This window comes from Phascolarctos cinereus, unplaced genomic scaffold (genome assembly GCF_003287225.1).
Source record: "Phascolarctos cinereus isolate Bilbo 61053 unplaced genomic scaffold, phaCin_HiC Scaffold_4;HRSCAF=312, whole genome shotgun sequence".
In the NCBI taxonomy this organism is placed as follows: Eukaryota; Metazoa; Chordata; class Mammalia; order Diprotodontia; family Phascolarctidae; genus Phascolarctos; species Phascolarctos cinereus.
Window position 1 is genome coordinate 203,742,686 of NW_027555847.1, and position 121,896 is coordinate 203,864,581.

Below are 121,896 nucleotides of genomic sequence, written 5' to 3' on the forward strand. Positions count from 1 at the left end.
ACTAGTAAGTGTCAAGTGTCTGAGGTCAGATTTGAACTCCTGTCCTCCTGACTCCAAATCCAGAGCTCTATCTACTGTGCCACCTAGCTGCCCCCATTTATTCAATTCTTTCTTAACTTCTGTAGAAATCTTTTAAAATTTGTTTTCATATAGTTCTATTGTGGGACTCACTAAGTCAATGACTATATGTTTATAAAGTTTATCATTAGTGTAACTAGTTCTTTTTTCCTATTAGTTTTGCCTTTATTTTGTTTGGTGATAAATAAAAATATAGATGATTTTTTGTGGGTTTATCTTCTATCCTTATTCCTTGTTAAAATAATTGGTTTCTGTGACCCAATTTTTGCATTAAATTCCAGGTTTTTGAGATATACAGTGAAGTTTTAATCTTTTTGTTGCCATTGCTTATCCTGGTGGTGCCATGGATGGTGCTGGGCCAGGAGTCAGGAAGATCTCAGTTCAAAGCCGGCCTTAGACACTCACTAGTTGTGTGACCCTGGGGCAAGTCACTTAACCTCTATTTGTCTCAGTTTCTTCTTCTGTAAAATAAAGATAACAATAGCATCAACAGAGTTATTGTGAAGATCAAATGAGATAATAATTATAAAGTGCTTAGTACAATGTGTGGCATATAGTAATTACTATATAAATATTAGCTATTATTACCTTATTGCCATTTCAAAGATTATGAAAAACAGAAATTTCAATAACAGCTTTGCAACCTACCTTGAATCAGAACACCTCTAACATTTCTTTTTTGCATATAATGTTACCTCTTGGTTTCAATGGTCCAGACCTGTGATTCTACCAGTACAGAGAAGTTCCAGTGGGAAAACTCCCTCCTCTGATGCAAATCAACAAATTATGTGTAACTTTCTCGGTTAAGTGCCTGAGGTCACAGAGAAGTCAGAGATCATTCTTGAAAAGACTTTATAGAAAAGACAAAATAGGTATATTTTGCACAATTAGTAATCACAGATGTCATGTCATTTAACTCTTTCAGATCAGAGATCTAGTCTTTTCCATTATTTTGTAAACCTTCTCTAAAATCTTCAAAATGAATCCTGGAAGGACATTAAAATTGTCATTCCACTCCCAGCATAGGTTTCTTTTGAATTTTTCTAGTGAGGTCTTCCTCATGTTACATAGCAATGTGAGGCTCTCATCTTGTATATGGGTATTATGGGGATAAAAATTATTCAACCCACAATAAGAGAGACTGAAGCAGAGCTCTGAGCCAACGGCACTTCGTCAAAAGACCCTTTATTAAATGGTCCCTTCTAAGAAAGTAGACCTCAGATCTTCCTCATGATCTAAGATGCTCCCTCCTTCCAGAGCCCTATTTTTATAGGGTTAGATATCCAAACATTCAAGAACAGATATACAAATACAGAATAATTCTATTGGTTGACATATGATACACAGGCTAAAGTAAGCAAACAATATATCAGTAGAGTCACAGGTTGGGAAAAGCAAGGAATATCTCCACTGACTAGGTGGTCATAAGACAGTTATAAGATGGTCACCTACTAGTGTTAGACAAGAGAGAATGGTCCACAGGCACAAAAACAAAACTGGGACACATTCCACGTAGTTGAGTCACCTCTCCCACATTGGGCTTCGTCACCATGACAAGGAAAAATAAGCATGGAGAGCCTTTAGTTAGCTTCCTATGATTAAACAAGTGATCTTTCAACCTGCAACTCGTAGCTCTGGGACCTAATATACAGAACTTATAATCACTAACCCTGTGGAATCATATCAAATTGATTAATATTGATTGGAATAGAGTAGGGGTCCTCAATGAATCAACTTTCTCAGTATTGAGGTTGTCTAGAAATGGTGTTCCAAACTATCTTTGCTGATGATGATAGAACCCTATAGAAAGTTTAGAAGATCTGTTCTAATTCATAGGTATTGATTATCCTCCTAGTGTAATCTATAAATGTTTTTAAAGATTATCTGACTTAGCTGGATAGCTAAGCTCTCTGCAGGATGAATCTCGCTTTAATTACCTTTTTGCTCTTTTATGAAACTGCTTTGCTCCAATCTTCAGTTCTCCTCTTCCTGAACAGTTTCCAGATGATTGCTATTGCTGTTCAGTCATGTCTGACTCTTTGAGACCCTATTTGGGGTTTTCTTGGCAAATATACTAGAGTGGTTGGCCATTGCCTTCTCCAGCTCATTTTACAGATGAGGAAACTGAGGTATACAGGTTTAAATGACTTGCCTAGGGTCACACAGCTAGCAAGTGTCTGAGGCCAGTTTGAACTCACAAAGATGAGTCTTTCAGACTTCAGGCCTGGCACTCTATGCACTCCACCTTTGACTCTTTCAGCCTTTTCCTTATAGTCAACATTTTGATTCAATTAAACTTTTCTAAGAAATGGTGATAATCAGAGTTAATGTTTTTTAGTTTTGCCTACTTCCCTTTTTTTTTTTGAAGCCGAGTATTTCTTTAAACATATTGGGTTAGAGCTGTAGTACTCATGTCGTTTCTTCTCATTTTTATCTTTTCTTTTCATTGATTTTTATGAGCTCTAACAAGTCAATGATCTGACTTTACACAGATAGTTAATTCTGATATGAATGACATAATGGTAACCTGGTATTTTTTAACTGTTAGGATGTAGAGACCTTTATTTTTAGTAATATTTATTGTTCACATCAGTGTTTTCTGAAGCTTTTTTTAGAAAAATGTATATACCAGATGTGGTGTGAACTAACACATTTACACAAGAAACATATCAGTTACTTTTTCTTTTCAAGGAGATTGAGAGAGAAAAAAAATGGCAATGGAGTGCTAGCAGCTCACTCACTCATTCCTAGACCATGCTGCTTGTCTTTGAAGAGATTCTGATACCGATGTCCTTGGATAGAAACCCAGCAGATTCTATTCCAGAATAGCAACTAGCATCAAACAAAAGATTTTGTGACAGAGTAGTCTGTAGCATTTTTGGTGTTATATGTAGATGCGTTTTGTTCTGATGCAACAGATGTTTCCCAACACACACCTAAATAACCACTAACCCAAAGAACAGTGCTCCTGAATTATGACTCAAAACTTCCTAATACTGTGATTATGAGTAATAGTATACCATCATGACTAATAGTATCACTTTTATATTTTGGTAGTTTACTAGTTGTTAACTGAAAGGAAGAATGTGAGCTTTAACTTTGATGAAATGGTACTAACATTGTCTCTTGTATTTTACCTAAATTTTGTTGCTTCTTAATGTTGATTTCATTTACGATGTTTTTTTTTAATGTCTATTATTTTGGTTGTCATGAGGGTAATCAAGACGGTTTCCCTTACCTGCTGGACTGGCAGCTGTGGAATGGTAGGGTGAGTAGTAAACAGTGCAATCCTCCTGATTTTTTGGATAGGATCTGAAGGAGAGGGCATTCCATGGAGCATGTATGGAACCAAGCTGTTTTGGGGGTGTTCCCCATTGGCCTCCAGTGACCAATGTCCTAGGCCCATTTAACCAATAAACATCTTTTAGAGATATTTACTTTAAAGACATAGAAAGAACAGAAATATAAAAATCTCCCCCTTAGCACTTTGAAGGCACACTCTCCACTATATTACCTCAGTCTCTGGGAAGAAAGGGTTAAGACTTAGCACAGTTTCTACATAGCATTGGGCCCACCAAGTTCACATACAAATGTAGTATCTTTTTTTTTTTTATGAATCCTTGTCTCAATTACTACTGGGCTGGGTATTAAAGGATCAAATAATACCTAAAATATTATTTTATATAATTATATAAGTGCTTAGCACAGTGTCTGGCACATAGTAGGCTCTTAATAAGTGCTTCCCCCATCCACCAAGTTTGCTCCTTGGGACATTGATGTTGGGCTGATTACAAGACTTGGCAGACTCAATGCCTAGAAATCAGATGGCTCACTCTCCCGATCTTTCAAAACTGACAAGGTCATAGCCTCCAGATTAATCTCTTTGTTTGTTTGTTTGTTTTAGGCAATTGGGGTTAAGTGACTTGCCCAGGATCACACAGCTAGTAAGTGTTTGGTCTGAGGTCGAATTTGAACTCAGGTCCTCCTGACTTCAGGGCCCATGCTCTATCCACTGCGCCACCTAGCTGCCCTTAGATTAATCTCTTTCACTGAAAACGCAAGGACAAACACCAAGGCAACTAAACAAGACCTGTATTCATAGGTTGTATGTTGGCCTTGGTGGTGAAATCTTTCCCCATAAAATATAGTATAGTCTCTCTTCTCTCACCAGAATGCATAGGAAGGTGTCAAAACCAAGAATAAGAGGACTAGGTTGAATAGTGCCTTTTGAATGGATCTCTAGTTCAGGCTAAACAGCCAATCAAAGAGGCTCCTCTTTGTCATGTGGTAAGCAAATTAGAACCATTTTTTAAATGTTTATACAAGTTCCAAAGTCTCTCTAATGCATTTCAATTACATGTAATTACAACTCTTCCAGAAACAGACTGCCTAGCTACTTCCAAGCTTGGGGAATGCATCAGTAGCACTCTGCACATGCTCTTAGGGAATCAGGTTATTGTTCAGTCTCTCCCAGTTAACAGAAAGAAGAAAAAAAATCTAAAAAAGTCTCACATGTGCCATCTAGATTTGGGGAAGGTAGATTTCAAAGGGTTCAGAGAAGAGATAGGTAAGATCCCAAGGACCAAAATACAACAGAAGAAATAAATCCAGGAAAGCTAGGAAGCTATCAGAAAACAAAAGATGATACTCCAATGAGGAAAAAAATTAGGAGTTTCTGAAGAGATTAATACAGATATACAGGGAACTCAATAGCCAACTTAGATTTTCAAAGGAAGCTGGAGTCTTTGGGTTTGTCAAAAAGTAGATTACTAATTGACTACTGTATCTTGGGCACCTAACCTATTCCATTGATCCACCATTCTATTTCTTAGTTAGTACCAAGTAGTTTTGATGATTTTAGATCTAGGCCACCTTCCCTTACATTTCTTTTCATTAATTCCCTTGATATTCTGGATCTTCTGTTCTTCCAGATGAATTTTGTTATTATTTTTTCTAGATCTAGAAAATAATTTTTGGCAGTTTGATTGGTATGGCACTAAGTAAATAAATTAATTTAAGTAGAATTGTTATTTTTATTATATTAGCTCAGCCTACCCATGAGCAGCTAATGTTTTTCCAGTTATTTAGATCTTACTTGTTTTTGTGTGAAAAGTGTTTTGTAATTGTATTCACATAGTTCATGGGTTTGTCTTGGCAGGTAGACTCCCAAATATTTTATATTGTCTATCGGTACTTTAAATGAAATTTCTCTTTCTATCTCTTACTGTTGTGCTTTGTTAGTAATATATAAAAATGCTAATGATTTATGTGGACTTGTTTTATATTCTGCAACTTTGCTAAAGTTGCTAATTATTTCAAGTAGTTTTTGAGTTGGTTTACTAGGATTCTCTAAGTATCCCATCATATCATGTGCAAAGAGTTATAGCTTTGTTTCTTCCTTGCCTATTCTAATTCCTTCCATTTCTTTTTCTTCTCTTATTGCTAAAGCTAACATTTCTAGTACGATATTGAATAGCAGTGGTGATAATGGACATCCTTGTTTTATACCTGATCTTACTGGAAATGTTTCTAGCTTATCTCTATTACATATAATGCTTGCTGATGGTTTTAGATAGATGCTACTTATCATTTTAAGGAAAACTCCATTTATTCCTATGCTCTCTAGTGTTTTCAATCAGAATGGGTGCTGTATTTTGCCAAAAGCTTTTTCTGCATCTATTGAGTTAATCATATGATTTCTGTTAATTTTGTTATTGATGTGGTCAATTATGCTGATAGTTTTCCTAATATTGAATCAGCCCTGCATTACTGGTATAAATCCCACCTGGTCATAATATATTATCCTGGTGATAAGTTGCTGTAATCTCTTTGTTAATATTTTATGTAAAATTTTTGCATCTATATTCATTATAATTTCCTCTCTCTTTTTTTTGGCTTTTCCTGGCTTAGGTATCAGCACTATATTTGTATCATAAAAAGAATTTAGTAGGACTTCTTCTTCACCTATTTTTCCAAATAGTTTATATAGAATTTGAATTAATTATTCTTTAAATGTTTGATAGAATTTACTTGTAAATCCATCTAGCCCTGGAGATTTTTTCTTTAGGGAGTTCACTGATGACTTGTTCAATTTCTTTTTCTGGTATGGGGTTCTTCAAGTATTTTATTTCCTCTTCTGTCAATCTGGGCAATTTATATTTTTGTAAATATTCATCTATTTCACTAAGATTGACAGATTTATTGGCATACAGTTGGGCAAAATAGCTTCTAATATTGTTATTCACCCTTCTCATTTTTGATACTGGTAATTTGGTTTTCTTCTTTTTTAGTCAAATTAACCAAAGGTTTCTCTATTTTTTTTTCATAAAGCCAGCTCGGTTTTATTTATTAGTTCAATAGTTTTCTTAATTTCCATTTTATTAATCTCACCTTCGATTTATTGGCATTAATTTCTGATGAACAGCTAGGTGACACAGTGCGTAGCGTGCCAGGCCCCAAGTCAGAAAGATTCATCTTTGTGAGTTCAAATCTGGTCTCAGACACTTACTAGCTATGTGACCCTGGGCAAGTCATGTAACCCTGTTTGCCTCAGTTTCCTTATCTGTAAAATGAGCTAGAGATGGAAATGGTACACCATTCAAATATCTTTGCCAAGAAAACCCCAAATGGGATCGTGAAGAGTTGGACCTGACTGAAAAATGATTGAACAGAACATTAATTTCTATCTGCACATCTTAGATAGCATATCTTTATCAAAGTAATTTTCTACAAAGACTTGTCCCAGTCTAATTCTAATTGCATTGATTTTGTTTGTATAAAAACTTCAAAATTTTATGTAATCAAAATTGTTCATTTCATCTAAAGCTATTTTCTTTATCCATTGTTTGATCAAGAATTCTTCCCCTATCCATAGTTGTGGTAGCTAAGGTATCTCCTTATTCTGCTCCTCCATTAGCTTCTTATGATATAACATTTAATGTTCAGATCATATCTCAATTTAGAGCTTAATATAGTATTTGGTATGAAATTTTTTGTTAAAATTTTATTTCTGCCAGACTGATTTTGCGTTTTCCCAGCAATTTTTGTTGAATAAGAAGTGTTCAATTCAGTAGCTGGAGCTTGAGTGTTTATTATATACTAAGCCACTAGATTTGATTGCTTCCGTGTCATGTTTAACTAATCTTTTCCAGTGATCAACTCTTCTATTTTTTAACCACTACCAAATAACTTTGATACTGCTTTGTCAGATAGCTTGAGAGGTATTTCTGCTGAACTCACTTTTTTCCATTATTTCCCTTAAAAATTCCTTGATCTTTTTTTTTCTTGAGCTTTTGTTCCTTTAGATGAATTTTGTTGCTATACTTTTCTACCTCTTTAAAGTTAGGCTATTTTTTTTAAAGGCAATCATGGTTAAGTGACTTGCCCAGGGTCACACAGCTAGTGTCAAGTGTTTGGTCTGAGGCCGGATTTGAACTCAGGTTCTCCTGACTTCAGGGCCGGTGCTCTATCCACTGCACCATCTAGCTGCCCCTTAAAGTTTGGCTTCTTAATCTTTCAGTAACTATTTCAATATAATTGGCTTCTTTTATAATTCTATGTATTTTATTTTATGCATTTAAACATTCATCCTGAGATGGGTTCTCTAAGCTTCCCCAGAGTTCAATGGGTCTATGACACTCAAAAAGATTAAGAAACCTTTTGTAAAGTAGCCCTTTTGTAAAGTAATAGGCAGGCAAAAAGTTTTTAAGTACTTACTATGTGCAGGGCACTTAGCTAATTTCCATGGATACCAATACAAGCAAAAAGAAAGACAATTTTTGCCCTCAATGAACTTACATGTTAGTGGTGGAAACAACACACAAAAGGAACCTGAAAGGGGAAAGGGGAGAAAAGTACTAACAGGGGTTGAAGTCCAAAAAGTTAGAAGCACAGCAGGGAGGGGAATAAAGGTTAGCAGGCCTCCTCCCTCACTCTTCCAAATGGAGAAACCAGGAAGAACATACAAAGGGGGGAAGGAGCTTAGCATGATGGAAGGATTTTCCACGTGAAAAGACCTCAGGTAGTGAGAGAAGTTCCAGAGTGAGACACTAGCTCTATTGGAGTCTTTTGGTAGTCTGATTGGCGTGATGTTGAATAAGTGTTATTTTACGTAATATTTTCATTTTTAATATATTGGCATGGCCTCTGATCATGAGTATTTACTATATCTCCTTTTTTTTATTTAAGTCTATTTTTATTTCTGCAAGAGTATTTTAAGTGATGTTGCAAAATTATAAAGAAAATGCATGACCAGAGAGAACAAATAGGAGATGGCACTCCTAGCCTACCTCTCTGCAGATATGGTTGATCCACAAGTGTATGTTGCACATATTTTCAGACTTTTTCAATGTATAGGTCAGTCATGCTGATTTTTCATCTTCTTTATATTTACTTATATGGTATTGTTGTCCAAAACCCCCCTTTTCTTTGTATTCATATAGTTCCTGTGTCTGCTTTGGAAGGTGGATTCCCAAATATCTCATGCATTCTATAGTCATTTTGAATGGAGTATCTCATTGTATTATTTCTTACTGGGTTTTGTTAGTAATAAATTAAAGAGGGTAACTTATCTGGGTTTATTTTATATCCTGCTACTTTGATGAAGTTATTAATTTTTAACATTAATTTTAGTTTAATAGCTAGGATTCTCTAAGTAAATTATCTTGAGTGACCATTTTATTTCCTCTTTGACTATCTGCATTCTCTTTGGTTTAATTTACTTGCCTTATTCCTATAGCTCTCATTTCTAAAACTATATCAAATAATAGTAGTGACTGGACATCCTTATTTTTCCCTTGACCCTGGACAAGTCATTTAACCTCTGTCTATCTCAGTTTCCTCAGCAGTAAAATGGAGATAATAATAGCACTGATCTCCCAGGATTGTTGGATCAAATAAGATCATATTTGTAAAATGCTTTGCAAACCTCAAAGCTCCCTGTAAAAGCTATTACTATTACCATTAGCAATCTTATTAGAAATGCCTGTAATGTATCTATATTATAGATAATGTTAAGGTTTTATTTAGATAGATATTATTTATCATATTAAAGAACAGTTAATTTAATCCTTTGTTCTTAAATGTTTTTATGTAAAGTGGTCTTGTATCATGTCAAAAGCCTTTTCTGCATCTGTCAGTATAATCATGGGATTTTTTACCATTTTTGTAACTAATATAGTTTATTATATTTATAGTTTTCCTGATACTGAACTCATACTGCATTCCTGGTACAAATCAAACCTGGTGATATTTCCTTTTTTTTAGACAATTGGGGTTAAGTGACTTGCCCAGGGTCACACAGCTAGTAAGTGTCAAGTATTTGGTCTGAGGCGGAATTTGAACTCAGGTCCTTCTGACTTCAGGGCCAGTGCTCTATTTGCTGCGCCACCTAGCTGCCCCTAAACCTGGTGATATTATATAATTTTTAAAAATCTTCTTGTAGACTCTATATTCTTATTCTATCCAATATTTGTATATTGATATTCATTAGGATATACTAATCTATGGTTTTCTTTCTCTACTTTATTTCTCCCCAGAATAGGTATCAGGTACATGTTACTTACATAGAAGGTAGGATCCCTTCTATGATAGATTAGTGTTCCCACTCCCAGGTAGATTAGGCTAGTCCTTTTTTCACAAAAACTGTTTCCTAGACTTGTTTGGCCAAGGGTAAGACTAAGGGTATTTAGCTATTGATATATCTTTCTCATGTCCCCAGGTCACATGAACATGTCTTCTTGTTCATTTGAGTGCATACAAATGCTCATCCACATGGAGTTCAGTCCTGGTGGATGTCCCAAGGGGGCTGGGTCACCACACCTTACCTTGCTGACCAGACAGGGTTCTATCAATTGGAGCCAAGTTCTGTATCCTTGTTGAGTATCCAATCTAAGATATGGCTAAGTAAACCTCCTTTTATTAACTGTTGAATGACCTGTAGGTGTCTCATTCTAGCTCAATATCAGACTCAAACAACCAAGGAATCATACTGAATCAGGTTCAACCCACTGTACCTTTTTTTTCCTGCTTTTGCAAATATGTAATATGTAATACTGGAATCAGGTATTTTTTGAATGTTTGATAGAATTCATTTGTAAGTCCATCGAGTCTTAGAGACTTTTTCTTTAGGAATTTCTGAGTTGTTCAATTTCTTTTTCTGACAGTAGGGTACTTAAATTCTCTATTTCTTGTTCAGTTAAATTTTGATTTATCAGCTTTGGTGGTATATAATTGGATAAGATGGTTTCTAATAATTTCTCTTATTCCCTTCTTGTTGTGAATTCTCCTTTTTCATTTTTGACATTTTCAATTTCATTTTCCCCTTTTTAAAAATTTTTTGCTAGGCAGTTGGGGTTAAGTGACTTGCCTAGGGTCACACAGTTAGTATGTGTTGTGCATTGTGTGCCTGAGACCAGATTTGAACTCAGTTACTCCTGACTTCAAGGCCTGAGCTCTATCCACTGTGCCACCTAGCTGCCCCTATTTTTCCCTTTTTAAAAAAAGAAATTAGGTTAGCAAGCAGTTTATCTGTTTCATATCCTGCCCCTCCCTCCCCCATTCAGCACATCAGCTTCTTTTGGCTGCCACATCACACTGCTACTATTGAGCTTGCAGTCCAATTACCACCCTGCCCTGAAACTTTTTCAGATCAACTGTTGTCTTTCTAAGCCTCCCCTACCTTATACTTGTGATATTGACTTTTTGTGCCCAAGTGCAAGACTTTATATTTATCTTTATTGAAGTCCATCTTGATAGATTTAGCCCAAATGCTTGGACCTATGAAATTCATGTTGGATCCTGACTACCATAGATTCTATTAGATATCCTTTCTATCTTTGTGTCATCTGCAAATTTGCTAAACATACTTTATCCAAGTTCTTGATAAAAATGTTAAACAGCACGGGGCCAAGCACAGAACCCTGAGGTATTCCATTAACGACCTCTACTTTATATTAATCCTTTAATAACTACTTTTTGAGTCAAGCCATCTAATCTGTTCTGAAATCATCTGACCGCATAACTATCTAATATATATATAATATATATATATCTTCATTCTGTCCCCAAGAATAATATGAAAAACTTTACTTGCTCTTCAAACTTTAATGTAAATGTAAAATATCATTATCAATATATCCAAATAAATTAAGAGCTGTTGGTTTCTATTCATCTTTGAAATTGACTTATAAGATTATATATGGTCCCCATAAATCCACATTAGTATAAATGTGTGTATCCTATAATCTATGCAGTTTTCTATATGAATTCCCTGTAATCAGTAGTTATAGCTCCTCTCCTTTCTTAGAGGAAAAAAAAAGCCAATAGTACTTCTGCCTAGAAGGGCAACCTTGTTTATAGTCTAGAGCAGCTGTTGTGGTCCATGGACCCCTGAGGATCCCTGAGACCCTTTCAGGGGATCCTCAAGGTCAAAACTATTTTTACAATAATATTAAAACATTATTTGCCTATTAAAATATTCCTTCCATTTCCAACTACATAGCTGTGTAAGGCTGGATTTTCTTCATACACATCAAAACAATATATTCCAACAGACTGAATGCTGAAGCAGAAAGGAGAACTGAGCTGACCTCTATTAAGGCAGACATTAGATTTGCAAAAAATATGTAAAACACTGCCACCCTTTTGACTAATTTTTTGTTCTGAAAAATATGGTTATTTTTATAAACATTGGTTATATTTATATAATGGATTTATTATTGATATTTTAAAATGAATCTATCAATACATTATCAATTTCAATTGATTAATTTTAATTTCAAAATGATAAATGTAACCCACATAAACAAAAGTTTTTTGAGATCCTCAATAATTTTTAAGAGTATAAAGGGGTTCAGACCAAATAGTTTGAGAACTATTGATGTAGAGGTCAGATAAACCCTCTTCATATTTTCCTGAATATATGAGTGCAAATATCACATCTTTTGCTCATTATACAAATCAGTATATGGTATGGTAATATCATAGGAAGGTATTCTGTGGGAGAACTTAAAAAGTGGCAACTGAACTTCCCTCTTTTTGTTAAAGATGTCTAGCAACTAAACAAAAGGTGGGGAGGCTTACCCTTTAGTTGTTGGTAGTTCTGGGGGAGGGTCCTGACCTCAGCTGAGCTGGTCCTAACTCCAGGAAACTACACTGATACAAGTTCCATTCATTATGGGAAGTGTGCCATTGTAACCATGGCAACTCAGACACTACCCCAGCCACTGTCGTATCAATTACTCCCAGAATGATTTGTCCACCACTGCCATCTGCTTGTTGCGTGAGAGAAACGGTTTTCTAGTACATTAGCCTTCCCTCCAAAGTTCTTCTTATTTTAATAACCACACATTCTCATGGTGACTTACCTCAGGAGGGCCATTCCCCAGTTTCTCACCAAATTCTAGGCAATCTATTTCTAGCATGTCCAAGAAATATGGCTCATTATGGCTGGGATGGGGGGGGGTAGGAGGGTGGAGGGTTATGTGGTTCTTCATATCGTATTAAGCCAGGTGGTTTGGCTTCTCACACCTAAACAAAGCCAGTGACTTTCGTAGTACTCCTGCCATTGGAACATCTGGGCTCCTTCCTATCATTCACTCCAAAGGGTTTCCTCAGGGACTATTTAGCTCAACTTTTACCTGTTTTTCTTCCCATTTGCTGGTTTATTGGGCAAACCTGTAACCCTTCTTTAATGCTCCTCCTCTATCAACAGGCTGTATAAGTGAGATGGACAAGTTCTGTTAAGTCCTATGCTTTCACTGTATTTGCCATGAGATGATCATTCAACCTCCTCCTAACAATTCCAAATAGTTCTCACTCTTCCCGGTCTAGGATAGAGCAAAGTTTCCAGAATAATTTATTTGTTCAATTAATAGCCTATTCTGTTTTAATTCCAACATTAAGGTCATAGCATTACTCTTTCCATATGCATATCCAGATTTCTAAAAAAAAATTTCATGAACTGTGGCTAGCTCATTAATAATGAACTTTCCTCTATTAGTTGTATTGCCCAATCAAGCAGGTATCCCTTTCTGCCAATGACAAATACCACTTGCATTTGACTGGTAGCAAAGATTCAGAGCTACATCTTAAAGGACAACTGACTATGGCCTAAGAAAGCCAATATGTCTTGCTGCTGTTTCTGGAAAATGGAGCAGAGCACTGTAGTAGGCTTTGGCAGAAGAACTATTCCTATGGGAGAAGTAGTCACAGTCATCTATAAGGACTGCATGTCCCTTTATGGGCAATTCCTGTCTGAGGTTCTTGCAAGGGCTCATCACTTTTCCCCACCTTTATTACCTCTTTCAGGGCAAATGGGAGTTGGGTAAATAACTACTTTCGTGCTGGTGTAACTGATATGATCAACAGAAATGTCCATGGTAGGGTATATCTTTCCTAGTAATGTATGGAGCTCAATTGTGAAGAATCACATACATGGCTTTGACTTAGAATCCATATGTTATATTGGTACTACTCAGGTTCCCCTCGCTATATGTTCTGTATTTTGGTTTCTGAACAGGACAGGAAAGCACCATGGATATGATATCTGCACACTTCTTGGAGCCTTACCTGCTATCTTGTTTCTCCATTCTCTCATATACTGTACTTTGATTTGCATGTAGGTTGGGCTATGCTGCGTGGGGTGTACTAGCTCCCCAACAAAGGAATTGCAAAGCTGACTTAAAGACCCATTGAGTTTGGGTAGAATACCTGTTGTCATTTCTTATGTCCAGAAACATTTGAGCTCCTGCAGCCCATGCATGGGTAAAAAAAATAATAATAATATATGCATGGTAATAATACCAATAAAAAAGCTTCAAGAGAAATATGCCTTTCCCAACCAGTACTCTCCTTCTTCTCTAAAAAAAAAAAATAGCACGTTAATAATGACGTCACTAGAAAAAAAATGATCCTGATTCTTTACTATAAGAGGTGACTGTGATATGTCCAGGGTACGTAGCTGGTGAAGAACATTTTATAAAAGGATAGAGCAGAATGTGTATAGTCATACATTCTGCTTAAAAGCAGGATGGGCCATCTCTTATCCATCCAATTTATAAAAATAATTAGAAGTGATGAAACTCAATTCTAGCAGAGTTGTGAAGAAACAACTAAATTCATTTATAGTTGGTGGAATTTTTAGCTTGTGGAAATGTTTTGGACATTAATTTGGTTGTATACAATAAAAGTTACAAAAATTCCTTTTTTACAAAGTTTGCAAGTTACAACAGTTCCTTATGATCTAATAATTCTATTATTGGGACTCTACCCTGAAAGTGTTATCAAAAACAATGAAAAATATTTTCTTGGCAGTGTTATTTGTAAGTGGAAAAAACTGGAAGCAAGCTAAATTTCCCCAAATAGTGGAATACATTATATGATGGAATACCATAATGTAATTAAGACTGACAAGCATGAAAGAGTGTAAAGAAATCTAGAAAAGACTTAAAAAAATATCCCAATTCGTGGCCACTATGTGAATACAATGTTTCACTACTGTATTGCCTTATGCTTAGATGTGTGGAATATACAAAGATAAATAGACTTCAGGTGGTCAGACACGTTCACAAGTACATTTAATACAAATTAGAACATAATTATAACTGACATAAAGTTTCAGAGTTGGCAAGGTGCTTTACATCATCTCATGTCATCCTCATAACAACCCTATGAGGTAAGTAGTACAATTATTATTATGCATATTATTATTATCCAATTTATCCAAATATTATTATCTATTATCCAAGAAATTGAGGCTGTGAGAAGTTAAGCCTTACCCATTATCACACAGCTAGTAAATACTTAAGTTGAAAATTGAACCCAGGTCTCCTGATTCCAAGTCAAGCCTTTTATCTATTACATTAAATTCAGCTTTCTTAGCATTACTTCTGGGTTCTAAACTTACTTCCGATCTTTACTAGCTGATTGATCAGGGGCAAGAAATCACTGTGGTGGGTGTGGTGATAATGGTTAGGTGAGGATAGAGATTGGACCTAAGATTTCTTTGGTTCCTTCTAGTGAGGAACTTTTTCTACCAATGCAGGTTGGCACCTTCTCTACAATTTATAGTTTAAAAGGCTAATTTATTTGCTCAGGATCACATAGCCACTTTGTGATAGAGCTAGAATTTAACCTGAGATCTTGCTTCTGAAACCAGTTCTTTAACCATTTCACCATGCTGTGTCTGGCTGAATGAAATGAAAAATAATAGCTCACATTTATATACATCTTTCAAGTTTGCAAAGTGTTTCATATACATCATCTCAATTGAACCTTACAACAACCCTGTGAGGCAGGTTTTATTATTATTACTACTACTACTACTATTATTATAATTTCAATAAGCAGGTACCTAAGTAGGAAGAGAAGGGAGACAGGGATTCCTGGTGTAAAGGGCAGTATAGGCAAAGGTGTGGGGCAGGAAGAATTTGTTTTGGGGAATCACAATGTTTCAATTTAACTAGGGAAAAGTAGCATTGTATAAGGTTAAACCACACTCCGGAGGGCCTTGAATGCCAGATTAAGGAGTTCTGAGTTTATTTAGTGGTTCAAATAAAAGTGGGAGTCACTGAAGATTTTAGGGTGGCGATCGATGTGATCAGACCTCTACAGTGTTAACATTAAGAGTCTCACTGATAGAAGGAACCTCAGGTGCCATTTAGTCCAATCCTTAGATGACCAAGTGTTCGCTCTACAACATTCTAGACAAGAGGTCATCCAGCCCTCCTCGAAGCAGAAGCTGTCACCTCCCTAGGCAGCCCATTGCACTTTTGAATAGCCCTAGTAGTCAAGAACTTTTCCCTTAAATCAACCCTAAATCTGCCTCTGAGCAATTCCCACTTCCTAGTTTTGAACTCTAGAACTAAACACAAGAAGTCTAATTCCTGTTCCTCCAAGGTATTTTGTAGGCTGAGGAGACTGGGAAGATATTGGGGGTCGGTAAGTTAGGGAGACCCTTTAGGAAGCATTTCTTATCTACAACTCAAGCTTCTAAAGCCAGTCTCCCATTTCAAGATGCATCTTTAACTCTGATATATTCTCCATCTTACATTTTAATTCAAGCATATACAGTAAGACGAGGGCAAGCCAGAGGCTAAAAATAGCCTCAGATGTTCTCATATTCTGCACACAATCTTTCTCCTTTCTATTATTTTAAGCCTCGCACATTGGTCTGAACTGCAAGAATACATGGCTAACCATCTGATCTCAGCTTAGTTTAAGCTTCTCGTCCTCAATTGCTTTCTTGCTCTTCTTAGGTGACTGATTGATGCCTGTTGAATTTTACAACTGAAACTGCATTTCTTTTGGAGACAGCTACATGGATATGGTGGCACTTCAGTCCTGGGAACCTCAAAAATGGGGTATTTTCTTTGGGCTTGAGAGGCCTGGGGTAAGTAATCATCAAACCTATCGGGGTGAGCTAGCTGTTTATCCGTTCTGTTGGACGGCCCCTCCCATCCTGGTGGTGCCAGTCTATAGATTTTAGAACGGATAACTGAAATGAAGGATTGTCAGGAGCTCCAGGTTGTTCCAAGCTGATACTGCACATTCTTAAGCTCCAGAAATACAAAGAGAAAACCTTAGATGTAGGAGTGGGGTGTGTGTATGTGTGTGTGCGCGGGGAGGTAATTTTTCAAGGTACAGCAACTGTCTGGCCAGGGGCACCTCCTTCCAGGATCAGGAGGGAAGGGGAGGGGGGTTTGCTGTTCCCTCCTGGTGGTACTGACAACAGCCTTACTACCCTTTCCCTTTTAGGTAGGTAGTTGGGAGAAATAAAGAGTTTAATATTTTTGCTGGAGTGGGAGTCGGGAGGAGGGGGAAGGAAGGAAGCAAAGAAAGGAGAGAGGCAGCAGCAGAGGCAACAGAGCGCTAGCTCTCTCATTCCTCTCGGAATCTAAGAAACAGGAAAGGAGGTGGGGCGCGGCTGGGGAGGGGGGATCGGGGTGGGGCGAGCTAGGTTGCACAAGGATGCGCGCACGCGCGCGCCGGCTGGGCCTGGGAGGGGTTGTGAGGAGAGGCGCGCGCACGCGCTGGGGCGTCTGGAAACTGGGCGGAGGAGGAGTGAACCTGAAAGGCTCGCGTTCGCCCTCGGGGGTGGAGAGTCTGTTCTCGAGGGCTGGGACGCGCGCGGGCGCGCTAGCCAGCCGCGTGACGGGCGGAGGAGTAGCCGGTCCCGAGGCGGCGGCGGGGGCGCGCTCCCTTCTCTGCTCCTCCTTCTCTCGCTCTCTCTTTCCCCGGCTGGTTGGGGGGCTGGGTGCTCCGGAGAGAGAGAGAGAGACGCCGCTCCCCTCCAGCCCGGAGCGGCCCGATCGAGCATCCGGCCTCCTCTTCCTCTCGAGGCTCCCCGCCTTCTCCCCCGCCCACGGCGTCCACGCCCTCGAGTCCCAGGGCCGCCGCTCATTGTGCTGCGCCAGGCCTGCCGGCCCGAGGACTTCCCCGCGCCCTCTCTGCCTCCCGTCCCGAGCTCTCCCGTCCTTCCTGGGCCATGGATGGGTAAGTGCAGGCGGGCCCTTCGCCCCCGAGCGGCGCCGGCCCGGGGAGCGTGGCTGAGCTTGCCGGCGGCCGCCTTGAGCCCTCCGCCATCCCTCCGCCGGCCCCGGAGCTTGGCTGGAACGAAGCTGGCGAGGGGGCCCCTCACCTTCCCGCGACTGGGCGCGGCGCAGAGTGTGCGGGGGGAGGGGGTGCGCGGGGCGGGGGTGGAAATGCCCCTGCTTCCCCTTAGGTCTCGTTCGGTTTCCTCTCCGCGCTCTCTTGTCTCCCTCCCCCCCCCTTACCCTTCTGGTGGAGCGGGGCGCTGAGGCTGGGAGGGGGCGCCGCTGAGCCGGGGCGGGGGCGGGGGGAGCAAAGGAGAGAAGGAAGAAGGGAAGGGGGTGTGTGTGCGCGGGTGAGGTGGATCTGCTGCCGCCGCTGTTGGAGGCCGGGGAGGGTGGGGTGATCGCTGAGGGACTCTTGGGGAAGAGAGCAAATCCCTGCGGAGCTTTTCCTTTGGGACTGAAGAGGTTTTAACTGTGTAGGACTTCTTAGACACACTTTCCTCGCTTCTCGCCCCCTTCCTTCCCCTCTCGTTTTCTCTTCTCTCCTCTCCCCCCTTCCATCTTTTCTCCCTCTTTCTTTCCTTCTCCTTCCTCCTTTTCTCCCTCTCCCCCTTTTCCTCCTCCCTCTCTCCTCGCTCTTTCCTTCAGTCCCTTAGCCCCCTTTTTCTGTTCCCTTTTCTCGCTCTAGCTTTTCCTCTCCGTTTCTCCCTTTCTTCCCTTTTCCCTCTTTTCTCTCTCCCCTTCTCCTTTCCTCCCCTTTTCTGTTTTGCTCCATCTTCTTTTTTCTCCTCTCCTTTTCCTCCCTCTCCCCTTTTTCTAGCTCTTCCTTTTCTCGTTCTTCCTTTTCTCATCTTTTTTGTCTCCCTCTTCCCTTTCCCCATCATTCCTTTTCTCCTTCTCTCTTTTCTCACTCTCCCCTTTTCCTCCCTTTTCTCTTCTCCCCCTTTCCTCTTTCTTTTTTAACCCTCTTCTCTTTTCTCCTTTTTTCTCTTTTCCTGCTCTCTCTCTCTCTCTCTCTCTCTCTCTCTCTCTCTCTCTCTCTCTCTCTCTCTCTCCCTCTCTCCTTTTCTCCCCTTCCCCTTTTTCTCCTTCCCTCTTCTCTTTTCCCTTTCCCATTCTCCCTCTTTCCTCTCCTCTCCCCCTCCCCTCTCCCCTGCTCCCACCCCCTTCTCCCTCCTCGCTACCCTCCCATTCCACGCCCCCTCCAGTCGCCTCCCCTCCTCATCCTCCCTTCCTCGCCCGCTCCAGGTTGGGCACGGAACTTCTGTGATTAGAGTAGGTTGAAGGGGTTGAAGGATAGTCCACATCCTCCTTTTCACCCCCACATCCTCTCCTCTGCCGACTAACCGGAGTCACGTCTTGCTGTGTGTTGAGACATCTGGAAAGCCAGAGATCCGGAGTTGGAGTTGGTGTTCCTTACCCGCAGCCCTCAGATCACTTCCGCTTAGAAAATGGTGTGTATGTGTACGACGTTTGGAGAACCCAGGAGGAGGAGCTGAGCTGTGGCTGCTCCTGTTGCTGCTTCGGGTGGTGTCTTGGGGGTTGGGTGCGACTTTGACTTTTCTCGGAGAGTTTCTGTTTCTTGGGTAGATGAAGGAAGCTCTGCAGGTTCGGCACTCTCTCTTCCCCCAAACTAAAGCAAATTTCGGGGTAGGAGGGAAAATGTGTGTAAATTCTTTATGGAGGGAAGGTGGCGTGGGTGGTTGAGTACTGAGAGTAAAGTTAGAATAGATTAAAAAAGAGACCCTTTTTAACTGGGAAACTAAAGAGATCCCTTTGGCCTTGAAAAAATGCTTAAGTCAGAGACGACTTTGGCCTCGAAATGTGCTTAAGTCAGAGACTTGGACTCTGAATATTTATGGAGAATGTTCTTGGGGGAAAAGGCGAAGTTAAGAGGGAAGTGATTTTATTTCTGGTTTGGGATCTTGGACCATTGGTGAAAGGGTTCGTAGGCTGCAGCACATTGTATAATTTTTTTTTTTAATGTAAAGGGAAGTGCAAGGGTAATAACTGATGCTACTCTTACAGCAGCTATAAATCCATTTCACGCTGGTGTTGGTTTGTTCGGCATTCCCACAGGTGGTCGATTTCTGGAAAGCCTTAAGACTTGTAAAGAAAAGAAATCTTATCTGATGGTTTTACTTTAAAGAGAAAATAGAAAAACACTGCTAATTAAATCTTGTGTCTGCAGTTATGTTACTATATAGTTGTGATGGTAATAGGAAAAACGTTGGCTCTTCCTATAATGCATACTCATTTGATGTTTCCCGTAGGTTTACCGTTTCTGATTAGCTCAGTTGAATGCCAGTGAATATGGCTACAGGATAAAACACAAGTGACAATTTGAAAACTAAAAAAATGTTTTTAGAATGCTATCACTAGCTTTGTGACTGAAATAACATTTTTATTTCTAAGTTTAGCAAATGTCTACAAATCATATACTGAAGTGATTTAGCGTTTTTGAAGGCTTTTGTGTGCCTTACATGAGGTGCTTTAACTGGAAAGTTATTTTCATTAGAAAAAAAATAATCTGTTTAATTAGATAAATAGGTAGTTGATGCAAATTAACCGGTTTCTGTAATTTGTTGTGCAGTCAATGCTAAAAGGGGAGGGCAACCCCCCTAATTTTTTTTAAAGATATAATGAACTAATGTCTTGTCATAGTTATGGAAGGGTAACCACTCTTTGTGTTAGAAAATGCATTGGTACAAGCAGCTTGTGTCTTGGATGTTTTTAATTGTGAATTTTAGTTAAATTATTATTCAGACAACTTGAGTGGAAATATTATGAAATACATTTTGCTCTTTAATAAAACTGCTGACCTCTTAATTATATAGTATTGGGACTGGTCCAGCGGGGGGTGAAACTTAAATACTATTTTTTTTAAAGCTTGAAATGAGTTTTTAAGACAGTTCATTTAAGCATGGGGCTGTTAATAAGTACATAGATACTAAAAAAGACCTCATTGTGAAATTAAGGTAAATAATATAGTTTAATCTGTATTACTTTCTGGACAAGAATTATACAAAAATTTGTCATCTTATGCTTAATATAAGTTACAGGAAAGGTACTTTATTAAAAAAAATTTTCGGTCAGCTGAATTAATTTTAAGCGCCAACATCATGTATATTTATTTTTTAAAACAATTGCTTTTATATTATAGGGCCTTGCAATCCCAGGTGATGATCAGTATGTGGAATTTTCAGTTTGTACAATTACAATTTTCTCTTAAGAGTATCCGGAGATAAGTTTTAATTGATGGTAGTTGTCTGCTTATGCTGCAATAGATAGATTTTTTGGGTACGTCACAGAACATTAATTATAAAGGTTCTGCCCCACCTTTAAAAGGTGTGGTTCTAGACCTTTCAAGATTTTGTCCTCAGGGGCCTAATTAAACTTTTAGGGTTTCTCACAGCCTGCAAAAAAAGCTCTGTGAACCCTTTGCTTTAAAGTAGTGGACCATAGGTTCAAGTTTTGAATTACCTTTTTAAGAAAAGTCACTATACATTAGCATTTATTGTGCCCAAAGTCCCTGCTGAATTAACTGAAATTTAGGATTAAATTTTTTCCCCCTTCTTGGAGCTGTTTCGCATCTAGGACGTATTAGTTTGAAAATACTGTTTGAAATCATTTGAGTAATTTGATATTTTATTGGTTTTAATAGTGACACAGTATCTTGTTACTGTTCTGATGAGGCTTAAAAGAAATCTTAATTCTGTGAAATTTAAGTCCTTGAGTTCTTTTTAAACTTTTAAAAATAATTTATGCCTGTTTGACTTGGAAGATAAAAAATTTGGGCAATTTTTATTTTGAAGACCAAGTTGAAGAATATAGGCAAATGGATAAACATGCTGGTTAATGTTTCTATATGGGCACAGTTGTTTTTCTGTTGAAATGATTAATTTCAAGGAGTTTGATTTATGTGTTTCTTATCTATCTCTTTAGAGCTTTGCTTTGTTCATACTGTGTGTTACTAGTCTGTCAGTCAAATTTCCTTTGCAAAAACATTCCACAACTCATCACATTTTCACTTTTATTTACATTATAACAATGTTTTTCTTTCCTCCTTTAACCTTATTTACCTCTGCCTTTGTAATACTTGCTCTCTAACTTTGTTTTCCATTTTCTCTTCATTTTTTTTCCATACAGTGTTGTTACAGATCTTATAACAGTCGGTTTAAAGGTAGGAATCTTTTTCTCATCTTTCGTATTCACTTTTGTATCCTCTTAATTTGTGGCATTTTCCCCTTCAGCAAAATTGTATCACTATTCACATATCGTCTCTTGTGCTATTTCTGTGCCAGCAATGTTCTTTTGTTTTTGATTTAGCCATTAACAATTTATTTTGGCATGTATTTACAGCCAATTTTTGTTTATTCATATTAATCATGGGTGAGGCTTACATCATATCTTTAATACGTAGACACATAAAAGTGAAAATAAAAGATAACGTAAAGTCTCACTTGAGCCAAATGAAGATTCTAAGAAATGTAGCAGAGTAATGGATTTTTCCTCCATCTTCCCTTTCATGGACGGTAAAACTAGTGGCAAGAAACAAAGGAAATTTGTCCAATAGGTAATTCATAGTTTTCAAAAATAATTTGTGTACTTTACAAATTTTTTTCTGACCAGCTTCTGAACAATATGTAAAAGAATAAGCTTTTCATAAAAGCCAACTGTTTTCTTAGTTTCATATAGTTGACTAAAACAGTGCTTATTAATGTCAGGTTTTAAAAATATGGTCTCTAGGTTAGAATAATAAATCTCATTTATATAGTGCTTTAAGGTTTACAAATATTTTTCCTCCCAACAACTCCAATGAGGTGGAATGCAAGTGTAATCAGGGTTAACTGAGACTTTAACATAGACTTTGACTGTGGTCATACAGTCAGAAAATGTTAAAACAAGGTTTTGTTCTTTCTATTATGTTTCTTGAAGGTCTTGAAATTTCATTAATATTCCAGTAGAATACTTTAATATGAATTTTAAAGAAAATCCATGTTTACCAAAGTGGAAAAGTACAAAATTTATTTTTGATGCACTACTTTTAAAAATATTGTAGACTGACAAATATTAGGGTAGTATTGCTTTTTGTGGTCGTACTTTTTTCTCCTTTGGTAAATATTTACATAAACATTTAAATTTGAAAATGGTAAATAAACATTCAGTGGGTGAGAAGAGAATTGAAGTTTTCATATTAATCAGTGTGATATGTGTAATGAATATACTAATGATTAAAGGCCTCCCAGGCTGTCTTTAGGCAGTAGTGGCCACAGCTGTACTTTTCTCTGCCACTGAGGACATTTGTCTCCACCAGGGTTGGGGCACCTAAGTGGCCTTTTAGGTACTTGGGTGCAGCCTTTTGACTGAGTCCAAGTTTTAAAGAACAATTCCTTTTATTTAGGGGATTTGTTTTGTGAAGTTTGGATTCAAAGGGTTGCACTTGAGGACCTAGAGGGCCACATGTGGCCTTGAGGCTGCAGGTTCCCCACCCCTGGTCTTGACTCCCTCTTAATGGGACATATTCCCTATGCTGTTGAAACTCTGAGATTTAAGTATATAACCTGTGCTTTACTTCAGCTAGGAGAGCATTCCTCACTCTGAAATTGATTAATTAAACTGCTTGGTTACTGGCACTCTTGTTCTCTAGGCCTGTTTTGTGTGGCTCCAAGCACTCTCAGGTTAGAGACTGGCTCAATAAAAATTCTGGTAACACCAGGTATACACTGCAGGTTTTATTCTACCCTCTGGATCATTATTCAGAACATTTTATTGGTATAGGTAGAACTATGGAATTCAGGGAAGTAAACAAAATAGTTGGCATTTTATACCCAATGTTGCTTTGTTCTTATTTGTAAATTTCTGTTAAGTCTAGAACTATGTCTTTAAAAGTCATGTATTTATGTTAAGAAAACTACTTAGGCATTGACTGTTAGTCTTTACAGATAAATATCCTTAGACATTTGGTATTCATCATGTCTGTTGCATCCTAAGGAAACTAAAAATAAATAAAATGTTTAGATATTAGGCAGTGAAAGGTTTAGATATTAGGCACAAGAACCATATTTTGGTGCTTAGAATTTTAATTATGTAACAGACTTGAAAATACACAAAAAGGAGAAATACGGCAAACATTGAAGTGCTTGCTCTGAGCAGAGTGGTAGGCTAGTTACTGAGGACGGGAAGACAAGGTCTAAGCACTCCTTGGCCTCTCAGAGCTTGCTTTCTAATAGGGAATATCACAGGTAAACAAACAGGAGGTACTTTGAGGAATGAGTACTAACATTTAGGAGATCTGTCTGGTAAGCTGAAGTGAGAAGCTAAGAATTCCAAGAGGTGGAAGTGAAGAGGGAAGTGAATGAGAGGGGAGATGTAATATGGGTTAGGAGTAAGTAAGGAGGCCACTTTGTCTAAAAACAGAGCCGGGAGTAATGTGAAATAAATCTGGAAATGCAACCTGGAGCTAGATTTTGAAAAGCTATTTAACTGCCAGGCTGTTTATATGTTATCTTAGAGACAATGGATAACCACTCAGTATTTTTTGAACAGAGGCAATAATCTGTTCCTGCTTGTGCTTTAGGAGGATTATTTTGGCTACAGTGGGCAGGGGAGAGAATGGAAACAAGGAGTCCACTCTGGAGGCTATTAGAATATTTCCGGAGAGGGGTGATAAGGGCTTGGCATATTGGTTGATGGCTGTGTCAGTGGAAAGAAGGGAACTGATGGAAGAAAAGTTGTGAAGTTATCTTCTGCTAGAGTTTTCTATTGATTGAATATAGGGTTTGAGGCAGAGGGAGAGTCAGGGATGACTCCTGTTTTGAGCCTGGACTATTAGAAGAATCTTGGTACCCCTGAACAGAAATTGGGGAATTTAGAGGAAACATGGTTATCAGCCGGAATGAGGAATTCTGTTTTGGGCATATTATTTGAAATGCCTTTGAGATATCCAAGTGGAGATGTCCAGAAGTCAGTTGGTAATGTAGAAATGGAGCTCAGGAGAGAGACTAAGGCTAGATGGGATGAGATTATTCTTAGGTTGTCCTCATGTAATTTATACGTTGTTGGGAGGGGAAAAGAGTAACCTGCACACAGAAAAAAGCTAGTAGCTTTGAGTTCCTTGTAGGAGGGGACTATTTCAGTTGAGATTAGAAGGCAGGCAGGAGAAAGGAGTATCCTGTATGGGGAATAGTAAGCAGGCCATTTTGGCTGGAATGTAGAGTGAATAGAAAAGAATAATATGTAATTAGATTAAAAAGGTAGTCTGGAGCCAGAGGAGTTTTGTAGTTAATCCTCAAGAAACTGCTGAATCTTCTTGAGTGTGAGGAATAACATAGCCAGACCTGAACTTTAGGATTATCACATTGGCAGCTGTCTGGAGAATAGATTACAGAGGGGGGAGAGATTGGATGCAGAGAAAACAATTAGCTTATTGCAGTAATTCAGGTGAGAAGTAATGAGGGTCTTTGTGAATAGCTAGAAGCGGATAGATGCAAGATATAGTGTAGGGGTAGAATTGACAAGACTTGCCAATTAATTAGATGTGTGTGAGTATGAGAAAGAGGAGAGTGTAACTGAAGTTGCAAACCCCAGGGGATGGGAAGGATGGCAGTGTCCTTAACTGAAAGAGATCAGTTCAACAAACACTTATTAACCAGACACAAAGATGAATAAATTTTCTTGTCCTTGGAACCACAGAACTTTAGAATTGAAAAAGGACCTGCCCAAAAGCCATTTAAAAACTACTGCACAATGTAAAAGATGTATGAATGTAACTATGATATAAATTAAGGTATTAGCGCTTGGGAGAGGTATACAGCTTTGAATATATACCAGTAAGACATCCATTGGTATACTAAGAGAGTGTGTGAAGAAAGAACAAGGCCTCAGACAAAATCTTGATGGATGCAGTCATAGAATTATTCAGAGAATTAGAGTTAAAAGGATCTTAGAGACTATCTAGTCCATTCTGTCCCTAATTTTAGAGAGAATTTTAGAGAGAAGAAAACTGAGGCCCAGAGAGGATAAATGATTAATCTAAGGTCCCATGTGTAAATAGAGTCAGGATTCAAATCCAGGCCATTTGACTCCAAATATAGCACCCTTTCCACAGCATCCTGCTGATTTCTAGGAATTAAAGGAATATGACAACATCAGTAGCTCTGACATATAATATTACAAAAGTGCATGAGGGACAAAAAACGATGGGACTTTTAATGGAAGAAGTCATTTGGGGCTCAGCTAGGGTGATTACTAATTGGTTACTAATTAGGGAAGTCTTTGTGGAGGAGGTGGTTTCGATTTGGATAGGTAGGACTTCAGGCAAAGAGGAAAAGGGAAAGTTATTTCTGGTGAGGGAAACGTGCAAAGTTAAGGAAAAGAAGCACAGTACATCAATCAGTCTGCATTTATTAGGCACTTGCTATGTATCAGGCATGGAGTTAAGTGTTCTAGGATATAAAGAAAAAGCAAATACAGTCCCTGCTGTACTGTCCCTACTATCATGAAATTCATGTTTTAATGGAGAGACAACATGTATATAAATGGAGACATAATATACATGCAGATTAATCTTATTGGAAGATAACGTTAGAGGGGGAGAACACTAGTGGTTGGAGGCACTGGGAAAGGCATTCTTCAGAAGGTGGCGTTAGAGTTACATCTTTAAGAAAATAAGGACTTTTAAGAGGTAGAGGTGAGGATTAGATGATTCCCCTAGAGGGAATAATCAGTGTAAAGGCAGAGAGGTATGTGAGACCTACAGCAATTAGGCCAACATTGATAGAATAGAGTTTGTGGAGGGTAGTAACATTGGAAAGATAGGAAAAGGCCACGTTGTGAACAATTTTAAATGCTAAAGGAGTTTATATTTCATTCTGCAGGTAAATAAGAAACTGGGAAGAAATGGTCCTACTTTTAGGGAAGTCATTTGGGTGGCTGTGCAGAGAGCATGGATTGGAGTAGTAAGAGATACAAAACATCCATAATAGTCATGTTGTAAAAGAAAATATAGATTTAAAAAACTAGTAAAAACAAAAGTATGCTTCCATCTGTTTTCAGATTCCTTTAGTTCTTTCTCTGGGGATGGATAGCATTTTTCATCTTTAGTCCTTCAGAGTTGTCTTGGATCATTGTATTGCTGAGAACAGCTAAGTCATTCACAGCTGATCATCTTACAATATTGCTGTTGACTTTGTACACAGTACATTTCACTTTGCAATAGCCCATGCATGTCTTTCCAGGTTTTTCTGAGATTATCTTGCTCATCACTTCTTATAGTACAGTAGTATTCCATCATAATCACATACCAGAACTCGTTCAGCCATTCCCCATTTGATGGGCATGGCCTCAGTTTCTAATTTTTTGCCCCCAGGAAAGAGCTACTATAAATATTTTTGTACATGTAAGTCATTTTCCTTTTTATCTCTTTTGGGATACAGACCTAGTAGTGATATTGCTAGGTCAAAGGGTATGCATGGTTTTATAGCCCTTTGGGCATAGTTCTAAATTGCTCTGAAGAATGGTTGAATCAGTTCACAACTCCACCACACAGTGCATTAATGTCTCTTTTTTCCCCCCCGCATCCCCTACAACATTGGTCATTTCCCTTTTTCTGTCCTATTAGCCAATCTAACAGGTGTAAGGTAGTACCTCAGAATTGTTTTAATTTGCATGTCTCCTGTGAATAGTGAATTAGAATATTCTTTCATATGGCTATAGATAGCTTTTGATTGCTTCATCTGAAAGCTTCATATCTTTTGATTATTTATCAATTGGGAAATGGCTCTTATTTTTATAAATTTGACTCAGTTCTCTATGTGTTTGAGAAATGAGGCTTTTATAAGAGAAATTTGCTTCAAAAATTTTTTTAGTTTCTATTGCTAACTGTATTTTTCATGGAAAGGTTCGAAGTGGCAAAGTTGTGAAAGCCCTTGAATGCCAAACAGGATTTTATATTTGCTCCTAGGTGATAAGTTTCTTGAATAGGAGGGGGTGACATGTACAGATTTGTGCTTTTGTTTGATAGCTGAATGGAGGATAATTTCACAGTCCAGTAGAGGATAGACTGGAATGGAGGTAGACTTGAGCTAGGAAGACCAAACTCCAGGCTGTCCCAGTAGTCCATGTATGAGGTAATGAGCGCCTGAGCTTGAGTGATGGCAAGTCTGAGAAGGGGATATATGCTGGAGATATTATGAAGGTAAAATCTGCCAAAGTTGGTAACAAATTGGATATGGACAGGGTTAGAGTGAGAAATGAAGACTTACACCTTGGTTTAAGCCTGAGAGGATGGTGGTGCCCTTAAATAGTAGGAAAGTTTGGAAGGGGAATGGGTTCCAGAGGAAAGATAGTGAGTTCAGTTTTGGCCATTCTGAGTTCAATTCAGTAAATATTTTGTTAAACTCCTACTTTCTGCCAGGCACTGGGGATACAATTAAGAAAAAGGACAGTTCCTGCCCTCAAGGAGCTTACTATTAATATAAATGGAACTCGAAAGGAAGGAGTGGGATGGGGTAGGGTGGGGAGGGGACACCCAAGGTATGATGTTCCATAGAGTTGAAACCAAGCAGAACGATTGATGGAAAACAGAAAGTTGCCCTCAAAGTTCTGAGCCCTCTTTAAAGGAAAGTTTTGGGAGGAGTTTATTGTTTTATCCTCTAGCCCTCCAATTAGATGGGAGAGGCAAGTGAAGATAGTTGAAAAGGTGTTGAGTATCAAAAACTGGAGTCATTCTGAGTGGTGATGAGATTTCATGTGGTCAGGTTCTTATCCTAGGGGAGCCATGATGTTCCTTGGAGAGGAAAACCAAGGAGAGCTGATGAGCAGAATTTTAGTTGTTTATGGGACATCCAATTTGAGATGTCTAAAGATAGCTGGAGATGTGAGTGTAGAGGTCAGGGCTGGATAAGAAGCAGGCATTTAATGTGTTATTTAAATACCATTTAATGTGGTGGTTTGTTTTTGTTTGTTTTGTTTTTAGCTTTTTACATTTTCCAAAAGAAACTGAGACCCAGAGGTTAAGTGACTTGCTCAAAGTCAGACGGGTACTAAGTGGCAGAGCCAAGCCAGAATTTGAACTCAGGGTTTTCTGACTCCCAATTTAGTTTGATCTGAAGTGTATTGAATAGGGAAGCAACATGGTCAGACTTCTTAGGAAAATAATTTTGTCAATTGTGTAAAGGATGGGCTCAGAAAGAGGAGAAATTTGAGATTGGGAGACCAGTTAGGGTTAAGTTATTGTAGTAATACAGGTCTAGGATCTTGAGAAACTTTTACTAAGGTGGTGGTTGTGTGAGTAGGGAAAAAAGGAAGGAAGCCAGAGATATGGAGGTAGAAAGGGCAAAATTTAGCAAGTGGTTAGATATGTGGAGATTGGAAGAGTGGATTCCTAGATAACGAACCTAGCTGACTGGAAGGATGTATTTTCCAGAGTAATAGGGGCATTTTTAAATGAGCCCCTAATAAAAGGAAGAATACTTCATATGGAAATACTGCCACTGCAAAGAAGAGGTTTGTTATTACATTAGAAAAGAAATCTAAAGTAATTAAATGGCATGAACATGGTCATAGTAATTCTAAAATGTAATGATGTGTCAGAATGCCTGAAATTAAATGACAGTAATGACATTTCATCATATTAGTCTAGGATTCTCTTTCAGTAATGTGAATTTTGCTTTCTGGGGGCAGCTAGGTGGCGCAGTGGATAGAGCACTGGCCCTGAAGTCAGGAGGACCTGAGTTCAAATCCAGTTTCAGACCAAACACTTGACACTTACTAGCTGTGTGACCCTAGGCAAGTCACTTAACCCCCAATTGCCTAAAAAAAAATTGGAAAAAAATTTTTGCTTTCTAATTTATTTGTAATAACCTTGTGAATCAAGTTTGAAGAGGGGTGCCTTTTTTTGTTGTTGGGAAATGTAATGTGATTTGTCAATTGACTCAATCTGTGTTCCTTCAAAACAAGAAGGAGGCAGGGCTGTAAGTTGCCCAACCGAGTCATACGGAGGGGGGAATAGGGCAGAATTGTCCCAAATGCCTTTTTGAAGTTGTTGCTGTGTGAACTCTTGTTAGCAGTTGGGTTCTAACTGCCCTGAGGAGCCCATAGTCTAGTTCTTACTGAAGGAGGTTGGAAGTTTCATAGTGGAGCAATTACTTTTTCGATTTTAATTTTGAAGGAAAAATGTAGGACAAAGAAGTTCTAGAGAAATCTCTCAGGATGCTTTGGATAATCTTAAAGAAATAGACGATTTCCCATGGTTTTCCAGAAATCATCAGCTAGGAAGATAGGGAGCTTGTTTGTCCCCTGAGGCAGCCCATACATGCTTTACTCTTGTAATAAATAGATAAAACTTATTTTAAACCAGTTATAGCATTTTCCATTGGGCTACAATCAATTTACCATGTTTTCTGTGTTATAACTTCATGTAGTGTAAGTTTGAATAACGTGACTGCTTCATGGCTGTACTTACGGACCACTGGTTTTAGGAGTTGACCGTGTAACTGCATATCATAGCTGGGAAAGTAGGTATTCTTTATTCACTTTTTGGGGGGTGGGGTGGATGGATTTTTCTGCAAAATAATGGATCTCATTTGGGAAATACTGTTTTTTAGGGCAGTGCTTCTCCAACTTTTCGGTCTCAGACACGTCTGACAATATTACAAATTATTGCGGACCCTGAAGAGCTTTTGTTTATGCAGGTTATAGCTATTGATATTTATTGTATTGTAGAAATTTAAAAACTGATAAATTTTGAAACATTTGTTAATTCATTTAAAATGATAGTAATAAACTTATTAAATGTTAAAGTAATTACCATTTTAGTGAAAAACAGCTATATTTTCTAAAGCAAAAAATGAGAAGAGTACAAAGTTGTTTTTTTTTCCTCTTCCCAAATCTTTTTCATGTCTAGCTATAGAAGATAGCTGGGTTTTTATTCCTGCCTTTACATGCTATCTGTTGCACTATATTCTTAGTTGAAGTATATGAAGAAAATCTGGCCTCCCACAAATAGTAGTTGGAAAATAGTCAAATAATATCTTAATATTATTTTAAAAATAATTTTGACCACTCAGATCCCCCCAAAAGGTGGACCACACACCTTGAAAACTACTGTTATAGAGCTTGATACAATCTACCTAATGTCAACTCTTAATGAGAACATCTGGAGGAATCTTTTTGGTATTTGAACTCTGTGCATGTCTTTGAGTATAAGTCTTACTACTTTGTTCATTGGCCCTCTTATAATCTTATATGATTTTGACATGTGTTGAGGGATACTTGTTGGAGGAGAGCCATCTAGGGTAGCATTTTGCATTACCAAGTCAAATGCTTTTTTATAGTTGTAAAACAGTTGTATTCTTTGTACTTTTTAATTGGTTGTATAATTGAAGATGTAATTTGGTATAGAATATCTTTTGTGAAAATCTACTAACTCTAACTCCCTTCTCATACCTTTATTAACGATGTCCTTGATGCATATGTAGATCATGTTCATAAAGACTTTTTAGAGATGAGAGAAGTTGTTATTCTCTTGCTGTTTTTGAGTAATAAAATCTGTGATTTTTCCCCCTCAAATTTTTGATATACATTCCCATCTTTCAGATATGTTGAGACAGAATATCGTAATATCCTAAAAATTGTTTTGACTCCATCATGGATTTCCTTTGTGGATACTTCATTGGTTTGTTTTCTCTTTTCAACTTTTTCTTTAGTGCTATTTTCACCTTTTCTTACATCAAATTGAGAACAGTGATGTTAGAATCTAAATGTGGCAACTACATTTTTATTGATGCAGTCAAAATTTGCTTTAGAAATCTTGGCTCCCCTCCCCTTCACCCACTTTTGTTCTTCTAGTTTAATTCTTAAATACACTTGCCATGGTCTGACATAATTGGAGTTCTTGCCAGGTTTTCCATAAACTCATTTTTATTTCCCTTCTTAATATTTTATCAAGTTTCTGTTACTCTTTAGTTTTGAGCCTTTGACCTCATTTTTCTTAACATTGAACCATGTTTTCCAACATCCTGCCCATCTTTGTATTGAAGTCATAGTGTATCATCATATATGTTAATTTAATTTGGAGGTTCTTTATAAAATTTCTATACTTCCTTATTCTTTTCCACAAATGTTGGTGCATATGCAATAGTTATTTTCATGATGGTCTTGTTGCAAATGCTTAAACCCAAAGCAAGCATTGTAATACCAGAAGAGTAGAGTCCCACTAAATGTTTCTTGTTACTTTTGGATACACAGGTGTTCTCCAAGGAGAACTTGAGTCAACCTTCTATTTAGCTGTAACTTTTTTTGTCCTTAATAAGAATGTTAAGCTTGACAGCCTTCAATAGCATGTGTACTTGTTAGACATTGGAAAAACTCACAAAATCAGAGTACTAAGAGTTAAATATCTATAGTTTTACATCTGTGTTAGCATCCTCTGCCTCTTTTTCTGCACCATCACTGCAGAGACAAAAGAAAAGAAAGGCTGCTAAGGACTGATGACCATTTTGTAGTTCTTTGCTGTAGCCAAGTTATTCATCAGCAAATGCTCAGCCTACTTACTGGTCATGAACTTATCTCTTCTTTGCTTGACTGGCCTTTTGAAAGAAGGCCTAATTTTGTGTCAGGAATATACCTTTTTTCCAGCATGGTAGAATTTACCAGAATTTGGGTTCCACTAGGATAGCCTTTGAGGAATCATGGAAAATATGCTTTTCTTTATGCAACTTAATAACTTTTTTGGTCATCATATCTCACAGTTGACTCTTGAGCTTGTAGTCCTCTTAAAGCTGAATCTAGGGAATTACTGAGTAACATAGTGTGTGTTTTTTTAATTAATTTATTTTGATTTGTCAACAATCACGTCCATAAGCTTTTGAATTTTAAATTTTTCTCCCCTCTTATCCTCTCCCCCCCAAGACAGCGCACAATCTGATATAGGCTATACGTATACATATAGTTTTGTTTTTAATAAATCAAAATAACAGGTAGAGACAATGTAATTTCCTTTCTTAATGTGTGTGTGACTAGGAACACCAGCTGTTACTGTATCTGATGTATTAATCTTACTGTATTAAGACTTTTTGGGGGCTGGCTTTCTTTGGATTTCCTATCTTAGAATTTTAACTTTCCCTCTTAATGGGCTGATGCGGGGATGTTATTAAAAAAAAAGACGAATAAAGTTCTCTCATGAAGACTTGCTCATAAAAGTATGCAGTTGCATGCCAATTTTTTTTAAAATCTTACAAGAATAAATGAAAATTTTGATTTTAAAATGGCTTAGGTTCCTTCTAAGTTTGTCTGTTATCTCAGCTTTCCATGAATGGTTTGATGTTTCCTTGCAGTTCTTTTGGCATCAAGTTTGAGCTGATGTATAATGGTTTTCATTTGAGTGACTTGACTGTCCAGGGAAGATGATTATTCTTGGGGTGTGATTTTAGCACTTCTGCTAATAGCAGATTCATGTTATATCAGATTTAGTGAGTTGCAGAGTGATACCCTGGATATAATAGTTTCCTTCTAAGATAAGTTTTTCGGGAGGAGGACTGGAGTTTCTGTTTAGAGTTTATACTGTTCCAGGCTGGCCTGAATATTTGTTTTTTTCTTCCCCATGATGAATAAGCATTTGCTTTGCTAGGTGGAAATAGGCCTTTCAAGGTCAAAGTAGAGCAGAGTGAAAGCCTGTGAGTATCTGTCTTATTTGTTGGACATCACCTAAATTAGATAAATCATAATTAAAAGATTCTTGATGATTTATTTTCATGCTCTTTAGATTGATTTTTGCTTGTGACTTAATGGGTCAGGTCACATGTTTTTAAACTGGTTCTCCTAACTAAGTACTGGAAAGTCCATTTCCTAAATTAAATGTAATATTTTAACACATTTCATTACTTTTACAGCCCAGTGGACATATTGAATCATCCAGTAAGTTCTTAGAGTCCATCTTTCTGGGCTAACTGTACATCTTCCTAAGAGGCTTTACCTAAAGCCTCTGACACAAATGAACCTGTCTCAGATCTTCATTTGGTATTTTAAACCATTTGGCAATTCGGTCTTATATTTCATTTTGTCATTAGTTCACTGTTTAATGTGTGGATATCTTTTTTTTCTATAACTATATTGTAATCTTTTCTATAACCATATTTTAAACTCTTAGAGGGAAGAAGTTTTTTTAAACTTCAGGGCATTGTTATGCGTAAAAAGGGTATTAAAGACATACTTGTATGAATAAAAGAATTTTCACCAGCATCAGTTATTCAAGTCTTCTACCATGTATTTTGTAGGATTGCCTTTTTGGAAGTGTAATTATGTTCATCAGCTGTTAAGTTGAACCATAAATTGGTTCCATCTTCTAGTCACCCAGGCTTACAACATCAGTGTCATCTTCAACTCCTTACTCAGCATATTTTATATTGTTTATAAACTCTCCAAAACTGAATTAGTTGGATTATTATTATTTTTTTTTTGCACTGCTCATATGAACCTTGATTATTCTGGAAGGCATACTTTATGTGGTAATCCTTGAGCTATTGGGACATAAATGGTTTCTTGTTTGCTTGCTGAGAATCTAAAGGAAATTTATACTTCTTCATATAATAAGTCAGATATAATGAAAACTAAAGAATTTGGAAATCTATTTAGTGAATAGAAGAAAATTTGTTACTTCTCTAAGTTAAAAGAAAACTGATCATTCATGGATATATAATCTATAACGAAGCAGAATGGTCAAATGGGAAAAAACATCCCAGTATATGGTCTTTGTGCCCTTTTTTTATACTTGACTTGTCACTGAATTTCATGTATCTGGTGTAATTTTGTTATACTTAGAAACAAAATATAGTGAGACCAATGAAAGCACATTCTGCACATAGAAAGTACTTAATATGTACTGGATTTGGGGAAAATTTTTATTTGAGCATGAATGGGCAAACAGTAATTTGTATTAATTTGGTTTGCAGTGTCTGAAGGTTACATTTATGCCAAATGGACAGCTCATTTTTCTGAATGTTCTGTATTACCTCCTCACTGCACTCCCTGCCCCCAAAGCCAGAAGTTTGTGTATTGTATTGTATTGTATTGTATTGTATTGTATTGTATTGTATTGTATGCATGGGATTATTTGAAGGGTGAGCTTAACTTCTAGTAGTAGTTCTGTCTTTCTGTCTGTCTGTCTATCTATCTATCTCTGAAAATGCAAATGAAATCTTTGGGAAAAGATCTTCAGAAATGAATACCTTAAGTACCATATACACTTCAACTGTCCCTATTGTCTTATGAGGCTCCACTCAGAAGCTGACTCCCGCCAATAAGCTATTGTAACCTGACAAGGAGAAAGACTGAATCTGGGATATAGTGATGCCAGGAGTGATAGAACGTAATTCTTGGGCCATTTAAGAAAAATCAGTAAAGTATTTTTGGAGAGGGAAAGGGAAAAAAATAAAATGAAAACTGGAGTTCTCTGGAACCTTCTCACACAATGGAAGGACAGTATGAGGTAGGTCTGTTTAGGATTGTATTAAAATGACTTTGTTTTCTTTTAAGTATTGTACCAAAATGCTTATCTCCCTCTCCTTCAGACCTGATTCCCTACCCCTTTATTCCTATCCTTATAGTAATCATTCATTACTTTTAATTAAAATAATTTCAAATCATAATTTGATGTAGCTTATTTTATGCAGTTGGTACTTTGATATCTGGTTTGATCAAATATTGTGGGAAAACACAAATATTCCATAGAAAAAAATCTCACATAAATTCTCCATTTAGGTAGTGTTGTGAAGAATTTTCTCTTGTTCTTTTAATATTTTTGGATTATTGATACCACTGCTCAGATTGTCTGTGATATCATCATAAAAGCTACCCTGTCACAGCACTTGTGCATATGTGTTGCTTCCCCTATAGTAAGCTGTAACTCTCACTTTGTATGTATGTTCTTTGCACCTAGTACAGGTGCTTAAATTTTTTTTCATTCATTTTATTCCATGCTAATATTTTTGTTCTCCCATATTAATACTTCCTTAGTAATTTAATCCTAGTAATTTTTTAGTATAGCAAAACACTTCTAATTTTGACTAATGGGGGAGAGGAAGACTAAAATATGCAAGTTTTTTACTCTCAAATTCATGTTTGAACTAATTGCTAAATGTTGACAAATAAGAGTTCTTTCATAATTAGCTCCAAAGATTAATGCAATTAATTAAATTTTAAATTAAAAATGCAATTAATTAAAGCAATTGCAAATGACATACTTAATTATTAAATATGATACAGTTCAATTTTTTGAAAAAAAAATTTGATCCCTTAAGTAGGATAAACTGAAGGAAATCTTCAGTAATTTTGCAATATAATTTGACTTGCCTTCTTTTCATAGGTTGCACTACAGAGATAAACCTTAGACCTGAATAGAAGTACTCCTAATTACGAATTTCAAATTAATGTAGTTGGAGTTAATTTTTAAAAAGTGTATTCCTGGGCCTTCATAATAAAATAGGAAAACAAAAACTTCTTGAGAATAATATAGGCTTATGAGTCACCTTTAGATCTTTTTTTAGGAAACTAATTTTGTAAAAATATGACCAAATTCTTTGTTTCATGGGCTGAAACAAAAAGCCATCTTTTTAATAACGTTCTACTAGTGCCCCTATATAAGAGTGAGACAGAATACAACAGTGTCCAAAGAATTATAAGCAAATATCACACACTGGACAATGGAAAGGTACACGATGGGTGTGAGCATGTCGCAGCATTTAACCAGTGGAGAACTTTGAAGAATAAGATTAAGATGTCATCAAGAAAATGTATGGGAGGAGAAGATGGACTGGTCACATGGTTAAGGAAAAGGGAAGACAGGTAGACAGTTACAGTGTTCTGCTGGCATCCTTGTGATGTCAAGAAAAAGGGGAAAAACATCTCCAACGCATTAGGTAAACCTATTTCTTACATGGCTAAACATTGTATAGTTCAGGAAAGCATGGATGGGTTTTGATCTGCATCACTGTAGATAACAAAATGATGGGATCACAGATGCATTTGAAGTATGAGAGGATTAGACTATTTTGATTACTTAAGAAACTCAATTTTCACTTTATACCTGTAAGTTTACTATGACCGTATCACTCTTGATAAATTTGACTTGTCAAATAACTGAGTCAAATGGACTCCATGTTGGTTGCTGTCCTTCTGTTTGGATGACAGCTTCTCTGAAGAAGAGGGAGTGATTCTGGTGAATTAATCTTAATTATTTTCAAGTAGTGATCCCTAAGCTGGCGAACAAATCTTGTGACTTTAGGATCCTGTCAAACTAGAATTTCTCCAGTTGGTCTATTAAACTGTGAAAGGATACCTTTTTCACAGGTCTTTCCCAAGATAAACAAGGAGAACATATTGTATATTTTAGGAAAACTTTAGCGTCTTTCATAACAACTTAAATTTGAAAGTTTTAGATGAGCTCACTGCCTCACACACAATAAAGGCTTAATTGCTCATTTTCTGAGAATGATTTTGCACTGGATAGAGAATAACAATGTATAGGAAGAAGTTGCTGTATTTGGCCAGTGTGGAGAGGAAGCAAGTTGACAAAATCTAGAATCATAAAATTTCAGTTCTAAAGTACTTTCAGAGATGTTAGATGTATGCTTTTGAATGAGAAATATATTTTTTGAATCAGGATATAAATTGAGATTTTGCTGTATTAAGCTTCAGATGAATGACATGTAAACGTACAGTGGAACAAAGTTCATAGTTGAGAAATATGTTTGAATGTAACCTTTCAATTCAACAAACACTTCTTTTTAAACAGTCTGTTCAGAGCATTGCTAAGTAGTGGTCACAAAATGAAAATACTTCCCGACCTCAAGGTACTGATATTTTTACTTGGGGGGAATACAGTATGTATATAGATTTATGTGTCATACTTGGTAAATTGAGTTGGGAAAGAGCATTAGCAACTGAGGGGATTAAGGAAGGCTTTATATAAGGGGAACTTGAAATACACTTGGAAGAAGCTAGATAATAAAGAAGTATTAATCAAACTCCTATTTTTGTTTTCATTATTTCTCTTGGTTGGATGAGGTGGGGGGGATTGTTTTTGTTTTCTTTTGAAGGGGTGGTGCTTTTCATGGAGAAAAATACAGCATTACTTTAGTTAGATTTTTTTAATAAAAATATTTAATCTATTCATAATATATGGTGTAGGGTTATGGATCATCATACCTGTTACTATTTTTTTCCTTTTTTATCTAATTTAATGACTTTTCCTTATTCAGTAGGTTTTTTTATTTTTAGTTTTTTATCAAATACTAATATTGATATGTTCTTTCCCTCTTTCTAAAATCTAGCAGCAGGTAGTTTTAAACATTTGCCACTTTATAATACATTTTAGCATCTATTAGACAACTCTTCCTTCAAAAATTCAACTTCAGTACTTAATCCTTTTTAATATTCTTCTTGTTTTGTTTTTCCATATGAATTTTGTTACAGTTTTATCTAAATTATATGTAGTAGCTCATTGGTGTTAAGTATGTTAAGAGTATAAATTGGAGAAGTAGTTGACATTTTTTCTATGTTTGCTTAATTAGGTGCAGGGAATATAGTTAATTTTTTTTCTTTCAGTTTTTCCTTAAGTTCTGTCAGTCATTTGGAAATTGGAGGATGGCTGAAGAAATTATGGTTTATGAATGTAGTGGAATACTGTGCTATAAGAAGTGACCTAGGTTTACTATCTTGGTGTCAACTTCAGCTCCTTACCTGGTATATCCTCTTACCCCATACATATCCAGTCAGTAGCCAGATCTTGTATTTTCTATCTCTGCATCTCTTGCTTTTGTCCCCATCTCTATATTTGTATAGCTGCTACCACTCACAGGTTTCCAAAGTGGGCAATACCTCCCCCTGGAGGGCCCTGGACTGATCTAAGAGGGTGGGTAGTAGCCTCAAGTGCATTTGGGGTGGGGCATTGAATAAAAATAAAGGGGCAGTAGAAGCACAAGGAAAGAGGAGGAGAAAATTTTGAAAAACTGTTTGTACATGTTTCATCTGTTATATGACAGAGCTAAAGTCATAGCAATTACATTATTTTCCAAATAAAAACACAAAATGCAAATTATGACTGATCAGTGGTCAAGTCTGCTGACAGGTCTTAACAAGCAAGTGTTGAAAGGAGGGTGTATCTTGTGTTGTCAGGAAGTCCAGCGTGCATCAGCAGGGAATATATGCGTGTAATTACTTATTTACAATGTGATACTATGTGATTACATGATGCAATATTGCATCATAAAAATTTCAATGCAGGAAAAAACCAACAAATTTACAATAAATTATTAAATTTAAGATGCGTCATTTAAAAAATTATATATTTTTTTGAAATGCAAATTAAAAAACCATTAAAGGATTAAAGAAAGTAGATTTTCAGGGGGGTGCTGAGTAATTTAAAAAAAATTTTTTTGAAAAGTGGATGGTAGGCCAAATAAGCTTGGGAACCTCTTATCTCTCACCAGAACTGTTGCAGTAGCCTCCTAATTGGCATCCAAGACTCATATTTTTCTCTTCTTCAGTCCATTCTCTTCATAGCTAGCTGCCAAAGTGATTTTCCTAAAGTGCAGGTCTGACCATCTCTTCCCTTTACTCAATAAACTCTGGGGGGTGGCTCCCTGTTGGCTCAGGATCAAATATTATTTCTTTTTTATCCCATTCTTTCTTAATATTGCTTTTTAAGTTTTACAATGTACATAATTATAATTAGGTGGTTTATAAATGAGAAAATATAAATGAAATCTGGTACATTTTCAAAAATCTTGCTGATAGGTATGACCAATCTAAAAAGTTTGGAGTACATTGTGATAGGTCACTAAAATAGTGACACAGTACTTCTCATAATGCTGTCATTACTGTTCAATAAGTTTACTTTCCATGTGTTCATCCATATTGTTGATAAAAGGTTTTGAATAGGACAAACCCATAGACAGAACCCTGTAGCAATCATAGGATCATATATATATAAAAGTATTTATTAAGCATCTACTATGTGCCAGACACTGGGCTAACAATTATTATCTCTTTTGATCCTCACAACAACCTTGGGAAGTAGGTGCTATTATTATCCCCATTTTACATTTGAGGAAACTGAGGCAGGTAGAAATTAAATGACTTGCCCAGGAGCACAAAGTGACTGTGGCTGGATTTCAACTTAGGTTTTCCTGAGTCCAAAACCAGTGACTGTTGTGCCACCTAGCTGCCCATCATAGTCCATTTAACACAGATCTATTAATTAACACTGGTATATGGCTATTCAACCACCTGCCACTTAATCAAACAGCAGTCGTTTTCATATTTTTCCTCTTATCCACAAGAATATCCTGGAAAATATTTTAAAGCTTATGTTGATATCAAGATATTACTAATGTTATTTTCTAGATATGCTTATTAGCTTATCAGTAAAGGAAAATAGTTGCTTGTGTAGAAATGGAAGATGGGTAGATAGAATAATTATTCTTTAAAGTTGTGTTTCTAATGTACTTTGATAGTTCATTTGCGTGAAATTATTCTAGTTTCTGTGAACGTTGTTTCTGTGTTTTCATTCAGTAGGGAAGCTATGGGGTAGGGTGTGTGTGGATGTGTGTGCACTTGTGTGTGCACGTGCATAATACAGTTTAATGTACTGGTTTTCCTTATTTAAAAGCAAACTTTCCCTATTGATTTAATGATTTAAATCAAGTAGTAATGTTTGAAATAATATTCCTTTTTCAATTAAATTACTTCTTAAACTCCTTAATCAAATGGTGCATATTTTTGTCTTAGATTTATAAATATATTGATTATTTGAAGAAGTACTTCTGAAGAAGAGGTGATTTTGCTAGATTTGCTATACAGTTTTTAGCTGCAGTAATCTTCACTTAAAATGTCTGTTGTGTCATTCATGTATCAGGAGCTCTTAGCATATCCAAAGATACTAATTTATATTATTCATGTATGTGATAAGTATTTTAAAATAAAACAAGTCCATCTCTATTTTAGTGACAACATGAATTGAAAGCTGTTTTTAACTTCTTTTCCTATTTCTTAAATGACTAAGTTTTTTAAGCTCATATGTTACCTTTGTCATAATAGTCCTTTTGTGCTAGGCAGAGTAGATTCTCAAATTAAACATTAAAATTCTTTTATTGGCTCCCTAATTATGATATTGTTTTTTCCTTCTGTATTTCATTATTGATTGGGAGGGAGCTTTAATAATTGATGTATCAAACAATGAAGCTGTCAGCTAGATAGCCACTAAGTTAACAGGTCCATGGAACAGCTGCTGGCTGTGTAAACTTTGGACCAGGTTGCTTAGGAGATTTCGGATCAATTTGTTGAATCAGTATTCTGTTTTCTTTGATATCTGCCTTCAGTGTATTTGGTTTATTTGGTTATGTAAGGTTAATTCACACTATGGTGTAGTATAAAGAGCACTGGAAAGAGTCCAAAAGATCAGTATTTTAGTCCTAGCTCTGCCACTTAGTGACTGTGTGAGTTTGGGCAAGACATTTCACCTCTCCTGGCCTTTTCCTTATCTATAAAATGAGGGTGTAGGAATCATTCATTTCTTAAACTAATATTCTTTGGTTCCATTTGTGCACTTATATTATTATGATTTCCTTCTCTTCTCTCCCCTGTCAAACACTGAAGCTTTCTTTTAATTAAAAAAAAATCTTTATCTTTAAACTTTCACAGCTAATAACTGTGGTAGAATATGTAAATGTATTTCCAGCTTAAACAGTCTCTTCTTTGAAATAGTCTTTTGACTTGAGATCTATGGAAGGAGCATATAAGTAGGTGAGAATGTTTCTATTATAAACATACAATTTATAAATCATAAAAGTTGTTTTGTTCTACGCAATAATCCTGTGAGTTGCATCCTATGAGATGCATTATCTTTATAATGCATCTGAAGGAACTGAGACTTGGAGAAGTTAATTGATCTCATAGTCACAAAAAGCTTCTAAACCTAAGGGATAGGATTCAAATCTCCTGACTCTTAGTACTGTACTATTTTCTTTAAACAAAACTTTTCAGCTTAATATTTTTTCATCTTCAAACAAGTCAAACAGATTTGTGATCTTAGAGATTTTGCTGTTCCCTCAAATGATCCACCTATTCCTACCCATTCTTTGTGTTTTTTAACAAATTTATCTCAGGCAGAAAGAGGGATCATCATAGAAGTACCAGGACGCACCTGGTACATCTGTACATCTGTTAACTCTCTCTTACCCTGTATCAGCCTATCGTCTGGTCATTTCCTAGATAATATCCTTTATTAGTGTTCTTTGAAATTTCTTATGTTATTTTGTAGCTTGTTCACATCTACCATATGCGTCTCTCCGTGATGGTTGGTTATCCTGTTGTGCTGCATATTTCAGCCATATAATACTGGTAGAATATAACAAAAACTTTTAAACAGTTTGCCCTTATTTTAAACTGCTTGAGAATAGAAACCATTTCATAGATCATATTTTTGTACTCAGCATCTTGCTAAAGTTAAGATTTTTTAATTAAAACATAACAAGATACAATGAACTCACCCCCAAAAGATCTTAGGCTGGACCTATGAACTGTAACTGTTTAGATAAAATTCAACAGAGATAAATATAAAATTAGACTTGGGTTCAGAAAAATCAGTTTCACAAGTATAGCTTGGGGAGCATATAAGTTAAAACAGTTCATCTACTAAAGAATTCACAGTTTTAGTCAACTGCAAACTAATTATTTATGGGCCAGTATTATAATGTGGCAACTTATGATACTGGTCTGCATAAAGAGAGGCATAGTTTTCAGGAATTAAGGAGGTTATTATTTTTTTTTTGGGTACTCCACATTGATGAGAACATGTCTAGAGTGTTGTATTAATTCTTAATTCACCAGTTTTAGAAGGACATTGATGAACTGGAGAGTATCTAGAGAAGGGCAGCCAGGATGATAAATGTTGTTGAGTTCAAATTACATGAGAATGGTTGAAAGAAGACTCTGGAGGGGGTTTAGAACTTTGGATGTTGATGGGCAGTGTATCTTATACCTATTTCAAATATTGAAAGGCTTGCTTGTGGAAGAAGGATTCGATCTGTTTTAGCCTACTAGCCAAAGCAAGGAGCAATGGCTAGAAGTTAGAAAAATCAAATTTAGTCTTGAGGTCAGGGAAAACTTCTTAACAATTAGAGCTCTCCAAAAGTGGAATGGGCTGCCAAAGGAGAGACAGGTTTTGCAAATATGTGCATGTATGTATATTATATTTTAAACTTTACATTTATTTTTAATATTTAAAAAAAAATTTGATTTCCAAATTCTCTCCATTCCTACTCATTAAGAAGGCAAGTGGTATATCAGTATATGTGCATATCTTTAAAATTTTCCGAAGAAAAGTTTACTAGTACACCTTAGTTACCAAAATAATTGTTAGGAATTTAGCCCTTTTTTTTTTTCCATTTTAAATATTTCATGTCTAGATATGATGCAAAGCAAATTACCTTTTTTGGTGTAGTTTTAATTGCTGGGTAGGACCTGTTTTATCTTCTTTAATAAACACTGATCCATATCCCTTTCTAACATATGACACTAAATGTCTGGCTATCATACTTCAAAGCTAGATTTTCCATTTAGCTCTTGAGTTTTTAAACTCAGAAGTAAGATTTTTAAAATAGCCAGTCGTACACCTGATTCTATAAAGGTATGTTTAGTAACTACATATTTTTGTATTAAACTACTGCAGTTGAAGAAATTGATGATTTCTGGGAAGTTTTTACAGTGTTTTATTTTAAGTGGAAACAGCATTAGCTTTCAAAAATGTTACAAAAGAGCTTAAAAAGATGTAATTCTAGATATCACATTTAAAGAAGTATTAATATTTTAAAATTTCCTGCAGTTGCTAAATTTTTCGGTTAAGAAAAGAGTAATCAGGGATTTTTTGGAGGAGAGGAGGGATTCAGGGGAATAAAAATTTATTTCGTTTGTGTAAGAACATGAGTTTACTGTCCAATGGTATCACAAAGACTTAAAAATAACCTTCTAATATATCCTCTCTAGTAAAGATGTCTATTCGTATGAACTTATTGGGTTTAATCATTTGATTTGATCATTTAATGTTGATTTTGCTGCTTCATGTGTGAATGGGGATATGAAGAATTAACTAATACATTTGGGTGAAATCTGTGCTATGGAACTTAAAGTGATTTTTTTTTTAGTACTTTCATTAAGAATTCACATGGAACCAGAATAAGAAGGGATGTGGTTTGGGTTTTTGTTTGTTTTTTGGTATGCCTAGTGCCTAGTACAGTGCCTTAGTAGACATTTAATAAATGGTAGCTGATTGGTGTCCAGTCGGTGTGCAAGTATTTATGAATGTTTCTTACACTTTTTTGCTCTCCTTTTGGCAATGACAGAGACACAATTTAAGGACATGAAGAATAAATTAAATTTCTTGATCACTTTTTCCTAGAGTACACCTAGAGGTAGCTGGCCTTGGAAGGGTATGTGGGGGGGGAACTAGACGTTTAACTTCTCAGACTGTCAGCCAACTTAATAAGAACTAAAAGAAGTTGCTGATTTGATCTGCGTATATGTTAATGGCAGAGGAGGTTCCCTGTGTCAGAGCTGAGCCACAAAAAGAAAATGTTTATAATAGAAAATTTTAAGGTTAGCAAAAAGTGTTGATTTTAGAGTCATAAAACCTGAATTTGAGTTCTGGCTCTACTGTTAATGGCTAGGTGACCTCTACAAATCATTCATTGATCCTCTTTGAACCTTAGGTTCCTCAGAGGATTGGACTGAATAACTTAAAGGATCTTCTGGTTTGAGATCTATGATCCTATGAAAGTATGATGTCATGAAAAAAGAGCTTTGTCGATTATAAAGTTTTATTTAAATATGAGCTATTACTATTACTACACTCTCTGAAATTTACACCTTGTTATTCTTTGGGTTAAAACATTGTTTCCTAAAGACTCCAGGTAAAAAAGGTAATTAGTTACTTGGGAAAGAGGTAACCCAATAGCTTCTGTTTCTGTTTAATCATAGATTATTTTACCAATGAATTGGAATGGGACTCTATGTAGATGTTAATAAGGTGCAGATAGGGGAGGGCCAGCCCAAGGAGTATACTGCTGTGGGTGAAAGAAGTCAGACCACTTTGGTAGAGGGGGCACCAAAAGGAAGATACCATGTAAGAAAATGGAATTCTGAGAGCAAAATTTGTCTACATCAAAGCTTGGTTTAAGACAGCTGTTTATCTAATGGCATGGTCTTCAGAGCGAGAAGGAAGCTTTGAGATTGTCTATTTTAGGCCTCTTTTTATTAGGGAAGAAGCTGGGTCTCAAGACCCATCTTTCTTTCTACCTTTTATGACTAAAATTATTGATTTTAACCTGTGTTGTTGTTTTTTAAGAAAAAAATTTATTCTGAACTCAAAACACCAAAACAACAAAAAAATTAAGTGTACATAGCATAACACAGAAAGTGGATTGCATATGAATCTCTTTTATTCTGCTTGCCTATACTTGCTTTTGAATTTCTTTCTGTTCTCTTCTGCGCTTTTCACAGACCCTCTTTTTCTTTTGCATTACTATTGCTCAATCTCCTTCCTCCCCAATTTTAATAAATATTAATAAAGTCGAGCAAAATTAATCCACGTAGTAGCCATGTCCAAAAATGTGTATCTGTGAATCTTTTGTCCATGGCAGATGACATGCTTCATTAGAGATCCAGTGGAGATATAATTGGTCATTGCATTGATCAGAGTTTTAAAGTTTTAAAATGTTGTTGTCCTTGTATAAATTGTTCTTAATGACTCTACTCACTTCATTCTGGTTCTGGTCAGTTGTACTACTTGGGATTTTCCGGTCTTTTGTTATTTTTATAGTTCAATAATATTTCATTATACTCCTATACCACATTTTGTTGAACCATTTCCCAATTGTCTTAGAGGCACCTTTATATTTTCTTTGCTTTTTTTAAAAGCATGTTTTGTTTTCTTTGTTTTTAGGGAGTCAAATGATTATTGAATTAATCTCTTCTTGATGTGTTTTCCGGCTCAGTTTCAGATTTCAAATATCTTATGTTTTCTTCCCTTTTTTCAGTATTTTACTTTTGTTCTAGTATTTTTTTCTATCTCATGGAGTTATTTTCTTATTTGTCTATTCTAGTTTTCAGGGATTTTATTTCTTGGGAAACGTTTACCAGTTTCTTTAGGCTACTTATTCTTCCAGTTCTTTCCTCCAGAACTTTTATTTTTTCTCTTCTAAGTATTCATGTCCTCGTGGAAAATCTCTTTCCTTCAACTTTCTACTACTCGCTTTCTGGGTACCTTTAAATTTGAAGTACTTTCTTTTTGTTTTGTTGAGTAGTTTCTTTGATTTATTCATTTCCAGATTTAGTTTCTGAATTAAGGCTTTATGCTAGGACCAGGCTGCATACCTTGCTGTGATTTTGAGGGGGTGAGGGCTTGGCTCTCCATGACCTCACCCTGGGTGTCTTAGGTTCTTACACTGACTTCCACTTCCTAGGGTTAGTTCCCCTGGAATTTTTTTTTAAAAATATATTAAGGGAAGTGATGACAATGACTGGTCAATAGTTTCCATTTCTTAGGAATCACAAACTGTAACTGTCACTGGGTTGTAACACTGAAATGTCCCCAGTGGCATTCTGTGTTTCTTTTTTCCCCCCACTTAGTAGTATTTTAGTTTTTCCAATTACATGTAAAGATAGTTTTCAACATTCACTTTTTTCTTCCTCCCCAAGCAATTTGATGTAAACTATATATAATGCAATCATATTAAACATACTTCCATATCAGTCATATTATGAAAAAAAGAATCAAAATAAAAGGGAAAAACCACAAGAAAGAAAAAAAAGAGAGAGAAAATAGTATGCTTTAATATGCATTCAGACTCCATAGTTTTTTCTCTGGATCCCCCTGAATTTTGAAGTTCACGATGCTGGATCTTCAGTGTTCTCTCTGGTGACCCTAATCTGGAGTGTCCTAATTTGTCTGTTGCTTGCCTGAAGATTGTTTTCTGGTTGCTGTGTCCTCGGACTCACAGACTGTCTCAAGAGAACAGTTTTTGTTACATCTGGACACTGAGTCTTATATGCTACGTATGTCCTGTTTCTGAGAGCCTGTGCTGTCCTGCATTATTGGCTTTGATGACACCTCCCTTTTGTGTTTCCTAAGGGTTTCCAGCTAGCATTATTGTACAATTCTGGGATAGAAGAAGTCCCTTACATTCATCCTTTCTGCGTCTTATGACTCTTCTTACTCTTTGATCTGGTGACGCTGGCCTTTTTCCTCAAACAAGACACTGTCTCTTCTGGATGTATATGTATATTTTGACTGTTCTTCATGCCTGGAATGTTCTTCCTCCTCATCTCTGCCTCCTGTTTTCTTTCAAGTCCCAGATAAAATCCTACTTACAGGAAGCCTCTCTCAATCTCTCTTAATTCTAGTGCTTTTCTTCGGTTGATTATCTCCCAGTTGTCCTTTATATAGCTTACTCACCCATAGTTATTTGAATATTGTCTTCCCCATTAGATTGTGAGCTCCTTCTTTTGCCTTTGTTTGTATCCTCAAATGTGTAGTGTGGTGCCTGGCACATAATATAGGTGATTAATAAATGATTACTTGTTATAGATTCTCATTGGATTTCTTGATCACCATGTGTGGGACAGCGACCCCAACCCAAATAAACTCAGAGACCTCATGGTGGAAAGTAAAGGTTACCTTTATTACAATCTCGCGAGATGGCTGTCTGCTCCTTCGATACACGTAGAGAGAGAGAGAAGTGGAGTAACAGGGGCCGCCTTATGAAAGCAAGCCTCCACCCACCACGCAAACAAGTTTCCACCCATCACTATCCCTTACCCTCTTACCCCCTTACCTGGGGGTGGGCTTACATTCTAAGCTCGAAAATCAAAGACAAAGAAAGAGGCTGGAAGCTCAGGTTGGGGGTGGGGCAGGGCTTATTCTTTCTGTTAAGTGCTTAAAAAACAGGGTTTAAGTGGGGGAGTATTTTGAAAGTAATAATCAAGAATTATTTGACACTTTGAGGAGCCTTCACTTCTGAGAGTTCATTTCTCACACTACCTTCTGAACTCATTACCTTAATTACACTGAGAAGTCTTCACTGGGACATCCCATTCAATGGTTTGGTCTGATGTGTACCTTTGGGCTTTTTTTTCCCCTTAAACTGGAGTGGGTTTGTGGGAACCCAGGGGGTCTGAGCTGCATTCAGGTAACCATCTTATGAGGAAGTTGATGATGCTTTTTTTAAATCAGTCTATCAAGAAGCATTATTAAGCTCTTAATATGACACAAGAACTGTGCTAAGCCCTAGGTATATGAAGATAAGAGTCTTTGCTGTCATGGTGAGGAGACAATGTGTATGTGAATAAGGACCTGAAAGACACTTGGAGAGTTATTGGAAGGTAACTGAAGAGGGAAAGGCCCACTCACTTGAAGGGGGAGGTAAGGAGATGGGTAAAATGAACAAGGACAAGGAAAGGCCTCCTACAGAAAGTGAGCTGATACTTGAAAGATGTCCAGGATTTCAAGAGGTGAGAGAGTGAGCAGGAGAGAACATTCCAGACAGTACAGAGGCGTAGAGAAGGGAGATGGCGTATCATGTGAAGAAACAGAAACAAGATTGGGAATTCATGGAAGGAGGAATAGTGTGTAAAAAGGCAGGAAAGGTTGGAAGGACTAGGTGATGAAGAGTTTTAAATGCCAAACACAGCAGGAAATGTAGGGTTGACATGATTACACTCAAGCTTTAAGACAAGCACTTTAGCTTGTGTGGAAGTTTGGAATGAGAAACTTGAGACGAGGAGACCAATTAGAAGGCTATTGCAGTAGTCTTGGCAAGAGATAAATAAATGCCTGAATTAGGGTGATGGCTATGTGAGTGGAGAGATAGGGTTTTATATTACAGAGTCTGTGGAAATAAAAATGACAAAATTTGGCAACTGATTGGATGTGTGGGGTGAGTGAGAGTGACTGAGTCAAGGATGACATGGAGGTGATGCCTTTGACAGTAGTAGGGAGGTTTGGAAGAGGGGTCAGTTTGGGGAGGTAAAGATAATGTTTTGTTTTGGATGTAAGTTTAAGATGTTCTTAGAGTATCCAATTTGATTGTTCAGTAGATATTTAGTGATGTGAGATGAGAGCTCAAGAGAGAGCAGGGCTGGGAGTAATCTGCATAGATCAGTGAACCCATGGGAGCTGATGAGACCATCTATTCAGAAATTAGAGAAGATAGAAGGCCCAAAACAGTCTTGGGTGACAGGCACAATTAGTATGTTACTTTGATCAAATCAAGCAGTGGATACTAAGGTAAGGTCGGACAGGTGAAAAAACCAAGATAGAGCAGTCACAAAAACCAATAGTGGTTGGAGGAGGAGGAGGTAGTCAAAAGTGTCAAGTGTTGCTTGAAGGGTGAGGATCGAGTAAAGGCCATTTGATGTGGTCATTAAAAGGTCAGTTGAATGAGGAAGTGGAGGTAGCAAACATTGCTAGATGGTGTTTTTTCTCCCATAAATGTTTAGCTGAGGAGGGGAAGAAAGATAAAGGATGATAGAAGAAATAGTAGGCTTCATTGAAGGTTTTTCATCCTTTAAAGATGAGCAGCACTTGGATGTGTGTGGTAATAGAGGAACATGTCATTTGGGAGAGATTGAAGATTAGTGGGAAGGATAATGGGGAAATCATCTGGAGAAGATAGGAAGTGATAGGATTCAGGGTACTTGTAGGGTTGTTATTTGAGAAGGAAAAGAACCACTTATTTGTCATTTAAAGCACCTGTTATGCAGTATATCCAATTGTCATTATGATAAATTGCAGAGAATAGGAAGAAAATGAAACAACCTGCTGCCAAGGTGTGTGCATTTTATTGAGGAGTGAGGGTGGGAGTGGAGGAGAGACAACATGTGTTCATATAAGTATATGCAAAATAAATACGAAGTTATTTTGGACAGGAGACTTTAGTAGCCAAGGCAATAAGGAGAGACTTTTTGGAGGGGACATTTGAGCAGAGCTAGTGGAGTGGATTTCAGAAATATGACAGCTTGTGCAAAGGATACCAAGGAGGAACATCAGGTAGGCCCATTGGCTGAAATATGTGCAGTGTGCAAAGGGGATAATATAATTTGGCCATAAAGGGAGGTTGGAGCAAGAGCGTGAAGGGCATTAAAATACCAAAGATAGAATCCAAAGTTTGTGGCAGAGGAGTGAAACCCGTTCTTTAGGATCAAATACAGTAGGTATTTGAAGTCCTTTACGATCTACTCCACTGTACCTTTCCAGCTTCATTGTACCTTACTACCAGTGGGCTACCTATCCTGGCCTTCTTGTTATTCCACACACAGGACACTCAGCCTCTACTGATGACTTCGTCAGCATTCTCTACTGCCTTTGCACAGACTTTCCCCTTACTTGAAATGCACTCCTTCCTCACTTCCACTACCTGAATCATTTCAGATCAAGTGCCATTTTTTTCTCGAGAACTTTTCTTACCTCTTTTCCTCCTAAAATCTGATTCCTTACTCTCTTCCTCTAGATACCTTTTATTGATTTTTTTTTTGTGTACTAACATGTGTATGTGTCTTCCCCCATAGAATGTGAGGTCCTTAAGTATCAGGAATTGTTTCATTTTTGTCCTTGTATTCCTAGCACCTACACAGTGCATGGCACTGGCACAGAATGTTTAATAGATATTTGTTAATTAATTGAAAGAGAAACTTACTAAAAGTTTATTATGCCACATTTTACAAACAAATTTAGGGATTTTTTTTGGATATACCAGGAAGTTAGTATCATATACCGTTATCATTATAGTTACCAGCTTAATTATAGGCACTGGTTTTTAATGTTGTATATTGTTTTAAAATGCTGTGGTTTTAGCTTGGTTAATGAGTCCTGGAAAATCAATCAATAAAATTTTATTAAGTACCTACTATATTCCAGGCACTGTGCTAAGGACTGGGGTTACAAAAAGAGTCAGAAGACAATCCCTTCCCTTAAGGAACTTATGTTCTAATGGGGCATACCAATGTTATGTACAAACAAACTGAGTAAAGTATAAATGGGAATGAATCAGTAGAAGGAAGACACTGGAATTGAGGTTATCTTGAGAGATTTGGGGAAGGCTTCCAGTAAGAATTGGAATTTTGGTTGGGACTTAAAGGAAGCCAAAGAAGTCAGTAGGTGAAGTTGAGGAGGGAGACTGTTCCAAGAATTGGGGCTAGCCAGAGAAAGCAATTAGGAATGGATATAAACTAAAGAATTTGGTTTGGTGGAATATCATATAAGGGTTTACTATAAGACTTATACTGTAAGTCAATTATGAATTGATTTTCTTCTTTCTTAAGAAATTAAAATTAAAAACTCCTGGCAGGAAAAGAAAACATAAAAAGTCATTTGACTGGCATTCTAGAATGGCTACTGCATTATATTACAGTTCATTTAAAGTACTTTTTTTTTCAGGGGAGTGTAAAAAAATATTTCCCACAAGTTTTTTGGTTTTTTTTTTTTAACTTACATATTCTCCCCATTTGTAATATGGTAACCAGAATCAGCATTTTTGAAAAGTTTCTGGTACAAATAGTTACTCTGAGGATAAATAAGGACATGGATTAGTTGGTAAAGGAACAAACATCTGCCATAACCGTTTCTTATTATTTTTCTTTTTCACCTTAACTAAGAATGTAGTGGGGGGGATTTCTTCTGGGGTATGGCAACTGCTATCTCTTTATCTTGTTATAGATGCATAGTTTTTGCTAATGGAGGAATAGAAAATTTTGGGTGTTTTGCTTATTTTAATTTAGACATGATTTAAATTTTTAAAAGGAAAGGATAAATAAACTGAGTAGCAAAAGAGATTTAATGGAAAGATGTGTAGAACCAGGAAAGACCTGCATTTAAATCCTGACTCCTTGTACTATAAATTGTGACATTGGGCAGGTCAACCCCTCTGAGCCTCTTTTCTTCTATGATTTGCCCATAGTCACACAAAATGGATATGATGCTTCCAGTATCTATTTCCCAAGGAAATTGTGAAGAAGTTTTTAAGCATAAAATCCATGAGTTCTATACAAAGGTTGAAGTTGTTCTCATTTAAAATGAAGCCACATATTCGGGTTTACTGGTATAGTTTAAGACACAGTTAGTTGCAGTTCCGTTTTCTTACTTTAATGTTGTATAGGGATGTAGGGTATGTTGTAGATCAAGCTCATCAAGTTCAGCCCAGATAAGTCTTCATGTCATTTCCCCTGGTCCTTAGGTGGTCTATAGCTGTCATGGCTCTTTTAAATCTTATGTTGGCCCTTACGTTTAGGAAGAGCCTTTCATTTTTCTATTCTGTGCTGTTCTCCAATTTCCTTCCTTGGCTTTAGGCCTGTGTACACCTTACTCATTTTTCTTCCCCAAGTCTCTGGGACTCCAGGGCACTTGAAGTCCTCTTATTTTTTTTTTTTTTTTGCTTCTCTTCTTTCCCCTATCCCTCCCCAAGTTCTCTCTGACCTTTTTGGTTTTCCTGAAGCATATAGAATCAAATTTCTAGAGCAGGGAGGAACCTTAAAGACCACCTAGTCTAAACACTTTATTTAAGAGGTGGAGAGACTGAAACCCTAAGAAGATTAAATGACTTTTGCCCAGAGTCACACAAGAGTCACACAAGTGAGATGTACTAGTCGACTGTACTAGTTGGTTTTATCTTACCCATTCCTTATCACAAAAGTCCTTATCACAGAAGTTTTATCACATTAAATTTACTTTATTATATATAATAAAAATAAGAAACCTATTTTTTAAATCAAGGGAATATAAAGGATATCTAGCAAGTACTTCGATGTGATTATGGTATAAATGTAAAAAGCTATAAAAGAGAACTTTTCTTGCTTGGCTTTTGAAAGACATGCTTTAAAAGGGAGGAGGACCATTACCTGGCTGTGGCTTAATACCTCTGGAACCTTGTGTAAGTCATTTTATTAGTTAGGCTTCAGGTTTATTGTCTTTAAAGTTATATAATTGGAGTAGGTGATCTTCCAAGGTCCCTTCCAGCCCTAAATCCTATTATTTGCCATAGCTTCATTTGAGTTATATTTTTAATGTTCTAAGGAAGTAAGACTATTTGACCTAATGCGTTATTTCTGTCACGATTTATTTTATAACATATATTAGTAAGGAGCATTTGGCATTTGTTTCTCATGTAATTTTCACATGAGGAAATTGTGAAAATCATTAGTCTCAAATTTTTTTTTTTATTTTTTGGAGTTTTACTTGCATTTTGGTACCTAGTAGCCATTATTTTATCCAACATATTTCTAATACGGCACTTAAGATGAGTTTGAATAAAGCCATGATTTAAATGTCATAGTGGAGCTTGCTGTTTTAACATATCTGTTTTGAAATATTTTGTAACATCATCCTATGATTTCTCAATTTTGTAGTTTAAGGATTTAGATTTTGGAAGGTCTTTAGAGGTCACCTAGTTTAGTTCTCTCATTTATAGAGTTATCAGGCAGGGGGTCTAAGTCATTTGTCCAAAGTCACATAGATAGTAAATAAAACTGGGGTTTTATTTTTGAGGTCCTTTGACTCCAAATTCAGTTTGTAGATCAAATTTTATAAAAGCAACGTATTTTGGTGTACCAACTTGCTTTCAACAGTGTTGTATTTAGACTTCTGTAAAAACATTTAGAAATAATGTTATGATCTTAGAGTAATGCTTAAATTAGGAATAAAATAGTTTTGTAAACTATAATTTAAAAAACTTTTGAGAAATGAAAATTGTTTATATGTTAGAGGCTTAATTTTCTTTCTTTTCCGTTGTTAGAATAGGGTCTTGCTTATGTTATGGACAGAAAATTCTTGGCAGTTCAGAGTAGAATAGGGCTTATAATTTGTCACTTTTTATGTAATCAGAATAACCGTTGTTTATTGTAAACCCTGATGCCGACAGCATGTGCTGCCTAGTTAAATAGTCTCATTGTAGAAAGCCTGTTTTAACTTCTTTTTTTCCCTTCCCATTTTTAGCGGGGATCTGATGAGCTTCTTTCTTCTGGTATCACTAACGGGCCTTTTACCATGAGCAATTCGACTCCAGCTACAGGTATAGTGAAAATTTGATTTTTCATTTATAAAGGTTTGGCTTTACGTGACAATATATATGGCAAATAGTCCATTTTGTCATTTTGTTCCTGTTATAAATATAGATGATATGCATTATGGGCCAAAGTAATATAGAATAGTCTGTTGTACATACAATTTTAAATTCTGAATTCTTTTTGGTCTAAAATCTAAGTCCTAAAAATAAGGCTCAGCCTTGACATATTGAGTCTTTTTTTAATCCTTAAATGTTTGTTGGAAACCTGAGGACTTGAAATTTAGGGCAGATTTCATTAAAGCCAGATATTCAGTAAGTTAGCACACTTTATTACTGTTATCAAAAATTCTTTGAAAAGGTGTCAATTTCTAAGGTTTCATTCTCAGCCATATAGTATGATTGCTTTTTTCTTTTGAAATATTTTATCTTTAAAATATGGTAGTTTTAGATTAGGGCAGAGGTAGGCAAATTGGGCAAATTCTGTTTTTTGTGAACTTTGAGCTAAGGATGGCTTTTACATTTTAAAATAAAGCCAGATTTGGCTTTCTGGCTGTAATTTGCTGACCCCAGGATTAGAGGAATTAAAATCTTTACAAAGCGTTCTCTATGAAATATCCTAGATTTTAGGGCAGAAAGCAACCTTAGAATTTTTCTAATCAAGCCCTTTCATTCTATAGCTGAGGAATTGATTCTCAGAAATACTGGTATACTCAGGGCCACACAGCTAATTTGCCTTTTGTTCTTAGTTTAATCAAAAATATAATGTTAGGATGAGCTTTTTGAACTATTCATTTTAATATTGAAGGGAACAATTAGGGGTTGGAATAACAACAGGGAAAAGTAAGTCTTATTACATATTTTATTTTTTCAGTAACATGAATGTCATTTTTCCCATCTATTGAAATTAACCCTTTATTAAGCATGTTACCAAAAAAAACCCACTATGCTAATCACAGGCATTCAAAATCAGTTTTCAAGCATTTATTAAATGCATTCACCATCAGTGCTAAATGCTATGGATGCAGAGATAAAAGTGAAATAATTCCCATCCTGTATCTACATGAAACATGAGTACTAGGGACCGGAAGGCACTAGTGATTGGGGGTTAGGGGATGGGATCCCATTAGAGGTCTCCTGTAGAGAGTGGTGTTTGAAGGAAGCCAGGACTTCTAAGAGGTAGAGCAGTGGTTGGAAAGCATTATAGAAGCAAAGGAGGGAGGAGATGGCATGCTCTGTGTTAAAAGGAAAAAGTCTAAGATATACAGTCTGTGGAGGGGAATAATATGTCAAGACGCTGGAAAACAAAAAAGGCCAGGTTGTGAAGAGTCAATAAACATTTAAGCTTCTGCTATGTGCTAGGTGCTGTGATAAACACTAGGGATCCAAAGAAAGGCATGAAACAGCCCCAGTCCTCATGGAGGTCACAGTCTAATGGTGGAGGAAAGGGGCAAGGACAGCACATAAAAAGAACCTGAAAAGCTGGGGGCAAGAGGTTTGGAGGAGGGAGATGTTGTTGTTTGGGTAGCATGAGGCTAATAAAGTTCTTCATCTAGGATGGGAAATCATCTAAGGAGGTGTTAGTTAGGATTGAAGAAGTTTTGGAGAAAATAAGTTTCTGATAATTGTGATGACTAGGAGGGCAGCTGGGTGGGAAATGATGAGGTCAATCCATGAGTGTCTTTCTTGAATGTTCAAGGATATGGGAGGAGTTCTCCACTGTCCACCCATCACTCTTTCCAGTCAGAGGGAGGCAGGCGCGCCCCATGGGCAAGGGGTGGTGAGGAGGTGTGAATTTCAGTGTTTGTTTCATCTTGCAGAATAAGTTTCTCATCATCACATCTGGAAGTGTAGTGAGGTGGTAAATGATGATAGAAGAATTCTAAATTCTAAGTTGGAGTTTATATTTGATCTGAAAATATAGCCATTGGAGTTTAATGAGGAGGAAGAGGAGGAGGATGGTGTTGACCAGTAGGGTTGACTTGATCTGACTCACATGTAAGGAAAATCTCCTTTCACAGCAGTGTGGGAGATGGCTTGGAGTAGAGAGGCTTGGGGCAAAGGGACCAATTAGAAGTGCAGTAGTATAGTCAAGAAGTGATGAGGACTTATTACTATAAATGGATTGGTTGCTGTGTGAATGAAGAGATGGGGATGTATAGAGACATAGAGGTAAAAATGACAAGATTAACAGCTGGATATGTGGGGTAAATGAGTCTGAGGAGTCAAGGATGAGACGAGTTTGTGTGAAGCTGGGTGATTTGAAGTATTATTGAACCTATGGGGAACTGAGGTAAGAGAGAGTAGAGAGGAGGGAAAAGGCATGGAATACTTAATGGGTGTGATGTGGCTCACTTGGTAAATATTTTTGTGAATATATTAAATATAGGTTGGGTCGGGAAGGGAAGGTTTTATGGGGAAAATGTTACTATGGTTTTGCAGGATAAACAAGCTTTATTTAGTCAGGGAAGGAGAGAGATATTTTAGGTGGATAGAACAGAGCAAAAGCATGGAGGCAGGGGATTGAGTAACCTTTGGTTAGATTGGAGGGTTCTGGAAGATGGTTATTTGGTGGTAACATTCAGAAGATATTTTGGGCCAAATCATGGAGTAATTTGTATGCTTAGAAGAGTCTAAATTTTACCATGTGACATTAGCTTGTTGCAAGTAACGATTTAGGAATTAGTCAGTAGATTAATTTTGTTGTTGTTATTATTATCATCATTCCCTGCTCCTATCCTTAACCTCTGGCAAAGAAAGTGTACTCTAGTACCTTTTTAACCTTAGAAAATTTTTTTTAGTCAGCCAAAATATGCCTTCTCACTACCACTCTTCTATTAACCCCAGTTGAGAACACAGGAAAACAAAATGCATTACAAACATTTCAAAACAAATTTCTACATTGGCCATGTCCAAAAAAACACCTGTCTTGTTCTGAATTCTGTGTTCTTCACCTCTCTATCAGGAGATTGTTTCATCATTAGTCCTGGAATCCTGATTGGACATTATATACTGATAAGAGTTCAGTGGCATTCTATTACATTCATACACTATAACTTGTTTATCCATTTCCCAATTGATGAGCATATCCTTAGATTCCCATTCTTTGCCACCTCAAAAAAAAGCTATAAATATTTTTATACATCTTTAGAGTTTGTTTTACTTAGGGCTAATCCTTCCCTTAATCTACCCTCCATGTAATTCCTCTTCCCCCTTTCCCCTCTTGTTTCCTTGTTGAATGAGATGTATTTCTGTACTCAACTCTATGTGTGTTATTTTTTTTCTTTTGACCAGTTCACATGAGAGTGAAGTTCGAGTATCACCTGTTCCTTCTCTCCTTTCACCGTTCCTCCTTCTTTGTATTGATGTCTTTTTGTGTGCACCCTCCTTATTCCCCTCTCTTTCCATTCTTTTCTTAAGATTGCTAAGATATAACAGAACCACTCTCAGGCTTTGACTAATTGGATTTGCTCTATGAACCCCAATGACATGGTTCTGAAGGGATACATACATCATCTCCCTATTTATTTCAATTTAAGCAGTTTATTTTTGTTTAGTTCTTTGTCATTGGCCTTTCGTTTATCTTTTTATGTTTCTTTCTTCATGTGTTTGATCTTCAGAGTTTTTAGTCTTTTAGTCTTTTCATTAGGAATGTTTGGAAGGCCTTTATTTCATCAAAGGTCCATTTCCCTCCCTCTGTAGTGTATTATACTCAGTTTTGCTGGGCACCTTATTCTTGGCTGTATATCCATATCCTTTGTCTTCTAGAATTTCATATCTAAGTTGTCCTTTCCTTTATAGTGCTGGCTGCTAAATCATGTATGATCCTGACTGTGGCTCCTCAGTATTTGAATTCTTTCAGGTTGTTTACAGAATTTTTTTCTTTGTTCTTGGAAGCTCTGGGTTTTGGCTGTGACGTTCCTTAGACTTATCATTTTGGTGTTTCTTTCAGGAAGTGACTGGTGGATGTTTTCTGTTTCCATTTTACCTTTTGATTCCAAGACATCTGGGCAGTTTTACGATTTCTTGAAATATGATGTCTAGGCTCTTTTTTTTTTGTCATGGTGCTCAGGATAGTCCAGTGATTTTTAGTTTATTTCTCCTTGATCTGTTTTCTAGTTCGTTGTTTTTGCTATGAGGTACATTACATTTTTTTCTATGTTTTCAGCCATTTGACTGTTGTAATATTTCTTGTTGCCTTATGAAGGCATTGTCTTCTATTTGGTCCATTCTAATTTTCAGGGAGTTTGTTGCTTGGACAAGGTTTTAAACTTATTGTGCCAAGCTGTTAATTCACTTTCCCATTCTTTCTTTCATAGCTCTCATTTCCTTTCCAATTTTTTCTTCCAGTGCTCTTATTCCATTTACAACATCATTTTAAACTTTTTTTTTTAAACTCTTAGGGCAGCTAGGTGGCACAGTGGATAGAGCACTGGCCCTGGAGTCAGGAGGACCTAAGTTCAAATATGGCCTCAGACACTTGATACTTACTAGCTGTGTGACCCTGGGCAAGTCACTTAACAGCGATTGCCTCACCAAAAAGCAGAAACAAAAACAAAACAAAACAGAAAACTCTTGCTTCATCTCCTCCAGGAATTCTAGTTGGAGTTTGTGGCCAACCTGTGTTTTTCTCTCAGACAGTACTTGTAGATATTTTATAGTCATTCTCTTCTGTGTTTGTGTCTTGAACATTCTTGCCATCATAATAGCTCATTATGATGAGGTTCTTTTTTTGTTTTCCAGTTATTCCAGCCTACTTCCTGACTTCAGACTTGATGTTAGGGCTGGACTCTGCCCCAGGAGGAAAGATCTGGGCTAGTCCTATTGCAGCATTCTTGTGATATTTAGTGTTGTGTTATTTTAGGATCTCATGAATTAACTGGGAACCTATAGGCTTTCAGTGCTGCAAAGGGGTCTGATCCAGGCAAAGACTGATTACTGCTCTCCTGGTCTGAGATCTACAAGTTCTTGACTTGGGTTTGGGTCTGAGCAATAGTAGACTGGCCTTCGACTCAGCCACTGTTGCCCTGCTGGAAAAGCTGTAAAGCTGTGTTGATTCAGAGTGGCACAATTGTAGGTTTCTCTTTGGTCTGGATTTCCTGCCTTGGTTATTCCACTGCAGGCTGCACTAGATGCTGAAAGTGAGACCCTGCTCCGAGCTTGGGGCCTGAGCCACACTGCTGCTGCTCACTTTTGAACTTTCTCCTTTCTCAGTTTACCACCCAGGGCCTCCCTGCCTGGGAACACCACCCTTGTGCACAGGTTCTCTTCTCACTGTGTCTTGTACCTGTGACACACAACTGAGTAGGTGGTAACAAAGTTGTGAGTTTGCTTTTATTAGCATGAGCCTGGTGGTACTCTGTATGGGACCTATTTTCCCTCAGTGCCCATGCTCAGCCCTGTCTCTGCTTTCTACAGACTTCCCTATCTATCTCCCTATGCTGAGTTGGGCTGAATAAACAACTCAGCTGTGATTTTTTTTTTTTCATTTTCCTGTCAATATTTCATTTGGTGAATTTTCTAGATCATTCTAGAAGAGTTTGTGGAGGTAGCTTACTACATTGCTTCCTATCACTGCCATTTGGCTCTGCCTCCTCACAGTCATAAATTCTTTATTCTTTGTGTTGAAAGTCAGCTAGTCCCAACTATTCCTAAATCTTTTCTGCATTGAATCCCTGACAGTCATCTATTCTATACTTGAGTTCTTCACCATGATCTTTCTAATAAATAAATGACAACTGGTCTAAAAAGATTTTTCATGAAAGAAAAGCCTTTTTAGAAGTAGAAAGAGTAGTTTCCTGATTTCTATGTCTCCTACTTCTAGTGTTTAGTGATTACTGTATAACTCTTTTATTTATTGTTTACTGTTTGTCCGTCAATGTCAATAGTGCTTAACTTTTATTTTAGATACACTTTTTGCCATTTTGATATGTGAAAATGGAGTTAGGTACTTGAGGTGCTTCGGTTTACTCAGGTGGTTTATTGAGCTTCAAGAGTAGAAATAAAATCTTATGTAAAAATACTAAACACTGTTTTGGGCTGGGCCTAAGAGCCACTCCCCTGATAGTTTAGGTTTGATAGATGCAATTCTTATAGGTTGTTCAACAGTTAACAAAAAGAGATTTCCTTCATTACAGCAGGATATTCCAACAAGAAGAGGCATTGAAGATGCCAGTTAATTCAGCAGAGGGAAGCTCCCTTGCCTAAGTTGCCCATCCTGATCTACTAGCTTAGCATCAGAGTTCCCCTGGAATTCCTCTTAGATGCTTTGTTCTCTGGTTTTGAGGAAGTGATATCAGCAATCGGAGCTTCTGGTCCCATGGGCCAACCACCTTTCCAGGAAGGTCTCAAAAACTTTAATGGAAAGACTGTCCTTACTTACATAGGGGAAGGGGTGAGGATATTGTTCCAACTTGTACATACATACATATATTATCCTCCATTTAAATATTAACCATGCACAAAGATAGTACCAATTATACTTCACTTAAATTTTTGTTTTTCAGTTATCAAATATTCATTTGTTCCTTCTCCCTCCTCCTCCTCTGGTGGGAATAAAAAAGGAAAAAACAAAAAACTTTGTAACATATATGCTTAGTGAAGTGCGCCCCCCCCCAAAAAAAATTCCTATTGGCCGTGTCTCAAAGTTTATCTCATTCCTTCTGTTTAGTCCCTTATGTCTCTTAGGTTATAGGAGATTGTTTTGTCATCATTTTTCTGAAATTGTGTTTAATCATTGAATTGATAAGAGTTCTTAAATCTTTCAAAGTTGTTTCCTTTACAATGTTGTTATTATAGTATAAATTGTTCTCCTGGTTCTACTCACTTCACCCTGCATCCATCCATACAAGTCTCCTAGGTTTCTCTGAAGCTGTCTTTCATAATTTTTTACAGCGCAGTAGTATTATGTTAATAGACTATAATTTATTTAACCTTTCCCCAAGTGATGGACATCACCCTCTTAATTTCTAATACTTTGCCACCAAGAAAAGGAGTTGTTATAAATATTTTTTGTACATATAGAACCCTTTCCTCTTTCTTTGATCTTTTTCAAGTATAGGCCTAGTAGTGGTATCTCTGGGTCAAAGGGTCACAGGTTAGTAACTTTTGGGGCTTAGTTCCAAATTTGTTTCCAGAATGGCTGTACCAATTCAGTTTCCCTAACAGTGCATAAATGTGCCTGTTTCCCCATATTTCCTTTTGTATTTATCATTTTCCTTTTTTGGGGGTGGGTGGGTAATTTTCCAGTCTGATGGATATGAGACTTTAATGTGAATTTGTGTAAATATTAGTGGAACATTTTTTGATTGGCTATAGATAGCTTGAATATCTTTTTATATGCTTCATTGTTTAAAAAATTGTTTAAGAATATGTTAATAGAACAGTGAATTAGTTTATTTTCTAACTAATCTAAAACTTTAAAATATTAGTTCAGTTTCTTACTATTGAACTGGGGAAATTTTCTAATTTTTATTTTTAGTAGAGGTGAGTTTTTTCCTTTCCAAAATATTTGCCAGAAGAATATTGAACTGAATTTGTACTGAGTTAAGGACACACACAGGAAATTTGTTATTTAAATAGAACAGTTATTGAATCAGATTTTTGTCATCTTTTTCTTTTCCCTAAAAAGACATGTTAAAAAATTATTTAGAGTTCTGGTTAATCAAGGTTTTACTAATTTGGTCTCCTCTTTATAGTTCCATTGTCAGTTTTAATTGTTTAGTTAACAGCTTTATTTGAGTCATTAGTTTCAGTAAATTGTCTTGAATTTTATAATCATAGTAAAAACTCAATAATTTGGACTAATTTACAGACACTGTAATATAAATTAGAGAAGTCTGACCTAGAGAATAATATAAAAAGGTGTATTCTGATGCTTTCAAATACAAGCATGCACTGGAATTAAGCTTATAGAATATTAATAAATAGAAGTTCTTAGGAAATTTTTATAGTTAAGAACTCTTGTAATTAGCATATCAACATTATGTGAGAAGTGTTACGTGGTTGTTGTGGAGAGGGGAGAAGAGGTTCGAATTGGGTACTATGGGGAATCAGATTAGGGAATTTATGAGGGTATTGTTGTATTCCAGCAAGGGCTCAGATTAGATTGTGTGCATTCGTTTCCCATAGAGGACAGGCAAGGGTACAAATCCAAGGTAAAAAGTAGGGAGGGAAAGGGGGGAAATAATCAAAACTATTTGCACTGAGGAACATAGGTATAATGAGCCTCAAGGAGGAGGACTCCATGAGAGTCAGAGAATGTCAAAGCTTTAAGAGATCATTCAGTTTAAGGACCTCATTTGACACAATGGGGAGCTGAACCTTAGTGAGATGCAGGGACTGAGTATTGAAGAATGTCAGGATTGGAAGGAGCCTTGGAGATGTGGTGATACTGAGAAGCAGGGAGATTGAAGTACTGAGGATCTTTGACTGTCAAGGATGTAAGCAGAGTTAGAGGTAGTCTAGTCACACATGCTTATATACAAGAAGTGGAAATGGAAAAGACAAAAGAAGTTGGACTGAGGAGGATTGTAGAATGTAAGGGCTGCTAGGAGCCTCAAGGTCCATCTGGTCCATAACGCCACATGTGACAACCAAAACTCAAGAGAGGAATGTATGAAAATTTATGTTTTGACTGCATTCTGCCTCTTCCTTTTACCCTTTGCCTTTTGAAACCTCTAGTTCTTTCCAAGGCTCAGATCCATTGCTTTCAAAATGCCTTTCCTTGCTTTCTCTAGTTGTTAGTGCCTTTTCCCCATCAATGCTTATTAGAAAAAAAAATTCTATAGCATCTATCTGTGAATGTGTCCTCCTAGCACAAGGTAAGCTTCTTGGAGGCAGGGAATGTCTCAATTTTGAATCTCTGTCTCTAGAACCTAGCTTTTAAGGTCTGACACTAAATAAACCAATGCTTGTTGATGGTTTGATTGGAAGTAGAATTGACAGGACTTGGAAATTTAGTGGAAGTGAGAGGGTGAGGGAGGGTGAACAATTCAAAGACATCAAATCTGCACTGTAGGAAAAATGATGATGTTTTCAATAAAAATAGTAAAGTTTGTAAGAGAGTTAGAAGGTCTTAGATTAAGAGTTTTATTTTAGAGGTGTGAGTGTTACATTCTGGTCTTCAGTAAGCAGAGACAGTTGGAGGTGCAGGACTGGCACTCTGGGGAGACAGAGCTAGATCTATAGATTTAGGAGCATCTGAGTAAAGGTGCTAATTGAATCAGTGGGAGTGATTCACATGCACTGAGGAAGAATGACATGTGGAAGAAAAGAGAGAAAAGGTGACTGGTGAGACTGCAGTTGACCAGCCGTGCCCTAGCCATCCCACTATGCTATCTTCTTGTTTTGTACATAGTAAACACTTAATAAATGCTTTTTTGTTTTTTCATGTCATCAAGTGCATACTTCATTTCCACTTTATCCACTGGGAATACTAATCAAATAAATGCTATCTTTGCTCCAGGAATGGGCATGACCATCATCTGCTGTATGACTCCATTCTCCACCCCTGTGACTTTACCCTTTCCTGGCCATTATGTAAAACGGTGTATGCTGTCTCCCCCTTTGGGGTAGGGAGTATCTTTTCTGTATTTGTATTCCCAGTGTTTAATGGAGTGCTTGGCATTGCATCCCTTGGGGACATAATTACCCAAGCTCCTTCTAGCTGTAACCAACTTTTTCCTCTTTTTGGACCATAAGGCTGTGAGGCAACAAAGAACACCATTTATAGGTATTGAAAAACAGACAAGGCAATAATAACGTGGTGTGCATCTTTCACATGTAACTTTTTTCTTTTTAAGATCTCTAATTTTTGTATTACTGTATTATATTAGACTTTACAGGAAGTACAGTGGTTATGTTTCTTTTGGTTCACAGTGATTGCAAATATCATTCCAGAGTCACATGACTGAATAAACCATTGAATCCAAGAGGGGCCCTCATTTGTTCTGATTCATGCCATATAATTCTTGGAACTTCTGGTGGCCAGATATCCCAGACTTCCTGCATCCTTCACTTTCTTCTCCTACTGAAATATAGGAAGACTATAAACTTTGGAGGAATGTTTATTGCTGCTTGAAAATAGGTGAAAACTTTGTTCCTATGAAATTAACTTTTAAAAGTTGTATTTTGTGTGTATATAAATGTATATGTGTATATATAAAATATTTTCTCTTTTTTTTTTGTTTGTTTTGTTTTTTGTTTTGTTTGTTTCTTTTTGGAGAGGCAGCATGGCGTAGAGAGCTGGCCTTGGAGCCAGGAAGACCTGGGTTCAAGTCCTGCCTCTGACATATTCTGTGTGACCCTGGGTAAGTCACTTAACCTCTCAGTGCCCTAGGCAACTCTGTAAGACTGTTAAGTTGCAGAGAGGGTGCCGACCTGCACTGGTAGAGTTTCCTCATTCATGGAGTTCACTATACCAGTGAAATCACAGGTCTAGTGCTTAATCCCCTTTATTTTTCTATTACATGGTATCTATTAAATGAGTAAATTTTGATTTAGAAATTTTTTTCATTTTATAAAAAGAGGGGATTAGACTAAATGATCTTTAAGGGCCCTTCCTGCTCTAATGTTTTAGGAGTTTTGATTGTTGAGTATAGGATATTCAACAAAATCGTGTCAGTTTGAGGATATCAGAGTTGAAACATTTTGTTTCGTTCAAAGTCTACTGTAATGATTTCCTTCCCCATTCTCCTGCTGTTATAATGTGAACTACCATAGTTAAAGTTAAATGAACTGCAATTAATTGTTGTTGCAAAACATCATTATTTTGATCTAAGCCAAGGTTTCTTAACCTAGAGTGGTCTGTAAATCAGGATTTTTAAAAGTATTTTGTTAAGGACTGCTAGGTGATGCAGTGGATAGAACATTGGGCCTGGAATCAGAAAGACATGAGGTCAAATTGGTCCTCAGACACTTACTAGCTGTGTGACCTTGGGCAAATCACTTAACTCTGATTGCCTGAAAAAAAAAATTTATTTTTTGGTTAGGCAGTGGGGTTAAGTGACTTGCCCAGAGTCACACAGCTAGTAAGTGTTATGTGTCTGAGGCCGGATTTGAACTCAGGTCTTTCTGAATCCAGGGCCGGTGCTTTATCCACTGCGCTACCTAGCTGCCCTGTTCTTCCAACTTCTTTAAGATTTGTTGCTCCTTACATTGTAATAGTATTCCATTAAATATATTTACTATATTTGCTTCAGCAATTTTCCAAACTAATACACTTTAAATAAGATTGCCATTTAGAGGAGAAAATATTTCCATACTTTGTTATTTGCTGTGGTTCATTTTAACTGTAAAGAACAGTAAAGAACTTTTACTAGGAAGCATCACTTGGATCTTGTAAATTCATTCATTATGGTGTACTTTGCTTTGTAATGGTATTTTATAGGAGGGGGATTTGACATATAAGAAGCAAGACTGATTTTTCTATTCTTTCGAAGTAGTGTCTCTCTGACTTTTTTTTTAAGAAGGAGAAAAGGCAAACAGAAGGATAATCCTTCACAATAGTAAAGTTATTATGTTTTCATCTCTTTAAACTTTAAAACAAATCTGTACCAGACAGCATTTTTTTTCCTGAAAAACTTATTTCAAACTTAGTTCAGTTTAGTAAATTTGCTTTGAGCAATTAAACTGTGTTAGTAGTACACTAAAGAGCTTGAAGCAGTCTCAAGGGGAAAAAGACAGACAGATGGAGCAGTTAAATAGAAGTTAAGGCACTATGTAATTATGTATCAAGATGAGTGATGTATACAGTTAGTGATAATGGGAGTTAAGGAGAGATCATTGTGGGCTTGAGGAAGGAAGGCTTCAAGCAGGTGATGGGATTTCAATGAGAGGGAAGATCTGGACAGGAACTGAGGAACATAATGCCTAGCAGGTGGCACATTATCTGTCAAAAGACTCAGATGGAAAAGTGAATGGTGTATTTGGGTAATCGTTACGATATTGGATTGACTAGAATGAAGTATTGTCTTTGGAGAACCCTAGGGAGATAAAAATTGGCTAAGATAAGGGAAATGTTGGGAAAATATGGTTGGTTAAGATGAGACTATATTGTGGAGAGTTATGGACCTGATCAGGCTCAGAATTTTGTACTTAGTTGCCATTGTATGGTTTTGGTGACATTGTAACAGCAGTAGTGTCAAGGTTGGACTAAAAAAGGCAGAGATTAGAAGCACTTCCCTGGAGCTGTTGCAGTTCTATGGAACTGTTAGAATTGACTGCAGAGTTCCTGGAATAGAGGGAAAAGATAGATTTAGAGAAACATTTCAAAGGAAGAATTTGTGGTGATTATGGAGTTTGTAGGAAGAAGAATAACGGATGATTCTGTGGTTTCCATCCTGGGTGTCGGGGATAATCTGGTACCGTTTATGGTAATAGGCAAGTTGAGATGGGGAGGAGGAGTAGAGTGTGGCAGTGAGTTATAGTTTGAATGTTTTTGCAGTGGGCTTGGGTATGGGGAAGCCAAGTGAGAAGGCTAGTAGCAGTTTTTGCTGGAGCAGAACAGGTATGTCTGCATTGTAGCCATGCAGTTGTTTGTCTCTGTTCAAGACCTACACATACTCAAGGTTTGGGGAGAAAATCCTGTCTCTCTGATCGGGGTACGTCTCATTGCTTCTGAATACCAGGGTCTGCTTCAAAATGGCTCCTCTTTTGAGGATGAAGTTGTTTTGGGAGACAGATCCCCTTGTAACTCTTGAAATGGTTGGTCTAATTCTAGAAGGTAAAGTCTTGGTTCTCTGACCTGGATTAAAAAAGTAAGGTCAGATTCAAAGTGGGTAACAGAAGAAGAATGGCTTTCGAGCTGATACTTTGTCAACATAGTGCCCTATATTTGGCAAGAAGATGGGCCCTCATGCTAACACCTAAAATCCCTGGTTTTCTCAATAAAGCCTCTATAAGTAATTATATTTTTAAAAAAAAACAACTCTATACCATTTTTTAAAATTGTCATAAGCATTAAAAATAATCTAATCAGATTTCCTACTCCAGGCAAGAATCCTATTTTATAGTATTTGAAACTTGAATATTTCTAGGACTAGGGTACTTGCTATTTCAAATAGTATTCCATTTGGTTAGACAGCTTTTCATTAGAAATTTCTTCCTATAATGAAAACCTCATTGGAGTAATTTTGCCTTTTTGTTCTATATCGGTCTTTTGTAGCTAATTGAAAATAACTGCCTTCTTGGAGGTTTTAGTCCTTTAGATATTTGTTATAGAAGAATTTAAATCTGGAAAGGAGAAGAGAGGTCTAGTCAAACCTCAGTATAGTTTCATAATATAGACTTGGTCCCATTGAAAATAATTTCTATATGTGAATATTCATTTAGAGAAATTCAACAAACTTTTATTGAGACTAACATAAGGCACTTTACATTTGCCTAGAAATAGAAATATTATCAATCACTTAATATTCTTCATTTGTCCTTCCCATTCTTGGAACTCTCTTCCTCTTTATTTTTACCTTCCAGCTTCTCTGGTTTCCTTCAGTCTCCTTTAAAAGTCCCATCTCCTGCAAGAAGCCTTTCCCGTTACTCCTTAAACTTGGTGCTTTCACTTTGAGACTATCTCCAGTTTAACCTCTGTGTGTGTTTGTATATGTGGTACCCAGTTGTTTGCATGTTGTGTCCCTCATTATATTGTATTTCTTTTTAAAATGTCTTTTACTTTGTGTCCTCAGTGTTCAGCACAGTGCCTGGTGTGTAGTTGATGGTTAAGAAATGCTCGTTGCCTCTTGAGAAATGCTTGTTGACTTAACTGAGGTATTCATTAAATGTTTGTTCTATGCCAGGCACCATGCTGGATACTGGAGATCCAGAGAACAAAAGGTAACTATTTGCCTTCAAGTAGTTTATGTTCTATTGAAGGACACAAGTATATAATGAGATGGAGTAGAAAGAAAACTCTACCTGGATTCAAATCCTAACCCTGCTGTTTAATACCTGTGTAACTGTGGGCAAGTCACTTCACCTACCTTGACCTTAGTTTTCTCAAGTCCCTCAGACCCTTTTGAGGTCTGCAGTGTTAAAAATATTTTCATCATAATATTATGATGCATGTTAAAATTATCCTCTTTTCTGACCACATATCTATGTGAGGCTAGATTTTCTTAACATGCTTCAGCTAAAATAACATTGTAATGTTGAATTCAGAGGCAGGTATGAAAATGCATCAGACGTTAAAGGGATTTGCAAAACTATGTAAAATAATGCTGTTCTATAAAATTTTTTTTTGTTTTGGAATAAGAATGCAATGTGTTGCCATGTAATGAAGTTATCATTTTTAAAAAATATATTGATAGATATTTTAAAATTATCTAATATGGTAAATATTGGTCAGAGCCCACATAAACAAAAGCTCTTTGGGGTTATCAATTTTTAAGAGTGTTTGGGACTCCTGAGATCAAAATGTTTAGGAACTGCTGGGCTAGAGAGCTCCAGTGCTCATGAGTGCTACTGTGATCTTAAATATAAAATGTAAGCTATTAAAGCTTAAAACTTGAGTAAGACTTATGAAACACTCTGCATCAGTTCATGTAAATCGTGTGTTTATCTTAATCCACTAAGGATAGTGTTTAGGATAGGATTGGCAAAAGATAGTGAAATCTGTCTTGTAATATGACTATTGAACATCCAGCCTGAAAAAAGATAGTTTGAAATGCAAACATGGAGCCCAGGAGAGACACCAGAGGTGGTATGTAGATCAGGCAGTAGTCTGTGCAGAGATCGTAATTGAGCCCATAGGACTTAATGTGTTCACCAGGAGAGCGTGGAGAGAAGATCTAGCCCAGAATTTGGGGTACACCCATAGGTGGGGTATGCTATATGAATGATGATCCAGCAAAAGAAACTCTGAAGAACAGGCAGGTTGAGAGAACCAGGACAAAACAATATCACCCAAAAAAAAAAGAAGAAGGAAAGGAGTATCCAAAAGAGGGGTGGTCAACACTATCTTGCTTCAGATGAGGACTGAGAAAAAAGGCCATTCGATTTGGTGATGGGGAGAGATCACTGGGACCTCTGGCAAATAGGTTGATGTGAAAGGTTCCAGACAAGACCACCTCCTTCAGAACCTACTCCAGAATAATGAAGAATACAAAATGTAGCAAAGAATCAACAGACTGTCTCAGGAGATAAAACTGCCCAATGCCTGTGGACTTCCAGTGGGGAGGGGAAGGATTTGCCATAAGACATGCTAGAGCCAATGTTATATTGGCATGGATGTGCAATTAGGAATGAGGCTGACTTCCTGGTTAGTGACTGTGGTGAGGACACATTGCCTGGCCCCAGGTGTTTTCCTTGCCTATAAGGTAGGGGAGGCAAGAACAACAAAATTGAGATGCAAAAAACCTTTGTTGATGCAAAAAATTGAGCTGACTTTAAAATTAAACTAATAGACAAACCATTACCTAATAATTAGATTTTTAAAAAGAGAGGAAAAAACCAAATTTGTAAAATGATAAATGAGCATTCATAACAAAGAAGAAATAAAGGAAATACTGCAAAATGCCAACAAAACCATTAACTTAAGTAGAAAATTTAAAGGATCTTAACCTAGAAGCAAAAATTAAATTCACAAAGAAAGTCTTGTTTTTTTAATTGGGGTTGGGGTAGCTTTAAAAATGAATTATATAAAACATTTCAGGAGCAGCTTATTCTAATATTACTTAAGCTGCTTACGTGTGTGTATATACATTCACATATATGTGTGTATACATTCACACACACACATATGTGCACACAACATATATATATATGTATATATATATATATATATATATGTATATGTATGTATGTATAAACATAAACAGAGAGAGAGAGAACATCTTACCAAACTCATTCTGACGCAAAAATGAGTATTTTTGGTCACAGAAGGAAGAGATAAGGCAAAGAAAGAAAACTGCAGAATAATCACTGAATAAAATATTTGCAAAGGCTGTCATAATATATTCAAAACTTATTTACTATGACAAAATTTGTTTTATGCTAGAAATGGTTCTACGTTTAAAAAATTGAATAAAATAGACATTGATAACAAAAACACTGAAAATGAGTTACATGGATAGATGTAGGAAAAACTATTGATAACAATATTATACCCATGTATGTTGGACATTAAAAAGCAGAATATGGTTGGCATTATCTATCTCAAACCTTGTGCTGCTGTTATTTGCAATGGAAAAACATTTGGTGTCTTTCCAATAACAGCAAGGATAAAGCAACATTTTTTTAACCACTTTTATTTGATAAAGTTACATGGCCGTCTTTGTGCCTTGTCATCTGCTCTCCTCTGCCATATACTGATGTTCTCATGTGTGTGACCTGGCCTCTTATTGGTGAGCATTCAGCCTGGCCTCAGTTCAGTTCAGCCAGGTCTACTTGGCCTCAGTTGCCCCACCCCCACTTTTCTCCTCTACCTTTGAGAATAGTAATCAGATTGCCACTAGCATTCTTGGGAAGGCTATGTTAGTTGCTGTGTGATTCCCATCACCGTTCTACTGATTTCCCTGCCTGCTGGTCCCCCCCCAGTCTATATTGTCTTCCTTTATTAGAATATAAGCTCTTATAGTTTGTGAAATATCTTACTTGTTTCTGTTGATATTCCTAATACTTAGCAGTGTTTGCTACAGTGTTTAATAATGTTTTTCATTCATTTGTTAATTTGCATGTGGGTTTACACACACACACACACACACACACACACACACACACTCACTCTCTCTCTCTCTCTCTCTCTCTCTCTCTTTCTGTCTTTTTGTTAGTAACTAAACTTCCAGGAGATAGAAAAAGAAATTGCATTCAAAATAACCACAGAATACAATACATTATCTACCGAAACAAACTGTGATGGCCCAATTCAGACTTATGTGTATAATCATAAAATGTTTTCCAGAGTCAGAGAGTTGAAGAGAATTTGATTGTTCATTAATCAGCTTTGGTAATGCAAAAACAAACAAACAAACAAAAAACAACCCAACAGTCTAAATTAATTAACTTCCATAGATATGGTATTGCTATATTAAACCACCAAGATTAGGTTACTTTAAGAGCTAGAAAAAATAAAATTTATTTAAACAATATCAAATACCTGAAGAGAAATGATGAAACAGGTATGAATTAAGAGAGCCTAACATTGGCAGATATGAAACTATAAAGCATTAATCATCAAAATTATTTAGTACTCCTTAAAAAAATAGAACACATCTGCTTATTTATTTTTAACCTTTTTTTGTTTAAACATTTTGAGTTCCAAATTCTTTCCCTCTAATCCCTCCCTCCCCTACCCATTGAGAAGGCAAGTAATATATCAATTATACATATGAAGTCATGCAAAAAAATTGCAGAACATATTTGTTAAAGATGATTTAGGAGCAAGTGAAAATAACATCATGTTCTGTATCCCCAAGGATTTCAACTACTCAAGTAAGCGCTCCCTGTTCTACAAAAATGCTAGGAAATATTGAAAGTTTAGCAGAAATCTGGTTAAGACCTTAAGATCTTATACCTTAAGGCCTAATTATTAAAGATAATATCAAAAATAATAAAGAAAAAGAGAAGGATATACTCTTTCAAAATAATGAAGTCTTAAACAAGAAATAGAAATAAACATAAAAAATAGAAAGGACAATTTATATTACATAAAAAATTTAATATTATTTTTTTCCGATTATATGTAAAGACAATTTTCAGCATTCATTTTTTGAAAGATTTTGAGTTACAAAGTTTTCTCCCCCTCTCCTCTTCCCAAGACAGCAAGCAGCCTCATAGGTTTTGCATGTACACATATTACATAGAATTGAAAAACTTTGGCACGAGCAAAGTCAGCACAGTTTGAAGGGGATCAGTAGTTGGCTGGGAGAAAAAGCTTGGCAGCATGCCATTGACAAGGTTCTATTGGTCTATTAGTCAATATGCAGATAGACAGCACAATACGCGGAATAGAAGATTGACATAAATAGTGAAGAACAAGTTCTCTAGCCAATTGGCTAAGTGGTCAAATGATTAAAAGGCATTTTTGAAAAAATGCAAGCCATCAACAGTGAAAGGACACTCCAAGTCAATGGTGTCAGACTCGAATAGAAACAGATCTCTGCATATTGGCTTAGAAAACCACAAATTAACATTTATGTTGTGTTGTATTTTTATTTATTTTGTTAAACATTTATCATTTACATTTTAAACTGGTTCCCTGCAAACCCCTCTGCTCTAAATAAAATGAGAATTGAAAATTTAAGATTGTTTTTAGTTAAAAGTATGGGTCCTGTCTCCCTCCTTTGTTTGTAGGACTGAGGTTGGTTACTTTTACTGAAATCTTTTTTTCTTCTCATTTTAGTCTTTGAGAGGGAGAAGGAGAACATTGAGAAATGAAGATGATATTAAAAACAAGATATAAATAAAATTAAAAGCAAAATCACTATGAGTTTTTATTTTATTCCAGAGGTTCCCAAACTTATTTAGCCTACCATCTGCATTTAAAAAAAAAATTACTTAGTGCCCTCCTGGAAATCTATTTCCTTTGATGGTTGTTTTTTTTTAAAATTTACATTGTTTCAAAAAAAATATTTTTAAAAAGGCATCTTAAGTTTAATTATTTATTATAAATTTGTGAGTTTTTTCCTGCATTGGAATTTTGATGATGCAATATTGTGTCATGTAACCATATACTGTATGCCATCATGTAACCATATACTATACGGTATATAGCATATTGTAAACAAGTCATTACATACACATATTCCTGCCCATGCATGCTGGACTTCCCAACAACGCACTACATAGTTCCCTGGCAACACTTGCTTAAGACCTTTGAGTTTACTTGACTACTGATCAGTTATAACTTGCGTTTTGTGTGTTTATTTGGAAAATAATATAATCACTCCTACTTTTAACACAACAGGTAAAACATGTCTGAATAGGTTTTAAAATTTTCTGCTTTCTTTATGCTTTCCTTATGTCCCCTTTTTATTCAGTGCCCACCAATTGTACCCGAGGCTACCACCGCCCCTCTGGATCGTTCCAGTGCCCCCAACGGGGCAGTGTCTCCCACTTTGGGAACCTCTGCTTTAGACCTATCAGAGTAGCAAAGATGATAACATGAAAAATGTCAGATGTTGGAGGAGAGGCAAATTGATGCATGGTTGGAACTGTGTTTGGATTTAACTGTTCTGGAAAGCAATTTGGAGTTGTCAGGAAGCCTGAGTCTCCACAAGTTTATAATCAAATAGGAAGGAAATTATGTCTACAAAATATGATACAAGGGAGAATATATGAGTACAAAAAAGTGGGGCAAAGTGATGTGAGAAATGTGAGAAAGAAAAGAATGCTTTGGGGATAGGAGGTTGGGAGTGGTAAAGGTAGTTTTCATGGAGGTAATACATAGGGCCATGAATGAAGAGTTATGAGAATGGCAGTCTATTCAAGACATGGAAAATGGTACATGCAAAGTCATAGAGATAGGTGGTAGGATAAGAATGGAGGACAGAAAGTAGTCCAATTGAATTGAAATGGAGCGTGAAAAATGAGAATTAGAATGAGATAAGTCTGCAAAAGTATTGTCTTTTAAAATGCAGGACTGAGTACTTGGTATTTTATTGTAGAAAAAATAGCAAGCCACACATTTTCTGACTAGGAGAGTGACATGAAGTAAAGAGAGACAGAAGGGAGAGATATTGTTTTCTAGAGTGTTAATATTCTAGGTAAGTAATAATGAAAGTATTAAACTAGTAAAAGTATTAAAAGTAGTGGTCTAGTAAAAGAAAAAGCAGGTGATAGATGAGATAACAGAGATAGAGTTAAGAAGGACTTTGGCAACTGCTTTTTTGTATTCACTAACATTCCTGTAATGTACTTTCTGCTTAAAATCGTTATCTTCCTTCCTTGGATTTGTGATTGATCTCATCATTGAATAACATTCTCATCACCTTTTCATTCTCTATGATTCTTGTCCCATTGTCCATGGGAGTAAAATCTTTTTTATATGTGTATTGGCTACCAGGGTGCATGTGGACCATCCTTTAGTTAACGTTTGCCCTCTCTACAAAACTGGGCCTTCTCTTGTGGTCTTGCTTTTCTCTGACAGTGTCTTTTACATTATTCTTCCTTCACAGTTCTTCGTTGTTAATCTATTTACACCCATGATGTACCCTATTCCCCTTTTAGTGGCTCAAATCTTAATTCTTTGGAGACTGTGCTATTCTGTGACTCACAGTCACACAACATCACCAAAAGAATATTGGTGATAAAAAAGATAGACTTTCTTTCCAGGGGAAGCTTAAGGTCATTAAAACACTGCACAATAATAGTTGACACTTTGGTAGTGTTTGCCAAAACTTTTATATATATTTTCTTCCTAAACTTAGTATTCTGCTGCTTACTTCTTATGTGAGCTGGGTAAGTAACTTAGCCTTTCTGGCTCTCAGTTTCCTTACTTTTAAAATGAAGGACGTATATAATTTTGTTAAATAGTTATATTAACTTCACCTTGTAACATGATAAAACTGAGTCTTATTGAGGTTGAGTGACTTGCATAAGGTTACATAGAGGTATTAAGTGTTTTAAGTTAAGGTTTAAAGTTTTTCCCAGTACACCCATTCTGCTTCTCAAGGCTCTATTCCCATGCCAGATGTGAACTGCAGGACTAGTAGATTTGGGGAAAACTGTGATGATCTGTTTTCGATTTATGAAATTTTAGGTGTTGGTGGGACTTCCACATAGGAAATATCATTTAGGAAGTTAGATTTTAATAATGTGAAAGTTCAATCAATATAAATCACTTGACATAATGAAAAAAGCTAACAAAACCTAAAGATCACTTTATTGAACAAACACTTGTGGAAAGATGGCTGCCATAGCAACACTTTTAGAATATAAACTAATAAAATCATATGGCAAAAGATGATAGGAGGTTTCATAGTATCTTATAAAAAAAATAAGAAGCAGTGAAGGGAAAGTAAGTTTATTTTTTAATTAAATTTTATTATTTTTCAAACTTTGAAAAATAATATTTTTCTGATAATCTTCATCTTCTCTCCCTAGTACCCCAATTTCTCTTTCTTGAGAAATCAAGAAAAACAGAATCCCTATTATAAATGTGTGTAATCAAGGAAAACAAATTCCCACATTGGCCATGTCTCCCCTAAAATGCTTCAGTCTGCATTCTGAATCCATCACCTTTCTATTAGAAGATGAGTAGCCTGATTCATCACAAGTACTCTAGAGTTGTGATTGGTCATTGTGTCCACCAGAGTTGCTAAGTTGCTTGTCTTTACGGTGTTGTTGTTATTGTATAAATTGTTCTTATTTCTGCTTGCGTCCCTATGCATCAGTTCATCGAAGTGCTTGGTAGGTTTCTTCATGGCTGTCCCTTTCTTTATTTGTTTCAGCACAGTGGTATTCTAGCACCTAACTTTTTAGTAATACATACCATAACTTTTTAGTCATTTCCCATCTGATGAGCACCTCCTACCTCCTCAGTTTCCAATGCTTTGCCTACCACAAAAAGAACTGCCATAAATAATTTTCTTTAGCGTATAGAACTAGTAATGGTATTGCTGGGTCAAGGGGTATATATGCATACTTTAATAATTTGGAGAACTTTTTAAATTTTCATTTGCTTTTTACTGATGACTAGTGATAGCATTTTTTTTCATATGCCTGAGAGCTTTGATTTCTTCCTCCAAAAACTACCTATTGACCTCTTTGATCATATGTCAGTTAGGGGAATAGTTCCTATTATAAATTTGAAACTGTTTCATATATATCATAGAAATGAGGTGTTTATTAGAGAAAGTCATAAATTAAAAATCCCATCAAAATAGCATAGAAATTCTGAAAATCAAAGAAGGGAAACAACATTCAAAACATTAAATTGATATAAATAGGAGTTGGATTTTTGAAAATGATAAAATAAATAAAACATTAGCTAATCTGATTTTTAAAAAAGAGGAGAAAACCAAATTATCAAAAAAGGAAATGGAAAATTCACAACAAATGAAGAAAAGGAAATTATTATTTCCCATCTCTAGAATTAGACATTAGATTCTAACATAACTGAGATAAAAATGGATGCATATATATATTTATCATAAAATCGTTATTAGAATCATATTGGGAATAATTTACACGTGTATTGAGGGAATTGGTTATGAAAGTATGAGAAGAGGACAGCCAGATTTTGCAAATTATGTTCTGCAGCATATCATAACTTTATAGCACAAAATTGGCAAAAAGGTGTAGGAAATAAAAGATGTCATTGTGCTTGTTGTTGACTAAAAAGCATTTAATTGAGTAGCATGAAACAGAACTTTAAAGGCTCTTGGTGGCTGCCATGTGTTAAAATCCTCCTGAAATGATAGCTAGAACATTTTTTTTTACATTTTCTGATTATTGATATCAAATGAGATCATGGGATGTGTTTGTTTTTTGCATTGTATCATAGGGAGGGAGGGAAGAAGGGAGTGTGTGTGTATACACACACATATATACCACACATATGTATGTATATATCTACTGTGTGCCAGGCACTGTGTTAAGAGCTTTTTACGAATATTATCTCATAACAACCCTATAAAGTATGGATGCTGTTTTACACCATTTTACAGTTGAGGAATCTCAGACGCAAAGGGAGGTTAAGTGATATGCTCAGGGTTACACAGCTAATAAGCCTCTGAGGGCAGATTTAAACTTACATCTTCCCAATTCTAGACCTAGCCCTTTATCCACTGTGTCACCAGCTGTGTTTTGTTGAGCACAGATCCAAAGGAAAGAGGGATTGCATAGACATAATGGGATGATCTCCTAAGTTTGCATTTTGTAATACTGTTTTGGCAATTGTGCCAAGCCCTGTAGTGTTTTGCAGCCTTCTAAATGAGATCTAGATGGTGGCATAGAGGACCAGTCCTGGAGTCTGGGAGACAAGTCTCCCTGAGTTCAAATCCGGCCTCAGACATTTACTAGCTGTGTGACCCTAACCAAGTCACTTCACCCCATTTGCCTCAGTTTCTTCCTCTGTAAAATGAGCCAAAGAAAGAAATGGCAAACTGCTCCAGTACCTTTGCCAAGAAAACCACAAGATGGGGATTATGAAGAGTTGGACTGAAAATGACTGAACAGCAGCAACGACAAATGAGATCCATAACATCAGAAGAATTTAGACTCTCTTTTTGGAAGTCAACAGAACCCTGTCTGGAGCCCTCTTTTCTCTGATCACTCTCTTGATCTTATCCCTATCTCCCATCAGTTCAAATATCTTTATGCCAGTTACTTTGCTGTAGAACAGCACTAGTTTCTAGTGAGCTCCAGTCCCATATGACCAATTGCTCATTGGACATTTCCAATTGGATGTTTCACATGCACTATATGCAAAGCAGAACTTATTATCTTGGCCTGAGCCCATCACCCATTCCTCACTTTTCTGATCGCCCAAGTTTGAAAAGTGAGTTATTCTGACTTCTCACTCTCTGGTATTACCCACTTAACTAACAAGCATTTAAGTGGCTCTTTTGTGATAGGCTTCATACTAACCACCGGGGAGAAAAAAGACAGAAGGAAAATAGTTTCTGCCCTTGAGAAGTTTACATTCTAATGAGAAAGCACTATGTACATAGTTTTCTATGTACTAGATACACAGAGGAGTAGATACAATGTTACCTTAGAAGGGAAGTGAGGGCCTAGTTGAATGTAGATTGAATAAATTTGTAGTTGTGACAAAACAGTCTGGTTTTATCATTTCCAGCTTTATTCAGCTGCAAGTTAGTAGGGTCAACCAAGGTACATCATGTGAATAACTAAGGGTTTAGATTTGGCAAGAATGTAATTAGTGATAGAACAAGGGAGTAAGATATTTGAAAGTAGAGGAGAACATGTGGGTCTTTCATAAACTGATTCTTTAAGAGATCTGGAGTGGTAAGCATGGAAAGCGAAGTCAGAAGGGATGAGGGCCTGGAATTAAGGATTTGATGGATTAGAGGTAACAGTGAAGACAATAAATTTAGAACTAGTAAAGCAGAGAAAGGAATGATAGGATGATAAAAGATAATGTTTAGATAAAGAAATTTTGGAGTGCTGGAACATGAAAATTAGAACACTTGAGAATGAAGGCAAGATCATGGGTATGACCACTCCTTGTTTAGCTAAAGTGGAGTAGAGAAATCAGTTACAGGTTTTGAGCAAATTGAGGAACTGGGAATTTAGGATATTTGAGGAAACATTTCTTATTGCATGTTGAATTCCGTAAGCGTGAGGGCAAGAATTTGGTGAGGGAGACAAACCAGACACTGAACTATTGAGAAATGAGGAGGGATATCCTGTGGCCTAGTAGATAACAGCTTCTAGGATCTGCATTGGTATTAGAAAGTCTTGGAGTTGCCTTGGAGAATAAGGATTATTCCAACTCTGATGCATTTCTAGTGTCATCTCACATTACTCTCATTCAATAAGTCATACTCCAATCAAAGTAACTTACTCTCTGTCATCTTTTGTCTTCACATACCAGGAACTCGCTTCCAATTTTATTTTGCCTACTATCTTCCTATTTGTCCCTCAAAACCTAATTCTAATGCCACCTTCATGAAGCCTTTCCTAAAACCTCCAGTTAATAACATCCTTTTCCTCCTTGGACCTACACAACACTTGATTGACCATTTCTCTAATGTGCTTGTCATTTAATGTATATAGATTATAGTTATTGATGTTTATGTCTTATCCCATTACTACTCTAAGTTCCGTGCATATAGCTGAACTTCATATTTTGCCCAGTTTTGTGTCAGTGATTTTTCAAGGGGTAGGGATTGTTTTGTCTTTGTATCGTCAGTGCTCAGCCTCTTGCCTGGCATTTAGAGGGTGCTTAATCGATGCTTGTTGATTGGTTCTGTGAAAGGAAGTAATGTATACTAGCCTAGAATGGTAGTCTCGAGACAGATTGTGAAAGACTTTAAATGTCAAGCAATAAGCAAGAAGCATTGGTCAAACCTGTGCTTTTGGAAAATCAGTTTAGTTGAAGGTTGACAGGAGAGAGGAGAAATTTGAGGCAGGGAGACCATTTAAGGGACTAAGGTAATAGTGCAGGCAAGATTATTATACTCCATTCTCCAGTTCACTGATTAAAATAGTGTTTGGAATAGAAATGGAAGTATCACTTGATTTTTTAAAATATTATTGCCAGTTTTTGGTAACTCATTTAGGAACACGATCATCTATTTGCTCTAGATCAGCATGCCTTAAAGCAATGAAAGTTTTGAAATTAGCTGTGAAATAGCTTTTGGATCTGGGAAATTATCTTACTTTAGATGTACTGTATGCCTTTGAGACTCTTATGCTGCTTGTCCTCAGTATATCGAAATGGTGGTAAAACTGTAGTTATAGTTATTTGCTTTGTAAACTCCCTATTATACAGTATCAGTGAAATCATTGCAAAACATTTTACATTTTAAGGATTTTTTTGAAAGCCTCAAAGAGCTCTGAGAAATCCCTTTCTTGTTCCTATCTGTTTTCTCAGTTTTTGTTTTCCTGTATCATAAGATCTCTAGTGTATATAATAAAAGTTGAGAATATCAGTGTGAGCTGTTAGTGGTCAGGGAATTTCTTCTGGAGGAGGATGAGACAAGCTCTGTTTATTGAGTTTGAAACATCAGCGAAGAATTGAAATAGGGAGTGAAGATGATAATGTGTATTCAGCTAGTGTGGAAATTTTCTTGGAGTGGATAGTTTGTATGAGAAAGTAGTGGGAGAATTATGTTGGGCTAGATTATGAGGTACCTTGAATTCATTTAGTCCATCTACTCAGCAAACATTAAGTTTCCACTGTGTTCAGAGAAGAATAGATAAAAAATTTACTTAACATACTGTCCATGTGGAGTTTACAGACTAGTAATGAGATAAGACAACAAACATCAATAGCTATAATGTATAACATTACATGGTAAGTACATTAGAGAGTTGGAAAATAAAATGCTATGTAAGGTCCAGGCTAGAAAAGGTTGTTACCAGTTAGATTTCTCAGGAAAGGTTTCATGAAGAAGGTAGCATTTGGAGTTGGGTTTTAAGGGATGGGTAGGAATTTAGGGATTAAAGAAAGGATAGGGAAAGCATTCCAAGTACGATCAGCAAAGGCCATAGAGCATGCTCTATGTTTGGAAGACCAAGAGTAGGTTATTTTGACTGGGGCATGATCTGTTAAAAAAAAAAAAGTGAGACATATCAGAAAAGGCTGGAAATATCCTGCAATCTTCAGAATGTAGTTTCTTGAGTGTCAGGTAGTTGAATTTGAGCTTTATTTGATTGACATTAGGGAAATGCTGGAGGTTTGGTGTTTTTTTTTTTGTTTGTTTTCTTTCTGGTGGTGGTATTTTAAGCTCTAGAGCAAAATGTGATCAGATCTGAAATTACTTTGACTTTAAGATGAAGAATAGATTGGCTGGGAGGAAGAAGAAATGGGAAGACCTCAAGGGATGCTATTGTAATACTACAGGTGGCTATAGTAAAGTAGTATTAATATTCATAGAGAGGAGAAGACAGATAATGAGAAGTCACAGAGGTACAGTTAACTAGAAATTGGATGCGAGAGGTGATAGTGAAGGAAGAGTCAGAGATAAAGCCAATGTTTTAAACATGGGAGACTTGTGTAAACAATAGTACTACTGATGGGGGAAAAAATATGAAATAAAGACTGGCATTTAAAGATAGTATGCTAGTTTTTGGTTGTAGTGGAAGATCAGATAAAAATGTGTTAGAAATGCAGATCTGGAACTGAAAAGATGTCAAGACTTGAGAAAGAGCTTCACGAATCACCTTGGTAGTTGTTGAAGCTGTGGAGGTAAGTAAAATTAAGCAAAAGAGTGAAGATAGTTCAAGAAATATTTATAGTGTGTGTGTGTGTATATATATATGAAATACTAGGTGCAGTGTAGTGTGCTGGATACTGAGAATACATTGACAGAAATGAACAATCCATGTTCTCAGGGTGCTTCTAAGTTCTTTTAATGGAGGGTATTTCATGAATACATATTAAAGGATCTCGAAGACAATAAAAGGAGAGCCAGAGAAAAATAGATTGTTGGGAAAGGTAAAGACAGTGTGTCTCCAGAGTGAAGCCCAGTGTCCTGTAGGAGGAATTGTGTCAAAAACTAGAGAGAGGGAGGATGATTGAAAAGCTGTTAGGTTTGGCAATTAGGAAATAAGGAACATTTGAAAGAACCTTTTCAGTCCAGTAGTGATGTTGGAAGCATTGTATGTAGATATATTTATACAATACACTTACATAATTCTATTCAAGAAACTTAATAATTAAAGGAAGAAGAGTAGCTAAATGAAATAAAAGGATGAAGGAAAATTTTATTTGCTTTTTAAGAGAACTTGAGGACCTGAGTAAGCTTATATATAAATGATCATCATCATCATCATCATTATTATTATTATTATTATTATTATTATTATTATTATTAAGCCAAAGTAGAAAGATAGTTTGAAGGTGAATGAATTGAGAGGTAGTGGCTGTGGAGTAATGTACTGGAAGCTGGAGAAGTAGTGAGGTTAAGGACCTATCTATATAGGCTAAATGAAAAAGTGTTGCTTTTTTCATGACCAGAGGAAAAGAGGAGAGAATGGATTATATTGCTCAGAAATTTTGAGAAATTATATAAGAGGAGTTGAGGGAATTTATTCATAGGAATGACCTTGGTCTTTTTAATGTGAAATAGGAGGGGAGATCATCTGCTTATGAGTAGAGGTAGGGAATTAGTATAAGGTTGAGTTGAAAGCAGATTTGGAATAGATACTACAGACATGAAATAGTGAGTCATTGTTATTATAATTTATATAATAATATTTAATATATAAATGTATATTATATATAAATTATATATAAATATGTAATAATATTTATGTTTAGTATTGTCAAGCAGGAGTCAGGCTCAGCTAATGTGCTATATAATGTGAATGTGAATGATGAAGTGAGAATGGTGCAGGTAACCCAGGAATGAAAACTCACAGTTTACGAATGGCAAGAGGTCAGGGGACAAGGAATTCCAGGGTGGCATTTTGAATGAAGAGTTGAAAAAATTTGGCTGAAAGAGTGGAGGGAGAGATTATTATGATGGCAGACCAAGTGGTCTGAGGGTGAGGTTAATTAATGTGAAGGAGAAAGGGTCAAGAAACCGATTGAAGGTTGTGCTCAGTTAAAAAAAAAATAGGTTTTATTGTCAGTGAGAAAATGAGAACATATAATTTCATTGGAATTAGGGCCTGGAAGTTTTCTTAGAAAGCATCTATACCAATCTCCTTCTCTTACCCCTAAACCCCCACCCCCACTCCAGCTTCCCATTTTACATATGGGAAGCAAAAGGACTTATAGAGGGGGTAAAATGATTTGTCTGAAATTGCACAGCTAATAATAAGTAGCTTACCATCTGGTGTTCCTTTCCATACAGATCAGCAAGAGAGATGATGGGATGATTTAGAAATATCAGTGGGAACAAGGAATTTGCCTGCTTCTCCTTTTGGCTCTGTGAATCAGTGTTGTCATCAGATGTACTCACAAAGAGAGGATTGCAAGGGATGAGGTATATTCATTGGAGAGAAGGCTTCAATTAAAGTAGTAAAGTAGAAGAGATGTTGAAAAGTTTGAGCATGTCTAGAAAATTTTAAACGTAAGGTTGAGAAGTTTGTAATTTTTTCCTCTTTGTGTTGGAAAACTAGATTTTGAGCGATGGGATGATAAGAAAGTGGTTTTAGGAAGATTAATGCAGAGGCAATGTGGGAGATGGATTACAATAGGGAGAAATTGGAGTTGAAGGACAATCATTAAAAGGCTCTCAGTAAATCCATGAATTTAGGGCTTTGATTCATTTGGGACTGTAGGAAGGGAACTAATCAATGTAGCAGGCATTTTGAATGAAGAGTTGAAAGAATTTGACAGAAAGGGTTGAGTGAGAGGGGATGCTTTCACTGTTAGGAGCCTATATGAAAGGGTAAGTGGTGAAACTGTTGTTTGAATGGAAGAAATTAGAAAAGGAAACTGCTTTTGGAAAGAAGACAATTCAACTTGGAGAGGCAGGTTGACTTCTGTGCTATATATATGTATATGTGTTCATTCTCCCATAAAACCTAGTATTATCATAATATATGGTGTAAAGGCCACAAAGAATTGCTTTTTAAATTTAGTCTATGCAGAAATCACATTTTTAAATAATTTAATTTAAATAATGTGTCAATTGTATGTGTGTGATTCTGAACACCAAAATTTGAATATTTATTCCTAGGACTATCCATTCTGAACTACTATAAATTTTAAGTTTTGGGCTGCTATAGATAATTAATTTCAGCATTAAATAAAAACAAATGATATATCCAAATATAACCACATCCCAAAAATGAAATCTCTTAAATGGTTTTATTTGTGGGTACTTTAATATTTGACAAATTAGTCAAAGTTTACTGTGGGTAGAAACTGAGAAAAATCCTTTTGATCTTAGACAACTGTGGAAAAATAATTGTTGCTGATATTTCCCATGATTGTGGTGATGAAATAATTGCGTACTTTTTTATTGTAATAGGAAAGAGAGGAAAAAGGCAAAATTGAATGTTCATAATGAAAAGTTGTAGGATTAATATTCATATTTTGCAAGGTCCTCTAATTTTAATTTAGACTTCACGTAGCTGTACATTCAGTACTAGTAAAAACACAACATACCTGTGTTTTACTCAAAAGGTAGTTTTTAACAGTTTCTTGAATTTCAGGTGCATGGTTTTACTGCATACAATTATCAGTACTCAATATGGCTAATGTTGTGTGATAATGAAAATATAAATTAAGAATATTTTTTTAAAAAATTATTTCTTTTAGCTAATGGGAATGACAGCAAGAAATTTAAAGGAGATCGATCTCCCTGCTCTCCTTCTCGTGTTCTCCATCTTCGTAAAATTCCAAATGATGTTACTGAAACAGAGGTCATATCATTAGGTCTACCATTTGGCAAAGTAACCAATCTCTTGATGTTGAAAGGAAAAAGCCAGGTATGTAATAGTTTAATGCTCAAAAAATTTCTCCATGTTGACACTTTTATAGGAAAGGAAATTATTTTGGTGGTTCTTGCCATTACTATTTAAAGACATTCATGTGTGCTTTCCTATGTAAGATACAAAACCACAATAGTACCTGAAAAATATGTTATAAATATCTAGTATTTCTTTAAATTCCGTGATAGAGAAGTGAAGCTAAGTAATTAGTATCTGATTTGGTAAATAAAGGAACTGATGTGAATACAAACAAATAATTTATATTAATGATACTGTGTGTAGCCAGCCATTAAGTGGGAAGAATGTTGAGGGAGGAGATGGAGAGAAGGAGAAATCCCTAAAGCACTTTGTATGTTCTGATCTTATCCCTGGAGTTATACTGAGATAGATAAGTTAGAGCCTCCACAATAGTTGTCCCTTTTCAGCACCTGATACTTTTACTGCTTGACATTAGTGTTTATTCACTAAAAAGATTAAGAATTTTAACTTGACTGAAGTGGCTTCATATGGGAAGGTATTCTGCTATGATTTGTTATGTCATTTACATAGCTAGTTATTTTGGGGATTTCCAACTATTATTTGGGGGAGGAGGGAAAGTATAGGATTGAAAGGTGCCAGATAGTGAGGGGGTGCTGATGGGGAAATTCTGTTGGCAGCTTACGGAGAACAGGTGATGGATTTTCAGGGTATGCCAGTTCCCACTAGCATTTCTACCTCAATTACTTCTGGTCATTATTGACTTCCTGGCAAGAATTCCAGGACACAAGGAGGGTCATACCAGTAGCCCTGTAGTCTTCCAAAGGCCTTTTGTTAAATGAAAGGCCAGTAATTTATATATTTAAATCACCATTTTTGCAAGAGCTTTACAGTGAAGGTATTTAACTTCTCCCACCCTCTGAAACCAAATAAATAGTAGGACTAGGAAGTAATATTACTTTTATCAATTGGGCAACAAGCAGATTCCAGTCATGTGCAATTCCATTCACTGGTTCCTAAATTAAATATACGGTGTGAAAGATATCTCAAATATTGGTTTCTAGTTAGTAAATTGCTAGGCAATATAACTTTCACTATACATTTAAAAATAATGAATTCTGGAAAGGTTTTGGAAATGAAAATTATTATGTTTTCTATCAAATTATTGTGAACATTAGGTTTTAAAGAATAGTTCCCGAATCATAAACCTAATTTGTTAAAGATCTCCTGTGTCCTGGTGACCTTAATAAGGAGAATGAAGTAACAATGATTTTATAATATATTGCAAATTTTAAAATTTGTTTTGTGTTGATTGCAGGCATTCTTAGAAATGGCTTCTGAGGAAGCTGCTGTTACTATGGTGAACTACTACACTCCAGTTACTCCTCACCTCCGAAGTCAACCTGTTTATATTCAGTATTCTAATCACAGAGAACTTAAGACTGACAATCTACCTAATCAAGCTGTGAGTGTTAAACACTTTCACTTTTAAAATATTAATTAGGGCATATGGCATTAATCTAATTAAAATATATTTGGATATTAATTGACTTTGAAAAGTAGTAAACTTGAATGTGACTTTCTGCTAGATCCAGTGTTCAGATATAAGGAAATAATGTTTTTAGAAACATAATTGAATGATCGTATATGACACAAGACTATAGAATTTTAGAGCTGGAAGGAAGCTAAGTCTCATTTTGTCTTTGCCCACTGTCTACCTTATATCCCCCCTGTCTTTTTTCCCCTCCTCAAATAAGGAACTCAGAGAGATTGAGATTGGCTTATATTTTTGCTGCTTATTAATTAAACTTAAAACTATCGTGTACCTTGTAGAATTTATTATTAAATTATTCAACCCTTAAAATGTATATGTAGGCTAGAGGTCACAAAATAGACTCTCACATCCTTTTTATATTTTTGTTTTGTTGTTAATCATATTTGGTACAGCATCTTAAAAATTTTCTTCCAAGGATTTATTTAATTAAAAGAAAGTTGAGTTAGTTGTACTTATCTCAGAATATTTGAGTTAAGTTCCTAGAAGTGAAGTGGAATGTGCAGTCTTCCTAGTCACTGATACCTCCATCTGAGGAGAGAAGGAGGCTTTTTAGTTAGCTCTGTGCCAGATGCTCTATCTAAGGTAGTTTTTCATATGATAGATGGCTTAGGGAAAAGAGTTTTGGACTTGAGAGTCTGAAAAAGCTGCATCCCAGTACTGATTCAGGCACTTATTAGCTGTATAACCGTAGACAAATCATTTCACCTTTGGACCTTAGTTTCCTCATCTTTAAATAAAGGGATTGGACTTGATGATCTCCAAGGTCCTTTCCAGCTCTAAATCTATGATCCTGTGATGGGAGTTTCTGGATATATTCTGTCTTATACCCTGTATACAGCACTACCAGGTGAGCTTTCTCTTGTAACAAACAAAAAAGTTAAAACTGGGGATATAGTGACTATATTTTACAACATATATAGCATAGCATATCTATAGCCTCACTCACCTCTTCAAATAAGAAGTGTATTGTTTTATCTCTTCTCAGGGCCAGGATTGGTCATTACACTTATATAGCATTTGTCTTCATTTTGGCATTCTTTTCTATTGTTATTGTAGTAACTTTTTATATCATTTTATTGGTTATTCACTTTGTGTAAATTCATTTGACCTCCTCACATTTTTGAATTTCTCATTTTTACAATATACTACATCATAATATTCTATTTTGTTCAGAGATGACAGTTTGTTCAGCTTGTTCCCAAATGATGGATGCTCACATTATTTCTAGTTCTTTGATACTATATATAAGAACTGCTATGAATATTTGATATATATGGGACTGTTCATTCTATCTTTGATCTCCATGAGGTGTATATGCCCAGCTCCATAAATACTTAATGACTTTTCTTTCATAATTGCAAATTGTTGTCTAGTTTGACTATATAGATTCGTTGCTCCATCAACAGTGTGTTAGTGTTCCTGACTTTCTATAGATGCTCCAGCATTGACATGTTCAGTGTTTTGGCGTTGTTGATCTTTTTGGTATGTAGGCTATTAAACTTAAATTTGTTTAGTGTTTTTTAGCAATACAGTTGTTGATAGTTTCCAATTCTTCTTTTTGAAACTCTTTAAAAGCTTGAGTGTGTTGGACCTGGAGTTAGGAAAGTCTCATTGTGAATCATGCTTCATGTAATAATAGACAACTTTATCATCTTTGAAGTAAGAGTGGTAACTTCACTTGCCTCTCAGGCTTGTTGTGAGGATAAAACAAGACATCTCTTAATATAAATGTTAGCTGCTCCCCCCAGAGATTAGAATGACTTTCATTTATTCATTCAGGAAGGCTATAAACCCTAGGTATGCTGTGAGGCTAAAAATAGCTGTAACTTCAAAGCATTACAGATACTTTGTCATAATATAAACATAGAACGTTTGGAGACTGGTTATATGGTATATATTTTACGTGACACAATACTGTGTCATTGGAAACTGTTTCTTAGATTAGCAGCTAAGTTTTATGATACAGGCAGATTTCTTTGGCTTTCCTAGTAGCTTATCAGATGTCAGGAGAAATCCTTAAATGAAGTGATAAGGACTTTTCAAGATGTTCAGGAAGAACCTTTTCCCATTTCATTTTTACATCTGTAGAAGAATTTAATCCCTTTTGTGTTTCTGATATAATACAGAATATAATTATACATATAAAATATAATAGATTATACCAATGAAGCCAGAATTGAATCTCCTATATGATGAACTAGAAGCTCCATTAAGTAATGACAGTACATTTCTAATTGCTATTACCTAATTTTTTTCTCGAAAGATTTCATTAGTTAACTACCTTTTTAGGAAAAATGTTCTTTGAATTTTTGGATTGCTGGAAATTTCTTTATAGTGCTACAACAATTAGTCATAAAGGGAGGAATGTTCATTTGCCATGAAGACATTTGAAAGAATTTAGCTACGAAAGTTTGAGAAAAATAGAGTGCTTCATGTAATGTGGCAGAATGTTTATTTTTTTGATATGACAGGGTGTTGTGGATTATTTTAAACATCTTCTGTTTGTTTGTGATTTGATTTTTTCAATAAGCATTTGTTAAGCATAAGTCCTAGCCATTTTAAATCTGTTTTTGAGAGGCAGTGTGGTATAATGATTAGAATGCTGAACTTGAAAGTGAAGAGATAAGGATTTGATTTCTACCTCAGATATTGGCATTGTGACCATGGGCAAGTCCCTTGACCTCTATTTCCTCCTATGTAAAATGAGGTTAATGCTACTTTCTTATTTCATCATGAGGAATGCATTTTGAAAACCTTAAAAGTGCTACGGGGAGGTGAATTGCTATTGTCATAGTACCACCTCTAATCTTTCCATTTTGAAGGTGCCATTTTTATCTTTGAGGTCTTACAGGAGCATTGAGTGCCTAAAAAATTGTGTAGATTTCTTCTGTATGTAGTTGCTCAAGTCCAGCTGTTTGTTTAATTGATTCCTGACTGCAACTTAAGTGCCTTTTCTAATTTTTTTGTATTGTACATAGAATGCTGAGGTTGAATTGAAGCTAAATGTGTTGATTGAATTATCACTAATGAAAGGAATAGATTATTAGATTTTGAGCTGTGCAAGGGCAAGGACTATCTTTTGCTTTGCATTTAGTTGATGCATAATAAATGCTTATTGATTAATTGATTGTCTGAATTTTTTTTTTAATTTGGTATTTCTAACTCAGCCATTTGTTCTCCTCTCAAGAAAAGTCTGAGAGCAGCTAGGTGATGCAGTAGATAGAGCACTGGCCCTAAAGTCAGGAGGACCTGAGTTCAAATATGGCCTCAGAGCAGACACTTGACACTTACTAGCTATGTGCCCCTGGGCAAGTCACTTTACCCCAGTTGCCTAAAAAAGGGTCTTCCCCACCCCCCTTTTTTTTTTTTTTTTGCTTCAGTGATACTAGTGGTGACTTTCCATGTCATTGGCTAGGCCCCAGGTATACTCAGAAAGTTACCAAGGATTTATTTTAAAGAAATTTCATCATTTCTAGCTTTCTTTTACAAGTGATGTGTACTGAAATGATAATGAAAGATAATGAAATGGCTTAATTGGTGTCTGGTTAATTGAAGTTTTACTTTACCTCTAATTTATAATGGAATCTTTAGTTTTAAGACTATTTTGGTCTTCTAATATTTCAGATTACTTATGTGAGCTAAGTAAGAGAAAGTATTGTCTTTTTCTAGATTCCCATTTTACCTTTAGAAAAATGAGTCAATATATATTAATCAGAACTCAGATGGGCCTAACTTGCAAAAGAAAAAAAGTGTACATTACAATTTCTGCTTTACTTCTGTGTTTGCATATTTGATGGCTGGATTTTATAACAATTCTCATTTTGGATTGTTTGATAGCGAGCTCAAGCTGCATTGCAAGCAGTGAATGCTGTCCAGTCTGGAAGTCTGGCCCTTACTGCAGCCCCAGGCAATGAAGGTGGAGTTCTTCCTGGGCAAAGCCCTGTTCTCCGAATAATTGTGGAAAACCTCTTTTACCCTGTCACTCTTGAAGTACTCTATCAGGTAAGGAGAAATAAGAAAGAAAACAATATTCAAATCTGACTAATTGCTACTTGTATCAGTTATTTCACTATATATATATTTAAAAAATGTTATTGATTGTTTTTCTCTTTTTAAAAAAGATCATTATTTCTTCACAGTGACACCTCAACAGAACCTCCCATTAGCAAAAAGTTGAACTGAACAAAACAAACACATACATTGGACACAGTTGAGGTCAATGAAGTATTTATTCTTAAGGTATCTGAAAAAAGACACAATACCAAAAATATAGTATTTATGTTTTTTATTCCTATGAAAAAGAACAAATGAAAATACCAATATTTTAATCCATTTCTTTACTTTCTCTTTATGTACTTTTTTTTTTGTTGAGAATAATTGACATTCATTGATGGCATTCTTGATTAAGGGTATTAAAAAAGAACAGTCAGGCTTTCATAAGCGGTTTTCCACATGATTGATGTCTTTGCCATCACAAAATTGACTAGAAAAATCGAAGGATATAAATTCTCAATGTATTCATTGTCGACTATAAAAATGCATTTGATTGAACTTGAGGAAAATGCCAACGCTGACATCCAACAAGGTATCTGCCATACATATGTCAGAATTATATAAAATTCCTTGAACGCTATAACAACCCTGATAACTGTTCAGTGTTCTCAAAATAGGGAGATGTATACTTGCCAGAGGAAATTTCCACTGCTATTATGGAGATGCATCACAGAGTCCAACTTGAGGAAGGACTCTCTATAAAGAGTGAGGTCCTCAGACGCTTTTGTTTGGAGGTGATATTATGCTGATTGTGTCAAGCTTTGGAATATGCAGGACCAATCAAAAATCATCAATATAGAAGAAAACTAAGTGAAAAAAGAATGTCTATTTTTCCATGATAAGCTATTAAAAGGATAACCTGTCAAGCTCCTCCATCATCGTAGTATATTTTAGATAGTCCCAATGAATAGTGAGTCAGGCCAAGAATATTAAAGGATGACAAAAGCAGGTTGAGAAGTTGGGAAATTGCAAAATTTCTTATAATGACCCCAAACTTATTGGAAAAACAAAGACTTGTGTTTTCAAAACTAGTATTCCTCTAGTGGTGATCTGTGGCTTAAATTCATGGAACTAGATAGTCTCAGAAGAACTGAAAATGAGGATCCCCCAGGGGGCAATGGAGGAACACTTGGTAGTCATGAGCAGGCTTTAATGCATTACAGACAAGTAATTATGCTAGATAAGTGGTATGAAGGGTATCATCAAGAAAATGTCCAATTGAAAAAGAAGATGGACTGGTCACATGTTGAGAGTGTGGGATAATTGATGGATCCCATGTGATCCATTCTAAATTCATGATGTCAAGGGAAACTACCAATAGATAAGACTCACACAGGATGTACAGGGAAGGGTAGGTTGTAATTTTTATCCCTGGAGCTTGGTATCCATGTCGGTGGGGTCATAGATCCATTGGAATTTGAATGTCAGAATATTGGAATTTGTCAGGTAATACTGGTTATTAATTATTTACCCATTTTCCAAGTAATTGCAAAGTTTAGACAATTTTGAAGGAAATTTTAAAATTGGTTAGCTGTGTTAAATACATACACTGGTGATCTGTTTTGTTAAGTAGCATCATCAACATTTTTTGAATAACCCATCTGATGAATGGCAATGTATTAGGGACTCTGTTTCTCATTTGTAATAACTATACATTTTATCAGATGTTGCTTACATTGTAAAAATTTATTTCCAATTATTAATAAAAACACTGTTAATTTAGTAAATAATGCATAATCATAAAGCTTTTTCAAAGACTGCTTGTCCATACTACCATTTTCAGGGAAATGTGGTTTCAAAAGCAGGTTTCACTGTGGTTTTTTTGTATGTGTCAATGTGAATTTATTTTTATGCTTGGTATTTTTCATGAAGTTGTTTAGTTATAATCGAGATATATGTGTGTACACATATATACACACACATATTATACACACACACAATTTATATATGTATATGTATGTGTGCATATATAAATGAATTTGGGTTATAAGTTAGGTCCAAACTCGAATTTTATTTTGTTTTGTGGAGCATTGCAAAAATATAATCCGCAAACACTCCTACCCTTTGCTACAACTGAGTCAGCAATATATCTATGCTATCCTAATAATATCGTGCATTTGGCTTTCTTAGGTGTAGCATTATGCTTAAAAGAGACCAAATCATTTATCTTTCCATATAAGATTAAATGGCATCTGAAAGTAATTATGTTAACATTTAATTTTAAAAAATCAATCATACTAATAATATAGAATTCTGTGGGTTTTTTTCCTTATAAAGCTTTTGTAAGCAGGTTGTTACCATGGTGCTTATTATTGTAAGAAATATTTTAATCTGATAAACCCTTTATGAGTAAATGCCAGTAAACTTTTTTTCTTAGCAACTTTTGCCAAGTTTTACCTAAAATAAAATAGATTACTTTCGTCAAGTGTTTGATCTTTGATGTGTAATTAATCCACTTTTTATCTAAAATAACAATAATTATAAGATATACTTAGGTTTTGTGAGTGCATAGATTTATGTGCTGATAAGCAGTGAAATAAATTTGTTGGTGCAATTAAAGTAAAATATTTCCTGAATTTAAAAGGAAAAATTCTTACAATACATATGTTTGGATGATTTGAGACCAAATTTATTTTGTATAAATGAATAAGCTACAATGTGCCATAAAAATAATGCCTGAAGCTTCCATCCAAATTAATAATTAATGAGAATTGAGAAACCATCTCTTCCCCAGCTGTTATGATTTCCTCAAACCCTACCATTAAGATCCCTGTTCAGGAAGTGTGGTTTTACAGGCTCTCATTGCAGGCTCTGGGAATGTGGATCTGTTGATTGTTGGTAACTACAATGACCATGCATTTGGCCAGGGTGTTAAGATTTTCCCAGTGTTCTAGAATGGCAGTGGTGGTGGTTCTCTAGGTGTGAAAAGCATGTGGCAAACACTGTAAGATATAGTAGTGTGTGTCTGTGTCTGTGTGTACATATATCAGGAAAGATTCTTTCCCAAGCAGATAGGTGTTTTGATGTCTGAAGAGCCAGAACCCTTCTATTTTAAATATGGCAGAGCATTTACCAGTAAATATAAGGGTTGCCACTACTTACCAAAGATAATCAGAAATGTAATAAAACATTTTTTCATGGATACATGCACTTGAAGGAAATACTAACTAAAACTTAGGAAGCAAGTTCATTATCTGTTGTTGATTTTTGTCAGGTTTTAAAAATCCTAGATAATTTTAGATCTGAATTGTCACCTTTGCATTATCTTCAGAAACAAATTTTTGGTCTGATTCTATACCTGGGAGATGTTACTTTCTTTAAGAAACCAATACAATGAAATGAATGAAAAAGAACTCTTCCATATGAGGATTTAGCCGTCAGGCTCATCTTTCTACTAGTATTAGAATTCCATGTATTCAATATTTGAGACTTTGTATAGCAAGTTTTCAGCTGACATTCTTAGAAGAAAAGTTGCAGTAATTATACAAGTTTTAAAATGAATCCATGCCAAATGTAGGAGGAAAGCTACTTCTTTTCATTTTGTTAAAATTAACCTTGAATTTTTTCATATTATTTGCTATCACTAGAAACACATTTGAAATAATAGGTTATAAGCTCCTCAAAGGCAAGAATTAATTTTTTCATCTGTTTTTTGGTAGTGTTTCTTTTTTTATTTTTTCTTTTTATCTTTTTTCCCTTCCCATTGCATGCTAGATATTTGACACAGATTTATGAATATATGTGTTTTTTCATCTTTTTATCTGTAATACATTTTACTTTCATACTTTGACTGTTTATTAAGACTTAAAACATAACTTGTATTCTAAAAAAGCTAGATATTTTTGCAGTAATTTTTTTGTTGGTATATTCTTTTCACTCACCCAGCAAATATCTTCAGTTGTTCCCTACTTAAAGTTTCCTTTGACCCGGCTGTTTTTGCATAATTATTACCTTGTTTCTTTCCATTTACTTTTAAACTCCTTTGGTAAAGGGAGGCTATACTCAGTATTTTCATTTCTTCAGTAGCATGCATTCTTCAATCCTGTTCACTCTGGCCTTGTCTACCACCACAGTTAAAAAGTTTTTTCCCACTGATTTACTTATTACTAATTCAATGAATGGCCTTCTTCTGTCTGCATCCTATTGTACTTAACCAGTATAGCATTTGATTTTTTGATGCCCCTGATTCCTGAAATTTTATGCTGCTTTTTCCCTATTTGCTGGTTCCTCATCTTTCTCCTTTTTATATTTAGATATATCCACCAATTTTCTGTTTCTGACCCTTTGATTTTCTCCCTGTAAACACTTTTTATAGTTCATCTCGTTCACTCCAATGGCTTTGGTCATCTAGTAAATGATTCCAACATCTGTATCTCTGAGCCAGAGCTTTAGATCCATAGTGCCAGTGGCTTGTAGGATATCTTCACCAAGATATATGTATTTCGGGTTCTAAGCTCAGCCATGGCCCAGTCAAATAATTCCCTCCCAATCCCACCCAAAAAAAACCAAATCAAAACATGCCTGTGTCTCATTGTTAACTTATGTTTCTACTGGTATCTCTGTTTTTCTAGTGAGTCTACTTGGAAACTTGGAATCAACACTAACTCATCCCTCTTCACCCTGTTTCTGTCCCTCCCCTGCACATCCTTCCACCCCCATCTAGTCATTTGTTAATCATTGTTATGTCACTGCTCTACCATTGAAACTACCATAGTTTCAGGTCAGATCCCACTTTCATTTATCTACTGATTCTTTGCCAGCTTCTCTAGCCATAATCTTATTTATCTCTCTTCATAAATTTGTGTACGTATTTGGGCGCTGTAAGCATATAGGGTTTTTTGTTTTTTAATTGTTCCTGTATTATTTTTCCTCCATGTGATTATAAATTCCTCAGAGACAGAGATCATATCATATAGCTTTCATATCCCGTTTTTTTTTTTTTAGTCCTATATCATTCACATTGTAGATGCGCACTATAGCTTTGCTTAGTTGAAATGAACATCAAGACAGCCCCTTTCCTGTTTATCTTTTAGGGACAACCTGAGAAAGAAAATCAAAAATCATAGCAGCTAAATCATAAAATGCCCCCCTCCCACACTCTCCTTTACTGTAAGGTTATACAGTCAGTCATTTCCATCATATTCAACCTGTAATTATTCATGTTGCTCTGAAATCACCAATTTCCTTTATGTAAGAGCTTTAAAAGTTTCTTGCCACCTTGGGTGTGATTTTAACACATTTTCGGCCAAGGTTCTTACTGGAGGAAGCTTTCTAGTTTTAAAATAGGAAGAAATAGTGCTTTGTAGCTGTTATTAACATCACTTTCTTAAGTAAAGAGATATCCACAAATCAGTGTTTCGGTTTTTTTCCTGTACTTTATCCAAATTTGTAATTTTTCTTTCAGATTTTTTCCAAGTTTGGAACAGTTTTGAGGATTATCACCTTCACAAAGAACAATCAGTTTCAGGCCTTGCTTCAGTATGCTGAGCCACTGAATGCACATTATGCCAAAATGGTAATTGTGACCAGAGTTGTTTAGAATGAATGAGAAAAAAAGATCATTTTATTGTTTCCATTTTTATTATATCAGAATTATTTAGTGTCTTCATGATATGACATTTGCCATTTTGTGGTTTAGAACTTTAATCAGTTTGGCTAGAATAATGTTATCTTTGACAGTTTTCCAACATTTTGAAGTAAATATTTAGGTAAATTTTTATATTTAAACATATTTTAGTTCTTGCTGGAAATGTTTTGAGTTTTTTTCTGTTCTGTTTTTGACACTTTTTTGGGAAATATATTAAAATAATATAATTTGAAGTATATCACAGTTATACATATATGTATCTATATATACACACATAATGTTGTTTCATGTGGTTTGCTGAGTTACAGTTAATTGTCAGGTTTGGTAGTCTCTGATGAAGATTGTTGTTGAATTAAGGCTGTTGAATTGCAGCACTATTCAAGTACATTGAGAAGACAGCTTATAATCTTATCCTGGTAAGAAAGATATATAACTAAGAGGAATAAGAGCATCTGGAGTAAGGTAGTTGTGGATATTCATCTGTGCATATTAAAGTATGCAGTGCTTTACATCTGATTTGTGCTGTACAGTTTTTAAAAACACTCATTTAACCTTGTGAGGTAGGCACAGTGGGTAGTATGCCTGCTTTATTAGTATATTTTCAAAGTAGTTTTATTTCACAATATTGCCTACTAATTTTAGAAATATTGTAGAAGTGTTCACATGGTTACCTAAGTTACAGGTATATCACAAATTAAAAATTCATCAACATTAGTGACTTCTTACATTTTGGTAACATAGCATTATTCCAAAAAAGGACTTAGTATATAATCACATTAATTATGAAGTAGCATGTGTTACATAATTGAAAGAATGCTTGATTTGAAATCAGAAATATCTAATGACCTTTTGCAAGTTGTTGGACCTATTTCTGCTTCTGTAAAATGAAGGGTTTAGATTAAATTTTCTCTAAGAAAGGAAGGAAGGAAACAAACATTTATTAAGCACCTATTATGTATTAAGCACTTAACAAATATTATCTCATTTGATCCTTACAACAACCCTGAGAAGTAGGTGCTGCTATTATCCTCATTTTTCAGTTAAAGAAACTCAGGTAGAAATGACTTGTACAGGGTCACAGTGCTAATAAGTGTCTTGACACTTGGGCAAATCTCAAGTCAGATTTGAACTCTGGTCTTCCAAACTCCAGGCCTAGTCAGGCACCATCCAGTATGCTGCCTACTTGTATTTTCTAAGGCCTCTTCTAACTGTTAATCCTTTTAACATTCCTTCAGGAAGTTACTCTTCCTGTTAATAGCCAAATCAAGTAGTATATAACTGTACCATAAGCTACAGAAAAACAGAGAAAGGAAAAGTAGCCTTTTCTCACATTCTGAGATTTCCCTATTATCCAAAGTATTTTAAAGACTCTTCAAGACAAGAAAACTCTGTGGCAGAATAATTTAATTTGAACATTATTTAATGAACGTCATTAAAATTAAGGGTGAAATGTCCTGTGGAGTTTTACAGTATCATATATTTGGAGTTGAAAGGGACCTTAAAGGTCATTGAGTCCAAACCCCTCATTTTAAATATGAGGAAACTGTGTCCCAGAACAGTTAAGTGACTTGCCCAGGGTCACACAATTTTTGTGTTAGAACAGGCTTTGAAAATAGAACTTCTCACTCCAGATCTGGAGCTCTGTATACTGCACAGTGCTTCCTTTCAAGAAAGGAGAGGACTTGTTATATTTTGGGGGGGACTAATGGAGAGGAGAGTGGTTAATAGAAGAAGAAATTGAGGCTCACAATAGTTTAATGGTAACATATAGCAAGTAAATGCAATCTACATTTTAAAAAATGACAGTTTGGCATGCTAATTTTGTAATACTACCCAAAAAATCAGTACCTTTCGTCAAACCCTTTAGGCTCTGGATGGCCAGAATATCTATAATGCATGCTGCACTCTGCGTATTGACTTCTCCAAGTTAACCAGCCTTAATGTGAAGTATAATAATGACAAAAGCAGAGATTTCACTCGCCTTGACCTTCCTTCTGGTGATGGCCAGCCATCCATTGATCCTACTATGGCTGCTGCTTTTGGTAAGTAATTCTTTTCAAAGTCACAAGTGAGTTGCATGCCATAATACTAGACTGATAGTTTTCTTTACACACTGGCTTTCATATCGTTTTGAAATTTAAAAAAAAAATTAGATGAGAGACATCAAGTGATGTGTTCGAGAGTTGACAGTGAAAATGTATGCCTGAAATCTTTTCTTTCTTATTAATCGAACTGGATTTATTAAGATATCTACAAACAAAGGAAGAAACTATATTAAAGTATTTTTATAGGCCAATTGTTCCCCTCTAGATTTGATATTTCTGATTATGGTTGGTTTTTCAGATGAAGTAATTTTAATTTCCCTATTTAAATAATCTTTTGATTTTTTTTCAGGCAGCTTCTTAATGTAAAAGGCCTTTTTTTTTTAAACTACAATCTAGCACAGGTGGAGCATTTTGCTTACCAGATTATTAAAATTCCTATTTTATTTGAATACATTTTTTAACATCAGTATCTTGGCATCTCATTTGCCAGAGTAAATGCATTTATGATAGCTGCTTCTGTAACAAATGATGATAGAAAATAGGATTGCAAATCAGTAAATAATATTCATATTGTCTGTCTGATTTAATGAGCTAGTGCTTGTATCACAAACACATGATGTCCTAAGATTTTAAAAACATGGTAATTTTGGTAATACAGATTTTTGCATTGTGTATGTTTTTTTTTTGTAATTCCTACATTATGTCTAGTCATTGAAAATCATGGATATATCTTAAAGATCCATATTTCGCGAGAGGAGCATTGCTTGTTGTGATGTCTGATTCAAGATAATGTATCTTCACAATTCTATAAATATATACACTACTATCACATTAATAAAATCTGAAACAGAAAAAAATGTAAGGGAAACAAATTTTATGTTACGCTTATCTTTCACATAGTATAATAATTTTTTTTCAATTAATAATTGGTTTCATGGTACATGACAGTACAGCTAAATACTGTGGAGTTGAGGTTTGTAAAATGGAGATTGGTTCATTTTTGTGGGATCTGATATAATTTTGTATTGATTATAGTAATGAGGGGCAAAGAGATGCCTAAGAATCATAGGCTGTTTGTAGCTGGATGAATCCATTAAGGATTATGTGGCTAAAACCCCTCCTTTTATCTATGAGGAAACTCAGGTCCAAAGAAAATACATGAAATAAGTAGCCCAATATCACACATTAAGTAACAGAGCCTGAGTTTGGACCCAGGTTGTCCAACTTGAGTCCATTTTTCTTTCCATTTTGGGATGTCTTAGACATGCCCACACTCCACTGTGTAGCTTAACTTGGTTTCATAGCTAAGAGTATTTTCTACCATTGCGGATCCCAACACATCCATGCCTGCCTGCCTTTATTGAGCAATAATTGTCCATGTTCCATAAGTTTGGCAAAGAGGGTCTGCTCAGTATATTTGGCCCCTTCCTCAGATACTCTTGATGTGAGGACACCAGTGGAACACTGTGCCTCATTATTGTCTTGTCCATATTCTTTTTCACTCCTACTTCTGTGATGACATTCTATATTTCATTTCTCCTTTATGATTATAATATATTGCAGCCTGCTCAGAACAACTGGGCCCCTGTCCATTGCCTTTCTGGTGACTTGGTTTCCATTTTTCTGAGGTTATATTGTCTCATCACATTGTACCATCTCTTGGGGAAAAGTTACAATTTGAAGCTTCTACTATTGTGATATTGAGACTTTTTTGTTACTTGTGTTCCTAGAGGCAGAGGAATTTGTGGTGTTCTTTAATGTAGGAAGATACTATGTATATCAAGGTTCTAGTGTTCATCGGTTCTCAATTTAAAGATTTCCTTCATTTTTATTCATGGTTAGTTACCGTAAGATTTTTTGTGAGTTTGGAATGGTGGGAATTACAAACATTTATTACAAGTGATGTTTTGGTCACCAGATGCATTCTAGCGACATTAAAAGATCACAAAAACTATTGCCATTCCTAAGTAGGTAGGAGGGCAGTCTTTTTTTCTCTGCAGTACATATCTTCTAAATGTGAATAGATGTCCTGCTGTCATGTCAGGTTTGGGGTGTGGTTTTTATTATTGTTGTCCCTTCTTGTGGGACATTCTTAAAGCATATGGAATTTTCACTGATGGTTTAGCTATTTCAATAGAATTGAGAAGCTTTAGACCTGATTAATTTGAATTGTAAAATTTTAAAGTCTCCATAGTTAAGGAGATATAGGAAACATGAGTTAGGATTACAGAATCGCAAAATTTTATATTTGGAAGGAATCTTAGAATTTATCTAGCCTAGTGCTCTCACTTTAGAGATAAGGAATTCAAAGCTCAGAGGTGCAGTGGATTGTGCAAGGTCACACAGTAAGTGGCAAATTAGAGATATGAATCCAGATCTTTTGATTACAAACATGTCCAGCAGTCATTTCACTGCATTACATTTCGCTCCAAGGTTAATAGATTTTTTTTGTTCAAATGAGTCCTTACTAGTCCACAGTGATACTTGCCTCCTTCAAAAGCATGGTACTATCCAAATAATTATTTTTGAGATTTGATTAATTGCCCAGCTTTGAGGTAACAGAGACCTGGGTTCAAATCCCACCTATGATATTTAATACCTCTTATAACTATGGGCAAGTCATTTAATCTCTCCAGTAGTATTTCCTTATCTGTAAAATGAAGATAACTGTAGCATTTTCCATGCAGGATTATTGTAATGATGAAATGAGATAGAATGTAAGAACTTTAGAGTCAGAGATTGTTTTTCATTTTGCTCCTACGCAGTGGAGTCACATCATGTGTGCATTGTGCTTACTAGAATTAAATTGTGTATGGAGAGAGCAAACTCATGACAGCGACAGAGACAGATATTCAGTGAGTAGATATGTGAATGTGAGATGAGTGATAGGAACATGTGGTTCCCTGTGATAGTGTTTGCCCATTTCTCATCATGTGAGCATCTTGGGTGAGTGTGATTCTAGAATCTCCTCTTCATTGTGCCCACAGTCTGTCCATTCAGCTTAAGCTGGTTTTGCTGCTTGGGAGGATCTGGGGAAGATAGTCTTAATTAGCCTTTTTATAATTTCTGATCAATTAAAACGTCTCTGCTGTGCTCCCTTGTACCCTCTCCTCCCATGGTGAAAAAGGAAGAATCAGCTATGTGATGTTATGATTGCTCTTTAATAGGCTTTCAGGAATGTAGGCTTTCCCCTCATGTTTTCCTAAGGCAAATCTTTGCCCTAATTTCCTCTATTTAGAGCCTTGGTTCTCATATCTCTCCTGATAATAACTTAGTCGAATAGTGAAAAATAAAATTTACATTAACCTGTTTTCCTAGTAATCATCCCAGAACCAACCACTCTTTGTACAGATTGCAGCTTTGTTTTTGCAGAAACTTTTCAATTTAATATAATCAAAATTATCCACTTTGTATTTTGTAATGTTCTGTCTCTTGTTTGGTCATAAATTCTTCTGTTTTCCATAAATCTGACAGGTAAACTATTCCTTGCTTTCCCAGTTTGCTTATAATATCAGCCTTTATATCTAAATCGTGAACCCATTTTGACTTTATTTTGGTATATGGTTGTAAGATTTTGGTCTGTGCCTAGTTTCTGCCTGTCACTGTATTTTTTGAAGTCTTTACTTCCTACTGAAACTTAAATTTTTGCTGTGTTATAAATATGTGGATAGACGTAGTAATTTCCATTAAAAGAGGCTATGAATAGTGAGAGATGTATTTTCTATATATTTAACAATTTTCATGAATAATAGGCATACTTTTTAGCCATTTCTGTCCCAAATGAGGTTTCTGCCAAGGAAGGTTTTTTGTTTGTGGGATTTTTTGGGTTAGGCAGTGGGGTTAAGTGACGTACCCAGGGTCACACAGCTAGTAAGTGTCAAGTGTCTGAGGTCACATTTGAACTCAGGTCCTCCTGACTCCAGGGCCGGTGCTCTATCCACTGTGCCATCTAGCTGCCCCAAGGAAGTATTTTCTTAGTAAGTGAATCTTAGACCAGAGTCTAAGTATGTGAAAGCGCTAAGTGGTTTCTTTCCTCAATATAGCAGTACCTTTTAATATAGAAATTTCTCGTTTCTGTTCTACACTGAAAATAGTTGTAACAGTTTTCAGAGTTCTAAGCTTTATGGTTCATATATAAATTTATTTTCACATTTCAAATTCAGTTGTTGATCTTTAGGATGGCAGGTTACTCAGGAGATAGGATTCACAGGTGGGATCAGGGAACCTCGATTATTTGTTAAAGGTCATGTCATTGTCGCATGATTGCTTAGTTGTCTTGCATTTTTAAAAATATGAATAAATTCTTCACCTTTGATGGGTAGAATTAAGGTGTTTTTTCAATGTTAAGCAAAATCATAATGTCATTTTTTAAGTTTAAGTGTTCAGATAAGGAGACATTTGGTAAGATAAGCTGTTTGAAGTATCTTTCTTCTTTTTTAGAGGTGGGGGTGGGAAGAAACCTCAAACTACGAACAGGTGCAGTGGATAGAGTGCCAGGCTGAGAGTCAGGAAGATTCATCTTCCCGAGTTCGAATCTGGCCTCAGATACTTACTAGCTGTGTGACCTTGTGCAAGTCATTTAACCCTGTTTGCCTCAGTTTCCTCATCTGTAACATGAACTGGAAAGGGAAATGGCAAACCACTCCAGTATCTTTGCCAAGAAAACCCCAAATGGGGTCATGAAGAGTTGGACGTGATTAAAAACAACTGAACAATAAAAATTGTGCTTTAAAAAGAGAGACACCTAATTATAGTAAAATAGACCTTTGAGTGTAGCTGCTATCTTTTCACGTTGCTTCAGCTCACTTGATGTTTGTTCTAACCAAAGTGCCCAGGGTTCTAGTGGGAGGCCAACAGACCTTTTCTGATGTAGGTCCAACTGTCATCACATCTCTTCTCCTTGCAACTATTCTCTGCCGTCATGCTGTGTTTTTTATTTTGCTCATCTAGCCTAGCATTACTAAAATTGTTTTAAAGACTCTTGGAAAGATCCTGTGGGAAGGTAGCATGGTAAAGCAGAAAGAGTTGTTCTCAGAGTCTGGGAGGACTTCTTTACAGCGCCTCACTCGGACCCATGCAGATTACATGACCTTGGGCAAGTCAGTTAACCTCTTAGTGGCCATGGCCACTTTAGAACATTGTTACAGAAAGGTTGCCATATTGTATCAGTAGAGGGAGTTTCATACATGGAAGGGCCGTACACATGTGAGATCACGGATCTAGAAAGAAACAAGAAATATAACCATTTGGTATGTAACTAGCATGTGATATTTGGGAAGAATGATTCCTTTTCTTTAAAGCAATCAATAGATAGGTAGAGTATCTAGCAGTTTTGGTCCATGAAGGGAAAAACGTGGTTATAATCAAGGGAGAAATTCTAGCCATCAACCAATTTATCTGTTCACTAATAGACTGGGAAGGGTAGCAAGTATCTTTTAAACTTTAAAATTTTTGTCTGCTTTATTAGTTTTGCTTTTATTTGTTTCATCTATATTCTGATGGACATTCTTTTTACAGAAATCTCACGTCCTAAAAAAAGGAAAATAATCAAGACAGTTGCCTTAACCTGGGATTTTCATTGTTTTAGTTTAAATAATAATAACAATAATAGCTAATATATCGTGCTTTAAGAACATAATCTCATTTGATGGTCACATCAATCCTGGGAAATAGGTGCTAAATATTATTGTTACTCCTTATCTAAAGGTGACAAAACTGAATCCAGGAGAAGTTAAATGCCCAGGGTCACACAGTTACTTTAGTGTCTTGGAGAGGATTAAGACTCAGGTCTTTCTAATGCCAATTCCAGTATTCTCTTCACTGTGCTACCTATCAGTCAGCCTTTCCCACAGACAAGTAGTTGTAACATACCCGAACTCTTGTGTTAAGACAGGTAACAACACAGGAGGCACTGGAGACTTTAGGCTCCAGCCTCTAACAGATTCACTCTTGATCTGGTCAGGTAGGAAGACAGCTTTGGAGGGGTTAAATAAGCTTACTTTATTCTAGTCTAGTCTCCTCAGGAGAGTTGCTGATAATGGGAGCTCCAACTCCTATAACATTCCATAATCACACTTCTCGCAGGGGTAGGCAAGAATAGGAGTTCAACTCCTTGTATCCCCTAAAGCCTCAATGGGGCCAGTTGAGGCAAACATACAGATTCCTCCCAAGCCTTGATGGAGGCCGATCAAGGCAGGTACCTGCATTTCCTCTGTGAGTTATCCAAATCCCAAAATAGATTCCCCCTTACTGACCAGTGCCCACTTGCTTTATAGGGCCACAAACAAAGAAGGCGTCTTGCCAACATTAAGCTCACAGGTTAACTTTAGCAATGTCATTATGACCTAGCATAGCACATTATGTCACCCCTATATCTGTATTGCAGCTGCCCAGTAGAAGTTGTTTTCAACCATAATTCACGGGAAATATTATGTTAACACCTGGAAACTAGAGATTGTTATGGCCATGGAACCTGGGAACTAAACTATAAGAAAGAATAACAAAAATCCACCTTACTTACACCTTAGCATCTGTACCTTTGTTTATTTCTATTTAAGAGAAAGAGTGAGTATTCATAAGTTTATGGTGTCATATTTTTAAATAAACATGAAAATTTGGGGGAAATTATTTTTTTATCTTTGTTGACAAAGGCAATTCTTGTGAAATATTGTTAAAATATTGATAAAAGCTTTTCTTTTAAATAATTGTATAATTCACAGGAATCAGATTGCCACAGACAACTTTATATTTATAATCTCATATCTTTATTTATGAGGTTTCCCCTTTCCAGCATTCCCCCCTCCCCATCCTTCTCTTTACATCTTTTATTAAGCTTTGTCTAGCCATCAGTAGTCCCTCTCTTTTAACCCATTAACATCTGGACTACACCTCTTCTTTGGCACTCACCATCTATCTATCTATTGTCAAACCCCAGTTTATTACAGAGTCTGTTTTAAGAAAGAGACAAACGAAGTTAAGGTGCATGTGTCCACAGTTTAATTTCAAGCTGGCTTGACATGCATTGCATAGGAGTTCAGTCCAAAACTGGGCCCCCCCAAAGGGGCCAGTTCAGAACTGGTTCCATTTGGGATTTGGGGGTACAGGGTTATATGCTCTGCGAAGAGTAGGTGTTTGCAAGGGATACCAATCAACTCTGATTGGTCAAAACACTAGGAGGTGGGTTATATTAAAATGAGTCTTGAGTACGTGACTTAGTTCACTATCTTGGTCAACAGGAGCTGGTATCACCAGCCAGAGGAAATACCATCTCCAGTCTTGGAAATCTGTCTCTACCCAAACCTGAGAAGGATAAAATTAAATCAGGCATGAGTTGGAGTTTGACCAAGATAGGAAGATTCAGTGCAAGCTCATTATCAGTAATGTCCTTCTGAAGAACTTTGGACAGAAGGCCGGGGGTGCTAGGAGCTCTGAGTCTCCAAGACAAAGATTGCCAAGAGAAATCATTTTTCACACCATCTATCTTTTGATATATTGCCTTGTACTGGGTTTCTTCTTATGCACCTAGTCTGTCTTTCCAAATAAATTATAAACGTTTTTAGGGTTAGGTCCCTCCCCAGTCACTTTAAGTTTTCTATTATCATACATAGAATGTTCAATAAATGATGATAGATTTCTGGCCTACCTCTCATCAGTGCTTTTTTAACAGAAAATTTAGCTGAATTAAATTAGTAGTAGTGACTGCTTGCCGCCAATCACATAATTTTGTATACCTGGCAGCTGAGGTTGCTTACCTCCATCAGAGTCTTCAGGTGTAGCAGTGCCTTTAGTAATAAGTAGATGGTAAAAAGTAGATTGTCCTTGCTTTATAATATTTCTGCTAACAGTCTTATTTGTTGAAGGTATTATGTTTGCTTTTGTTGTTTTCTTCTATTAGGTGCACCTGGTATAATTTCCTCACCATATGCAGGGGCTGCTGGATTTGCCCCTGCCATTGGATTTCCTCAAGCTACTGGTAAGTTTATTCTTGAATTGATATCAAGATTAAGAGGGTTATATAAATTAAATTATGGGAAGTAGTGTACTATGGTTAATCTTATTGTGTGTATATATATGTGTGTATACACACACACACAACACATACATACACACACACACACACAAAACACACACACATACACACATATATATTTGCCTTTGCTACTTATAATCATTGTATTTAACTTGGACTGTCCACACATTGATTGGCCAACAGTATACGTCCCAGGCCAAGCCCTGCTTGGTCCTTGTTTGGACCCTGATTGACTCAGAATGAATGTAAATATCAGTTGTTTCAGTTTTAGGCAGAAACCCTGAGAATCTTCCTCTCCAAGGTGGATTTTTTAATTTAAATGCATTTTTGAGTAGGTAAGGAGACCATTCTCTGCCTCAGTTCTTGTTAAGCCTTAATCACTGAATTTGCATTGCCTCAGTCAAACTGAGACCTGTTAAAAACCTTAGCTTACAAAGGCCCACTGCGTCCTAGGCTAGTTGTCCTGATCTGTATCTGGACCCTGGACCTAGATGGCTCCAGAGGAGAAAGTGAGGCTGGTGACTTTGCACAGGCCTCCCTCACTTAAATCCAATTCACTTGCATGTCATGGAATCACCTCCCTGATGTCATGGTCCTCTTGGAGAGCAAAGATCACACCACAACCCTTGGGACTGTTCTTCCTCCATTGTTGTCTTCCAGCAGTGTCCAGGGCCTTTCATTCAGATTCTGGGTGGTAGGAGCTGATAAGTCAGCTTTAGGAAAAGATCAGATTAGCACAGATAATTGAGGATTGATTTCAGAACATAGTCTTAAAAGTTATAGTCTCCATTAACTTTAGTGTAATAGGTCTCATTGTTTGAATTATAGCATCAGAAAACTATTTCTGTCAGTGGATTTGGAAAAAATGTATGAATGCTTGTCATATGTTTCTGAGGGAATATTTTGTCCATCTAGGGGTTATCATTTGGTTAGAGAGATTTCTTAGTCATTAGATAGAGCCTTGTTTATCTTTCCCAAATATTATATATTAAAATTCCCAATTTTAATTTCGGAGAAATGAAATTAATTTACTTTTCCCCTCCACGTACTTAAAAGTGACACTAATAGTAGTAGTTGCCTGCCTGATATTTGTATGGCTAAGATTGACTATCTCAAATGTTAATCTAGATGAAGTGAATGGGGCTCAACACTTTTCTTACATTGTAGCGATTCTGAACTGATTGTGATGTTTGCTCTTTCTTTAAATAGCTAAATAGAACCTTTCCATAGTGTGGCCAAGGTTATTTCTGTCACTGGGCTTCCATGTAGTTATTGAAAGGTACAATCTTTAAATCATTTTAAACAGGAGCTGCTGAAATGCCCCACTAACTTCCTACAGCCCTCTCACTTCCTACAGCCCTTCATTTCCTACCCAGTGTTAAAGTTGCATAGTATAGTAATCTTTCATGCCTTTTACTTTCATTTGTGAGAAGTCTGGCTGTTGGGATTCAGACCGTTTTTAGCAAAGAGGCAGAAGGAATTTTGTTTTTTGATTATATTTTTAAGTATACTTATCATACAGAAGTAAGGTGTTATCTTGTTTCTTTTTAAATCTTTTAATAGTTATAATTGGAAGTTTGGTTTAAGGAAAATTATACTTGAGAACCCAGAATTGATGAATTGGGGAATTAGCTTATTAAATGAAGTTTTGAGATGAAAGCATTTTGGGTCTAGTGTTAATAAGAAGTCTTTTCATATTGTGAATACCAAGGCTAAAAAGGGAAAGGAACAAAATTATGGTGTTGACATTATAGGATTGAAAAAATTCAAACTTCTTATTCGGGTAAGCAATCTTCTTTTTACCAGTTTTTTTTTTTAACAGACTGGATAATTTTTTTGAGAAGAAGTTGATGGAAATTAACAACAGGATGAAAATAACTTTACAAAAGTTTATTTTTTGGATAAATTTGCTGAAGTAAATATTTCAGAAAGTGCTGGGAATAATGGTATTCCTAGATAGTGCGATGATTCTACTCTGTGGCAGTTAAGTGTCTCTTATTTGGAAGAGAATAGACCAAATAGGAGGCTACTTTTTGAGCCTGTACTTCTGATATCTCTTATGCTTGGAACACATCCCCTTCCCATCTACATCTGTTGAAATCCTTTTTCTTGAAGAGCCAGTTAAGGTGCCACCACCCTCAGGGAAAGTTCTCTGTTTTACAAACCCACCTTGCGCAAGATCTGAAAGTGATCTCTTTCCCCTTCAAATTTCTTAGAGTACTTTTAAGGATCTCTTCTCCTATGCTTCTATCACATTCTACCGTATATTATACTTTTTCTTGTACATGTCTGTCCCCCTGAGATTGTTAGCTCTTGGAGGTTGTGAGACCTATGTACTGAAATGTAGAAATGTTTGTTCAGTGAGGTAGCCCTATAACGCTTGGCCCTCAGATACATCTATTGAGAAAAAAGTCAACAAACGATGACGTTGTTAAGACCTTATTGTGTTTACGTCCTTATTTTATTTGGGGCGTGTGTGTGTCTGTGTATATTATATGTATTCTCTGAAACTATATTAATGTTTCTGATAACTAGAAAAATGAAATATATCTGACATTTTTGTAAAGGTCTTTCAGTTCCAGCTGTTCCTGGAGCTCTTGGTCCTTTAACCATCACAACCTCTGCTGTCACTGGAAGGATGGCAATTCCTGGGGTTCCTGGTGTACCCGGAAATTCTGTTCTGCTTGTCAGCAACCTCAATTCTGATGTGAGTTGAAAAGTAATATATATGTAAGAAATTCAAGAACTGTGATAAATCAAAATTTTTTTGATAGAACATATCAGAGTTCGTGTTCTGATGATCTGATGGTCACCTCTAGGCTATAATAAAGCATCAGGGTAGGACTTCAGTTGGGCAGTTACATATGTAGGCTATAGCTAACTATGTTTTGATCTCTTAGGAGTTGGCTCTGAAATTATTCTTCATATTTGAAAATAAATTCACGTAAAATATATCCATTTATCAAATGCTGTTAACAGGTATCTAAACAACTCCTGTCGAAGAGATCTGAAGGGTCTTTTTCTTTTTTGCTCATTTTCTTTTTGCAGGTAGTTCACAGTTAGACTTAAAATTTGCATCAAGTTGAGGTTTTGTAAAATGATTTTATTGTGCAGTACATAGAGCCATGGTACATTGACTCAAAATTGGAAACATGTTAAAAGGAAAGAAAAATGTTGGTGTGATAATGAGCTTTTTGAAAGTTTGTTACTATGACAATAGTGGCTTAGGTAAGGATGAAGAATTTTGGAGAATACCTCTGTGTTATGCTGGTTTCATTTTAATTGAATGCATTCACATATAAATTTTGCCAGATTTTTAATAACCTCTTTAAGCATTTACATTTGAGGGGAAAGTAAAGCTTGTGCTTTTTTTTAAAAATAGGCTATTACACCACATGGACTTTTTATCCTGTTTGGTAAGTTCATTTTTATTAACTTTTAATAATAAAGCTTAAAATAGAGAAACTTTCAGACTGACATCATTACTCATTTGTTTGAAAAATTGGAATTGTCTTATGTAATTGCGCTATCATTTTAGCCTTCGTTCTTAAAAAAAGATAAGCATGTCATTTGTTTTAATTTCAGTGGCATATGACAGGATTGTTGAGAGAATCTACTGACATGGAGGAGAAATATAGTAGAAATAGTAGGATGGCTATTGTTAGTTGAAGACTAGCTCATAAAACAATGGGATTGTTTTGATTTTATTTAGCCATTGTATGGACTCTATTATTTTTATAACTTTTTATTGTTATTTTTGTTGTTTAGGATATAGTAGTGTTTTATTGTATTTAAAAGTTTTGAGTTTCTTGGAAATAGAATTAAGGTGGATGGCATTTTAAAATTCTGTTGTAGATGACCAGTTAGATAAGTGTAGATTATTTAAATAAGTTTATCAAAAGAAATTAAAGTTTATATCAGCATGTACTGAAAAAGATGATTTTTTAAAATTTTCCACAGGGGTGTATGGTGATGTACAGCGTGTGAAGATCATGTTTAATAAGAAAGAAAATGCTTTGGTTCAGATGGCAGATGCAAATCAAGCTCAACTAGGTAATAAAAATGGATTATTTTCATTTATTTGTGTTCATTGTGAAGCTAGTTTCAAATACAATAGCATTAGTAGTATCATTGTACAAAATAATAGCATCAGATTTTGCTTTTTGGTTTTGTCTTACATAAATCTTAATTGTTGTCATGACCTGTATACAGGGACTTCAGGAGCAATCTTGTTTAATCCTTACTCTACAGGAATGCCTTCCTTCCACAGCACTGGGAAAAGTGGTAATCAGTCTTTGTTTAAAGAAAGTGAGTGAAGTCAAGCAGCCCATCCCACTTGGGGGTGTTAGAATTGTTAGGTTTTCTCTTGTATCCAGCTCAAGGCCATGTCTCTGTAGCGTCTACCTTTTTCTTCTAGCTCTAACCTCTAAAACCATTTGGGAAAATGTTAAACACTATTCTACCTGCCAACCCATCAGATACTTGAAAAGAGCTATCAAGATCTTGTTAAGTCTTCTCTTCTACAAATTAAACACGCTGTTTCCTTTAACTGATCCTCATGGTCTGTATGATCACTGGTGTCAGACTCAAGGAGAAGTAGATACAGACTGCATATTGATTTATTTTGTTAAACATTTTCCAATTACATTTTAATCAGATTCCAGCATCACTCAGAAGCTTTGCAAGCTGTCTGACACTTCTGGTGGTTGCTCTTTAGCTTCTCAGTGTCCTTTCTAAAATGTGGCAGCATTTTATGCACAGTATTATAGATGTGGTAGACCACCTGAACTATCTTCTCCTGTGTTCTGGATACTGTTCTTCCCTTAAGCACTGTCGTACTTGTTGAGATGTGGGTTAATTTATCTCCATGTAAATTGTCTTTACTATTATTTAAGGCTTTGACTGAGGGTGATGATTTTTTAAAGCAAGTTAAGATCAATAAAAGTGATTTCCCTTTTTAAAAATTTATAGAAGTATTTTATTGACTCTTCAGTAGAATTTAATTAGTTTAATGTAATTTATAATAATTACTCTTTTTGGTAGTAACACAAAAAGTGGTAAGAAAAAATCAGTCTTCTAATCTGCTGGTTTCTTTTTATGGAAAGGTTTTCTTCCATTTTAGTATTCGGAGAAAGAGTTCTTTACCTAAATTATGTATATATTTTTGTTTATAAAAGCATGGTTTTTGAGAGCAAAAAGACCTGTGATACTACATGAAAATACTTATTGATAAAAATGTTGCTTAAAAACCTTTTGCATGTGCTCAATAGTGTAACAAACTATGATGGCAGAGCTCTTTATCTGAATGTTGACATGGAAGAAATTTCTTTCATGAAAGGAACACACTATTTTTTCCACTTTTTACATTATCACTAAAAGGTGAAATTGTTATTAATAACAAGAAATTGTTAAAGTAGCTAGCTGCCTTTAGTTACCATTGTTAAATTCTATTCAGTCTATGCAATGAAATACTTGTATAAGTTTAAAGTAAGGAAAAGGACATTGTTTTCACCTACTTCAACTTTAAAAATCATCACTCCTCAGTCAGTGCCTTAAACATAAATAGATGTGAAACAGATTAATTCAGCTTGTAACAAGTACAGCGATGCTAAAGAGACACAGAGTGTGAGGCCATGTCTGTAGCTATCTTGCTAATCAGTTTGTGGATGACAAAATTAGAAGACAAAATTGATTATCAAAAATAGAGTAGTTTTAATCTCAGTGTTCTTTTGGGTAAAAATTAAGGTAGAATTCTAAATAGAGAAGTTAATTCCACTGTACTATCCTGGTCAGGCCACATCTGGAGCTAGCATGGAATTGTGAATGAAAAAGCATTATGTGCTTAATATGTGCCAGGCATTGGAGATCCAAATAGAAAAAGTATGACAGGCCATTACTTTCAAGAAGCTCATAACCTAGTTAGGGAGACAACACATAAGAGAAATTTTAGCTCCAGAGCCAGTGACATGAAAAGGCTGGAGATCATAAATCCTCTTCACTGGAAGGAATAGAGTTGGTGATTCCTTCCTCTTGGAAGGGATGGGAACCATGTGATGAGTCAAGTAGACTGGAGAAGTTTAACTTCTAGTAGAGAAGACTTAGCAGTGTGACTTAGAGCAAGGGGCAGGAGGGTGGGTGTTTAATAGGCTATATCATCTTGAAGTAATGCTTTGGTTGTTATATGGAAGAATCATTAAATTTCTTCTTTGTGATCTAAGGAACTATATAAGTAGAAGTTACAAGGAGTGGTGTTGCAGTTTAGCAAAAGAAAGAAAATTAGATCATAGATTTAGAGCTTGAGGGAACCATAGAGGGCACCTAATCCAGTCTCTTTAAGGACATGAGACCCAGAGAGTTTGTGATTGGTCAGTAGCTCCCACAGATGAGAGTCAGGATCAAATCTCAGGTTCTCTGACACCAAATCCGGCATTGTTTTCTTTCTGTAACACCATGTGCCTGTCTCCTGATAGTTAGTGAGCTGCCTTAAAGTGTAATGAATTGCTTTGAAAAGCAATTCCTCATTGTGGTGGTTTTCAGAGTGTTAATGAGATAATTTTAGGAGAGGATTTCATACATTCATCAAGGAATTGAAGTATATGAACTTCATTGAGTCTTCTAATGCTGGGATTCTTTGACTCTGTACTTAATTTTGAAGTAGCTTTTTTTATGCTTTCAAGATCAATGTATATATTTTGCCACATCTTCATTCTGCTGTACACACCTTTGTCCGTCATTGGGCAAATTTGGAGGATTATAAGATAGACTGTTTATATTGATTTTGACAGAATATGTCTTCAAACTGTTCTCATAGCCAAACTTGATTTTCTCCTCCCCCACTACTAGCCATGAACCACCTGAGTGGACAAAGACTTTATGGAAAGGTGCTTCGTGCCACTCTGTCAAAACATCAATCAGTCCAGCTTCCTCGTGAGGGCCAAGAAGACCAAGGTTTGACTAAGGATTTTAGCAATAGTCCTTTACATCGTTTTAAGAAGCCTGGGTCTAAGAACTTCCAGAATATCTATCCACCATCTGCCACCCTGCATCTTTCTAACATCCCGTATGTAGCTAATTGCTTGTTTACTCAGTTTATTTATGAAGTGCCGGTTTTAAATGTAGTTGAAGAGTTGATAAACCCTGAAATTGCTTCTGGGAGATAACTTGTCTCAGTCTTTAATTTCTTATAGCCTGTTAAATGGTATCTTGAAAATATTGTTTCATAATAGACAAAATAGGTTGTGAAGTTTGATTTTTTTTTAAGTGTTCAACTCCTTTTGTTTAATTTATTTGCAAAATGATTAGGGCATTGTGGGATCCTGAGATAGCTAATCTCTTGGCTCAAAAAAAGCATAAATTTTTTTGTTTTAACCATATTATCCCAGTGGTGCATATCTATTATTCTGAGCAAATAAGCACCTTTCCCTGTCCCCCCAAATCTCTAACATATTGTCAGAATTTAGTTGACTGTTTGCCATCAACTAACTTGATTAGCATAGAAACTGTTTGATATGTTACCACTTTGTAGGTAAGTTAGGCCAGTATTGGCTTTCATTGTCCTTTTCTTATTCCACTCATACAATTGTTCTTGAATAATTTGAAACCCAAAACCTTGAAGGCATTTTTTTTTCAAAACACATTCCAGAATTATTCTCCTTCAATCTTATTGAAGTTATTTGATTTTAAAATAATATAATACATACCCTTTCAGCTGAAGATAGGTTAATGAATTTAGGAAATGTAAAATTTTCAGGTTTGAGCCTAATTGTCCTTGAAATTTCTCTTACCCTCCACTTGAAAAGCCAGTCATTTAGCTGAAATTTCTTCTGTGTCCTAGCACTCAGCAGAGTACAATATACATAGCAGATCCTTAATAAAATTTTGATGAATTAATAAAATATTCCATTTCTGTATAACTTGTAGTGATTGTATTTTTTTCTCACAAAAGAATATAGTAATTTTTATCTTTAAAAAAAATTAAGTATGCTTGACTTTTAATAGAATTACATCTTATTTTAGTAGTTTCTGAAGTGTTGTGACCCTGGGCAAGTCACATCAGCTTGTTTCTTCATCTGCAAAATGAGGACAATAATAATACTTATAGATTGTTGTAAGGATCAAATGAGACGCCACATAAAGCATTTTGCAGAACTTAGTGTTATTAATTAAAGCTATGATTCAGGGACCCCTAAGCATTTGTCAAGTGCCTTATCTGGTGGCAGTAGTCAGAGTAAGTTTTTGACTCAGTTGATACTTTCAGAAAAATTGATCAGGGAAACAAAATAAAATGTAGCCTAGTGTTGGTTAAAAAAAAAAACAAACAAAGTTCTGTGAAGGAGGACTAGAATTTTTACCTGGATTTTGAAGGATGGATAGGATTTTGACAAGAGGTAGGCAGGCTAAAATAGAATCTAATTGAGCAAATGTATTAGGGTAAGAACTCACATGATCTTTTAAGGGGTCAATCGAGATTATCTTGATTAGTGCAGGGCATATTTATGTTGATCTGTTACTGGGAGATATGGTTGGACAAGTAAGAAGAGGCCATGTTGAAGAAAGGACTGAACATTAAGATAAGTCTGCATTTGATACAATAGGGAATTGGGAGTCATTCTGTGTTAATGATTAGGAGAGTAATGGTATGAAAATATCAGTGAAAGGATGATTTGTTTTTACAACTTTGTTTTAGCAAAATTGTTCAGACACTGCTACGTAAGAAGGATTAGAGTAGAAGAAGACTAGAGACAGACAGGAAGGCCATTGTCCTCAAGGAAAGCTACTTCATTCATATCCAAGATGCCATCACTTGCAATAGGGCATTGGGAAGTAGGAATGAAGAGGAAACATTCGTAAGAGATGCTGAAGACAAGATCATTAGGACTTAGTGATTATTTTTACAGAATGAAGTAGGGAGAAAAGTAATTTGTGATTCTGAGGTTTTGAGCTTGGAAGTCAGTGAAAAGAATAGTAGTACTAGTAATAGAGACATGAAAGTCAGAAAGGGACAAACATTTTGGGGAACAGATTAATTTTTTTAAAAATAGGCTGTGAGTGTGGAATTAGTGGTAAGACATTAAATTTGAAATAGAAGGCAGCTGGAGAGGAAACATAGAAAAAGAATGATAGCCAGAGATAGCTTTGGAAGTAATAGTGTTGATAGAGCTTTAGCTCTATATGAGTAGATGTGATCCCTATAGCTGACCTTAGGAAGAGAAGCTAGAGGGAGAAAAATTAAACTGTCAGGTACTTGCACATTTAAGAGGTGAGAAGACAGAAAAGGGGCAGTCAGTAGAATTCTAGAGAAGAGAGAATTTCGAGAAGGAAGGGGGAGTGGGTTTGTCAGGGGAAGGAAACTGAAAGTCAGGTTGAATGATCACTGACGAAGCCAGAGACTATGTTGGCAGAAGCCTGAGGTCAGGATGCAGTTAACAGTGTTTAGTAGTGAGATCAGCGGAGGCAAATAAACACCAGCATTTGGAAAGAAGACCTTGAACCAAAATCATCTGTAAAATAGGAGGCAGTGATTCCTATAAGATCAAACAACCCTTGAGTATTGTTAAGATGAAAGAAGATTACTTATGGAAAATACTTTGTAAGGTTATTGTGTATATGTTTTGGGATTCTTTGATTTGATTTTAATCTTTAATATTCAGCTATCATAACATTTACATACATATTAAAGTAATTATTTTGTTTAAACTACAATACGAGTTAATACAACTTAATTTGTGGTAGTCAAGAATGAAGCAATTATGATTTTTTTGTCTGTTTTCTTAGACCTTCAGTTATGGTTGATGACCTGAAGAATCTATTTACAGATGCCGGATGTACAGTTAAAGCCTTCAAATTCTTCCAGTAAGTTCTTTCCTGTGTTAGGAACTTATTAGCAATAGATTTATATCCTTTTAGAGTGTGTGTGTGAGAGAGAGAGTGAGAGAGCCATAATTTCTCTCTAATCTGTGTGTGTGTGTGTGTGTGTGTGTGTGTGTGTGTGTGTGTGTGTGTGAGAGAGAGAGAGAGAGATAGTTTTGAATAGAAAATTAAAATTATATTTACAGTGGATGGGATTTACAGTTGCTTAAACATATGTGTTCTCTTTCCCAGGAAAGATCGCAAAATGGCACTCATCCAGTTGGGATCTGTGGAGGAAGCAATTCAGGCACTTATTGAGCTGCATAATCATGATCTTGGAGAAAACCACCACCTCAGAGTCTCCTTCTCAAAATCAACAATTTGACTTTTCTGTGAACTTTCCTTTTAAGACTGGACCACAATTTGAGTAAAACCTTCAGACAGAGACTGAAGCAGCTTAAGATGAATTCTGCCTCTTTTACAAAATATTGAATTAAACTCTCACTGAGTTTGATGTTTGAGTGTGTTCATACACAGTAAAGAATCAAGGGATTACCTTTTTTTCCATTATTTTCTGTCAGTATGTGGTAAAAGATTTATTATTATTTCTCCACGCCAGAGTTTCTGTGGAAATATCCTATTTTTTAAAAAAGGAATATTTTTTTCAATCAGATGCCCTGTGTTAAATTCTCTTTCAGGGGACAGCCTATTTTTTGGTCCAAATCAAGCTTACACAACATTTCCAAATTCCTTCATGGTTTGAATTATTTAAACATAAGTACTTTAAAATCACTTTGTGTAAGCAAAAATTTATATATTTGTCTCTGACTAGAAAGTGTGACTCCTGTGCAGAGAGATATTAATGTTCATGAATTATAGCAGTTTTTGGTCACTACTTTGTGACACGTGATAATGAATTCAAAGGCAAATTGAAGGACTCTGATATCTCAAGCGTAAATTTATAAGTATAAATTCCTAATGAAAAACAATCTTTTCCCTCATTCATTGGACTCTTCTGAATCATTCTTATGTTCTTAGTTTTATTGTGAAAGTAAGATTTTTGGAGAAAGGCAGTGCCTGACTCTCTCCCCAAATCGAGTTGGATTGAGATAGAACCAAGACCTGTTTATAGGATTAATTAATGCTTTTATTGAGTAAAAATCACGTTTTATCTGAATTCACAATGACATTTTTCCCGTGAAATGATGTGTAGTATGATTCTGGAAAAATTAAAAGGAAAAATAATCCTAATTAAAAGCTACTTTTTTACATTTGTTTTCAGATAATAAAAGTTTACAGTCTTAAGGAAAATATTCAGGTCTATCATATGGTTTGACAGATTTTTTAAAAGTTATTTTTGGTAAGGTCTTCTTTTAAAAAAAATTTAAACCTCAAGGGTTTTTTGTACCACTATAATCTAATACTAAATCAAAATTACTGTGTATTTACTTAATTTCTTATTACGTGCCTTATTATGTGCTTATAATGATACAATAGCTTAGAGTTTTATCTAAAAATCTTGAAAACTGTATTGTGGGCTTGGTAAGAGAGATTTTTTTTTTCTTTTTGATCTTTAGGATTTAAAATGTTTTCATTGTGATTTTTAAAATGGTTTTCAATAAGTAGTAGTCTGAATTCAAATTTTTGGTGCTTTGGTGCAGAAATGGGGTGGGTGGGTGGGGTTTATGGGATTGGTAATAATTCAGTACATACCCTGTAGGCCTCTTCAAATTTTATCTGTTAGCAATCAATGCCACTTACCTGATAATTTTTTACTGTAAAGCATGGTCCCAATTTGTTGATTTTGTGTATACCCATCAGAATTTGTCTCAGGATTCCTTGTTTATTTTTTTTTCTCAGTACTAAAGAGAGAACTTGCTTTTCTTTGCTAATATAGCTTCATTATTAAATGCCCACGTATTTGAAGAGTAAGGGAAGATTGGATTTGGGGGGGGGGAGTGTCTTCTCTTTATTTTGTTGAATGTAAGAGTGTGTTTTAATGTTGCTTCAGTAATTGTGTAATGTGACTTTTTTTTAATTAAGCAACTTTTGGTTAACTATTACTTTGATGCTTGATCAGATTTTTAAAAGCATTTTTCGTTTTTTAAGTCATTTTTGTCAACCCTTTTTACTTATTTCAGATTTTAATAGATTATATTAAGTCTCAGTACTTGTGATTCATCTCAGTTATTCAATTTCAACATGTTTCCTTGCCACCAGCCATTAATTTTAATACAGTGATGATCTTGTGAGAAAAACTAGATCAAATTTCTTGTAGTAATCTTTCTAATACAATTCAGAGATTGAAAGAATTATGATAGTCAAGCAGAAACAATTTACTTAGTCATTGATAATGATAAGCTTTTAGAATAAGGAAGGAACATGAAGTTATGAGGTGGACCATTTTAGCATTGGTTGAATAGGCAGTTATGGATTTTTTTGTGTGTGTCACCTATTAAATGGTAGAAAAGACATTAATTTTTTAGGTAATAAACTAGAATTTGTGTGTGTGAGTTTTTTTATCCACACAGTACTTAGGATACTAAAAGAGCTACATTATTCTATGACATATATTAATCGGAATATTTTGTATTCCTCTTTTGGTTAGAAAATATCATATGACTTATGAAACTTATTCTCATAAGATAGTCAAGCTAAGTGCGGCAAAGGAACACTGATAGAAGGCAGATCATAATGGAGTTGAATGTAATTATGAAGCAGATCTTTAAATCTGAAAGAACATTTGAATCCTTATCAGGGACTTTGTGTATATATGTGTATGTATGTATATACGTATATATTCATACATACACTATTCTGATATTGTATATACATATGCACATAACATTTTAATTTATTGACAAAGAAAATCTAAATTAAGATTTGGAAAAGACATATTCTTGTATAAAAATAGGGTGTTTGGAAAAATTCAATTTTTGTCTAAAATTAGCCCAAGTATTATCCATTTGGGCTTGTTGTTTGAATTATAGAGGTCTACAGTCTATGTGTCGGCACAGGTTTTGTAAAAGAAAAAAAAATTGGGTGGTGGAAAATCAAGATCTGTGTGCTTTTTTAATTTTGGCATGCATTCTCTATCTTCTAAACTTTTTTTTTTCACTTTTGCTGTTCTGTAGTGTTAATTTTTGAAGTTTATGTACTTTATTTTAAAAGAATACTATATTACTTTTGGAGGTCTCTTGGCTTTTAGATAAAGTACAGATACAGATTTCAAAAATAGCAGTACATTTAAAATGCAACTCTGACTATTATAGGTTAGGCTGAAATAGAAGTTCTGCTTTCTTAGGAGATTAAAATACTTCACTAGTCCATTTAAAAAAAAAAACGACAGAACAACAAAATACAAATCAAAAAATCCCTCTGATTATTTTCCCCTAATAACAGCTTGTTGGAGAAGAGTTAGAATGACCTGATAGCTCCATTGTGAAAGTCAATAAAGTGTTGGGTGTTGATAACTTTTTCCATTTTATGGATTACTAAGAGACTAAGATTACGTTGTTTGAAGAAATTTGGGCATTTTCTGTTAGTGCAGCTCTCTAAGACTATAAATTGTCGAGGTATTCCTAGTCTATATTCATTAAAAAGGAATTTCCTCATTCAGAGTCCAGTCCCCTGTAGCAATGAAATGTTAGGTCTAAAAAGCATGTCAGTGAATCACTCACACACCCAAAAAAGTTTTGCCTTTTTTCTTTTTTTTTTTTTAAAGAACTTGAGTCCATTTAGCACAAGTGTCAAATATATGACTCTAACAAATTCCAGTGGAAAAATTAAATGGACCCAAATAATGTTTTTATTTGATGTAATAGTTTAGGGTCACATGAAATTTAAGTAAAAATGGAAATAGATTTTTATTTTTCTTATAAATGGTACTTGGAGAACACTTATGAAGTGTTTAAAAGATCCATGATTTCATAAGTGTGTGTACTCCCTCCAATGACACAGGTAAAAAGTGTTAAGACCTATGCCTTAGAAGATGAGTTGGCATTGTTGGCCTCTCCTACCCCATCCCCCTATACCTCCACCCCCCCCAAAAAAAAAAAAAAGAAAGAAAGAAACACTTGGTGGACAACCTTCTAGTGATAGGACCAATCTGACTGGATTTCAAGTGGTAGCTATACTGCATGACCATAAGTGTTTCCTTGAAGCCTTCTCAGCTTGGTGTTTTGATGCAGAATTTGTGTTTTGATACATATATAACCTTCAAGAATCCAAGATCACCCCATGGTCTTGATAAGTCAATGGAGTAGGATTTCAGTAGAGACTTGAAAAATAAAAATGGAATTTTGTTTGGTATTACAATTCCATTTTCCTTCAGCATTTTAGATGTCTTTTGCATATAAGTGAAATAAAGGACAATTATGTAAACCATCTAAAAGACCTATCATGACTGAAATAATAATTATTTTAGTCTGGGTGTTTCTGCTTTGACTTAATGTTTTTATTATTTTTAAAAGTTGGAATTAGAAATTGAACGTCAAAGAAAGCTTTTGCAATTTTATTGTAATTTTTCATGACTTGATTCATTCATGAGTGTCTGCATTAGCCCCATTTTGTGTGCAATAATTTTAAGTGATTGGAATCTTTGAGCCTCTGTATTTTAAAGACGAAAGAGAGCCATCACTGTTATGTGCTGTATTTTACACATAATTTTGCAAACAAATTCAAAATATCTATGTCTTTTAGGAAGAGTATGTAAGTTACTTTGCAGTAGCAGTTTTGCTTTTATACATTTAAGTTTGTCATCTCATCCTTTCTCTAAATTTGACCAAAAGATAACAGGGCTGAAACTACAGACTACTCCCTATGAATCACACTTAAAAAGTTTGCCAAACTTTCAGTCCATCTCCTGGATTCCCTTCTGTGTACTGCTATTTTAAAAACCAATATGTGAGAGTATACCTGTGCTTAAAGCCATTTTTGGTTGCCTTTTCCTTTGTCTTGATCTGTTGTTACCTAGAAAAAAACTGCCAGGCTTAAAAGTTTTACTGTTGTGCTGAAAGAAATATAATTCAGATTGCACAGGGGTTTTCCTTTAAGCAAAATTTAACTCTGCTGTCTTTTAGAATATGTTTGTAATATACAAAACTATTTGTAATTTTTTTCAGAGCAGAAATTCCTAGCATACTACAAATTATGAATTGCTAGAAGAAAAATAATTTAAAATGTACTATTTGACTTAGGGGGTTTTGTAGAGAGGGAAAAACAAAAAAAACCAGGACCAAAGTTTATGTGCCTTCAGTAGTCTTAATTGTCCTTCCCCCCAACACCTTTTTCGCACTTACATAGAATCAATTTCCATAAACTATGTACCATATGATTTTTTTAAAATGTTGGCCCACTGACTATCCATACATGCAAAAAATTGTGACTATCTAAATGAAGTCTCAGTTACTCCTTTGCCTTTACCATATGATATTCATTGTATAGCATTGTGCAGGAATCCAGTATAGAGCTGCTTCAAATCTTTGTAGGGGTCATGGTATCTTTTCTAACTTGGGGTATATGGTATAGTGGGATAATAGCTTGGTCCAGTGCCCTTGAAGATAAGAGTTATGATCAGAAGCTTCTTTTTGACAAGCTTAGATCAGCACTGTAAACTTTTTTTTTAAGTTCTTGGATTTCTGCATTGTTTGTGATATTAGTGAATATTTAAATAGCTACTTTCATACTGTCATTTTAATCACATTCCAGTCTGTTGTTATTTTTTTTTAAACATTGTTACCCAAATCCTTCAAAGGTTCATCCTAGCTCCATAGCAGCACAAATCATAAAGATTGCTGACCAAGCAAGTTTTTGCATCGGAATGTCACCTCATTGCTCTGACCAAAGACTGACTGTTCTGGTTTTACTGAGATGTTCTCTTAAACTTTCCCCACTCTCCCCCAAGCTCCTTTCTGAAAGAAGACCCAATGCAAAGTGGCCTTTTCTTTGTATTTTCTATTTGGTGAATGGACCACTTAGTGAAAAATGGGAGTTTAAATGTGAACAGAATGATTTGGGTTAAAGGCAAGGGATAATGGATTATTTTCAGTACTGTATTCAAGAAAAAAATAGCACAGCTAGGAGCCTCTGACATTCTATCGTGTTTTAAATGGTCTGTTCATAAAATTCCCTTTTTCAGTTTGTAAGAATGTTCATCTAACACAAGAAAATGCTGTAAATATTTGTAACAACATTTTTTTACCTGGCAAAAAAAAGGGTTTTTGGGAACAAGTTAAAGTATAAAGTGGTTTTATATAAAAACATCAATTGTCTTGTATATTTTGATAAGCAACAGTACCAGCTTTCATTTGTAAAGCAGTTTGTGGCATTGGAGGAAAAAAGGATTCCATGTCTGTTGAAATGACTTATGTTATAAATGCAAAGAGAAGATAAAATATTAAAGAAACATATTTTCTAACTGCGTAGTGCATGGTTAATTCAAGCTTCTGTATACTACAGTATATTCCATTTCTCCTAAGTTTGTGTATTTGCTGATTATTATTACTTGATTATCTATACTTAACTCTTTTCCTAACAACTCTAGTGTTACAGCATGCCTTTTAATAAATGTCATGACATCTGTACTCTCTTAAAATTTCCTGTGTTCTTGTCTGTTGCTTTGGGTTTCCCCCTTGTTTGATTGTAACTCTAATGATGTCTTACTTTCATTTTCTCTTATAGCCATCTAAACTGATGCCTTTTTTATAGAGTAGAAAGCACACAAATGAAATGTTTGAAGTATAATAATCATACAAATCAAAATATTGTAACTCCACAACTATTTATGGAACAATTGTCTTTATTGGAGGCGTCAGAAATTTGCCAATCTTGTTTTGCTATTACCTATATTATTTCCACTTTTATATTTATCCTCTGTTGCAACCAATACGGGACAAGCATATCCTACGCAATATTAAGCTCCCCAACATTTGTTTCAGATCATTAATATATTAGAACAAACCTTCACCATATTACAAAACTCCAATGTAGTGATTAATCACCAGTATATAATGTTTGTATGGAATTAACTGGCCCTTGTAATACTGTTTTTTTGAACATCATCTTTTTTTTCCA

The 121,896-nt window shown here is 35.8% G+C and overlaps 1 protein-coding gene across 5 annotated transcripts; it reads left to right on the plus strand.

Annotated features, from left to right (window-relative positions):
* Positions 1 to 17,484: 17,484 nt before the first annotated feature.
* PTBP3 (polypyrimidine tract binding protein 3) lies at positions 17,485 to 121,240 on the plus strand. 5 transcript variants are annotated; one of them, XM_078152856.1, is made up of 15 exons: positions 18,913 to 19,066; positions 21,762 to 21,795; positions 53,650 to 53,725; positions 83,556 to 83,725; positions 85,023 to 85,169; positions 89,097 to 89,261; positions 94,717 to 94,827; positions 96,767 to 96,941; positions 104,839 to 104,916; positions 107,541 to 107,680; positions 108,356 to 108,389; positions 108,934 to 109,026; positions 111,817 to 112,033; positions 114,748 to 114,825; positions 115,075 to 121,240. In XM_078152856.1, the coding sequence occupies exons 3-15, from the start codon at positions 53,701 to 53,703 to the stop codon at positions 115,205 to 115,207; spliced, it is 1,566 nt and encodes a 521-aa protein (XP_078008982.1). In that variant the 5' UTR covers positions 18,913 to 19,066; positions 21,762 to 21,795; positions 53,650 to 53,700; the 3' UTR covers positions 115,208 to 121,240. The 5 variants fall into 5 exon arrangements, with proteins under 5 accessions (XP_078008981.1, XP_020828079.1, XP_078008982.1 ...); XM_078152855.1 differs by lacking the exons at positions 18,913 to 19,066; positions 21,762 to 21,795 and adding an exon at positions 17,485 to 17,571; XM_020972420.2 differs by lacking the exon at positions 21,762 to 21,795 and having other exon boundaries at positions 18,714 to 19,066.
* Positions 121,241 to 121,896: the final 656 nt, after the last annotated feature.

What these genes read in the sequence shown, in the direction of transcription:
- PTBP3 (XM_020972420.2), top strand. An exon ending in ATGCACATTATGCCAAAATG is followed by an intron (nt 94,828 to 96,766) that starts GTAATTGTGACC and finishes CAAACCCTTTAG; the next exon opens with GCTCTGGATGGCCAGAATAT. An exon ending in TGGATTTCCTCAAGCTACTG is followed by an intron (nt 104,917 to 107,540) that starts GTAAGTTTATTC and finishes ATTTTTGTAAAG; the next exon opens with GTCTTTCAGTTCCAGCTGTT.